We start from the raw sequence: 144,179 nt of genomic DNA, 5'->3' as shown, positions 1-144,179 counted from the left end.
AGCCCCTCACCCCTCGCCCCACAAAATAGTCATTTCTCCAAGGTTACTTAGTGTTAGAGGCTGACTGAATAAAAGTGTAGCCAGTTCAGGCCAGGAAGCTGCAGCCCTTTCCAGCTCAACATTAAAAGTTTAAATAGACATGTGAAACGTTGAGCCTGGATTAGTGAGGAGGACTTTTTCATCCCAAGTAGCTAAACTGGCCCGCTCTTACTCTGATCTGAGCCAATGTTCTCTAGACATTTGCTTTCAGTCTTGGCAGTAATGAAAATTATCCAGAGAGTTTGTTGAAAGTACAGATCCCTAATCTTCACTCTCGGAGATCATTAATTACTTGATGTACAGTAGGGCGAGAGAGTCTGTCTTTTCAGCAAGTACCCTGGTTAGAAATCACTAAAGTAATGCTTTACAAACTTTGAAATCTGGCCTCATCTGTGAACTTCACTGGAAATTTCAGAATGAAGTCCACCCTTTCAATTTAACTACACCCACTCAATATATCAAGGGCATGAGAGGATGCCCAGCACCAAAAAATGCCGATGACACCTCCACAGTGGACTAAACTAGAATTAATGTGGCCAGATATAATGGGCATTTTTTTACTCATTCTTAGGCAGCCTCTTCTGTTTTACATTTGATTTTATTGGACAGCTGGTTTGGCTCCATTTATAATAATAATAGAGTTAATTAAGCTGATTGCCACTGGCTCTCAGTAACTATCTTTCTTTCCTCAGCCCAATCCCATACACAAAATGGCTTTAAAAATAAGAAAATAAATTAACTCACATAAGTATGTCCACAAACAGGGTTCAGGGAATGGTTGACTAAGTGACCCAATATTATTGTCCTGAACCTGATTTCTCTCCATGGCCAAGCTAGTTACCGCTGTGACTGAAACCCCCCCAGCCGGCCAGTAGCAGACTGTGATGCTGAATTTATGGCATCATTCCTTGAGACCAGAGAGCCCTTTGTTGACAGGTTGATTACCTGAAACTTTTCCCCAGACCAACAGACTCAATTTTATGGGCAAATGATGTGAGTCAATAGGCATGTGTCCATGGGTTTTACCATGAATCCATCACATGGAAGCACCTAGCCTGATGGAGAGGTGTGTGGCTCGTCAAAGACTGAGTCTGGTGGTGGACGGTAAGAGGTATTGAGGAAATGGCTTCCAAGGTACAGCATAAATGCTAAACCAACACAAGCAAACGGGCCCTCAACAGCTAGAATGTATGAGCACAGGGTCCAAAGATGGAGGTAAGACTGGCCTCTTCACCATTGCTTTCATTGACCCTAATTTCCAAATGGGCAGCTCCTGCAGTAGAGATGAGTAGAGATTGCCTGGAAGTTCTGAGCACCTTCTCTTTGCTTTGGTCTCCTCAGGCCAGTGGACCAAGAGACCAGAAAGCATTATTGGTGTAACTGAGTATGAATGATGGTCTCAGATGACTGTTCTGGTGCTTCTAGATCAAGTGATGGATGGCAGTTGAGAGTGAGAGAATAAAGGGCAGCAGCAGCAGCTCCTTCCAGGAGGAAGGTTGGGATCACCCCCCCAAAGAACCAACCAAACCACTCAAGCTGCTGCTCAACAGTAGGGTAAATGTCGGAGGGTAAGGGGATTCCAATGGGCTGTAACATCTCTGAATGGTGAACAGGAAGGCAGTGTGGTCTCAAGGTCTGCTCAGTGGAGAGCTGTCTCCTTCCTCTTGACTTTCTCTTGTCAGAAACATGGCCAAACACCACTTTGAAGGGGAGTCTACGGCTCTGCTCTTTCAGACAAAACCCCCAACAAATCAGGATCTGTATACAGCGGAGGCCAAGATTTCTGGGTATTTGAAGGTATGGGTACATGGGCCCTCTCTTAGGTACATGCTGGCCCCTTGGACCCTTGCTTACCAATGGAGAGGTGTCAGAAGGTACAACACTATAGCCCTGACCTCATCCGTGAAAAGGGCCCCCCTAGAGCAGAGCACGAAACCCAGTGGGACACACTTGTGCATGTGTAGCCTATAAGAATGGGGACTTAATGCCCCATACGGTAATCACTGGACTTCTCAGGCAACTCTAGTGCTAAGGACCTGCTTGCCAATGCAGGAGACAAAACAGAACGTAGGTTCGATCCCTGGGTTGGAAAGGTCCCCTGGAGGAAGGCTCGGAAACCCACTCCAGCATTCTTACCTGGAGAATCCCATAGAGAGAGGAGCCTGGCTGGCTGCAGTCCACAGGGTCGCGCAGAGTTGAACATGACTGAAGCAGCTTAGCACACGTGCACGCAGCCTAATCTCTGGCCAATGGGAGGTAGGACCCAGTAGATAGCTTCTCCACAGATGCAGCTCTGGAGAAGTCAATAGCCCATGTGGCATCTCTGAAGATGGTTCCCTGAGATGGAACACTGGACTTTTCTTAACACCAAGTAGCATCCAGCTCAGTGATTCACCCCTTGTGTTTCTTTCTTCCTGTCTCAGCCCCTTTTTCTTCAACCTAGTGCCCTGGAATTGTTTCAAAATTTGCTCTGAAACACATAGCAATGGGGAAAGTCCGAGTTATCAAAGTAAGCAGGTTCTGTAGCTGAATTGTGAGTGTGGAGAAAATGCAGAGATGATAAGTACTGTAACGGGCACAAAAATTCCAGTGTACAGAAGGGATCATTTCAGCTTGGCCATTGTGGTCCCTCAACAGTCTGAGACTTGGCAGAGCAGGGACCAGTGGACTGACCACAAGCCAGATCTGCCTGCAACCTGGTTCTGTAAAGGAAGTCTTATTGGTCAGCAGCCACCCTCTCTCATTTCTGCTTTGTTTATGGCCGCTTCGGAACTACAGCAAAGCTGAGAGATCACAAGAGATCACATGGCCCCAAGAGCCTAACCACCTACTATCTGACCATTGATTATGTATTCAGTGTCTCCTACCTGCTGCCATGACTGATTAGACATGAGACCAGATGGTAAAAGAAGGTTGTTTGAACAGGGTCAAAGCACAAACATTTCTCTTACACAAGCTGAATGGGCATTTCAACATGGCCTTAGTTGGGAGGAATTTGTCAGTAATCATACACTCCTGCTGTCTATCACCTGCTAATGGGTAGGCATTGACATTTGTAAGATCTTATACGTACATACACTCAGGTTATTGCTAAGAGTTTAATAAGTCAAGTTGCTACTTTCTAAACTTCTTGAAGTCATTTTTTATTCATCTTTACATCTTCCGAATCTCTCATTAATTAATTGAAAGCATAACTAATAAATAGAAAGTGTTTAGTCATTTTTAAATAGTCTCAGAAAAGCCAGACAGGTCATTTGCATTCCTTCTAAAGGCGTATTTTGTTTGGATCTCTGTGTTCTGAAGATCCCCAAGCCAGCCATGTTAGAGAACCACGATGAGCAGACACTCACTTACAGTTTTGGTTTAAAGGATGAACACTGACATTTCCCTCCAGAAGCGTGCTGAATCTCAAGAAGGATGACAAGAGCTGGGTCGGAGGAAAGCACCCGAGGAGCAGGGCTTCCAGATGAAGGACGCAGGGCAGGAATCAGGTAAAGACCCAGGAGGCCTCCAAGGACACTGAAAATAGATGCTTTGGCTCTGCGGTGTCAGAATGTGTGACTTCTCCAGGGAGGTGCCTCAGAACAGACAGGCCGGAGAGGGACAGATAACACCAGGTGCCGCCTGGGGAGAGGAGCTCCTGGAGCACCAACAAGCCCCAGACACACAAGGAGGGCCAGGAATTCCTGCACCCAGCAGAGAAGTGGAGTGTGGAGACGAAGCTCAGTGCTGTGCTTTGGAATAAAAATGTGTGTGTTCATGTGTGTGTGTGTGTGTGTGTGTGTGTGTGTGTATGAGTGTGTCTGTAGGGGCTCATGCCTGTGTGTATGAGTGTCTGTGAATGTGCATGCATGTGTGTGGTGTGCACGTGAGTGAGTACACGTGTATGTGTAAGAAAAATGCAACGCATCATCCAAAGAGCGTTTGGACATAGGTGAAAACTTTAAATGGTTTCCAGTTGCCACAGTCCTGGATTCAGCTTTCTGTGACCAAACGGTTCGCAAGGGAAACTAAATGGTTAAGGACACAAGACAGAAAAAATGTACGTGCATTTGGATGTTTGCTGCTGTGTGCTCAGTCGCTTCAGTTGTGTCCGACTATTTGCGACCCCATGGACTGTAGCCCTCCAGGCTCCTCTGTCCATGGGATTTTCCAGGCAAGAATACTGGAGTGGGTTGCCGTTTCCTCCTCCAGGGGATCTTCCCGATGCAGGGACTGCTGAGCCACCAGGGAAGCTCGACTTTTGGCGTGCTCATCTCTAAAGCCTCATGTGGTTCATATCAAGGGTTTCTGTGTCCAGCCAGCCCTGATGTGTATTTCAGCTTCTGGGAGGCGATTCCTACAACACGCAGTCAAAGTGCTGCATTTGAATTTTCTTCCTGCCGCCAACTGCTGTCAGACCAGCCAGTAGAATGCTTTAAGTCTACCACAGTAAATAAATCAAATAATTTCCTCACCCTAGGTGTCAAGGGCTGGGTGACTGTGTGCCTGATTTACTGCAAATCCAGTGGGATTACTTGGATTTGCAAAAAAGCAAAGAACCCCCCTCCCCGATCCTACATGGACTGAGAGCTTCCTGGTGCTAAGTTTAATTCTTCCAGGCACTGTCTCCGTTGTGTTTACTGGGATTCCTGTTTTCTTTTGAAATTGTCTTGCTCGGAACAGAGTAACTCAAAGCAACGCTAAAGGACAGATTCTTAGAAGCACTCGTTAAACAGTAGAAGTGCGGCAACAGAAGGAACTCGGGGGTTTCCTGGAATGACCTCCTGGTGTCCCAGATGAAATATCCAGTCAGAGGAAGCAGTCCTGCCTCAAATCACAAAGCTAGCTGATGGTCAGGTCTTCTGAAGCCAGCCTCACCCAGGGTTCTTTTGGTCACATTGCACAGATGTTTGGGACTTCCCTGGTGGTTCAGACGGTAAAGCATCTGTCTACAATGCGGAAGACCCGGGTTCGTTCCCTGGGTCAGGAAGATCCTCTGTAGAAGGAAATGGCTATCCACTACAGTACTATTGCCTGGAAAATCCCATGGACAGAGGAGGCTGGTAGGCTACAGTCCATGGGGTTGCAAAAGGTTGGACACGACTGAGTGACTTCACTTTCACTTTCACAGATGTTTAGATGTTGCTCTGACTTTTGGGACCGATATACCAGTCGGATTGTTCCCATGTTTCCTCTTAGGAGAGGACCCTTATCGTCTAAGGAATGACCAGCCAAGTCCTATTTGAGTTTTCTCTTCCACTTTGGTCCTAGCTCAGCCCTGCAGCAAGAGTCCCTACGGCTGCCGCACACACCTGCCTCCGCCATCCAGACCCCGGAGGCCAGGCGCTTCCCGAAGCCAAGCTGTCTCGATGCTTATTTATTTTGATCTTGGCTCCTGAAATTTCTCTGATGTCTGCTGGCTCCATCCCCGGCTTTTATCTCTAATCCTGTCTCCACTCAATTCCCATCTATCGCCTTCTCTCTGACTCAAGATTTAATTTACGATTTCCACTTATTCATCCCATCTCTGAAATTTTCTATTTAAATTCCCTAGACAGCGGTGAGAATTCATTCTCTTGAGAGACCAGTGGAGGCCAGTGGGAGGCGCAGGGGCCAGGAGTCCAGTGCCCGTCAGTTGTCTTGGGGCATCTGCCAGGTCTCTGAAACCTCCCTTTGTTACTGGTACCCACATTGGTGGGTCTGGACAGTCATCCTGATGCTTACATTCAGTCCCTTAGCCACAGCAGAGGACTGCAGAGCTGGGCTCTGTACTTAGGAGACGACAAACGTTTTCTCCTGGTAACTCCTGAAGGGGAGTCAGCAGTGATAGCTGGACTCTGCTGTCCATTTAACCTGTGATTGTGTAGATAGAGGAGGTGTGGGATGCTGGCGATGCTCTTAAAGATGGAAGATGCTCTTAGAGGCGATGCTGTATTTCTGTCTGTGTGTCTGTGTACCCACTGCACCCAGACTGCTCGCTGAGTCTAGAACATCTATGTTGCTCATCTTCCAGAAATTCCTTATCAGTCAAGGCTGGACCAAAGATGGACTTTCTATAGGTGTCTGTGTACCTAAGTATGTATGCTATATGATGTTGTATACTTTTATTACAGTGTTTTGACAGTTTTAATCATTTATACTATTCCTCTGAAGAATAACACAAATATAATTACTTTCATTTCCTGGAGGAAAATTCAATTCACTGAGATGCTATAGGTACCTGGCAGCAGAGATGGGATTGGAACACAGAACGTTGATTTCAAATTCCATACAAGCTACCACTTGTTTTGTGCCATTACTTAAAAATGTCCACGCATCTATGCAAGCATGTATTTCATGTTCTTTGTATTACTGTTCACTGCTTATAAATAGGCTCCATTGTTGCTGTTGTTCAGTTGCTAAGCCATGTCCCGCTCTTTGAGACCCCATGAACTGCAGCACGCCAGGCTTCCCTGTCCTTCACTATCTCCAGAAGTTTGCTCAAACTCATGCCCATCGAGTTGGCGAGGCCATCCAACCATCTCATCATCTGTCACCCCTTCTCCTGCTGCCTTCAGTCTTTCCCAGGATCAGAGTCTTTCCCAAGGAGTCAGCCCTTCTCATCGCGTGGCCCAAGTATTGGAACTCAGCTCCATAGAGGCTCCATGAGAACAGTTATTTTCAGACTTCTTAATATCCTTGGCTCAAATCTGGTATATATTAGAAATTAGCTTTTGTAGAAGGAAGAAGGGAAAGCAGAAAAATGGAAGGAATGAAGTTCAACATTACATCAGGTTGGTTCGGGGTGATGCCTTAGATGGCACAATCCACAAGATTACCTAGGCAAGTGAAAAGCAATTGCGCTACACACATATGTTTGAACAGTACATATGTACATGGTTGAACCTATGTGGTGTTCATACACAAATGCATGTGCCCTGCCAATTACATTCTTAGTTTATCCCATGAAGATACTTGTTTCAGATACTGCCATCATATCAGCACTGTTTAATAAAAGATACATTTCGGAGCCCTAGGCCCTTGTAGTACATTCACTATTATTCCTGTGTTTTTATGTTACTACTTAATCTATTTTTTAAAATATCTTGGAGCCATGTGCTGCTCTTGATCTGCATAAGAAATTCTTTCACTGGGATCAGATGAATCCAGGAAAGTAACCAACATATATGCCATGTTTTTTTTTTTTTTTCAATTGGTTTACTTTGTTTTAAGAAACTGGTAAATATACACATTTCTAACTTTTACTAAAAATGCAAGATTTTGTTTTCACAAATCCAGACAGTGGTTGGCATCTTTCCACAGCTGACCTTGGGAGTTTTCTGAACTGCTCTCAGAGGGGGAAGGACTGGAAACAGGCTGGTATGGTGCACACGCACAGCGATCCAGGTTCTCCAGGACTGAGCACCTGGTCCTTCTCTGAAATTTTGTCACGCCCTTCCCTGCACACTTCCTTGTTTGGCAAACACATTTTCCTGGGAAATTTTAGCACTTTTTATAGACCCTGGATCAAGTGTTACCCCTAATCTGTGGACCAGTAGTGAGTAAGAGCCACCTCCAGCTTCAGGCTGAGGTGAAAACTTTCCTGCTAGGGGAAACTCATGTCCATTGAGTCAGTGATGCCATCCAACCATTTTATCCTCTGTCGTCCCCTTCTCCTCCTGCCCTCAATCTTTTCCAGCATCAGGGTCTTTTCCAGTGAGTCACTTCTTCCCATCAGGTGGCCAAAGTATTGGAGCTTTAGCTTCAGCACCAGTCCGTCTAATGAATATCCAAACCTTTAGGATTGACCGGTTTGATCTGCTTGCTGTCCAAGGGACCCTCAAGAGTCTTCTCCAGCACCACAGTTCAAAAGCATCAATTCTGTGGTGCTCAACTTTCCTTATGGTCCAACTCTCCCATCCTTACATAACTACTGGAAAAACCATAGCTTTGACTATAGGGACCTTTGTTGGCAAAGTGATATCTCAGCTTTTTAATACATTGTCTACATTTGTCATAGCTTTCTTTCCAAGGAGTGACCATCTTTGTATTTCATGACTGCAGTCACCATCCGCAGTGACTTTTGGAGCCCAAGAAAATAAAATCTGTCACTGCTTCCACGTTTTCCCCTTCTATTTGCTATGAAGTAATGGGACCCAATGCCATGATCTAAATTTTTTTTTTTTAGTGTTTAGTTTCAAGCCAGTTTTTTCAGTCTCCCCTTTCACCCTCATCAAGAGGAGCTTTAGTAAGTGCAGTTTTCCACTCTAGTTCCACCAACCGCAAAAATCCCACTGGGCTCTTCCACCTCAGTCAGAAAGCAAAGGAAGAGGTTTTGCCCACGTATGTTGCATGTGACCATCAATCTGAATTACACAGACAAGGGTGGTCGGGTTCAGCAGTCAAGAGCAGAAAAGAAAACCATTTGCTGAAAACCAGAGTGAGAACTGAGCCTGAGCCGGGGGCCTCGGGCCACCCTGGGCACATTTCCCTTTAAGACCTGAGTTGGGGGACCTTTGTTGACTGTGATTTGAAACTCTCTCCCCTGGGGGCTGGGATGTCGACCTCACCGTTCTCTGCACACAAGCACCAGGCTCCGGCTTAATTAGTGGCGCGTCAATGGGGTGAGCCAGATTTTATACCCTGGTATGGGGGAGGTGTCGTGTTGCAGCCATTGTTGTCCGAGATGCTGATGGTGAATCCAGATTACATGAGCTCAGAGATCCGTGGGGTGGGGAGCCTGGGAGGTAGGAGGGGTGGAGCTGTGGCCTCAAGCTGGTTCATAAATAAGAAAAGAAGGGAAATGCTCTCCTGGATATGAGTTACTAAGATTCGCTCTTTCATTCTTTTTTTACATGAAACTAAACCATTTATGATTTTTTTAGGCTAGAATCTGCAGGACAATTTTTTTTTTCTTTCCTCTTCATTTGCATATTTCCTAGGAGATAGGGTCTCACCTAATCAGGGATTAGGATTTGGGAAATCAGTAAATGTTATGGTGTTGGAGTATCATTTTTCTCCCTGAAAATTGAAGCATGGGTAGCTACTTCTTGTTGTAAGGACTGTATTTTCCACACTCCATTGTAAATCAAAGTGTATGTAAATACTACTTGAGGAAAATGCATATTGGATTCAAAAATGCAGAGGTACTTTCTCTAAAGGATTGTCAAAATGCAGGGCTTGTAATATATTTTCTCTCAGTATTTCTGTATCAGAGTTCCTCAGGGAATAAGAGACTAATTGGTCCTAAAATGCAAAAAAAAGAAAAAATATATATATGTGTGTGTGTGTATGTGTGTGTGTATAGTAGGGCATATACATTCAGAATAAAACAAACCATATTTATTTTTTTCTATGGCTATTTCCAATTTTATTGCATTTAAAAAGAAATTTCAGTTCAGTTCAGTTCAGTCGCTCAGTCACGTCCGACTCTTTGCCTCGCAGCATGCCAGGCCTTCCTGTCCATCACCAATTCCCGGAGTTTACTCAAACTCATGTCCATCGAGTCGGTGATGCCATCCAGCAATCTCATACTCTGTCGTCCCCTTCTCCAGCCCCCAATCCCTCCCAGCTTCAGGGTCTTTTCCAATGAGTCAACTCTTCCTATGAGGTGGTCAAAGAATTTAAATATATATTAATATATTTAATCCATATAATAAAGTGTATTTAAATATCTTAAGTATGCATGCTTGGGTTCTCAGTCGCTACAGTCATGTCTAACTCTTTGTGACCCCACGGACTGTGCCTTCTCTGTCCATGGGATTCTCCAGGCACGAATACTGGAGTATGTAGCCATGTCCTACCCCAGGGGATTTTCCTGACCGAGGGATCGAATCAGAGTCTACTGGGTTTCCTGCAATGCAGACAGATTCTTTACCACTGAGCCACCAGAGAAGCCCAGGAGTATGTGTGTACAGACATGTATTTTTTTGTAGAAAAGAGGTCTGTAAGAAAATAAAAAAGCAGCACACTGGAGGATGAAGAGAGCCCTGTGACAACGTGTCCTAGGCTTGTGGGATGATTAAGCGCTTGAATGACATGAAACACATCTTGTTCCTCTGTGGGGCCCTACGTGGGAAATCTTAAAAAAAAGGGGGCTAACTTTTGCGGTTAGAAGCCAAGATGGCGTCCGGCGGAAGAGATAGGGGCGTAGCCCATGTTAAAGTTTTTGATTGGCTCTCTTGACTTCCGTACACGTGGACACGTGATTACCACAGACTCCTATTAAGCTCATGACGACTTGACCTTATATGCATATTATAATTTGACCTTTAACGTGATTGGTGCAACTATGGGCGCTCCCTCGCAGAACGCCCTTGCTTGCCTATATAAACCAAGAGTTTGTGGCAATAAAGTGGAACTGCTCAGACGGAACCCCTGTCGCGCCTGATAGTCTCTCGCTCGCCGAGGGGCTGGGTTGGCGGACAGCAGGCTCACCTCTCCTCGGGACCCCTCGGCTTTGCTGAGGGAAGTTCCACTGCCTCTCTCTTTCTGCAGAGCGCCCCCCGCATTCCTCTTCTTTAAAAAGATGGGTCTGGACCAAATCTTTCTACAGATCCTTTCCAGCCCTGTGCCAGGAGACCTCTCTCACCTCTCTCACAAAGTATTAGAGTTTCAGCTTTAGCATCAGTCTTTCCAGTGAACATTCAGGGTTAATTTCTTTTAAGATTGACTGGCTTGATCTCACTTGCAGGTCGAGTGAGATCAACTGTTTACAGGTACTAGAAAGGAAGAAAATTAGAATTATTGGGCACAGAAAAAACTAAGGAACAGGTCTTGATGCACCAAGTGCTCTGTAGAGCATCATTGAGTTTACCACCATGCCTAAGAGTCCAGGCAGACTGCTTCTTCCTTCAGTACTTAGAGATCCAGGTTCACTGTCACCAGGGATCAGGAATGAACAAGATCTAGATCACCGTTGTGCCTTACCTGGGCTTTCATTAACTTGGATGCTCTTTGGAGAGAAGAAGAACAAATATAGAGGAACTCACCCATACAGTCTCAGTCTCACAAAGGTCTTCGGGGATTTTCAGGGGTTCAAGACCAGGTAGTCCCCTCCGCTGTCAGCCAGCAACACCGCGCTCCTCGCAGGCAAGCACCCAGCCAGGCAACAGGCATTTTATTTTATTCTGCTCATGGGATCTGTTCCTGAAGACTGACTGTGTAGGGGTTACAGGGCTCTGCCTTCAGGCGCATCAGGAGAAATGGAACTGGATGAAATGTCCCTCCCCAGGCTTGGAGTGCTGTCAAGGGGTCTTCCATGCTGGCCTTCGGGGCCAACAAGAGTGTGGGTGAAGCTTCCATCTCCTTCCGAGGGCAGCTTCTCCACTCGGGTCTTGGTCTCTGAATGGAGGATATCACCTGCCATTTCCACTGCAACATTAACCAGTGCCCCCACCAAGGAGGGTTCTGGGAGGACCCCCATTTGCGAAGCAAGCCCTTTCTCTGGGAAGCAAGGTGGGGAACGAAGCAGCTAAAAAGACATCGTAAAGCAGGTGGGACCCACTTTTCAATGATGACACAATCTTTGTAGGAATCCAGATCTTAACTGGAATGTTGGACTACATATTGGAGACAGAAAAGAGGGTAGAACACAGTGGAAAACTGAAACGCTGAGCTGGAAACTGCAGGCATCAAAGAGGTCTTTGAACATACGGCATATGGCACTGCCTATGTGTCTACGAGGATGACTGCAGCCCAGGAAAAACCCCTGAGTGTTTCCTAAAGACTCCGGCTTGATGCCTTAGAAAAATGTGTATACTTTGACTTGACATTTTTGTTGTTGTTGTTGTTCAGTTGCTAAGTCATGTCCGACTCTGCACCCGCATGGACTGCGGCACTCCAGGCTTCTCTGTCCTTCACCATCTCCTGGAATTTGCTCAAACTCATGTCCATTGAGTCAGTGATGCCATCCAACCATCTCATCCTCTGTCATCTCCTTCTCCGGCCTTCCATCCTTCCCAGCATCAGGTTCTTTTCTGAGTCAGCTCTTCACATCAGATGGCCAAAGTAGAGTTTCAGCTTCAGCATCAATCCTTCCAATGAATATTCAGGGTTGATTTTCTTTAAGATGGACTGGCTTGATCTCCTTGCTGTCCAAGGGACTCTCAAGGGATATTTTTAGACATTTCTCAAGATACTCCTAGGTAAGAAAAGCATTTTTTTTCATGGGATGGTAAGATGACTTCTTCTATTTCTGGGGTACATTTTGTAGGATTTGGAGGCCCCTAATTTTATCCTTCCCTTCTTGCCTTCACCCTCTTTTATAGCTGACTATCCTTCTTTGCTCAGTTGACAAAGACTGTATGTAACCCATGATCATGAGAAGCAACTCTTGCAAGAGAAAGCAGCCTGTTTAAGACACCAACTGCCAGGAAAGGTTTCAAGGCAAGTGATCAAGTGGCTTGAGAAACTACCTCTTGGAGGAAGAGGGTTTTAACAAAGTCTTTTTGGTGCCTCAGCATTTGGCCTCCTTAATAAGTAGGAGATCAAGACAAATCCCTCAAGTGCTACTGACTCAAGTCACCAAAGCAGCTGTGTTAGCAAGACAACATCCATGCAACCGAGCTGAGGTGTGTGAAAGTGTAAGTTGCTCAGTTGTGTCTGACTCTTTGCAACTGTATAGTCCATGGGATTCTCCAGGCCAGAACACTGGAGTGGGTAGCCATTCCCTTCTCCAGGGGATCTTCCCAACCCAAGGATCGAACCCAGGTCTCCTGCATTGCAGGCACATTCTTTACCAGCTAAGCCACCAGGGAAGCCCACTGAGCTGTGTATCCTAAAATAAAACAACTTGTAAACATCAGGAAAATGCACACTGGACAAGAGTCTATGTGGCTAAGACTTGTAGAAATGCAAATAGCCTTAGGACCCTGCCAGGTAGATACCTCAGAGGTGCTTAATCTCCTCTATGTGACTGGAATTGAAAGACACAAGGAGACCCTGGTATGACTAAATGCTTCCCTGCCATGGTCGAACACATCTAGCTGTGTTAAGAACAGGGCCTTCCCAGAAGCCCCTGAGTATGACTTCACTGGCCAAGGAAGCAATTCTGCAGCCCAGCCAGCAGCACAGACTATCAAACTGACATTTTAATTTGTGAGTGTGACACCTGACCTGCAGGGAGCACAGGGTGGGCTGCATAAAGGAGTTTTCTGCAGCAGCCTTACCGCAACCTTTCCCTGTGCCAGGAAATGATTTTTAAGTCGCTTTATTCCAGCACACTGCAGGCTCCATTCAGCTGGCCAGACGAGGTCTGTGGCAGCTCTTGGGAAACAAAAGCCTTGCGACTTGCAGTCCAAGACCTGGGCATTTCCTGTGAGGTTGAAGAGGGAGGGGCAGGGGGCAGAGAAGACCATTTTTTCTGCTTCCTTGGAGATGAAAAGCATCCACTTAGGGACCCTCCCGGGGTCCATGCAGGAAATGCAATGACAAGACCGTGGCTCGGAAATCACAGCCTGCAAACCTGAATGTGGCATCTGATAGTGTTCAGAGCTGCAGGATGAGGCATCTCTGAAATAATTCTCGTTTCCTGCCTGACAATGTGTGTGTGTGTGTGTGTGTGTGTGTGTGTGTGTGTGTGTGTGTGTACACCCCACAGGTTTTTAACTATTGAAAACTCATTTCCTGCATCAGCAAAAGGAAGACTGCTTCCTGAGGTCTGTCTGTTCCTAGGCTAACACCCTGAAAACTGCAGCGTAATGGCTAGTTGAGATAGACCGTCCACCTATAGATCCATTGGTCGGTCAATTGATAGATTGATTTTAGAAGCCTTCAACATTCCAGGGTCACTACTGGTTTACAATAACGAAGTTAGTGATTAGCACCAATGTGTTAAGAAAGGGGATTCTAGCTGAATTCTTCCCCGTGACTAGGTGTGTGTCCTTTCTCTCTCAGCCTCTGTGTTCTATCTGTAAGTAACAGTAGTGTTTTCTGGGATAAGTGAGAAGAAAGATGATGAAAGAGAGGGGTTAGTCAAACAGAAACTCTGAAGGTCTTTGTTAATGCACGTTGTTATTGTTGTTCAGTGGCTAAATCATGTCTGACCCCTTGTGACCCCATGGACTACAGCATGCCAGGCTTCCCTGTCCTTCACTATCTCCTGAAGTTTGCTCAAACTCATGTCTGTTGAATCAGTGATGCTATACAACAACCATCTCATCCTCTGTTAATGCACATTAGATATTCAAATTAAGATAACAAGAAAGATGGCAGTAGGGCATTGGAGGTTGATTAAAAGTAAAAAAAGAAGCATTTTTCATGCTGAAGGAAAATGGAAATAAAGATAAAATCAGTGAAAAAAAATCGCCTGTCTTCTGTCTGGTGCTTCCCAGGGTGCAGAGTGGTAAAGAATCCGCCCGGCCTGCCAATCTTGGAGATGTGAAAAACGCTTGTTCAATCCCTGGGTCGGGAAGATCCCCTGGATAAGGAAATGGCAACCCACTCCAGTATTCTTGCCTGGGAAATCTCATGGGCAAAGAAGCCACATGTAGTCCATGGAGTCACACAGAGTTGGACATGACTGAGGAAGCATGCATAGCAGAGTCTTGTGTGTAAATGTGAACAGAGCCAAAAGCACGGGCTGCACCACTGGTACCTTGAATTAATCCTCAGACCTGGGGTGGATGGTGTTTCCCTGACAGGACCAAGGGAGCATTTCCCATCTCAAGATCTTCCAGAAGCTTGAGGTGCCCCACCAGGTGCTGGGATCTGCTTACTCCCCCACAGAAACCGGTGGGCCTCTGGGACCAGAGTAGGAAATTCAGTACTGGGGCAGCCACACTTCTGACAGCTGAGGTTGTGTCACGGAAGATGAGGCTGCAGCTGCTGGAGCTGTTCTAAGCGCACTGGCCCTGGGAACCAGCCACCATGTTGGGAGGAAGCTCAGATGGCCCAGAGACCACGTGGAGCTGTTCCTGAGCTGAGGAGTCAGCCAGTCAGTGCTAACCCTGGTGAGTGAGGGAGAGGTCTACAGGTGCCACAGCTTTCAACTCTCTCCAGCTGATGCCAGTGGAGCAGGGAGGATGTGTTCCTGCAGAGCCACCCTTCATCAGGTGTCCAGGGGCCAAATGAAACTGATGGGGAAATCTGTCACATCACCATGGTAACCAGATCAATGGCTGGGTACCAGAACCTAGAGAGACAAGAGGTTTATCCTCGTGAGGTGAAGCAGCTGTATCTATAAATGCCTGACTACTGTGTTGAAACTAAGTTAAACGGGTGCTAGGAGATTCTTGGAATCTCTGTAAGTGACTTGAGTATGGGGTAGGTCTAGCAAGATTTCCTCATCTGGCAAAAGAAGGGCTCAGAATAAGTGCCAACCCCACACACAGATAAAAATAAAAAAGCCTTGTCTGCACAGCAACGTGGAGAAGGAACATAAGAGCATCTCCCAAAGCCAGGACACATGAGTCCTGCTGAGATGTTCATGAGAGTCTCTTCCAGGGTTTCTGCTTCAAAGCCACAGAATAACCAGAGCCACGGTCTTGACCTTGATGGCATCATTTTAAAATAGGTTCCAAATTCTATGGGGCCTGCCAGTTAGTTGTGCATCAGGATTTCATAGTTTCATTGGGAAGAAAGAGCCCCCGAGTGACTCTCACATCTAAGAACTCCTAAGGAAATGAAAGGACTTCCCTGCTGGCTCAGGTGGCAATGAACGTGCCTGCAATGCAGGCGTCCTGGGTTCAGTCCCTGGGTCAGGAAGATCCCCAGAAGAGGGTGGCTGAAGACGAGAAGGCTAGACGGCATCACCAATTCAACGGACATGAACTGGAACAGACCCCGGGAGACAGTGGAGGACAGAGGAGCCTGTGTGTCACAGTCCACGGGGTTCATGGAGAGATGGACATGACTGAGCTACTGAGCAACAAGAACCTGAATACTATCCAGGTCCTGTCCAGAACAAAGGTTGTTCTGAGTGCACCGAGGCCAAAAATCTCACAGAAGTTTCCACGTCTGTCTCCCGAGCCTGTGATGCTGAGGAGACTGCAGCTCTGTGGGACATGTGTGAGTCAGCCTCCGCCCCCAAGGGGGGTCTCCCAGGGCTGCCCAACAATTCCCCGCTGCACAGAATAAGCTGCCATTATTACTAGGAGTAATTGTGTGGCCCCGTCTTTCAATTGAAAAAATATTCTTTTTAAGCACATCAGAAGTAGGTTGCAAGTTTATTCTTAACACTGTGAAACCAACCAGTCAGTCCTAAACTCTGGGTATTGAGTGTCCATGCCCAGCAGGCACAGAGGTAAGTGTGAGACATAACAAGGAGGAATAATCGTCCCCCTTAAAGTGGGCCCCCTTAGGGCTTCCCTGATAGCTCTGTTGGTGAAGAATCTGCCTATAATGCAGGAGACCCCAGTTTGATTCCTGGGGTGGGAAGATCCCTCTGGAGAAGGGATAGACTACCCACTCCAGTATTCTTGGGCTTCTCTGGTGGCTCAGCTGGTAAAGAATCTGCCTGCAATGCGGGAGACCTGGATTTGATCCCTGAGTTGGGAAGATCCCCTGGAGAAGGGAAAGGCTACCCACTCCAGTATTCTGGCCTGGAGAATCCCATGGACTATATAGTTCATGAGGTCGCAAAAAGTCTGAGCACCTTTCACTTCACTTCAAAGTGGTGACAGAACAGAGAGAAAAAGATTAACGGACGACCACGTAGAACTGGGAAGAGGCGACAAAGGCCCTCTTAGTGTCAAGCTCACTGTCAACCAATTTAAAGCAAATAAAAATTTTCTTTGCACCTGTTATTTTTACCCAGTATTGAATGAGAATGAGACTCTGTATATCTGAGTTTTCCTCTGCATGAAATTATTCATCCAGAAAATTGATTTAATTTACACGTGTGTGTATCTGTTTTCCTCAGACTGGATCAGCTCTGTGGATCTGAATACAAGTCACAAAGAGTAGTCCTTATTTCTGTGGGGTGAATTGTCCCCTCCAAAATATGGTATGCGGAAGTCCAAACCTCCAGTATCTCAGATCGTGACCTTAGTTGAAAATTGGGTTGGTGCAGAAAGGGCATATCCTATTGGAGCAGGGTAGACAAGGGTATCCTCTCATCCCACGTGACTAGTGTCCTTTCGAGAAGATGGCCCAGAGGAGTCAGAGACACAGAGAATGCCACGTGGAGAAGCAGTGGACATCAGAGCCGGACGGCTGTAAACCAAAGAGGGCAAGGATTGTCGGCCAACCACCTGGAGCTGAAAGAGGCAAGGAGGGAGTGTCTCCTGCAGGCTTCAGAGGCCGCGTGGCCCCACCAGGAACTTAATTTTAGACCTGGTCTCTAGAGCTGTTGGAGAATAAATCCCTGCGGCCTGGAGCCACCCAGCTTGTGGTGCTTTGTTAGGGAGTCGCAGGACAGCAGTGCCAGGTGAGGGAACATGACACAGAATGTAGAGGGTGGTTTCTGGAAACAGTGCCCGAGATCAAGCGTTTCTAGATCTACCATGCTCCCCAACAGCAAGACGTCGTGCGTGTGTGTGTGCTCCGTTGCTGAACCATGTCCGACTCTCTGCAACCCCAGGAACTGTAGCCCACCAGGCTCCTCTGTCCATGGGATTCTCCAGGCAAGAATTTTGCCATTTGCAAAATTGAATGCATCATTCTTATTGAGTCACAGAGTTTGAAAAAGTTGACACACATACAGGTCAGCCACATTATTTCTAAATATTAGCATTCAACACCATCCCATTTTGAATGGTACACACATACACACAAATAGCAAATAAACACTCCAGCTCTGTTTCCTTCTCCAGGGGATCTTCTCAACCCTGGGGTTGAACCCAGATCTTTTGTATCGCCTATGTTAGCAGGCTTTACCACTGAGCCACCTGGGAAGCCCCAACAGTAAGACATTACTCAACCCTAAATCTCCTTTTTTGTCCCTGGCATTCAGGGTAACAGTAGTAGGTAGCTGCCAGGAGTTATTTGAGCATGAAGGGGTTTTGTACGAAGGGAACTTGGCACCAAGCCTGGCACGTAAGAAGCCAGTATGAGGAATCTCAGTCTCTTCTCATAATGCTGACCTTCTGACTGCCACCTCTGATCCTTGTCCCCTGTGTTATAAACAGGAGGAGTGGGGATCAGACATAACCCTGCCCTCTGGGTGCCACAACCCATCAGAGTTTAATAGAAGAGCAGAATAATATTTTCCTTTCTCCTTTCAGTACAAAAGGTCATACAAATCCTATGCTTCTTATCACTGTTTAAATTAAGTTCTGCCACTCAACGCCTCTGCCCTTCGATAAGGCATCACGTTTTGAAGCTTGTGGTCCAGAAGAAGACAGAGCTGGGATGTTTATTTGCTGTTTGTGTGTATGCGTGTACCATTCAAAATGGAATGGTGTTGAATGCTAATATTTAGAAGTAATGTGGATGATATGTATGAGTGTGAAACTTATCAAAGTCTATGACTCAATAACAATGATACATTCAATTTTGCAAATTGCAAATATTCTTTAAAAAGACTATTCCTCGTGGGAAAAAAAAAAAAGGAAATGTCTAATACATAGGACATTCAATTTACCAGGGCTTCTGTTCTCCTAACACTTCCTTCTGCCCTTAATCTGTTTCTGTTCTGGCTTCCTTTGAACATTCGCACTTAAAACTCCCATTCGCTCATCAGAATCTCCCAACCACCATGAGCGCACTCCCGAGGCCTCTTCTCTGTGACCTTGTCTGGATCCATCACACCCGCACCCAGCCTGGCGGGACTTGATTCAGTTTGAAACATTCCTGCCTCCTCACGGCGTAGACCTCATACTCCCTGCAACTCACAGCTTTGTTCGCTTTGTGGAGGAAGGAGCTGGGCAATGTTCACGGGCTTCAAGAGCAGTCTCTGATTTACTCACCTCTCCTTGCCTCGGGGTGTGTGGCACACTGCAACAGCATGATAGGGAATTAAACGCGTACCTTGCGCCCATGTGGGCCCATCTAACTTGCCACAGCAGCTCAGAGAACGAGGGAATGCCTCCCACGGTCTCCAGGGTCAAAGAAAGTGAAGTGAAGTCGCTCCGTCGTGTCCAACTCTTTGCGACCCCATGGACTGTAGCCTACCATGCTCCTCCGTCCGTGGGGTTCTCCAGGCAAGAATACTGGAGTGGGTTGCCATTTCCTTCTCCAGGAGATCTTCCCAACCCAGGGATTGAACCTGGGTCTCCCGCATTGCAGGCAGATGCTTTACCATCTAAGCCATCAGGGAAGCTCAGACACATTCAAATGCTAAGCCCTCAGGCAACTGCAAAAGACCCCAGAAGAAGCCAGAGGGAGGCAGACAGGGACCCTAGTCCTGCAGGGTCAGGAGACCGCCTGCCCCAAAGAGCCCTGTCCCTCTTTCTAGAAGTGTGAATCATTTTAAACATCTCTCGTGTCTCCAACGTTTTCCTCCATCAAACAGGCATGAGGCATATCTAAGGGATTCATATTGGCATCTAAGGGGGTCCCAGTGTAGGACGGGCCTCCCTCGAGGGGGAAGGGGGCTCAGTAACCAGACGGAGGCGGAGGTTCAGAAACAACACCTGGGGCTGCCCTCCCAGCCCCTCACCCTCCCCCTCCCCGGCCTCTGCACTTTTTAATGACATTTCCTCTCCTGGTCTCTCCAAGGCTGGCTTTGACGGTGGTTTCAATCAAATTATACCAGCATTTACAGCTTAAAGGGAATAACCAAGGGGAGGCTGGCAGAATCCAGACAAAGCAATTGCTGGCAAAGAAACCCCCAGGGAGACACATAGAGCTTTCCAAGGGTTCTAATGCAGCTGGGCCTAGCCCCGAGTTCTGATTAGCCTTCTCTGAAAGCCCTGAGTGGGCTGTTCCGGAAAGCCGATGGGGACAAAGACACTTGCCTGAACACTGAGTCTCAGCAGATTGATTTGAGAAGCTCTTGGTAGGCGCACAGCAGTGGGGTTTCCTTGAAATCCAGGCAGCTTTAGCTTGATTATTCCTTGGTATGATGCAGTATGAGGTCTCCAGTGACCTCACTCCTGAGCCCACCCTCCCTGTAGTCTTCTGGTCTCTCTGAGAGTTCCGTTTTCTCCTGCTCCAGACTCTGACTGGCTCTGTGGTCTGTCCTATTCCTGCACAGCCGTGACAGGAGATGATGTTCAGGCTTCCTTCCATGGGCAGTGCAGGACCAACCCACCGCCCACAAGATCTCCCCAATGGCTCAGTGGTGAAGAATCCATCCTCCAATTCAGGACATGCAGGTTCGATCCCTGGGGTGGGAAGATCCTCTGAAGTAGGAAATGGCAACCCACTCCAGTATTCGTGCCTGGGAAATCCCATGGACAGAGGAGCCTAGAGGGCTACAGTCCATGGGCTTGAAAGAGTCACACACAACTTAGCAACTAAACATCAAACGGCCCATCACACTCTTAAGTTTTCACTTATTTCATCATCACAGAAGCTTTGGCGGGAAGCTTCCACTGCCTAACTTTACAAGCAAAGAAAGTGAGGTCCTGGTTAATCTGATTGCAGGGAGTGAAATTCTCAGGTTTGAGCTGAGGTTCAAATTCAAGCCTGTATGGAAAGTCCAAGCTCTTTTAGAAAGATGTCTAGGCGATGGGAACAAGGGACCAGGAGAGGAGGAAGGATCCAGCCGGAGCAGACAGGTGCGGTGGGGGAAGGCTGGCCAGCCAAACAGCAGCAGCATATTCGGACCCAGCTCACCTGGGGGCAGGTGACAGGACAGGAAGGAGGCAAGGAGAGGAAGAGTAACCTTACAGCAGCCACCAGGGCTCCAGACTTTCTTCTCCCTTCACCTCTCCGCCACACACACAGCCTCTAGAAACGTGTAGAAGTCAATCCGCTAACGCATAGGGTTGCTGTTACTGTTGTTAGGTCTCTAAGCCGTGTCTGACCCTTTGGGATCCCATGGACTTGTAGCCCGCCAGGCTCCTCTGTCCATGGGATGCTCCAGGCAAGAATACTGGAGGGGCTTTCCATTTCCTTCTGCAGGGGATCTTCATGACCCGGGGTCAAACCCTCGTCTCCTGCATTAGCAGGCAGATTCTTGACCACAGTGCCACCGGGGAAAGCCACCATGGAAGTGGTAAAACACACTGTGGCCGAGCGAGAATTAGAACTCTAAGGCTCCAATAAGTCACAACAGCGTCATCTCTGGACTTCTCTGCGTCTTTTCCCCTCAGCACCGTCTGCCTCACTGCAGCTCACTCCTTCCTCTATAGACAGGCTCATTATTCACCGGGTGATAAGATAGGTCTGGACTGCCTTCTAGGGAAAACGCGCAGATATTATTTGCAAAGGCTAGAAAAGCAGGTGTTCTCAGGCTTATCTGAATATTTTGAGTAAATCCCTGTTTTGAAATGTAAATGCTTCTGCAGCCTGTCTGGTTTGAGATAAAGCAGTGAACAATGAGTTAATCCTTATTTTATGCAGTTCATTATCAGAAGTCTGTGGCCCGGCAGCCACATTTCCAAGCATAATGGTGGTCACACCCAGGTAGATAACTGCCTGCCTGCCTGCCATAAATCTCATTTATTACATAGATTATGTTGGACATAAGCGGGCCAGGGTATAAGTGCTTTATATGTGCTTACATATGCAATACAAACAATGATTGCCTTAAATATTCATTCAATATTAGACACCTCAATACTTTATAAAATAGTTTCGTTATTTTTCAGGCAAAAAGCGGATCTTTTTTTCTTCCCAGGGTGGAACTGGATGTATTCATCTCTCTCATCTTTAATCTTTCAGAGTATCAGTGGGAAAGAGTGTGGAATCTTTTTGATTTTTTGTATCTTTAAGTAATTGCAAAGGAAAAAAAAATTGAAATGCATTAATCTGCCCAGGTCCATTAAATTAAATCCTATCAACATTCTCCTCTCCTCTCCAATGTCTTTCCCAAAACAAACAAACAAGCAAGCAGACAATTGTACCCCCAAAGCACTCCCTTTACCTCGCAAGGAAAACAGATGCCAGACCCTGATATAATGGACTACTTGATTCCAAGAACATTCCTACTGCTGCCTAGCACAGAGTTCAGAGCTGAAGCAATTATTAACAATTACTTAATTCTGAATTCTTGCATTTTACCATCACTGCCAGATAAGACCTATTTAAAACCTTTTATAGTTGATTTTTTCCCCTAATTTTCTCTTGATGGCTTGTTTTAGAGCCTCCCTTTCTTTTTTTTTTTTCCTTTTTTCATTCCTTTCCTTTGTCTTCTCTCTCCTACCAGTTTTCTGTTTGTCTTAATGTTAAGACACTTGAGCGCCTGTCTGCTCCGCGGTGGCTTTCTACATCAGTGGCACCCCAGGCACTACGGTTTGCCTTTCTGGGTACAGAACCGTCAGTCTGCAATATTTATTATCCTTCTAGATTCCAGCAGCTCCTCCTGGCACTGGCTAGACCTCCAGCATTCTGTACTTCTGTGTGCTAACTGTCAACCGGGGAAAGTCCTCCTTTTACATAATCTGTGACTAGAATATTTAAAGAGAGAACCTTGGAAAAAATGTACCTTGTCTGTGAACTTGTAAGGGTGGCTTTGAAGGGCATTTCTTTGGGGGAAAGCTGACACAGAAAAGCACCCTTTTCTCCTGTGTCCCCCAGGGCCACCTACGGTGGTGACTTGCTGCCTTGTTTGTTGAAGACCTGGCTGGGCAGGAGGAGATAAGGCTGATCTGTGTATCTAGAATATTGATTGGGATGTAGGTGTTTGCGTAGCTTATTACTGAGGGGCTGTGTAGCTTTCTCAGACACGGCTTAAAGGGTGTAGCAATTTGTTTTTTATTTAAATATTTGATTTTATTTTAATAGGAATGATGTAACCGTGGTAGTATGCTTCAGCTTCTATTGACTGCTTACTGATGGCAATAAGTAATTGGAGAAAATTTACAAGTCCATATTTTATTTATAACCAAAGCAGTACAATTAAATTTAAAACAGGGCCCTGGGGCTACATCTCTCAGACACATGCCCATCACGAGTGGATGTCAACATGAATACCAAGTCTTGGCACCTTCTGGTTTACAGCTCTTAAAATAAATCCATCCGCATATATCTGATGACAGTCAAGGTCACAGCACTAGGAAAAACAGACGAAGACATCAAGGATGCATTTTTCCAAGACAGACTGTGTCTACAAACCACATCAGCTCAATCTCTGGCACTGGACAGATTCCTTATTTCTGGAGAACATGGGCAGATTTTTAGATTGTATTGACCACTCTGAGTTACTAGGTCATTTTGCTCAAATGGTTACACTGTTCTGCTCACAAGAACTCTGGGGCAACAACTACCTGCTCTGTGGGGGATCCCTGGAAGGAGAGGGCACAGGACAAATTCCACCTCCTCAAATGTCACTGTAGTGAAGGTCATACTTGCTTTCAAGGGCAAGTCCACAGACACTGATACCTAGTGACCTCCTACTATGTGCCAGGCATGGTGATCCTACTTCCTAAAGAGATGAGTTTATGGGGAAGCTGCCAGATCTGAGCTGCCATTCCCAAGGGCAATGGCCTTCTACTTGTATTCATAATGTTGAATTCAACAAGCCCTGCCCCAAATCGCTTTAGCCTCTGATCTTACCAAAACTAGACCTCTCAATTTGCATACTTCACAAGAAACTTGGCAGTTGTGTGAATTTGCGTAAGATTTGATAGACTCCGTCACACCAGAAAGTAAGAATAAAGAGAACAGCCAATGAGCTTTCAAGTATATTAATTTAACTTTTTGAAACCCCACTTTGGAACATTTATTACAGCAAAACATTAGGCTTGCTAGTTTGAATTGTATTGGTTTTATTGCTTTCTTATATTCTTAACATGTAAATGTTCTATAATTAGAGAAGAATCTCCCTAGTTCAATGATCCATCCCAGTGTTGGGTTTATCAGCATTCCAGTACAAGGGTTCTATTTCATCTGTGAAGATTTCCCTGGTCTAATTATAAAAATAATAGAGCACAGTTTTATATCCTGGAGCTTTTGCTTGCAAAGCTGGTCATGTACATTTCTTTAACTTCTGATTTGTTTTGAAACCTGGATCTGTAGCATCTAAAATTGTCAGAAGCAGGACTTCAATGCTTATTCACTGAATGAATGAGAACCTGAATTTTCCCTTATTTCTCTAGCACAGACCATCATGGACTCATAAGCCATGGTAAAACATTAAAAATAGGTGATTTTCATCGTTTTCCAATTAATCTTATTTAATACCTTTCTTTTTTTTTCCCCCTACAAGTCAATGCAAATGCCAGTTTCTCTCTCCCCAGGGAATAATAGATTTCAAGAGCTTGATTTTATTGGGAGTTCATTTTCAGTTCAAACCACGTGTCTGCAGAAGTCAAGCTTTTCTGCTTTTTTTCCTTCCTTTTTCTTAGTTAGATGGCTGAGCCTTATCTACAGAGGAATGTGCCTCGCTCACGGCTGCTGCTGCAGCCCCCAAGACCCACCAATGTTTCCACGTGGGGTTCCCAGGTAGATAAGATGACCTGACCAGTCTGTGGAATTCTATAACTAGAGACGAAATGAGCAGAAGGAAAAGTACATCGGGGAGTTTTAATATAATTCAGGGAACTGCTAATTTATTCTGTGGATGATATTCTCTGGTTTAACCCTCACTTGGAAGGGAGCCTAGGGTGACAACAATGAGCCACACGCCTGACTCTGAACCTCAATTCCAGTCGGCACATCAGGTGGCCTTGCCCAGCCTTGTTGTACCCATCTGTAAAGTGGAGATAAAACCAGAGCTCCATCATAAAGTCGTGAAGACTAAAGGTGACCGTTCGTACAGTGAGCGCATGTTAGCTGTGACTGAGACCAGGCTGCCCATCAACCAAGACTGCCCCTACTCACCTGTTTGCGAACTTGGGAAGCTCATCACAGGCATCATTCCCGGACCTTCCCAGGGAGAGTTGGATCCAGAAGGTCCTGTGTGGGCCTTCAAGCTACATTTGGACCACATTGCCCCAGTGACTGATGGACCATCCATGGCCTGAACTTGGAGTGACACAAAGCTACCACGTCACCTTCTAGGCAACTGTGAGACATGAGTGCAGAATCCTTCACTCCTACTCTCTGATTATTCACTGAGTGAAGGCTATAGGCCCATGGGAAGAAATTCTGCTTTCAGGGACCCAGGGTGGTGTTGGCAGGGCTTCTGGATGCCCCATGATTAGCACCATTCATCCTGCATCTTTAAGTTTCCCCCAGACCTGAGCAGTCACCTCGTGACCTCAGGAAGAGTCTCCTTAAATACATATGTAACACAGTGCGATGGGAAGAAATTCAGGCTTGGAAGTCAGACTAACATAGGTCTGGACCCACTTCTCTCATTCGCTCCCTCCTCATGCTTGTAAAGAGGCAGAGACAGAGGAGAGAGACTGCACTCGGCCTCTGGCCTCTGTGAAAAATAAGGCAACAGCTTGTGTCTCCAAGGCTCTCTTACGAGGTTTAAAGATGTGTGAAGTGTGCGGCGGACACACCCTAAGTGCCAGCTTCCTTCCCGGACTTTCTCTTTAACTAAAGCCCAGTCGATTAACACTTGATGATATGCACAGATCTTTATTGCCATTTAATTGGTGTCCATGTCACCATCCTATCTTGCGTTAGATCGTAAGTGTCCTGAGATCCAGGCCTGTACATCAGCCCCTTCCTGTCTCCAACACCCATCCTTGCATTTCCCCGCAGCCCCAGGCCTCATCCTCTGTCCCTGTGAATTCTCAGCTGTCTGAAGTGATAAGAGAGGAAGCAATAAACAGACCACAGATTCAGTTCCTGACTCAAGAGGCAGGATTATTGGGCAAGTCAGAGCTGCGTAGTTCAGGTTCACTGGGAAATACCACGTGATGCCCCACTGGTTGCCAAAATGTGCAGACAGGGGACCTCCCAGAAGTGTCCGGGGTTACCAGGAGCTGGAGGCATAGCTCTGCATTCTCTGTACACAGTGCCCAGGCCTCATTTTAACTATGCAAGTGTGTTTGTCAAGACCCCAGTGAATGCCTGCTGCAGAGGACCCCACTCTCCTGCTGCAGAGGACCCCATAGGCTAGGTGGGAAGTCTGCCTCCAGTTCCCACACGAGATTCACTCTAGGAGTGCATGACTTAGAAGAGTAAGATTATCGCACATACACACTGAAGGCACGCAAATATCTGTTGAAGGAAGAATGCGGAGCCTAATCGTTTGTTTGCGTATCTCTTAAGGGTATGCGTTAAAATGAGCCAACGACCTATCATAAGAACTACAGCGTTTTCTTGAAAACAAATTGTGCACCCGTCAGAGCAAGACTTACAAAATATCTTCAGGTAATTTAAGAGCTGAGCTTCTAAACGGGAGAGTTCTGAGCCTACCCTTTAGAGGCTTTGCTCTACCGAAACCAACTCGAGGTGTCTGGGTTAGACATTGTGATCATAGCTCAGATGGTAAAGAATCCATCTGCAATGTAGGAGACACGGGTTCCATCCCTGGGTAGGGAAGATGCCCTGGAGAAGGGAATGGCAACCCACTCCAGGAATCTTGTCTGGAGAATCTTATGGACAGAGGAGCCTGGCAGGTTACAGTCCCTGGAGTCGCAAAGAGCTGGACAGAAATGAGCGAGTAGGCTCCAGGCTCCTCTGACTTCCAGGAAAGAAGACATGTCTCGGTCTGACCTGGGTCCTCATCACAGAGACCTCCTACCTCCCCCTCATCAGCCCACAGTGCTGACAGATTCTTCTAGATTTCTTCTTTCTTCTTTTCCAGAAGTTCTAACCCTGCCGCTAAGCTAATGTCTTCAAGAAAATATTGTCTTAAAGGAGACATTAATTTTATTTAATGTCTTAAAGAAAATAAACCAGAGAAAGAGTCTCTTTCTCAGCAGTCAGGAACTCACTCTGATCCATGAACACACACTGCCTATTTCTCCCTCCACCCATAACATTTGATTTATACTCACCGAAACTGGCTATCTTTACAAAAACACATGAAAGGGTTTTTGTCATAACTGAAACTTTATGTGGCTGAAATTTAACTCATTTTCCCCCCAAATAGATCACAGCCACATGGATCTGTCACTGGTGACTGATCCCCCGTCCCTGTTAAGCCAGCTCCTGTATTTGTGACCTTAGAGTTTAGCCCATTTACTTTGTGTTGGAGCCTTAATCTCTCCCCAAAGACAAAAGGCAATATTTTGCACTATCCAGTGACCTGTTTTACTAAACCATACCATCTTCCCACCTCCAAGCAAGTTTTAGGATACACTGAAATAAGCCACATCCCCAGGCCCATAGGAGCCCTTGTAATTCCATTTTAATTTATGTTGTTGTTCAGTCTCTCAGTCACGTTCAGCTCTTTGTGACCCCATGGACTGCAGTACTCCAGGCTTCCCTGTCCTTTGTTATTTCCCAGAGTTTTCTAATACTATGTCCATTGAGTCGGTGATGCCATTCAACCATCTCATCCTCTGATGCCCCCTTTTCCTCCTGCTCTCAATCTTTCCCAGCATCAGGGTCTTTTCCTATGAGTCAGTTCTTTGCATCAGGTGGCCAAAATATGGGCACTTCATTTTCAGCTTCAGTCCTTCCAGTGAATATTCAGGGTTGATTTCCTTTAGAATGGACTGGTTGGATATCCTTGCAGTCCAAGGAACTCTCAAGAGTCTTATCTAACACCACAGTTCAAAAGCATCAATTGTTCAGCACTCAGCTTTCTTTATGGTCCATGTCTCACATCCATACATGACTACTGGAAAAAACGTAGCTTTGACTATAGGGGCCTGCATTGGCAAAGTGATATCTCTGCTTTTTATATGCTATCTAGCTTTGTCATAGCTTTTCTTCCAAGAAGCAAGCGTCTTTTAATTTCATGGCTGCAGTCACTGTTCACAGTGATTTTAATTTATAATAACAGTAATACTAATGATAACAACAAAAGAATTTATTGCTTATAGAGAAGAATTGAATGCTTTTATAGACATAGTCTCCACTGGATCCATAAAGAAGGCGAGAAAGAGAACCTTGATCAATTAGGTAAACAATACAATTTCTTTTAAGTTTCTTCTGAGTCAGAAATGTCTTTTTCTTCCTTGATTATAACGACTTTATATGACCACTTAAGTTAGTTTATATCATTCATCTTGTTTTTCGAAGACAGAAATCATTACTAACTTTTCTACACCAGCTAGTTCTAATGGAATCTGCCCAGACAGTGCCATCTCTTCTGGACACTGTATATAATCTCATCCACCTTTATCCCCCTCCTCAAAGCCTTTCATCTTCTTGTTCCTGGGGACTCTCGGGCCTGAGGCTGTGACTTCCCCAAGATCCGGAAGTGTCTGCTTCCACATTTCCAATTCTCACTTTCTTATCCCAGGTCTTTTCGACTTAAACTGAAAGAAAGCTTTTATCAGGGCTAGGGTTTTTTCTACACCACATAATAAAGTTTATATTGGGTAGAGCAAAGGTTAGAGCCTGAGCAGAGGCCTCAGGCTTTAAGACTTGAGTCCACAGAGCTGGAATAATTTTAAAAGCAGGGTCCCCAGTTAGAGTTGTTGCCACGGCCTGCTAATGAAAAACAGACCCGCTTGGAAACCATGTTTTAGTCCAAGGAATCTGTTTGCAAGAGGCAGCCAAATGGCAGCAGGGTTGGAGTCTGGACCATTTTGATCTGTCCTGGTGCCACTGGTTACTCTCTTCACCAATCTGGGTCTCAGTTTCTGCAGGAAAAAGATGAGGCAGGAGGGAGATGCCCCAGGCACCCACCCAGGGTAAGGCCATTGGAGATTTTACTCTCTATTGACTGCAATTCCAAGAACAGCAGGACAATTCAGGGAGGAGGCTGGGCCTTGCACAGACTACATATTTCTTGTTCCAAACTCAGGAGACCTGCCCAACCACACATGCGCAGAAAAGCTCCTAGGATGCCAAAGAGGAGTTATGTCAAGGTATGTTCTCCCCAGATGCCTTTCCGGTAGGATCCATCTTGGCTAAGAGATACAGGAGCACACATGGGAGGATCCTGAGATATACCAAATATGGACTGTGAACCAGGCAAATCAGAATAATTGGCCGAAAGAAAATTGGAAGAAATATCCCGTTAAAGTAATTCAAACTGCCACAAGGGTGAGTCTCAGCGACGCTCCCTATCTGAGTCTGCCCCTGTGTCAATCCACACATATCATACTCTTTTTCCTCTTAATAAATACTTTACTTGTTCATTCTTTTCTGCAAGGTTGAAGGGCCAGGACCCTTGTTACTGGCCACTGGTCTAGTGGCTAGGATCTGGTGCTCTTACCGCCGCGACCCAGCCCAGTCTCCGGCTGGGAACCCAAGCCCCAGTCCGAGCTGTTGCAGGCCAAGGCCACGTGAGATCGAAAAGGGAAACATTTGTAGGTTGCCTTTCAAATCTAAGAATCCACAAAACCCCCTGAACACAGCATTGTTGTTCAGTCTCTCAGTCATGTCCAACTCTTTGTGACCCCCATGGACTGCAGCACATCAGGCTTCCTTGTCCATCACCATCTCCCAGAGTTTGCTCAAACTCATGATCATTGAGTCAATGATGCCATCCAACCATCTCATCCTCTGTCGTCCCCTTCTCTCCCTGCCTTCAATCTTTCCCAGCATCAGGGTCTTTTCCAAGGAGTCTGCTCTTCTCATCAGGTGGCCTAAGTACTGGAGTTTCAGCTTCAGCATCAGTCCTTCCAATGACTATTCAGGACTGATTTCCTTTAGGATGGACTGGTTTGTTCTCCTTGCAGTACAAGGGACTCTCAAGAGTCTTCTTCAACACCACAGTTCAAAAGCATCAATTCTTCAGAAAGGAGGATTAACTCAGAAATCCAAACGTGCTCCTATTTTTGTTGTGATGAGCATGGCTCTTCTTTTTGAATCAAGGGTCTACTGTATGGCTCAATGTGGCTGTTCTTACTGGGATCAAACGACACTCAAGGCAGGAGAAACCTCTGAAAGACACAAGGGGAAGGTCCAGGGAATGTGAAAGCTACTCAAAGCTAGATACATTTCAGATGCAAAGAGATGTTCTATAGAATTTAAAGTTAGAAAGCAAACAAACAAACAGAAACAATAAAAGAAGATGCAGCTTCTTAGCAAGGCCATCTAAGTAAAACCCCTTTCGTGCACACTGACCAGCCTTTGCTCCGTGAATAAACTTTGCCATCTTGATGAGAAAACTGCTCTTATCAAAGTAAATGATGCAAGAATCTCTCCTGCAGGTGATCTCAAAAGATGTAGCCAACAAGTGAGTGAAGCTAAGAAAACATATTTTTGTTTTGTTTTGTTTTCTTTGGATTTTCAAATGCTGTTTTCACCTTGCCCAAGGAAGAGTCATTTAGTCATTTTCCAGGGCTGACTTTTAAAATACCATACATGGAAGCTAAAATAAATTTAGAGATCTTGGCCATCGTATTTATCAGTACTATAACTGATTTCTATTCAAAGCTAGGTGATGGTCACAGTTTGTGCTCATGGCTCTCAATTTATGAAAACAAAGCTGCCAACTTTTTGAGTAACAAATTTTATTTTTTAAACTGTAATGCATTTCTTAGGGTATGGATAATGACTCTGACTAAAACCTCAAGTTAAAGGTAAAAAAGCCTGTTATACTATGACAGCTTTTCTTGATACGTATGTGTGTCTTTGTGCGTGCATGTTTAGTTGTGGCCAGCTCTTTGAGATCTCATGAACTATAGCCCTCCAGGCTCCTCCGTCCATGGGATTCTCTTGCCATTCCCTTCTATAAGAGATCTTCCCAACCCAGGGATAGAATTCTTGTCTCCTGCATTGGCAGGCAGATTCTTTACCACAGCACCACCTTGAAATAATGTATCAAGAATATACACCATATGATAAATATATATGTATTTATATATTAGCATATATTAAATTAGATTTATGTATTTCTATATGCAATACTTAATATATTAAAAATATATATAGTCTGCTAAATTTGACTCTCTAGAACAAAAACCATTTCACTTAAAAGAAAGTTTTCCATACTGATCCTTACAAATACCTCAAATGAAACAACAGCTTGCAGTAACACATTGAACTAATAAGTGTCTTATCACAGAATGTGTATCTTCTTAGACTTGTAGACTTTCACATACAATCAGTTGCAATGGTAAGTCATTCCTTCATTTGCTTAGGCTCCACCAAGATTTTCCAGATGTAGGGAGGAAAGAGAGAAAAGATGTCAGAGAAGAAAGAAAGGCTTCATCAATTCAATCAGAAATAATTCGTTCAATAATAAAGGTTTAGAGCATTTTAATGTCCGTTTATGATGCTAACTTATGTTAATTGGCATTTGCTGGCAAGACTTTCTTCTTTTTCACGACTTTTTGGTGGAAGAGGGGGAGGTGTGCTCTGCGTTTGTTATTCAGTCCAGGACTTTAGGATCTTGCTTTCCCAGGAAGACGACATTGTGATTTTAATGGAGGAGCTTACCTGGAAACAAAAGTGCAGGTCCTCCACCAGCCGCTGGGTTATCAGCCCTCATTCCTGGTTTGAAGGGTCTCTTAAACTCCAAGACAAGTCTGCTTAAAGGGGGGGGCGGGGAATTTTTCCATCTCTTTTCTTCCCACAGCTCCTGAATCAAAAGCCAACATTAGTAAGTCTTATATATTTCCATTAAAAAAGTAGCATATATACTTTACTGAAAACATACGAAAAATATATGTGTGTGTGTGTTTTAATCACTCAGTCATGTCCGACTCTGTGATTCCATGGACTGTAGCCTGAGGCTCTTCTGTCCACGGAATTCCCCAGGCAAGAACAGGGGAGTGGGTAGCCATGCCCTTCTCCAGGGGATCTTCCCGACCCAGGGATTGAACCCAGGTCTCCTTTTTGCAGGCAGATTCTTTACTGTCTGAGCCACCAGGAAAGTATATATATATACAAATACACCATTCACCACCCAGAAAATCACTGCTGACACTTTAGTGTATTTCTGTCTTTATTCTTTTCCCCCACTTCTTTCTAGAAATACAATTGAGTGTCCTACTTATTAACAAATAAACCAACCAAAGAAAAACTTACTATTTTCGTACAATTTTGTCACCGGCCTCGTTTCACTTCACAGTACCCAAAACTCCTAAGAGGTGGGTGGCAGAAACACAAGGACTGCCGTGCCGTCACCGGGTGGGGCTGCTGTTTGCTGCCGCCTCCCAGCTGCCTCCTGGAGCGGCCAGACTTCCCAGCAGGGATCCCTGAACTGTTGCTAGCAGGGCGGCTGTTCCAGGCAACCTCTGGGATCTACCATCCGGCTTCCCCTCTAGTGGGAGGGCTGAAAATACTCTGAGACCCAGGACAGCCATCATTCTAACGTCTCAGAAAGAAAAAGGAGACCATTTGTTTGTGCTGCTTTGACGTTGGGGAGAGCCCTTTAGAGCCTAGGAGGTGGAGAGGGAAAGAGGAAGATAAAGAGGGGCAGAGTGGTCCAGAGAGTCCAGGGCACTCGAGTTGGCTCTGTCGCGGAGGCTTCAAGTCCAAAACGTTTCCAGAGGACAAGATGAGGAAGCAGCGGACCTCAGCCCTGGGCCTCCCCCACGCTCGAGTGTGTGCACCTCTGTGCGCCTCTCCGGGCTGGAGCTGACCTCCTGAAATCTGACCCCTCGGCGGGCACAGCCCCGCGAGCTCAAAGGCATCAGAGTTCGGGCCGGCTTCTCTGGGGCCAGCCTTCCCGAGGAGATTCAAGTCGAAACACTTTTGAACAGTAGTCTATTCAGCCCGGCTCCGCGCTCCAAAGAAATAAATGTGTTACAGCTGTTGCGCGGGGGAGGCCGGCCCGCTGGGGAACGGGAGGAATTTCAGGACTCGAGGCGGGAGCAGCCGTGACTCCGCTGGTCTGGAGGCGGTTTTCTGGTGGGGCTGATGGAGGCGCGTCCATCTCCGGGAGATGGACGAGGACCATCCACGCATCTGCCTCGTGACAGCTGCGGGCACCACTTCCACCCGCTCCCGGGTTTATAAATAGGTGCCTGTGTACGTTGAATTCAAAGGAATACAGCTAATGTTCTGGCATTAATTTAAAGCTTGGATCATGTTTTCTTTTTTTTTTCCTAATTCTTAAGAGCACTTTCTTTCCCTGCAAGATCTCTTTGAGGTGAGGTATAGCATAACAGACCAGTAACAGCAGACAGATGAAACCCAAAACAAAACCCCAGTGGTTTCTGCATCCTTGATTGTGGAACAGTTTTACTTTGTGTGGTGACCGTTTACATTGATGTCAAGATCCTTAAGATGTATTTTAAACAATTCTTTCGTTATATATATTTTTGTGATGCACAAAAGCATCACAATAACATTGTAATATCCAAAATGCTATAAATTATTTTAAGAAAGATCTAGTTTTAAAGGACACTTATCAAGACCTAAGTTTTGTAATTGTTATTGTTTTAGTTTGCTAGTTTAAAGATAACTATTTCTGACTCCTGTAGAGAAAGAGAACATTTTAAAATAGGAACTCTAAGTATTTCAATAAATGTTTCTTTTCCAACTTTATTATTCTATATTCCATTTAACTTTTGTTTTTCACCCCCTAAGAGGACTTTTAGTTTTAAGAGGAAATGTAATTTTCACAACAAAGTGATCAAGAAATTCAGCTATTTTCTGATTATTTAAGGTATTCATGCATTTATTTATTCAGGAACATGACACCACCAGAGATATGTGTATCTAACATAAAATGTGTGTGTAAGTGTGATACAAGTGTGTGCATGATATGGTTTGAGTGTGTATATGTGATGCTGTGTATGTGATGGAGTGTGTGTGTGATGTAGGTGTGATGCAATATACGTGTGTGTGATGCACTGTATGTGATGTGTGTGATGTCGTGTGTGTGTCTGATGGAGTGTGTGTATGTGTGATGCTGTGCATGTGATGCCATGAGTGTGTATATGTGATGCTGTGTGCATGTGATGGAGTGTGTGTGTGATGTAGGTGTGATGCAATATACATGTGTGTATGATGCACTGTATATGATGTGTGTGATGTGTGTGTGTCTGATGGAGTGTGTGTATGTGTGATGCTGTGTGGGATGCAGGATGTGTGTGTATGTGTGGTGCAGAGTATTTGTATGTGGTGCAGAATGTATATGTCTGTGTATGTGTGTGATGCAGTGTATGTGTGTTTGTGATGCAGTGTGAGTGATGTTGTGTGTGTGTGCAATAGAGAGTGAGTGTGTCTGTTGGCAGAGGGAATACCCAGAGAGCCCTGGCTCCCCTCTCCAGCAGTTAATACTCTGGTCCCTGCATGTGCACCCTTTGGGATTTTCCAGAACCTCCCAGCCCCCACGTGAGCAGCATATTTTTCTCCGCCTACCCTGTCTCCCAAAGCAGGCTTGCCACTCAGGTTCTGTGAGCTCCGCCACGGAAGCTGTTAATGATGTATTAATAACTGTTCTGATGCAGAAGCAAGCCTTCCCTGCCTGTCACCTGAGAGGACTGAGTTTATAAAGGACGGCGTTCACCATCACCATCTAGGCTGGAAGTGTTCCCACAAGACTATGTGATGCCGAAGTCTCTTCCCCATCAGAAGCACAAAGGCTCAGAAATAAGTTTATCCCGGTGAAGTTATCCTCACGCACAGTCTTCCTGCTTCCATCAACATCATTCAGTTTTCTCCTCAGGGACGCGGATTTCATCTGCTTCTGAGCGGCTTCCTCTCGACGTCTGCTTTGGTGGGTCCTGCTTTGAGATGTTCCTGTCTCTTCCCCTACACAGAATGAAGTCAGCTTTTCAGCCAGCAACGTAAGTTCTTCTAAAATAAGTAAAGGATGTTTCCAGGGTTATCACTTACTGCTGCCCAAGGGTAACTTGCAGCTCAGAGGAAACTGCTTAAACATCCTACCTCTTCGATTTCTTCTGCCTGCACGTTAACGTCACACCACCCTCCTCACCAGATCTGTGGCTCCAGGAAAGTGCGCTCGCCTGCTGTCCTCCTGTTCTCTGAAATCTTCCCTGGAATCAGCACAGTGGACCACCTCGGGCACCTCGACCAGCCCAGAGCACTCAGGATGCTGCCCCCACCTGAATCTGCGTCCTTGGCCTCCCCACCCACACGGGGAGCTCCCTGAGGAAGTGAATGATTGCCGCGACTTCCTGTAGTTAACCGCCCTTAGCGTGCCTACTGTCACCACCACGATGGCTTATCACAACACAAGTAAGAGTATGCCAAGCACAGAACAGTTGTAAGAAATATTATATATACATAGAGATACAGGTGAGGAAACTATCTCAGACAGGAATGAAGGATGCTGTATAAAACGCTGCATGCAAGTATGCTAAGCCACTTCAGTGATGTCCAACTCTTTGTGACACTAGAGACTGTGCCCCGCCCGGCTCCGTGGGACTCTGCAGGAAAGAATACTGGAGTGGGTTGCCATGCCCTCCTCCAAGAGATCTTCCCAACCCAGGGATCAACCCTGCCTCTGTTATAGCTCCTGTATTGGCAGGGTAGTTCTTTACTGGGCAAGGCCCACATAAAATGCTACTTATTCGATGGGAAATTGGTCACTGGAGTTTGCAACAAGAAGGGCGTTGATAACTTTGAGAACTATTTCCTTAGAGTGATGGGAGCCATAGTTTGACCTCAGTGACTCCAAATGGGCCATAAGAAGAGACTCTGGATGTCAAGGGAGGTGGATAGTAGCTGAAGGGTTTGCAGTAAAGTGGCGGGGGGGGGGGGGGCGGCAAAAGAAGTGGAGTGGTAGCTGGAGGGGTGTGGGGATCGAGAGATTTTTTTAAGGTGAGAGAAATTATAGCGTGTTTGTACATGAGTGGAATGATACAGGGGAGAGAAAAAGTGGATGATTTAGTCAAAATACAATGATATTCACAAGTAGACAACAGAACAGCGGTTCCAATTCCACAGGGCTTGCTCTAGGAGATGGACAGATCACTCATTGGAAGAGGAACAAAGGTAAATGTGCAGTTCCCTGGATGTGTGTCAGAAGGACGTGGAAACTCTCTTCTGGTTGCCCCCGCCTTGGTTTCCCTGGGGCTTTTGTTCCGGGACCCACCATGGGTACCAAAATCCACAGGTGCTCAAGTCCTAAAGTTGGCTTTTTCCTCTGTATCCTCCACACCACATCAGTGGATTAAATCAACCACAGACCCTGTAGCGCTATATTTAGATTGAAAACAGTCTGCATATAACTCGACCCATGCAGCCCAAACCCATACAGTTCAAGGGTGGGCTGTCTTTTTCTCAAGGATGCAGGAGAGAGATGAGGTCAGCAGCTGAGGATGAGGGTAGAGGAGGAAGTTCTAGAGGCTTAATATGAAAGAGGAACAAGGTACTCTTCCAGTAAGAGCAAGAGCTAAGTGATCACGGGACAGTGGAGGAGCCGTGTGAAGAGCTCAGCTCAGTAGCTCAGTCGTGTCCAACTCTTTGCAACCACATGGACTGCAGCACACCAGGCTTCCCTGTCCATCACCAATTCCCAGAGTTTACTCACACTCATGTCCATTGCATCAGTGATGCCATCCAACCATCTCATCCTCTGTTATTCCCCTTCTCCTCCCGCCTTCAATCTTTCCCAGCATCAGGGCCTTTTCAAATGAGTCAATTCTTCACATCAGGTGGCCAAAGTATTAGAGTTTCAGCTTTAGCATCAGTGCTTCCAATGAATATTCAGGACTGATTTCCTTTAGGATTGACTGGTTGGATCTCCTTGCAGTCCAAGGGACTCTCAAGAGTCTTCTCCAACACCACGGTTCAAAAGCATCAATTCTTTGGTGCTCAGCTTTCTTTATAGTCCAAATCTCACATCCATACATGACTACTGGAAAAACCATAGCTTTGACTAGATGGACCTTTGTTGACAAAGTAATGTCTCTGCTTTTTAATATGCTGTCTAGGTTGGTCATAGCTTTTCTTCCAAGGAGTGAGCATCTTTTAATTTCATGGCTGTAATCACCATCTGCAGTGATTTTGAAGTCCAAAAAATAGTCTCTCACTGTTTCCACTGTTTCCCCATCTATTTGCCATGAAGGGATGGGACCAGATGCCATGATCTTAGTTTTCTGAATGTCAAGTTTTAAGCCAACTTTTTCACTCTTCTCTTTCATTTTCATCAAGAGGTTCTATAGTTCTTCTTTGCTTTCTGCCATAGGGTGGTGTCATCTATGTGAAGAGCTCAACAAATTTCTATTGTTGTAAAAAAAAGAAACACTCCGACAACAACTGTTTCATTTCTCTATTTCCCTTCACAGCAAAACTTCACAAATATTTTTTTCTATATTCATCATCTCGAGTTACTCTCATCCCATTCTGTCTTGAACTCACTTCCATTAACCTTTCACCCTAAGAGCTCCAAGAAAACTGTGTACACAAGTCTGATGCTGAATCCAGTTCTCAGTGTGGGCAGAAGCATCTGCTCCATCGCTCCTCTGCATTAGACCACAGCCTTCACCTGCTTCCAGGTGTCACGTGCTCTGGTCTGTTTCCTTCCTTCCTTACTGAGCACTCTTTTTCTGATCCCTCCTCTCTGCTTTATTTCTAAAAGTGTGCCCCAGAGTTTAGTTCTCACATCCCTTCCCTCTTCCCCACATAGTCCCTCTATAAGCAATATTACCCAGAGCCTGACTTTAAATACACGTGTGCTTAACTGATGGACTTCTATATTTCGTCTGAACATCTCCTCTGAATTCCAGATTTACATCTCAGCTTTGTACTTAACATCTCCCCTTGGAACATAAGCAGGCCTTAGGTCCAAACCTGCTACTCCTGAGTCTTTCTCACACCAATAGAGTGCTATCAGTTAAATACTCTCGAGTCTTTCTCACGTCAATTGAGTGCAATGGGTTAAATACTCTCATAGTCTTTCTCACATGGAAAGAGTGCTATGGTTTAACTTATGTCTCTCCCAAATTCCTGTGTTGAAGTACTAACCCCTGGGACTTCAGACTATGTGACTGTACTTGGAGATGGGCTCACAGCAGATTAGTTTAGTTGAAGTGAAGTTATACTAGAGTAGGTGGGCCCTTAATCCAACATAACTGGTGTCCTTTTAAGAAGAGAGACATTTGGACACAGGCACACGGAGAGAAGACCATGTGAAGATGAAGGCAGAGACTGGCTGATGCAGCAGAGACCGAGGACACCAATGCTTGTTGGGTGACAGCAGAAACCGGCGGCGAGAACTGGGCAGACAGTCTGTGGGGCCTTGTTACAGCAGCCAGAGGAAGCAAATGAGGATGGAAACTCCGTCCTTCCAGCTGCTCTGTGCCAGACCCCTCAGACTTGTCCTCTTGTCCACCCACATCCAACACACCTGCAAAGTGGGACCACTTCTCACCTTCAGCTCCGTGGCTGCTGCCCTGCACCACAGCCTGGAACCCAGCCAATACCTCTTACCCAGTTTATTAAACTGCTCCTCCAGTTTATTCTTCAGATGCCACCCAAACCATCGTTTAGAACTTTGCCAGGTGGCATCACTACAGTTCTCAAATGCAAATCACCCCTGCCGTGCCGTGCAGAATGGTCAAAATCTTTCTAACCGAGGACACGGGACCTCCTTCGGCCCATCCCGCAGGTTTCACCCCTGTCACCCTTGGGTTCAGACACGGTTCCAGCTGCATCAGTCTCATCTCTGCTCTGCCGGGGACATTTCCAAGATGACTGCACATCAGGGCTTCGTACTTGCTCTTCCCTCTGCCAAGAACTCGCTTTCCCATCTTCCAACCCCCATGATGAGCTTTGGCCCCAAATACCCGCATCTCTGGCTGGCTCCCTTCCCCTAAGTTACTTGCCGTGTGTCCCTCCGGGCACACACACACAGCGTCGCCCGCTGGCCTTCTGCCTCTTCTGTGGCCCTGTGCTTCTTATACGCCCCTCCTTCCCTGAGCCACCACCTGCCACACAGCCCACTGGACCGAAGCACGTGCCCACCTGCCTCCCCACTGGAACCGAAGCTCCATGAGGGAAGGGTCTTCCCTCCTTCACTGCTGCACTCAGTGAATGAATGGACAACCAGGGGCTGCTCAAAACCGTTTCCCTCTGCTTGCTCCAGGGTTTGCACGCTAGACATTAATCACCTCTGTCCAGGGGCCTCACACATGAGCACGCCCATCTCTTCAAACTGCTGTCATCCTAGCCTCCTTGGTACCATTTCTGAGAGTCTCTGAGGAGAAGTCAAAGAGTGAGGAGTCTTGAAATTGGGCTGTTCCCTGATTGTTTCCAGCCCAGGGCACAGCCCCCTGGAGAACTAAGTCTGCCGCTCACCTTTTAGACTGAGCGATGATGCTTTATGGGCTGTAAAGGCAGCTTTTAAAAAGATGATCTATTAGATCGTTAACTATTCCATAACAGTCCTCATCTGAAAGTCAGCTGAATTTTCAAAGCAATTTCTTTAATTACTTTCTCATGTTGGAGCCCAAATTGTAACATTTGGAATTTTGCAGAGATTTCAGTTATATTTATATTTCATTTGCTGAAACCCCATGGACAGAGGAGCCTGGCAGGCTACAGTCCATGGAGGCACAAGAGCTGGACACGACTAAACAACTGAACGACAACAACAAAATGTTACAAAAAAAAGGAATGGTCAACATTGGATTCTGCATATTTTGAAATAATTTTTAAAGACAATTCCATCACCACCCAAGCCCACTTGGTTTTTCTTGTATTGTTAGATTCACCCCAGCATTTAATGATGTTCAGGTAGATAAGGCCAAAAAAATAGACCCTACCACCCCAATGTCTAATTTTTTTCCCGTTGAGTTGAGTGGGATCATTTGCACTGAAAATTAGCCATGATTTTTGCTGTTATTGTCTTTTCAATGTTGTGTGAGCAGTAAGCAGAGCCTTTGTCTCATCGTCCTTGGGGGATTTGGTGAGAAAGGGAATGGGACTTCCGTCTCAAAGTCTTCTTGAGCTGTCGTCATGGCGCAAAGGTGACAGCTTCCGTCTCGCAGGCAGCCTTTCCATCGCTTCCTCTTTGGAGTGGATGTGGGCACCCTCAGGGCAAGGGGATGCTCAGATGTTCTCCAGTGTCGGAGGCGGCTTGTGAGCACAGAAACACAGACAGACTGATTGAAAACCAGCTGCCTCCTGGAGAGGCCCATTTCATTACTGCTTCTTAACTACCCGGAAATAGAGAGGCCCCCAGACCTGTTATTTTATAGCTGGAATGGCTCCTTGGGTCCCCAGCTTCATACCGATTTATTAATTCATGCCTTTTTTCCACCTATAAACGACTTTGGAGGCAAGCTCCAGTTTTTCATATTTTAAATAGCATAAGGCATCAGGCTGACATGTCAGCAGTGCAAAGGAAAACAGCTACAAAGTGGGTTAATATGTATTATCTTTTTTAATGTCACCACGGCATCATTAAAGGCATTCATAACAAAGGCTAATTTGTCTTCACCGATACCTTTAAAAACAAGGGTAGGAACTGGAGCTGATACAGGTCTTAAATATTTACTCAACTGATTTCTGGCCAAGCATGCTGCAAATAAGGCTCTGATTAAATCCAATAAATCACACATGTAGTAATTATTAAAACATGGGCACCGCCTCATCAGAATTAGTACTTAATATTAAAATATGCAGGTGGCTATCTTGTCTTTTGACTTTTGGCAAGAGAGCTGCCAATATCCCAGTCTAATTCCATGGAAATATTTCTTTGGGCCTCCTTAAAATGCCAAATAGTAAATCCTAATTTAAAACAGGCATAAAGGTTTGATTTATAGCACAGAGTACCCCTAATGTAAAGTACACCATTTACAAGAGAAAAGTACAAGAGACCAGTGGGGGCCAGGAGTTCTGAGCTATAGAAGGGATGCTATCCCAGTGCCTGGAGGAGGTACCATCTACAGAGAGAAGAGACAAACCAGACCCTACTGACTCGCCCCATTGCCTAAACCACTGAACCACTTTGCACGTCATGTTTAGTCAAGATCAGCAGAGAGAATTTCTTTCCTCAGGTTGTGGAGAAGAAATATCAATTAAGCCACCTCTTACTTGGCTCAGCCGGTGAAAATAAACACAAAAATGATCTCCTTGACTTGAGACTGGACAAACCTAGGATGGAGAGCTCATAGTTAGAGCTTCCAAGAGCAATGTTGAAGTGTGGCAGGAAGTGTCCACTAACAGCTTTATTATTTTCACGATTTGAGCAAAAAAGCAAGATTTCCATCTATGAAAATCACGAGATTTTATTATTCTTTCCAGAGATACAGATATCAATTTATACAGCAGATGAGACAAAGAGGAAAACAGGAGACCAAGGGGGAAAAGCAGGAAATAGAGGTCTTCCCATTTCTTCCGAACTTACTGCACGTATGCCAGAAGAAACTCCAAAGTTCAATGGACCAATAAATCGAAATGGATTTGAACGGGACACTGGTCAATTTAATATTCTATGCCGTCAGAACTTTACTGATGCAAAATGTCTTGGTACAAGTGCTCTTAAAACACGCACCTGCCTTTCTAGCTAAGAGAAGTTTAAGTTCTGAACATCACTGCATGTTTTTCCAAAGACTGAAAACCATTCCGTTTCTGAAGTTTCTCTCTTTTGGAAACACAGCAGTTGTCACCCAAGACCAGATATTTTGATAGTAAGGCATGAGAAATTGAAAATAGCATAAAAATCTTGCTCTCCCTACTTTTTATTAGAGAATGAGGTAACTTTATTGTTGGAGTTAGTCACAGAGGATGATACACGCGCTTTTCAAAGCACTGGTCAAACACAAAAAGTATACTTAATAAAGTAAAAATTATTTGAAAATTTTCTCACCTGAGTTAACCAGTGCTAACAATGGTGTATATTCCCTGTACCCTTTCCTTGATATTCTCTGCAGTCAGTATCAGTTTGATGATCTCAGTTTCCCAGGTCCAAATTATGTTTTCTTGAGTGTACAATTTTGTTGTTGTTATCATTGTTGTTATCTTTTGACCGTGCTTCATGGCATGTGGTATCTCAGCTCTCAGTGAGGATGGAACCCTTGCATCAGCAGCTTGGAGTCTTAACCACTGGACCACCAGGCAATTCTCTGCTTTCTTCTTAACAGCAGTACTCAGAGTTTTAGTAATCAGCTTCTAGATGGAATTTGTCCTGAGTCCCTTCGGCCTGTGCGGACTTCTCTAGATCCTCACCCTGCGGGATGCTGGGTGTGCAGGCCCCTCTCCTGGCTGGTATGTCTCCCCTAGGAGGCCGCCCGGATGCCCGTCATCATCTGACACTTTTCTCCAGGTGGGAGTCGGGCACCAGCCCTGCTGTCCACACACTCTAGACACATCAGGTTCTCCTGAGAACTCTCTGGCTCATCCTTGGCTGGTCTGTGGCTTCTGCAGCTTGGCGGTTGTGCAGGTGAGGCGGGGTGGGGTGTGGAGATGAGCTTCACGTCCTGGCTGGTAACCCCAATCTCAAGAGGTGGGGGTCCCAAAGCCCCCCCCCCCACTTCTCTTGAGGAGAAAGGACCAGATACAAAGTAGAGATCTAAACTTACGCAAATTCCTTTAGAAAAATCACATCCCCGATCAATTTCAAGGAGTCTAATAAATACGCTAGAGGTGGAAACTAGGGGAAGGGGCAGTTTCGATCACCTGCCTGCAAGCCCCGTAGGGACGTGCCCAGCTTGTCTGCATAGGCACTGTGGTCTGGAATCTCCAGCCTGACATGCTCAGCTGGAATCCCAGAAGAATGGGAGGTGTCTCATTTACTCTTTTAACGCCTCTGGCTCTTTGATTCGGTTTTATCGTCATGCTTCCAGATAATGGATTCTACTGCCTGAAGGGACATCCTTGCAACTGGCATGATGCAGGTAAAGAACGAGGACGTTAAACCTAAAGTACTGAAGGGTTTACAGGACAGGATGCGCTGCTCCACGGGTTTAGTGTTTTCAGAGCTGCTCACCTGAGTCAAGCCCTCGTGGTCAATGGATGGTGGTGTTGTTTGGTTGCTAAGTTGTGTCCAACTCTTTGTGACCCCATGGACTGTAGCCCACCAGCCTCCTCCATTCATGGGATTTCCCAGGCAAGAATACTGGAGTGGGTTGCCATTCCCTCCTCCAGGGGATCTCCCCGGCCCAAATGTATGATTTCCACCCCCAGAGAAATGATGAGCAAGAAGCCACTGCCCTGCCCCCCTTCTCCCACTCCCACCCCTGGGCCTTCATGGGGCTGGAAGAGGATGGAATCAATGAAGAGAACATTGGTATTGCCCACCTAGGAGGAGGATGAGGGGTATGGACCAGTAGACACATGACCAGACAGGAAGGTATGTCGCCCATGATCATTAACAAACTGCATTGCTTATAGGATGCTTATAGTCTGCAGTCATGGAAGGACTTCTTGGTACTTTGATTTCTTTTTGAATATTCTTTTATCCTTTCAACATTATGTTCCTTGTTTTTCATTTATTCCTTTTCCCCTTATATTTGAAGAATCAGAAGGTTTTCCTCACACCTTTACACTAGGACACTTTCTATAACTAGGGACACCCTAGAGGAAGCTCATTGCACTGCCCTTGGGTATTTCTGAAATAAAACTATCTAGCGGCGGGCTTCCCCGGTGGCTCAGTGAGTAAAGACTTTGCCTGCAACACAGGAGACACGGGAGATGCAGCTTCCATCTCTGGGTCAGGAAAATCCCCTGGAGAAGGAAATGGCAGTCCACTCCAGTATTCTTGCCTGGGAAATCCCATGGATGGAGGAGCCTGGCGGGCTACAGTCCATAGGGTTGCAAAGAGTTGGACACGACTGAGCAACTGAGCACAATGGAGTCCACTACACCTTCCAAAATATCCTAAGGTTACAATCCCTTATGGATCTAGGGTTGGAACAAAGTCATCGTTGGTATTGTTCAAGTCCACTTTGGAACTGGAACAGAACTGCAAAAGAACTCACAGCCTCCGGATGTTTCAATGTTTTTGATCAGAGAAACCAATCAATTAAAAGGTTTGGAAACCTTCCAGCCATTGGACTGAGAGGCCCAGGAGCCCAGCCGGGCCAGCAGCTCCGAGGTGTCCAACCCCAGGCCTCATAAATCCACTGGGCTGCGCTTCCTGCTGCCATGTCTTCTGGTCCCTGGATCTTCCCGCTAATGTCTTTTCAACATGGGCCTGGCAGAAACCACCTTCTGGGAGAAAGCACAGCTTCTCTGTTCCTTTTCCGCTATGTCTCAGGATTATCACCGTGTCTTACACATCCTCACCTTCCTAAAAATGTTCTTATTACAGTGGAGTCTGGCAGACACGGATTTTCATTTGCATGTGTGTGATATCACACTGAAAAATTCACAGCTCCTCAGAAGTGGGGTTTAATGATATGCACTATTGGCTTCTTTCCAGGACGGGGCTTAGTAACTCATGCCAAAGAAGGGTAGAATGGAGACAGAATGACAGCTTTTTTCTTTACATCTGAGCATGGGAACCGTCATTTTTAATGAAAAGAATTCTGTTTGCAGCTTAGTGACCTCTGCTCAGTTCACAAAATCATTGAAGCAAAAATCCCAAGGAGCTGTGCCCTTTCTGTCCATTTTGGTCAGTGGAATTTTGGTGGCAGATAAAGACGCTTACTCCTTGGAAGGAAAGTTATGACCAACCTAGATGGCATATTAAAAAGCAGAGACATTACTTTGCCAACAAAGGTCCGTCTAGTTAAGGCTATGGTTTTCCAGTAGTCATGTATGGATGTGAGGGTTGGACTGTAAAGAAGTCTGAGAGCCGAAGAATTGATGCTTTTGAACTGTGGTGTTGGAGAAGACACTTGAGAGTCCCTTGGACTGCAAGGACATCCAACCAGTCCATCCTAAAGGAAATCAGTCCTGGGTGTTCATTGGTAGGACTGATGTTGAAGCTGAAACTCCCATACTTTAGCCACCTAATTTGGAGAGCTGACTCATTTGAAAAGACCCTGATGCTGGGAAAGATTGAGGGCAGGAAGAGGCGACAACAGAGGATGAGATGGTTGGATGGCATCACCGACTCAGTGGACATGAATTTGGGTGAACTCTGAGAGTTGGTGATGGACAGGAAGGCCTGGTGTGCTGCAGTTCATGGAGTCACAAAGAGTTGGACACGACTGAGTGACGGAACTGAAACAAAGCTTCTGTGATGAATGTCAGAGCAGCGATGGTTTCAAGGATCCCAACTGACTGGAGCATGGGGCTTCCTCCAGGGCATCACTAGGGAATTCTCATCTCTGGTGATCATTTCTGAGAAAACCTGTGTTTGGTAATTTCTCTCTGATTAACCATTATTATTATTATTAGGGCCAATAGTGGGATGTTTCACAAAAAAAGTTGAGATGCACTACTGGAGAAAGGATTTTCCAATCATTTTGGAAAAAGCCAGAGTGGTGTTCTGCATGCTGACACATGGTTGGCCCACAAGCTAACACCAGTTTCATAATGAACATGCCATGTACTCCCATATGAGCAAAAAATAGGGTTATTAACAGCACACTAATAAATTCAGTGAGCCCTCACCTCCCTGGTGAGCTCTGTGGATGAGTCCCTAGCCCCCATTCACAGAACCCCGGGCTCAGAGGCAACTCTGTTAAAAGCTACTGTGGATTTTGGACTTCGCGTTTTCTGATATCTGATGCCAGCTGTCTGGCTTGGTTTCATCAGAGTGAACTCTCCATCCAACTGCTACCAGATGGCAGGCAACACCTCGGCCGTCTGGGATCACCACACCCGTGGGCAGAGCCTCAGATGCCAAGTGATGCTGAGTCTTCCTGCTGCCGCGCGGCCAGCCCTGCCCCTCCTCCCTGCCCACCCACCTCAGCCCACGCCCCATGATGACCACTTTGCACTGCTGGTTCCCTTTACCCCAAGCAAGATGTGGATATACACACTTTCCTCTTAGCAAATCAGACTTCAGATCCAGTTTTGAGGAATGTCATCTTGAGCAGTATGATGGTCCATGGATAGATTACCCAGAGTGGCCGGGGTTCTTCAAGATGGAACAGGATGCTCTGTTTTGCCACTGTGGCTGGCTGATTGATTTGCAGCCTGGGGTTCGGGTGCTGGTTAAGGTTAGTTTGAGAGCAGGTAGGAAAGAGAGAAGGAAATGGCAACCCATTCCAGTGTTCTTGCCTGGAGAATCCCAGGGACGGGGGAGCCTGGTGGGCTGCTGTCTTTGGGGTCGCACAGAGTTGGACACGACTGAAGCAACTTAGCAGCAGCAGCAAATAGGATATATTGAGTGGCTTTCCTTGGAATGAGTCCTATTACCTATTTACCTAAGCATCTCTTTGGGTGATCTGGGTAGAAAAGACAAGAATCAGTTCAGTTCAGTTCAGTCACTCAGTCGTGTCAGACTCTTTGCGACCCCATGAATCGCAGCACACCAGGCCTCCCTGTCCATCACCAACTCCCAGAGTTCACTCAGACTCACATCCATCGAGTCAGTGATGCTATCCAACCATCTCATCCTCTGTCATCCCCTTCTCCTCCTGCCCCCAACCCCTCCCAGCATCAAAGTCTTTTCCAATGAGTCAACTCTTCACATGAGGTGGCCAAAGTATTGGAGTTTCAGCTTTAGCATCATTCCTTCCAAAGAAATCCCAGGGCTGATCTCCTTCAGAATGGACTGGTTGGATCTCCTTGCAGTCCAAGGGACTCTAAAGAGTCTAAAGACATGAATAGGTGATATCAAATTAAGTCATTTCAGTTCAGTCGCTCAGTTGTGTCCGACTCTTCGCGACCCCATGAATCGCAGCACGCCAAGCCTCCCTGTCCGTCACCACCTCCCGGAGTTCACTCATACTCGCGTCCATCAAGTCAGTGATGCTATCCAACCATCTCATCCTCTGTCATCCCCTTCTTCTCCTGCCCCCAATCCCTCCCAGCATCAAAGTCTTTTCCAGTGAGTCAACTCTTCGCGTGAGGTGGCCAAAGTACTGGAGTTTCACCTTTAGCATCATTCCTTCCAAAGAAATCCCAGGGTTGATCTCCTTCAGAATGGACTGGTTGGATCTCCTTGTAGTCCAAGGGACTCTCAAGAGTCTTCTCCAACACCACAGTTCTAGCATCAATTAATTGTGTAATGTTGTCCTATCCAATACAGAAGTCACTGGCTACATGTGTGATTGTTTAAACTTAAATCAAATTAGATTAAAATTGCATTCCTCCATGACACCAGCATTTCAAGTGGTCAGCAGTCACATATTCAGCAGCCACATCAGATGGTATTTCAACAAAATACCCCAGAAGCCATGCCAGAAATTCATATAAGAAAGTCCTTATCTAGAGAATAACATGGAGAAGGCAATGGCAGCCCACTCCAGTACTCTTGCCTGGAAAATCCCATGGGTGGAGGAGCCTGGTAGGCTGCAGTCCATGGGGCCCCCAAGAGTCAGACATGACTGAGTGACTTCACTTTCACTTTTCACTTTCATGCATTGGAGAAGGAAATGGCAACCCACTCCAGTGTTCTTGCCAGGAGAATCCCAGGGACGGGGGAGCCTGGTGGGCTGCTGTCTCTGAGGTTGCACAGAGTCAGACATGACTGATGCAACTTAGCAGCAGCAGCAGAGAATAACAATAATTTTATTATTATTATGCATGATTTAATCTAACCTCAATAATAAACAGTTTAGCTGATAATATACGGGCTGTTTATAATTTGTTTTCTAAACATCTTAACAAGACTAGACTATTCTCTCAGTCGTGTCCAACTCTTTGCGACCCCATGGACTGTAGCCCACCAGGCTCCTCCGTCCATGGGTTTCTCCAGGCAAGAATACTGGAGTGGGTTGCCATTTCCTTCTCCATAAACATCTTAACACAGAGCCTAAAACCTAGTTGGCAGAAAAATTATTATGTGTATATTTATATTTGTAATATGTAAGAACAGCCAATTTTATTTAGCACTTTACTGTTGGCTGTTGTGTCAAAGATGCTACTCCCAAGCTGCCATTTCACATTTCTCACAGATAACATCTGCTTTGCCCCAATTGCTGCTGCCCCCAAAAGCCATATTTCAAATACCAAAGGTTTGGCTAGACTGGTGGGGGAGGCAGGACCCCAAGACTCACCTGTGTCCCAAGGTCTAACTTAAAAAGAAAAACAGGGAAAGCAGTCCTTAGGAACTTGATATAAAGAAAAGAGCAACATTATCTGTTACTGGTTGGGTATTGCAGCCCAAAGGTCACAAGAAGTCAAAACTTGAAAGGAATGGCTTCCATGTGCTCATTTAATTACAGCGGAAAAGGAATGATGAGTGAGTAAGGGCAAGCCTGGTAGAAACAGGATGAAAGAGCACATGTGCAGAAAGAAACTGATATGGCATAAAAGAAGGCCCTGTTGCCCCCTAATTCAGGGTCAGTTCCAAGTTGCCCAAGGCTTGGGTGCTGTGGCTACATCCCTCCACATCTGTGCCATTGTCTTGACCTCCCTGGACTACCTTGACTGCATCTTTGTAACCTGGAGCCATGTAGTCCTAACCAGAGCACATCTGGTGGTAGCAGGTGGCACAAATCCTAGGCAAAAGACACTTTGGCTCCAGCCAGCTGCTTTTTGTCACTGAGTCAAATACCTTAAAGATAAAAGAGAAGCTACTGGAAAATGGGGGCTTCCCTATTGGCCCAGTGGTAAGATCCTTCTACCAATGCAGGAGACACGAGTTCAAGACCTGGGTCAGGAAGATCCCTTGGAGAAGGAGATGGCAACCTACCCCAGTATTCTTGCCTGGAAAATCCCATGGACAGAGGAATCTGTCAGGCTATAGTCCATGGGGTCACAAAAGATTTGGACATGAATGAGTGACTAAACAACAACAACTGGCAAATGGATGGATCCTCCGTAGTTTTTAAAGACTTTGGTCCTGAATCAGTATTGAAAACTCCATACACTTGGATTGGTCTGGAATATATGTGAAACCAGGAAGTTAGTTCTGTCCCTCTCAGTTCAGTTCAGTTCAGTTCAGTCGCTCAGTCATGTCCGACTCTTTGTGACCCCATGCATTGCAGCACACCAGGCCTCCCTGTCCATCACCAACTCCCAGAGTTCACCCAAACTCATGTCCATCAAGTCGGTGATGCCATTCAGCCATCTCATCCTCTGTCGTCCCCTTCTCTTCCTGCTCCCGATCCCTCCCAGCATCAGAGTCTTTTCCAATGAGTCAACTCTTCACATGAGGTGGCCAAAGTATTGGAGTTTCAGCTTTAGCATCAGTCCTTCCAAAGAACACCCAGGGCTGATCTCCTTTAGAATGGACTGGTTGGATGTCCTTGCAGTCTAATGGACTCTCAGGAGTCTTCTCCAACACCACAGTTTAAAAGCATCAATTCTTCAGCGCTCAGCCTTCTTCATAGTCCAACTCTCACATCCATACATGACCACTGGAAAAACCATAGCCTTGACTAGATGGACCTCTAGCTCAGGACAAAGACTGGAAATTAGCTGGGCTAGGCCAATAGATAGCCCAAAATGTACAAAGATGAAAAGTAAACTTTATATCTCATCCATGTAGTCATCCAATGTGGGTATTCCTGGTTGAGGTGGGTCTTTTCCTTGAGACGACTCAGAGACCCAAGCTTCTTTCATGTTAAGGATGTCACTGTCACCTATATCTAGGTGGTGAAGAAGGAAGGAAGGAAGCCTGGAAGAGGCTCAAGGGCTTCCAGAAACCTTGGCCACTTCCAGTGGTCCCTTCTATATGAGTTCAATCCCATTGGGGGACACTTGCCAAATGGGAAAGTTGCAAGTCAGGCTGGGAAAAGTAGATGCTAGGTGTTGTTCAGTTGATAAGTTGTGTCCAACTCTTTGCAACCCCATAGACTGCCACAAGACAGGGTTCCCTGTCCTTCACGCTCTCCTGGAGTTTTCTCAAATTTATGTCCACTGAGTTGGTGATGTTATCTGACCATCTCATCCTCTGTTGCACCCTTCTCTTTTTGCCTTCAATCTTTCCCAGCATCAGGGTCTTTTCCACTGAGTCAGCTTTTTGCATCATTAGGTGGCCAAAGTATTAGAGTTTCCGTTTTAGCATCAGTCCTTCCAATGAATATTCAGGGTTGATTGCCTTTGGGACTGAATGGTTGGATCTCCTTACAGTCCAAGGGACTCTCAAGAGACCCTAGTTGGGCATCTATTATGAAAAGGGATGATTAGTACAGGGGATCTCCTGGCCAGGTGCACTGTGGTACCTCTTCCATCGTTCTCTCTCTTGAACCCAGCCCTGGTACCCATTCTTCTTTTCAGTTCTCCCCATTCTTCAAGCAAAATAAATCCCAGAGAAGCAAGAAGAAAGGAGACCTTTCACAAGAGAAAGGAGCAACCTACCACGTGGATTTCCAGTGCAAGGTATACTTGAGACCCCTTTACCTTCCACACCACAAATTCCATCTTTAGGAACACACCACATCCCCCCAGGACTGAAATACATCTCAGACAGCACCCTTTTACTGTGATGGGTGGGTTTCCCCACCCATGAGAGCTTAAACTCTTTACTGCGATCTGGAGACACCACTAGATTTTATCACTTACAAAGAATTTCCATACCTATTGACATATTAGGTCCTCACAAAGACATCAAGAAATGGGTATGATTATCACCAATTTAATAAAAATCTAAACAACATCTCTTAGAGATGATTGCTGGATTTCACATCGCTGGGTGAAATGGGAATTCAGACCTTGGTCTTTTTACTCTAAACTGTGTGCCCTTTCTACCAACCATAAACATCTAACATCTGGATGTGAAGGTGCCTAGTGGGCAGGATGGTAAGACAACAGGTTTCCAGGGCCCCTTCGCATCTGAGGTCTGCTGGCTGGGGAAGACTCCTAATGCAAGGATCACGTGTGTGTTTTTAGTTGTTTTAGTTGTGTCCGAGTCTTTGTGACCCCTTGGACTGTAGCCCACTAGGCTCCTCTGTCCGTGTGATTTTCCGGGCAAGAATATTGGAGTAAGTTGCCATTTCCTCCTCCAGGGGATCTTCACAACCCAGGGACTGAACACACATCTCCCACGTCTCCTGCATTGCGGGTGAATTCTTTACCCACTGAGCCATAAGGGCTTCCCTGGCAAAGGTCAAACCTTAGGGTAGTTGGGAAGTTCCTGAAAGATGCACGTGGGGAAGTTTCACCATCTGACAATAATCACAGATCCCATCTTTGAGATTCTGCTTGTTTGTTGTCTCAGCCTAGTGGATGTATTATTATCAATTATCCTGAATGAACCAGACACTGGATTAAAAGGATTTTTGGAGCCCTTGTTTGTGGGCTTCATAAAAAGAGCACTTTTCATTGCTTTCTCCCTTCAAAGCACTTTTAACTTGTTTGGAACTGGAACAACAAGGCATAACCCCTTGAGAATAAGAAAGGAATTCCTCCATGTCACAGACATGAACTATACACTGCCTATGTTCTCAATGCAAAGATTTTGCTAGAAACAGAGAAAAGAATCCCTTTTGGTCCTTCCCTTTGGAGACCAGCATTTCATATTATCACTGTCTATACCTTATTAAAATTTTCAAAATTCCTGAATGGTTACAATTTGGAAATAGCCAAAATCTCAAAGTCTGAGGATTTGTGGCATGCAGCCATCTTACCTCAAGGCTGGATAAACACCAACCCAAACAGCATCTTTGCTATTCAAGTGAAAAAGATGCTGTTGCCTCTCAGAGGTTAGGATGAGCTGGCCAGTCCTACTCATTCTGTGGGGCCGGGGTCTTCTCCTTCATCTTGACCTTTCCCCTTCTCCCTGGCTGGTTCTTGAACATGTTCTTCCTGGCTTCTTTGATTCTGTCCACTCCTGGTTCTTACACTGACTTTTAGCTACTCCATCTTGGGCTTGGTTTTCTCCTCTGCCAAAACGTTGCATTCTGAAATACATTCTGGAGTCGCACTTTTGCTCTTCCTCTTTCTCCGAACACACTTCTCCTGGGGGGTTGTCGTGTACTCAGCTGACTTCAGTTACCATGCATGAGCCAACAGCCCCCTATTCCATCTCTCCTAAGACTTTGGGTCCTATATCGGCTCTGGGACTAGGCAGGCCCACACCGAAAGTGTCCCAGAGACACTTCAAATCCCATAGATTCCAAACAGAAAGTTGTCTTTCCTTCTCACAATACCTAATCCTCTTTCTGTGCTTCCGTCTCAGAGGAGAGATACAAGACACAGGGTGGTCCTTACCGAATCAAAGAAACACCAGATGCAGCATGGTCCTTACCGAGTGTGAATCACTGCACTTTGCTGGCTGCACAGAGCAGACCCTTGAGAGAATGAGGAAGCTGGGCTTGAGGCTCTCTTCTGCAGAATCCCAGGTTTTCATGAGTCATCATGGTCAGAGTGCTTTCTCTTTAATCACTTTTATGTTGGGAGGAAAACTGTTCTTAAAAAGACTTCATGTCAGTCTATGTGGTTTTCAATCTCTTACTCTATTTTGAAAATACGAGTGTGAAAACTTATAACAATAATTGAACAAGAAAATATAAGCTCAACCCTGATCACTTATATACATGAAAACATCCTGCCTCGATGAATGGATAAAAAAGCTGTGGTGCATATATGCAATGGAATACTACTCAACCATATAAAAGAACACATTTGACTCAGTTCTGATGAGGTGGATGGACCTAGGGCCTATTATACAGAGCGGAGTAAGTCAGGAAGAGATAAACAAATATCATCTATTAACACATATATGTGGGATCTAGAAAGACGGAACTGATGAACCTATTTGCAGGGCAGCAGTGGAGACCCAGACATAGAGAACAGACTTCTGGACGTGGGGAGTAGGAAGGAGAGGGTGGGACTAATGGAGAAAGTAGCTTGGAGACATGTACACTACCATATGTAAAACAGAGACTCAGTGGAAATTTGCTGTATGACTTGAAACTCAAACTGGGGCTCTGTAACAACCTAGAGGGGTGGGAAAGGGTGAGAGTTAGGAGGCAGGTTCAAGAGGGAGGGGACATATGTACACCTATGGCTAATTCACGTTGATGTATGGCAGAAATCAAACCAATATTGTCAAGCAATTATCTTTCAATTAAAAAGATAAATTTTAAAAAAGAACAACAACAAAAGGCATCCTTTCCATCATCTGCTTCTCCTTTCCTCTGTCTTCACATTCTCTGCAAATTAAGGTCATGTTTCAGATAACTACATCTTCTGGCTTTCAGAAGGTAGAAGGTATAGCAACTGCTTCAACAATAAGCTTCATGTTTCAGGGGGAAGAAAAAAAAAGGGCCATCGTCCCAAGTCCCTTGTAAATGGTTTCCCTTAATGAGGAAGCAGCAATAGGGATGTGCAAGGTGGACCAGGAGGGGAGCGCAGTGTGGAGGAGGACTCTCTCCCACAGGGTCTGGCAGAACTTCCATCCTCGCTGACCGTGGCCCAACCCCATTTGCACACAGCCCTGGTGTGAGGGTTCACTGTGAGTTCCCTAATGGCAGGGCCTTTTAATGTACTGTGTACTGCTCAGAAAGCATATTCAATTACATTTCATTCCAGTTCTTTCAAAGTTTCACCGTAATTCGCTTGATTTTCTTTTTCCCAGGGCTTTGAAAATAAGGTATCACATGAGTAGTTTTCAGGAAATGACCGGACCAAATAGGGCATTAAATAAAATGCATTATTGAAGGTTAGTCTACTTGTTCACATATATCCTCGCTCAAATGTGCACTCACGTAGAAAACCGGAGTGAGGAGAAAAACCAAGCCATAAAAAGCCGCCCAGATGCATTCTGCGTCCTGAAACTCAGAGATGTGCAGAGAAAGTTCAGCTTTTAATATTTCAGAATGGAGCACCACCTCTCCGGGGTGATTTCATCTCAGGATTTGCTATTTGTGCAGCTTGGGCCTTATAGATGGCAGCATGCCTTTCTTTAAAATGTTTGTTTTCCTCCAGGTCACAGCACCACATGAAGTTAGGACCCGATCCTAGTAGATTCCATTAGTGTATGTGCATTTGAACTGTATTCAGCCACAGTTCAGTTCAGTTCAGTCACTCACAATCCACCACCAAAAGAGCCTTCACACGTATAAGATGGAATCTCCATCATTTGCCATTTTTTTTCTTTTACTGAGATGGTGAGGTCTGCATTGTTTTCAGCTGCCATTAAATTTTAACAGAACTTCAAATAAAAGAAGGTTTTTTTTTTAATTATTTCTCATTTACTTAAAAAGATAACAGTTTTTCTTGGTCTGGATACACTCTGCCTATTGTTTTGTTTTGGTTTTCCTCTTAAGGCTGGTATGGACCTATTTGGGTTTTTTTCTGCCCTCAAATGGGCTCTTTTACCAGACACTAGTGGCACCCTGGCTTCTCTTCCTGGAAGGTGTGGGCAAGGCTGATGCTTGGGTGATTAATTGGAGTTTCAGGAAGGGTCTTGGAACATGATAATTCTTCACAGGAAATGGGATTAAAATGTGACATGTCTGCAATCTTCCCTCTCTGTAGTACACATTCCATTTTTTCATCTGTTGGCCAAACAATTCCATGCACAACTCACCCCAAATTAATCTTGAATTAATTTCTAAATCTCTTGTCTTCTAATATATAATTTGTCATAAGAGAACACAGAGTGGTCAGTCTTTCATTAGACATGGCCAACAGGGGTCAGCAGCCTCCCCCATTGTACTAGGGAGTCACCCATGTGGGCTGCAGGTCAGAGTCTGGAATCTGGATGCCCTCCCTTCCTGCCAAGGTCCTGCAGATCAGGTGGTCCCAGAGAGAAAGCGGGGCTGACCCCTGACCCCTGACCCATTGACCGAGAGCCAGGAACAGCTGCTTGTGCTTGGAGCTGATTTACCAGCCAACAGTGTGGACCCAGGGCTGCCACAGGAAGTCTAGCGTAGAGCTGAGCCACTACATGTTTCACAAGCCCATTTCCTGCAAAGAGAGGGCAAGCCACGCCCACAGGAACTGGAGCACCCTGATCCAGGGAATAGGACACGCTCTGTCTGTGCAGGCAGCTGCCTGTCCTGCTGCAGCCTCTTGAATTCAAAGGGAGACACACACATCCACCACCCACTACCCCCAGCCCCACTGGGGATGGACTCCCAGATCCCCAGATGCTTCTTCTTCCAGGTCCAGGCACAGCCCCATCCACTTCTTTCTCTAAGTTCTGTCTAAAGTCGAAAATTTAAGACAACCCCAAGGTCACCCACATGGCAACAGAAGAGAGTATGGGAGTCAACTTTGGGTGCAAGGAGGGTCCTGGCCTCTTTGGCTTTCGAAACTTGGCAGAACACAAGGTAGAATTGCCTTTAGTTCTTCCTGATTGGTTAGTTCAAGTGGTTAAACTCTGGTGGCAACAGAGGCGAGGTCACAAGTTCAATTCCTGAAGGAGCTAGTTCACTGCCAGCTGAGAAAAGCTACTCGAAAGCTAGGGCCATCTCCAGACCCCTGTCCCTGACCACAGGAGAAATCGAGTCAAAACAATCAGCCATCCCGAGGCAAAGCCATCAGATAAAGGGCTCAGAGGGCTGATCCAAGGAGGTGATGGGAACAGGGGACACCATTTATAAAAGTGGTTTTATAGGCAGTTCTTAAAACTCCCTTATTCACAGAGGTTGGGTCCCCAGGACCAGACCACAGGCTCCAGGTGATGTTGGGTGCTCTGCTTAGGGAAGTGCTCCAGTGCCCTTAGGCTGCTCACAGAAAGTCAAGTTCTTTCGCAGAAGAAGACTTGAGATCCTGGTGGCAAGATTTGGGGACTTCCCCAGTGACTCAGTGGTAAAGAATCCTCCTGTCAATGCAGGAGACATGGGTTTGATCTCTGGGTCAGGATGATCCCCTGGAAAAGGAAATGACAACCCACTCCAAGAATCATGCCTGGGAAATCCCATTTACAGAGGAGCCTGGAGGGCTACAATTCATAGAGTCACAAAGATTTGGACATGCCTGAGGGATTGAACACACACAGGCAAAGCAAGGTTTGGGTCAGGGCTGTGGGTCTCCCAATGCACTGGCTCTACAGGGTAGAGACTGTTGAACTTCACAGGCTGCCAGGAAACAGGCAGGACGGGGCACAGACTGGAGGGGGATGCCAGTGTGTTTATCCAAGCTCTCCTCCAGCCCCAGGGGAGTCTTCTGCTTGTGTTTATGTTTCAGATGGTGGTGGAAGAGTTGTCCCTGGACTAGAGGATTACTCATCCAGTTACTGGTGTGTGTGCTTCCTTGTTCAGTTTGCTTTCCAAAGACAACCTCCAAGTGGCAGAACACTGCTCACAAACTTGAAAACTGGCTGATGAACAAAATACCTAACATGGCCTAGGAGGGCAGCCAACTACAGTGAATGGGGAAGATAGATTTGTGACTCCTCATTACTTTTCTGGGCGAATCAAGGTATGGATCCTTAGCCCTCACCGTGTGCTCATCACTTGACACATTTTCTCATTTATTCGTTAAAGTAACCTAAGAGAACCTTTTATATTGCCATTTTGCAGGAGGGATGTGATATATGATAGAGATGAGATTCTTACATTTTTTTTTTTTTTAATAAATCAAGATTCTTGCCTCAGTAAAACTGGAAGTTCCCCCCGCCTCCCCTCCCGCTGCTTTTGTTTGTTTTAGGCTTTTTTCCCTTTATTTGTGTGTTTTGCCTTAAAAAAAAAAAGCAATATGAATACCTTGAGTGAGACCTCAATTCCAAATTCATTAATATAGAGATCAGAACAAAGCTAGCGAAAGTGATGGAATTCCAGTTGAGCTATTTCAAATCCTAAAAGATGATGCTATTACAGTGCTACACTCAGTTCAGTTCAGTTCAGTTCAGTCGCTCAGTCATGTCCGACTCTTTGTGACCCCATGAACTGCAGCACACCAGGCTTCCCTGTCCATCACCAACTCCCGGAGTTCACTCAGACTCACGTCCATCAAGTCGGTGATGCCATCCAGCCATCTCATCCTCTGTCGTCCCCTTCTCCTCCTGCCCCCAATCCCTCCCAGCATCAGACTCTTTTCCAATGAGTCAACTCTTCGCATGAGGTGGCTGAAGTACTGGAGTTTCAGCTTTAGCATCATTCCTTCCAAAGAAATCCCAGGGCTGATCTCCTTCAGAATGGACTAGTTGGATCTCCTTGCAGTCCAAGGGACTCTCAAGAGTCTTCTCCAACACCACAGTTCAAAAGCATCAGTTCTTCGGCGCTCAGCCTTCTTCACAGCCCAACTCTCACATCCATACATTACCACTGGAAAAACCATAGCCTTGACTAGACGGACCCTAGTCGGCAAAGTAATGTCTCTGCTTTTCAATATGCTATCTAGTTTGGTCATAACTTTTCTTCCAAGGAGTAAAAGTCTTTTAATTTCATGGCTGCAATCACCATCTGCAATGATTTTGGAGCCCAAAAAAATAAATTCTGACACTGTTTCCACTGTTTCCCCATCTATTTCCCATGAAGTGATGGGACCAGATGCCATGATCTTCATTTTCTGAATGTTGAGCTTTAAGCCACCTTTTTCACTTTCCTCTTTCACTTTCATCAAGAGGCTTTTTAGTTGATCTTCACTTTCTGCCATAGGGGTGGTGTCATCTGTATACTCACAATATGCTAGCAAATTTGGAAAATTCAGCAGTGGACACAGGACTGAAAAAGGTCAGTTTTCCTTCTAATCCCAAAGAAAGGCAATGTCAAAGAATGTTCAAACAGCCACACAATTGCACTCATCTCACACCCTAGCAAAGAAATGTTCAAAATTCTCCAAGCAAGGCTTCAACAGTACGTGAACCAAGAACTTCCAGATGTTCAAGCTGAGATTAAAAAAGGCAGAGGAACCAGAGATCAAATTGCCAACATCTGTTAGATCATAGAAAAAGCAAGAGAATTCCAGAAAAACATCTACTTCAGCTTCATTGACTATGCTAAAGCCTTTGACTCTGTGAAAGTGAAAGTTGCTGAGTCTTGTCCAACTCCTTGAGACCCCATAGCCTACACAGTACATGGAATTCCCTAGGACAAAATACTGGCATGGGTAGCCTTTCTCTTCTTCAGGGGATCTTCCCGACCCAGGGATCCAACCTAAGTTTCCTGCATTACAGGCGGATTTTTTACCAGCTGAGCCACAAGAGAAGCCCAAGAATACTGAAGTAGGTAGCCTATCCCTTCTCTAGGTGATCTTCCCAACCCAGGAATTGAACCAGGTTTCCTTCTTTGCAGGTAGATTCTTTACCAACTGAGCTATCAGGGATCACAACAAATTGTGGAAAATCTTAGAGATGGAAATACCAGTCCACCTTACCTGCCTCCTGAGAAATCTGTATGCAGGTCAAGAAGCAACAATTAGAACTGAACATGGAACAAAAACAAACTGGTTCCAAATTGGGAAAGGAGTATGTCAGGACTGTATATTGTCACCCTGTTTGTTTAACTTGTATGCAGAGTACATTATGTGAAATGCCGGGCTGGAGGAAGCACAAGCTGGAATCAAGGTTGCCTGGAGAAATATCAGTAACCTCAGATATGCAGATGATACCACCCTTATGGCAGAAAGTGAAGAGGAACTAAAGAGCCTCTTGATGAAAGTGAAAGAGAAGAGTGAAAAAGTTGGCTTAAAATTCACCATTCAAAAAACTAAGATCATGGCTTCTGGTCCCATCACTTCATGGCAAATAGATGGAGAAACAATGGAAACAGTGACAGACTATTTCTTTGGCTCCAAAATCATTGTAGATGGTGACTGAAGCCATGAAATTAAAAGACACTTGCTTCTTGGAAGAAAAGCTATGACCAACCTAGACAGCATATTAAAAAGCAGAGACATTACATTGCCAACAAAATAAAAGCTATGGTTTTTCCAGTAGTCATGTATGGATGAGAGAGTTGGACTATAAAGAAGGTTGAGTGCTGAAGAACTGATGCTTTTGAACTGTGGTGTTGAAGACGACTCTTGAGAGTTCCTTGGACTTCAAGGAGATCAAACGAGTTGATCCTAAAAGAAATCAGCCCTGAATATTCACTGGAAAGACTCATACTGAATCTGAAGTTCCAATACTTTGGCCACCTGATGCGAAGAACTGACTCCTTAGAAAAGACCCTGATGCTGGGAAAGATTGAAGGCAGGAGGATAAGGGGATGACAGAGGATGAGATGGTTGGATGGCATCACTGACTTGATGGAAATGAGTTTGAGCAAGCTCTGGGATTTGGTGATGGACAGGGGAGTCTGGTGTGCTGCAGTTTATGAGGTTGCAGAGTTGGACACAATTGAGCAACTCGACTGAAACACATTTTCATAAAAATCAGGGAAAATCGAACCTTGATATAAGAAATTGTAGTATCTCTGTTGTTTTTAAATAAAGTGATTGGTTTTGCTCATATCTATTGCAAAACAGGTAGAGTGGTATGCTGGCTTCTTGGAGAGTTCTCCAGAATGATTGACACAAATGTATCATTTCATATGTCTGTGCAGTAATTCAAGAAAATAGGAAGCAAAAGTACCTACGTGAAAAGTGATTTAGTTAGCCAAAATTCCTGCAAAGTCAAAGCCCCCGTCATCATCTCAAGAATACTTTCTGCAGACCCATTTTGTTTTCTACACCCATGGTTTGAGATTTGGGCAGCTGGCTGGGTTTGCAGGTGTACGGGGCACAAAAGAGACCAGCTGACTCCACTCAGCATTGCAGAGTTTATCTGAGGCTGTGCCCAAGGTAATAAAACCAGCCCACAAGGCCAAACACCAGACCCTAACAGAGCCCAGCCTCGTTTATTTAAAGTTATTTAAATTGTCAAGGGTCACTAGAAAATTCCTTTTGCTCTAATTCAGAATCAATGAAGATGCCAGAAAAATTGGAAAGGACAGTTGAAGTTTAGAGATGACTTGATGTTTGTACCAAGAGCCTGAGATCCTGAGCTTAGCAAACAACAATGATCACACTTATTACTCTCAATAATCAAAATACCTGCATCTAACATCTGCTTTTCTACCTCTGTTATGAATCCATGTGGCCTTCATCTTATGACAGGCTAGCACATCTTTTAATACATAAATATTTCCCCTTAATTGTATGAAAAGAAAAAAAAAATCCTTGTTTCTCAAGGGGGGAAGTTCAGTTCAGTTCAGTCGCTCAGTCATGTCCAACTCTTTGCGACCCCATGAACCAGAGCATGTCAAGCCTCCCTGTCCATCACCAGCTCCTGGAGTTCACCCAAACCCAAGTCCATTGAGTCGGTGATGCCATCCAACCATCTCATCCTCTGATGTCCCCTTCATCTCCCGCCATCAATCCCTCCCAGCATCAGGGTCTTTTCAAATAAGTCACCTCTTTGCATGAGGTGGCCAAAGTACTGGAGTTTCAGCTTCAACATCAGTCCTACCAAAGAACACCCAGGACTGATCTTTAGGATGGACTGGTTGGATGTTCTTGCAGTCCAAGGGACTCTCAAGAGTCTTCTCCAACACCACAGTTCAAAAGCATCAATTCTTCAGTGCTCAGCTTTCTTTATACTCCAACTCTCACATGCATACATGATCACTGGAAAAACTATAGCCTTGACTATTTGGACCTTTGTTGACAAAGTAATGTCTCTGCTTTTTAATATGCTATCTAGGTTGGTCATAATTTTCCTTCCAAGGAGTAAGCGTCTTTTAATTTCATGGCTGCAATCACCATCTGCAGTGATTTTGAAGCCCCCCAAAATAAAATCTAACACTGTTTCCACTGTTTCCCCATCTATTTGCCATGAAGTAATGGGACCAATGCCATGATCTTCGTTTTCTGAATGTTGAGCTTTACGCCAACTTTGTCACTCTCCTCTTTCGCTTTCATCAAGAGGCCCTTTAGTTCTTCTTCACTTTCTGCCATAGGGGTGGTGTCATCTGCATATCTGAGGTTATTGTTATTTCTCCTGGCAAACTTGATTTCAGCTCTTACTTCTTCCAGCCCAGCGTTTCTCATGATGTACTCTGCATATAAGTTAAATAAGCAGGATGACAATACACAGCCTTGACGTACTCCTTTTACTATTTGGAACCAGTCTGTTGTTCCATGTCCAGTTCTAACTGTTGTTTCTTGATTGACCTGCATACAGGTTTCTCAAGAGGCAAGTCAGGTGGTCTGGTATTCCCATCTCTTTCAGAACTTTCCACAGTTTATTGTGATCCACACAGTCAAAGGCTTTGGCATAGTCAATAAAGCAGAAATAGATGTTTTTCTGGAACTCTCTTGCTTTTTTGGTGATCCAGTGGGTGTTGGCGATTTGATCTCTGGTTCCTCTGCCTTAAAACCAGCTTGAACATCTGGAAGTTCATGGCTCATGTATTGCTGAAGCCTGGCAATAATTTTAAGGGGCGATAAAAGACATGGCATCAAGAGTAAGTAGGGAAGAAAAAAAGGGTAACCAAAGAAAGAATGAAAGCAAATCACCTTGCCTCTTGCTTTCTTTCTTGGTCTACAGAGTGGGGGACATTGTGGTGACCCCACCGAGCTCCACTCCCACACACCTGATGTGGTTTGTGTGCATCTCAGTGTTTATTATAAATTAGAAACTTCAAATTCAAATCCAGGCTGTACAGTAAAGTGCTCGTTGATCGCAGGCAAGTTTCGCTGTTTGTCTGAGTTCTTTCTGCATCATGGAGGAAATGCCCATGACTTCTAGGATAGTTGTGGGATTAACAGAATTTTTTAATGCAAGATCCTAAATGGTATTTTGCACATTGCGTGAATGAGTGCTCAGTTGCTTCAGTCGTGTCCAACTCTTTGTGAGCTGATGGACTGTAGCCCACCACGCTCCTCTGCCCGTGAGATTATTTAGGCAAGAACATTGGAGTGAGTTGCTATGCCCTCCTCTAGGGAATCTTCCTGACACAGGGGTCAAACAGTCGTCTCCTGAATCTCTTGCATTGAAGGCAGATGATTTACCCCTTGTCCATTGGGGAAGTCATTTTGCATGTCATGGGTCCACAATATAGAATAGTTACCATTTTGCTTCTTCTCTAGTATTTTGACAATGCAGTAAATCAACACAGGCAGACCCTTGTTCAGTTAATTTCCAGGCCACTGAAACAAACCAGTCACATAATTTTTTTGGTTTCCTAGGAAAAGGAAACGGCAACCCACTCCAGTATTCTTGCCTGGAGAATCCCAGGGATGGGGGAGCCTGGTGGGCTGCCGTCTGTGGGTTCGCACAGAGTCGGACACGACTGAAGCGACTTAGCAGCAGCAGCAGTAGTGCATATTAATGTTTACACAAGGCGGTAGTCTATTAAGTGTGCAGTTGTACTATGTCTTTAAAACAAGTGCTTCCCTTAATTAAAAAGTACTGTATTGCTGGAAAAAAAAAAAATGCTATCATCTGAGCCTTGAGAGAGCAGTCCATGGGGTCGCTAAGAGTCGGACACGACTGAACGACTTCACTTTCACTTTTCACTTTCATGCACTGGAGAAGGAAATAGCAACCCACTCCAGTTTTCCTGCCTGGAGAATTCCAGGGACGGGGGAGCCTGGTGGGCTGCCATCTATAAGGCTTGCACAGATTCGGACACGACTGAAGCAACTTAGCAGCAGCAGCAGCAGCAGCAGTAGTAACATCAAAGATCACTGATCATAGATCACCATAATAAATACAACAATGGCAAAAACATTTGAAATATTGTGGTAATACCAAACATGACACAGAGACACAAAGTGAGCAGATGCTGTTGGAAAAATGGGGCCAATACGTTAGACTTGCTTGCTACAGAGTTGCCATAAGTCTTCAACTAATAACAGACACAGTATCTGGGGGGACTTCTCTGGTTGTCCAGTGGTTAAGAATCCACTTTGCAATGCAGGGGACATGAATTTGATCCCTGGTCGGGTAACTAAGATCCCACATTAAGTTCAGTTCTGTTCAGTTCAGTCACTCAGTAGTGTCGGACTCTGCGACCCCATGGACTGCAGCATGCCAGGCCTCCCTGTCCATCACCAACTCCCAGAGTTTACTCAAACTTATGCCCATTGAGTTGGTGATGTCATCCAACCATCTCATCCTCTGTTGTCCCCTTCTCCTCCTGCCTTCAGTCTTTCCCAGCCTCAGGGTCTTTTCCAATGGGTCAGTTCTTTGCATCAGGCTGCCACAGTATTGGAGTTTTAGCTTCAACATCAGTCCTTCCAATGAGTATTCAGGACTGATTTCCTTTGGATGGACTGATTGGATCTCCTTGCAGTCCAAGGGACTCTCAAGAGTCTTCTCCAACATCACAGTTCAAAAGCATCAATTCTTTGGTGCTCAGCTTTCTTTGTAGTCCAACTCTCACATCCACACATGACCACTGGAGAAAACATAGCCTTGACTAGCCAGACTTTTGTTGGCAAACTAATGTCTCTGCTTTTTAATATGCTGTCCAAGTTTACCATAACTTTTCTTCCAAGGAGTAAGCGTCTTTTTTGGAGCCCCCAAAAATAAAGTCTGCCACTGCTTCCACTGTTTGTCAACCTATTTGCCATGAAGTGATGAGACCGGATGCCAGGAACCTTGTTTTCTGAATGTTGAGCTTTAAGCCAACTTTTTCACTCTTCCCTTTCACTTCCATCAAGAGGCTCTTTCGTTCTTCTTCACTTTCTGCCATAAGGGTGGCATCATCTGCATATCTGAGGTTATTGATATTTCTCCAGGCAACCTTGATTTCAGCTTGTGCTTCCTCCAGCCCAGCATTTCTCATGATGTACTCTGCATATAATTTAAATAAACAGGGTGACAATATACAGCCTTGACATACTCCTTTCCTGATTTCCAGTCTGTTGTTCCATATCTGATTCTAACTGTTGCTTCTTGACCTGAATACAGATTTCTCAGGAGGTAGGTCAGGTGGTCTGGTATTTCCATCTCTTTCAGAATTTTCCACAGTTTATTGTGATCCACACAGTCAAAGGCTTTGACATAGTCAATAAAGCAGAAATAGATGTTTTTCTGGAATTCTCTTGCTTTTTCAATAATCCAGCAGATGTTGGCATTTTGATCTCTGGTTCCTATGCCTTTTCTAAAAATTTGGCCTTGGAGTACAGAATGAAGCAGGGCAAAGGCTAATAGAGTTTTGCCAAGAGAATGCACTGGTCGTAGCAAACACTGTCTTCCAATAACACAAGAGAAGACTCTACACATGGACATCACCAGATGGTCAATACTGAAATCAGATTGATTATATTCTTTGCAGCAAAAGATGGAGAATCTCTATACAGTCAGCAAAAACAAGACCGGGAGCTGACTCTGGCTCAGATCATGAACTCCTTATTTCCAAATTCAGATTTAAATTGAAGACAGTAGGGAAAAGCACTAGACCATTCAGGAATGACCTAAATCAAATCCCTTATGATTATACAGTGGAAGTGAGAAATAGATTTAAGGGACTAGATCTGATAGACAGAGTGCTTGATGAACTATGGATAGAGGTTCATGACATTGTACAGGAGACAGGGAGCAAGACCATCTTGCTCCCTGTCTTCTTTCTTTTTTCCCCAAGAAAATGAAATGCAAAAAGCCAAAGTGGCTGTCTGAGGAGGCCTTACAAATAGCTGTGAAAAGAAGAGAAGCAAAAGGCAAAGGAGAATAGTAAAGATACACCCATTTGAATGCAGAGTTCCAAAGAATAGCAAGGAGAGATAAGAAAGCCTTCCTCGGTGATCAGTGCAAAGAAATAGAGGAAAACAATAGAATGGGAAAGTTTCCACATGCTGCAGAGCAATTAAGTCACACTCTCTGAGGCAATGAAATAGGTAAATAATTTTTTAAACTCACTAAAAACACAATATCAGGGAAATGCAAAAAAGTGAAGTGCAATGAAACAAGGTCTTCCTGTGTCAAAAAGTGAGCCTCTCGTTAGCTGGATAACTCCAATGATTTATCAAGATTTTAATAGTAGTTTCCATACATTCTATACTTTAACTTTTTTAATTCAAAGTTTCTGGACTTTGTTCAAGTCTACAAAATAGTCACTTATTCACCAAAGCATCTTAGCAGCTTTACAGTTTGAAAGGTTTGCACTGAAGGAAGAAGAAGGTCATAGAGGGACCAGCACTGGGCTATGAGATGCAAGATGAAACTTGGGCTCTAGACTCACCATCCTGAAACAGTCACGTAACCATCTAGACACCAGCAACATCACCTGTAAACATGGAACAGCCAGGCTACGGCAGAGACTACGATTCCAGAAAGCCTCCAAAACTCTACTATCCTAGGAGTGTAGGGGTTACTAGTCAGTACTCTCACTGACACCATTAACAGTAAAACCAGGCTCATTATTCAAAACTTCAATAAGTACCTGAATACTAACCTTATTACAGACTGAATACCCAAATTCATATATTGAAGCCCTAACTCTCTATGTGATGGGACCTTTAGGAGATGAGCTGGTTTAGATGAGGTCATGAGGGTGGCGCCCTCATGATCAACTTAGTGCCCTTACAAGCAGAGACACCAGAAAGCTCTCTCTCAGTCTCTCCTGCCCCACCACGTGAAGCCACAGTGAGAGAACAGCAGCCTGCCACCCAGGAAGAGTGTCCTCCCCAGGAACCGTGCCTCCAGCATGGTGATCTTACGCTTCCTTTCTCCAGAACTCTCAGAGAAGTGAGAAGAGGAGCAAGGTCTGCTGTCTAACCCACCCAGTCTGTGTATCCTGCTATGGCAGCCTGTGCGGACTAAGGCTGCCATGCACCTTGCCATCAGCAGGGCACCTAGGGGGACCTGATAAGGCACAGTTGTCCTTATCGCGAAAAGGTTAGAACTCAGCAAGAAATTATGTCCCCAGGACTCTTTATAACCCCATGAACTGTAGCTCTACAGGTTTCTTTGTCTATGGGACTCTCCAGGCAGGAATACTGGAGTGAATTGCCATTCCCTTCTCCAGAGGATCTTCCTCACCCAGGGATCAAACCCACGGCTTCTGCAAAGCAGGCCGATTCTTTACCATTTGAGCAACAGGGAAGTCCAGCTATAAAGCTTTACTAAAGTCCTAAATTCAAAACATCAAAACTCAGAAGGAGGAGAGATATCTTCCCAGTAAGAATGATCCCAAAGTACTTGAGGGAAAAGATGATATTTTAGCAGAACTGAAAGGTTTATTTTGGCTTTAAACTGAGAAGGATGAAGTAGAGTGTTAGAGTGAGAAAGAAAAAAAGAGGTCATGTCTAAAAATGATATTTAAAGATGACTACTGAAGTTGGGAGACTTCACAAAAATTTGAAGACTGTTTAAGTCCTCCAAACTGGTTTTAATTTTAACCATACAACCTTTGTTGTTTTTCAGTCGCTCAGTCATGTCCTACTCTTTGCAGCCCCATGGACTGCAGCAAGAGAGGTTTCTCTAAGATCCCCAAAATTGGTTTTAATTCTGACCATACAATCTTGTATTTCCTTAACTTGCTATGAGGGGTATTTCCTTTTTAAAAAATTGCCCCACTTCATACACCAAGAGAGACACACACACACTGAAAAACTAAATGTAAGCAGATTTAATGCTCAAAGGAAAACAACATATATTGTCACTCTGATAAAATTAAGAAGAAAACAATCCATTAGAAGCAGATTGACATTACTCAGAGACTCACAGGCATGACTCAGAACCCTGACTAACCCCCACAGAAAGGGCAGCTCTCTCCCCACTGACCACAGTGTGAATCTGCCAGAGACAAAGGTGTATTCTTCAGTCCACTTCTGATTTCAGTCAGTTGATTTACTCAACACTGACCAGTGACTGGTCTTGCACAATCATCGCAGCACTGGAGTGCAAAAAAGCAAAGTTGAGCTCCAATTCTCCACGTCATTAAATCTTCCTGGCTTCAGTTCCCTTGGGGATTTAAAAAAAAAAAAAATTCAAAAGGAGTTGAGATAGATTTGCATTTGCAAGGGGTATTTCTTAAAATGTGGATGGGTGTGGTGGCCAGGCATTTGAGGTCCTCCATTCCCCACAGTCATCAAGGGGGCTCCTGACTCAGCAGCAACCTGCAGAGAAGAGTTTGCTGTTAGCCAGCTTATTTGCCCACAAGGTTTCATTTACAATAAGATACCCTGAAGTTCAGAAGGAAGTTAACTTGAAGAATCCTGAACTGGCTAATCCTAAAGTTAGTTTTGAACTTAACTGGGTATGTCTCTAGATCTCAACTTCAAACCATTAAAGTACCCATTTCAATTTACATTAAAAGGTTCAATCACACGTTAAGTTTTCCTTTCAGTGGATACTAGTTTCTCAGGATCCAAACCAGCTGTCCACTGGACCTAGAACAGTCCCCAGGGGTGTGAACTGGAGAGCCCACACAGCTTGAAATTTGCTGCTCCTCAGCGGGGTGGATTTTTTGCATGAGCGCAGTATGAATGGGGGCTCTAGGTCTAATTTTGACGGGAAGGCTGTGATTTGGAGAGTCATATAAAACCTATCCACTTAAAAAAAGTTGCAATTTATTAATGGAAATAATCCTTCTCAGGCCACCATCACCTTCTCTGGACTCATCACCACCATGAGATGTGGCTGCTGTCTCTCTCGCTAGCTGTGGGGGCCAAAGCACATGTGTCCTACTCACCTCACTTATGAGGTCTGCTCACCCCGAGTTTAGCTGTCAGCATCTTACCATCATCCCGCATCTGTCCAGTGCTTTGTGATCTGTAGACATGACTTCTTGATCCTTTGAAGAGACTCTTTAAAGTGCCAGTTTGTGGGTCCTATCACAGATTGATGGAGAAGTCAGAATTTCTTTGAAAGGGACCCAGGAGCTGCATATTTCATGAACTCCCCGGGCTGACCACGTGCAGAATCACCACTTGGCATAGCTCTTCTACACCTGCAGCAAAGTACAGGATTATAGGCTCCATGATGGATTTTATCAATCATCAATCCCAGTACTTTTTGCTTTAAATCTGGAGAGACAAAAGCCTGATTCTAGCAAACTGGAAATTTGCTAGAGATGTAGACAGTAGGTTAGTGGATCAGCCCAGCTAAGACTTACCCACATGACTGATCCTCCTCTGTTATCTTCTATTCTATTCCATAAAGAGCTCAAAGCAGACTGGCCATTCCCTTTACCCCAGACTCACCAGGCAGGGGGCGGAGTGGGCACAGCACAAGTGGCGGGGAATGGTACCTGCTTTCCAGTGGTGCCCCACAGGAAGATGCTTTTAAACTAGAACATCTTCCTCCAGCATGCAAAATTTTTAAGAATCACTAAAAGGAAAGTCAGAGTACTTTATGAATAACAGTACTCCCTGTCTCAGGATGGTCCTGTGCTTGGCTCCCCATCACCTTCGATCAAAGCACCATCTGGGAACCAGAACATGGCATTTGGGGGAAATCAGAGAGACTGAGGGTCAGAATCACCTCCTGTTCTTCCCTTAGCATGGACTTCTCTGGTGGCTTAGATGATACAGAATCTGTCTATGGTATGCGAGACTGGGTTCAATCCCTGGGTCAGAAAGATTCCCTGGGGAAGGAAATGGCTACCCACTCCAGTATCCTTGCATGCATCCCATGCTCCAGTTCAGGGTAGTGCTTGGACTTCGGCCAATCCAGAAGACCCTGTTTAATCTTCAGGTGACCTGACGTTCCTACGTCCCCTTAATCCAGGCGACCAAAAGCCTAGATCAGTCTCCGTACTGTGTGGTCACCAACTCCATTCAGAAGCACGGATGCCAGACGAGTCCCACCGAAGGTCGTGCTGTTACACCAATGAGCATTCTAGCCCAGATCTTTCTGATCAGCTTATACAACAACAGCATGTTGTATAAATATAAACTGAACGGCCCAAGCTCACCTGCCCGGTTAGTGGGTCAATCAACAGCGCACCAGACTCACACCTCCATACAGCACCCCAAGGCTTTGCTGAGGTTCATTAAAATTAAAAGGATTCCCAGAGAGTTTGGCAACTAACTTTTCTCTTTTAGATAAATAAAAATAATATATGAAAAATATATCTTTTAAGTGAATGGAATGCCTTGTGATTCTAATAGAACTCTTTGAGTAAAAAATAAAGGTTAAAAAAATTAAATAAATTAGAGTGGACACGTTTCTTCATGGATTGATTCATTTTAAAACAGGCAGTTCTCAAACATAATGCAGATCTCAGCTTCTTTGCAATTCATAAGATCCTGGGCTATGCTGTGGCAGAGTCAGAAATGACCTAAATCATCTGAAAACTCCCCTCCCTCAGCAATCAATCCAGAAGCTCCCAAGTGAAAATGAATTGCAAATTGAAAATATTCTGCAAAAATGGCATGCGTTTCTTGCCAGAAAAGAAAGCTCTAGGCTCACAAATGATATTGACAAAAGTACTTGCTTGGGGCTTGGGCCATGTACATGTGATTTCCTTAGGATTGCTAAAGAGTATTTTCTAAATATTTGGGTGTAAATCACTCTAGTTATTACCCATATTTAACATTCAAATGGCCAGAACCAGTGGCAGTCTGGAAGATTTTATTTTCTGCAGCAGATATTAGCATAGGCATGCCTGGTTAAGCCAGTAAAGCTAGCTAGCTCTTGTACGGTTCACAGTTGCTGCATCCAATTACAACCAGCCCCAACACTCTGGTCTCAGTGTGGGTGGAATCTGTGTTCGGGAGGGTGATCGGACCACACGGAGAGGCAGCTGGTCATAAACATTCTAACCAGCTTTCAAGTCGATTTACTTTACCCAGACAACACTTCCTATCTCTTGATTTCTCACCTTCTTACAGAGAAATCTTTTGAAAACCCATTCTTAATTAATTTACTTTAAAATATGTTCTCTGCAGTTATTCGGACAAAAGGAATGTGATCCTTGGCTTGTTTAAACAGTATTCAACTCATGTGAAACAAATTATTCTCATAAAGCCAGGGATTAGAGGCAAAACTTTTACAGTCAGGAGAAAAAAAAAAAACAAAAACATGAGTTGACCTGGATTTCTTTTCTCTCCATAATTTAATGCGAGGAACAAGAGACTCCCTGTGTACAGAGTGCCAGGCTTAGGGCTGAGGACCTGTCCTCGGAAGCCTCACAGGTCAGAAAAAACCCAGCTTCTCTCATTTCATGGAAGATTCATAAGATCGCTATTGCTCATCCTCATCCTTTTGCCAAGACATGACTTGGTTTCTTTAACATTCTCTATTGAAAGGGTTGTATTCTCTGCTGAATTCATCTGTAATTATTTTTTATTTATTTTAACCGGCTCTACTGTTGGGATCAACATAAACCACCATAAACTCTTACGGAGATAAGAAAGATGTGGCTATTTGTGTTAGTTCCTTCCATCACGGTAATTAATGAGAGTAATTGAGAGGACAGAAAGGGTCATTAATGTCACCTACTCTGAAAGCATCCTTTTACAGAATTCCAGAAAGAAAGGCAGAGTCCAGGACTCAGCTCCTCTGACCCCTCACCCAAAGGTCTTTCCTCCAAAGCGGAAGAATCTTTAGTGTGTATTAGGGTCTATGGTAGGGCTTGGTCACAATTTGGATGTCTGAATTCCGACACAGACATTCTTATTTTTCAGACTTTTGTACATATAGTAGTACACAGCTTAAACAAGACAACTCAGATGGCCTTTGACACACATCAAAGCCTGGACACATTACTTTTCAATGAATTATAGCTCTTTTTCAATAAATATTTTTTGTTCTTATAATTAATCCAGGAAATAATAGGAATTTCCTAAAATCTTTTTAAAATCATTTGTTTCTTGTGGAAAAGTTAATATAGATATAGATCATAAAATCTGTTTGGTTACCATTTTTAAGTGTACAATTTATTGGCATTAATCTCATTTACAGTGTTGTGCAATCATCATCATTATTCATTTTCAATCCTTTCTCATCCTCCACAAACAGAAACTTTGGACTCATTAACCAATAACTTCCCATCCCCACTCCACCCAACCCCTGTAAATTCTAATCTACGTTCTGTCTCTGAATTTGCTTGTCCAAGAGATTTTGTATAAGTGGCACAGTTCAAGATTTGCCCTTCTGCGTCTGGATTTTTTTTCACTAAACATAATGCTTTCCTTATGCTGTAACATGTAAGAACTTCCTTCTTTTTATGGCTGAATAATATTCCAAGGTATGAATAGACCACATTGTGCTCACCCATCCAGAGACGGGCACTTAGTCCCTTTCCATCTTTTGGCTACTGTGAATAGTGCTGCTGTGAACATCTGCATATTACTATGTGTTTGAGTCCCTGTTTTCAATTCTTCCTTTGTGTACACAACTAGGAGCAAAATTGTTGGGTCATCAGTTCTGTTCAGTAAGTCACTCAGTCGTGTGCGACTCTTTGAAACCCCGTGGACTGCAGCACGCCAGGCTTCCCTGTCCATTACCAACTTCTGGAGCTTACTCAAACTCATGTCCATTGAGTTGGTGATGCCATCCAACCTTTTCATTCTCTGTCAGCCCCTTCTCCTCCTGCCCTTAATCTTTCCCAGCATCAGGGTCTTTTCCAATGAGAAATTCTGTTTCACTTTTTGAGGAACTGCCAAACTGCTTTACCCTGAGTATTTCATTTTACAGACCTAACAGTGTGCATCATGGTGTGATGATGGCACAACACATACTTATTACATATATGAACATATGATCATTACTCTTCATTTTATTGATTAACATCTGAACTCATTCTTTGAAGACCTGAACTATCTTTCAAGAACATGTAAAATACATACATAAAAATATGTCTGTCTCTTGCCATGATGGAAAGGCTAGAAGATAAAATTTATAAATGTAAGCCACAGGAGTCTATACAATTTGATTCTGAGTTTCCTGGCAACCATTGTATAAAGGGAAATAGAATTGTATTAGTGGTTCTCTAGAAAGCTATTGAACTCTTTTATTCAACTTGTAAGTTACAAGTGGTATGAACCCTAATCCAGAACCGCTTTGCTTGAAATGTCTGTAATGTGCCTGGACTATGTAGACCACATGCTCTTGAACATCCACAGCCCCTGAAATAAATCCACGGCTAAAAAAAAAAAGGGTCCCCTGATTGGGAGAAAAGTGAGCTATCAATGCCTCACTGTCCATAAAGCTAAAACTTCTGATCATTTAGGAGCAAAAGGAGCATCTGAAGTCTGGCTCTGGGTCCCGAAGGGCTAGGGTACATGTGCCACAGACAGGCTCCACACCAACACCTCAAAGGTCATGTCATCACGGCTTCCAAGGGCTCTTTTGTAAGACCTTCAATTTAAACTCCACCATCCTGACCATCTCCACCATCCTCACTTCCGCCCCCTCCATTCACAGCATTTCCACCATCTTCACCATGCCCACCATCTTCACCATGCCCACCAGCTTCACCATCCCACCATCTTCACCACCCCCTCCATCTTCACCATCCCCTCCATCCCCAGCATCCCCTCCATCCCCAGCACCCCCTCCATCCTCACCATCCCACCATCTTCACCACCCGCTCCATCCTCACCATCCCCTCCATCTTCACCACCCCCTCCATCTTCACCATCCCCTCCATCCCCAGCATCCCCTCCATCCCCAGCACCCCCTCCATCCCCAGCATCCCCTCCATCCCCAGCACCCCCTCCATCCCCAGCACCCCCTCCATCTTCACCATCCCCTCCATCCCCAGCATCCCCTCCATCCCCAGCATCCCCTCCATCCCCAGCATCCCCTCCATCCCCAGCAACCCCTCCATCCTCACCATCCCCTCCATCTTCACCATCCCCTCCATCTTCACCATCCCCTCCATCCCCAGCACCCCCTCCATCCCCAGCAACCCCCTCCATCCTCCACCATCCCCACCCCTCCATCTTCACCATCCCCCCTCCCATCCTCCACCCATCCCCCTCCATCCTCACCATCCCCCTCCATCTTCACCATCCCCCCCTCCATCCCCAGCACCCCCCCCCTCCATCCCCAGCCAACCCCCTCCATCCTCACCATCCCCTCCATCTTCACCATCCCCTCCATCTTCACCATCCCCACCATCTTCACCACCCCCTCCATCCCCAGCATCCCACCATTCTCATTATCTTCACTGTCACCATCCCCTCCATCCCCACACTCTCTCTCCCTGTTTCTGGCTTGTGGGTTCTCTGGTCACTAAAACAAAGTGGTGTGTCTAGAGGAAAAACATATTTCTCTAAGTAAAGGTCATTTTTATATGTTCCTTTGTCCAATTACTCCTCTAAGACAAGTGAAGACTCAGGACAGGAGAGGACTGAGTCCCTCATCTGAGTCTCTGTGCACGAGCCCAGCAGCTGAGAACCCCCACGAGGAAGCCATCACCAAGGCAGCCACCTGGCCAACTGCCACGACTGCAGCCCACAGAGATGAGGCAGAAGAGGAGAGGACAGTCAGAGGCAACGAGGAAGACTGAAAACCCACCACTTACACATATGAGAAGGTGGCGACAGGTGGTGAGGCCACCCAAGACGTTCTCTTGGCCTAGAGAAGTTCACACAGAAACAGAGGGAGGTAATAAAGCAACCCAGAACCTGCCTGTGACTCACCAATAGTGTTTATCACTCAGCTGTGCCAGACTCTTTGCAACCCCATGGACTGTAGCCCACCAGACTCCTCTGTCCTTGGGATTATCCAGGCAAGAACACTGGAGTAGGTTGCCATTCCCTCCTCTGGGGAATCTTCCTGACCCAGAGACTGAACCCAGGTCTCCCACATTACAGGCAGATTCTTTATGGTCTGAGCCACTAGGAAAGCCCAGTTCAGTTCAGTTAAGTTGCTCAGTCATGTCCAACTCTTTGCAACCCCATGGACTGCAGCACACCAGGCCTCCCTGTCCATCACCAACTTCCAGAGTTTACTAAAAGTCATACCCATTGAGTCAATGATGCCATCCAACCATCTCACCCTCTGTCATCCCCTTCTCCTCCTGCCTTCAATCTTTCCCAGCATCAGGGTCTTTTCCAATGAGTCAGCTCTTCACATCAGGTGGCCAAAGGATTGGAGTTTTAGCTTCAACATCAGTCTTTCCAATGAATATTCAGGACTGAGTTCCTTTAGGATGGACTGGTTGGATGTCCTTGCAGTTCAAGGGACTCTCAAGAGTCTTCTCCAACATGACAGTTCAAAAGTATCAATTCTTCAGAGCTCAGCTTTCTTTATAGTCCAACTCTCACATCCATACATGACTACTGGAAAAACCATAGCCTTGACTAGATGGACCTTCGTTGGCAAAATAATGTCTCTGCTGTTTAATATGCTATCTAGGTCTAGGGAAGCGCAACTCACCAATAGTTCAAGCGTTTTGGTGGAACACCAGGACTTGCACACATACACACACAGAGCAGAAAGGTGCAGAGCAGGACAGGAATGTGCAGACAACACTCAGCGTGTGTGCTCAATGAAGGCAGGACCACAGCTCACACTTTTAAATCCCAGCCCAGGACATGCATGGCCCACTAAGCATTTGTGGAGCTGAACCAAATCACGAGCATGGAAACTGTTCATACAATTCAATTTGAGTGTGAACATCCCATAATGTCAAAGGAAAAATTAAACAGAAGGAAGTGGGTTTTGAGAAGCCACAGGATCACGTAGTAGCAATGAGGATAGCAGCAACTCAGAAAAGTGGCCTCTCTCCTGAGTCACGTTGGTGCTAGTGGAGATTGAATCTGAGCTGAGGTCAGTGTGACTACAAATTTAGGTTCTTAACCCTGTAATAAACTATCCACTTAGTTTCCTACTCAAGAATTCCTTTATAATAAAACATAGCCATTTTTCAGATAGTTACTGAGGCCAAAACTTGAACTTCTGCCAGCAAAGTGGGGTGACGAGGAAAAACAGTTAGCAGTGAAATTAACAGTGTGTCAAAATAAAAGCATTTCACCAGGAGCTCCATGAGGTCAGGGCACACTCACTCAGCAGATTAACGCACATGCCCCTGCAAAGGATGGGGCAAGGACACCATGCAAGCATCACTAAGTGCTGGGAAATGTCTAGGCAGACCTCAGACTGTGCCCCAGCTACTAAAATAGTCCACCCAAAATCTTAGGGAAAGATACAGTCCTACAAACTTTCTATTAATTGTGGAGAACCTTGCTTCATGTGACTATTTTTGTGTGTGTGCATAGATCTTTTATCTTTATCGTTCAAGCATTGTGTTTATCCTTTTACAAAAACCTCACCAATATTCTTAAATTTACGAATTTAGAATTTTAAGAATTAACTTTGGAGACAGGATTCTATTAAAAGTACAAGTAGACATGGTCCTAGGGGAACCGTACTGTCTATCAGAATGCTCCTGCCCTGCATAACCTGCTGAGGGGGGAGGTGGGGGCCACGGAAGCAAGCCAACAGCCGGCTTCATTCACTCCCTCCTTACAGTGCCTGATGAATTGAGAATCTCACAGAAGGAGAGTCACCTCGGGAGATCTAAAGCCACTAGTAAGATGTACCCTTGCTCTCTGAGAAGAAGATGCATTTGGACACCGGCAGTGACTGTAAGTGGTCTCAGGCCTTCAGAAGAACCCAGCCAAGAATGTACCTGCAGAGAGAGGCCTGGGGCAGCCCTACCAGCCCAGGGACTTGGCCCAGCGCAGGGACATCGGGGCAAAAGCGGGCCTGACCTCCTGGACATCTGTGACAGAGGACTGTCCACAGGCTTTGCCCTCTCATGCACCCCCAACTTTTCTTTTAGCTCCAGAAAAACGTGAAAAAGAGAAAAGGCGCAATATTTTCTGAGGTGTCTTTGTTCAACACAGATTCATTCATGTAGGAGTCGGAGCAGAGCTGGTGGAACCAGGAGGTAGAAGCGAAGCATCCAGGTCACCCCACTTGCGTAGCCAACTAGTGAGGCCAGTAGCCCTGAGAAGCCGACTGAGCCATCTGAGGGTCCATGGCTAAATCAGTAGCAGCTCCTACCGGTACCCGCTTGCAGCCCTCCACCTGGGAGCCCTCAGAGAAACCCTCACCTTTGAAACATTCCATTTCCTGACTCGCCCATCAACCCAAAGACAGTTTTCCAGTTGTGGGTGATTTGGTTGCTAAATCGTGTCTGACTGCAATCCCAAGCCTGCCAGGCTCTTCTGTCCAAGAGATTTCCCAGGCAAGAAACCTGGAGTGGGTTGCCATTTCCCCCATCAACTCAAGAAACAGTTTCCCAGCTCGTCTATTGTTAACGCACAATTACTACCTTTAAGCTCCAGCTCTCAGAGGGGGTCCTGGGCTGGATTCCTCAGGGAAGCCTTGGCCCCTGGTTACCTTGCATTCAGGCAAAACGGCCACAATAGACAGGATGGGGAAGGGTGTGCACTGACGGCTTTCAGGAAAAGAAGCCGAAGCCAAAGCCAGTGCAGGGAGAAGACCCCACAGGAAGGAGGAGGGACCACAGCAAGCCTGCCCAGGAAAGGGACACAGCAACCACAAAGCGGCCATTTTTCAAGATTATCGGTATTGCTACATATGTATGTATTTATTTTTACTGCGTTCTCTAACTCTGCACTCGCTCTCAGGCTGGAATTGTGGAAAACAACTCCACCAACCCCCTGGCACATCATTCAAGAGCAAAGTCCTTAAAGAACAAAGTAAAACGAAGAAAAGGAATCTGAACATGTGTTTGCATGTGTGGAAATGCAAATGCAATCCACTTTACTCCTTATCTGGGACCAACACACCAGCCTACCAGAGTTTTCATTTTTACACTTTAAGATGGAGCTGTGTGTGTCTATGTATACATATACACATGATGCTTTAAATGGGGAGACAAAAAAATCTTTAAAAATGTTGAAATCAGTTTGGCGTGTGCATACCCATTCTTGGAGTTAGACACATATCACTGTGTCCACAGACTGAACCAGAGCAATGTGCTCAAAGATGGACGTCAAATCCCTGTCAGAGGTCACCGATTAAAATAGACTTAGCTCAGTGATTTAAGACTCTTAAGGCTTTGTGGTAACAGACCTCCGCATTTTAACTGTAAGTTAATAAAGATGGACTATATAAAACAAAAAGTAGTTTATTGTGAGGGCTTAAGTTTGAAACCAGGGAAATGTGTAATGTTCACAATGAAAAGTAAATAATTAAATTCACCAAACTTTAAAAAGTGTGTGTGTGTATGTGAGTGTCTGTGTGTGTGCATAGAGAGTCTGATCTAAATTTAACTCACCTTTTCTGTCTTGCCCTCTAGGCATATGTTTAAATAAAGGAAAATGTATTAAACCTAAAGGCTTTGTGTTTCAATACTCCAGTACTCTTGCCTGGAAAATTCCACGGACTAAGGAGCCTGGGAGGCTACAGTCCATGGGGTCGCAAAGAGTCGGACACGACTGAGCGACCTCACATACATACATACACTTCAGGTACTTTGCAAAACGAGGTAAAGGAGAAAGTAGGAGTTAAAAAAAAAAAACAAGCAAACGAAAACAGCAGAATCTGCTTAGCGACAATACTTGATAGATTTTACTCCAACATCTCACATTTCATAGGCAAATAAAGTGTATCTGCCTTTTAGAAGAGTTTGACATCAAAGTAGAAAGTGAACTACAACCATTTACCTGCAAATATCTGAGATGAAGACTGAATTCAAGAAAGCCAACAAGCTGACCTTCACTTTCTATCCACAGATGAAGATGAAGGGATCAAGAATTCACTTCAAGGATGAGAGAAATCTGCTTTTCCTCCCTGTTAAATAAATCAGGGTTATAAGCGCCTGTCAAAATAGTTTGTAAGTAACTGTGGACCTTCTGCAAGCACAGTCCACATCTTTATTTCATTAGAGACTGGTCATTGGCAGTAAACACTATATATGGAAAATGGGGCAGAAAGTTTACATTTCTACTTTCTGTATTGCAAAATTGGCCCTTTCAGTTGGTGATAGCATAAAGCCAAGAAAATTATGAAAATGCAAGGTTTCTGCTTATCTCTGAATGGTCTCAAATCTCAAAATAAAGAACTTCACATTACTTAGGAATAGAAGATTAGCACAAAATAGAACAACAACAAAAATATACTGACAAACTCTCCTTCAAACAACACTTTTTTGTTGGACATTGAGTTGAAATTTGAGATGTAAAACCAAAACACTTATGTATGAATTGTTTTAAGAAAAACCAGCCTGATGTATCTCTGGCTTTCTCAAATGACAATATCAGTTTGTACCCAAACTTGGCTCTCAATTATACCAGTTGCAGAAGTTGTATAACTCTATATTCGCAGCTTTGTTTTTGAAAATCAGTCTTAGATCCCATGAAAACTTTGGAAACCCCTTGATAAATGCACTAAGCTAACATGGTAGTTGGGTGCTTGCTAAGTCACTTCAGTTGTGTCTGACTCTTTATGACCCCATGGACTATAGACCACTGGTCTCCTCTGTCCCTGGGATTCTCCAGGCAAGAATACTGGAGTGGGTTGCCATTTCCTCCTCCAAGGATCTTCCCAACCCAGGGATCAAACCCGTGTCTCCCGCTTGGCAGGCAGATTCTTTACCACTGAGCCACAAGAGAAGTCCAACATAGTGGTTGCAGTTACTGTATTTTGCAAGCTTCAGCTAGATTGATTGTTTTAACACCTGGGACTTAGCTTCTGGTCCACTTCTGCTCATTATGGTGGTGACATCTTAGTGAAAAATTTAAGTACAACAATTACGTCTCTACTGTAATGTTAATGTGATCAGTTCTGCACAAAGTTGTCACTTAGAAGAGTGAGAACACATCTAGACAGCTTAAAACAACTGAACCAGACTCCTCAGCTGTTCTGAGGGTAGTTGTGAACAGCGTGCTGGCTTTTTAGGGGCAGTCATGAGGAGAACGCAGTCTCCAGGAAGATTCACAAACACCTCTGCACAACTCCAGACCTCGCAAGGCTTCCAGCCCAGCCCTTGTTTCTGAACAGAGAATTATTCCACAACTCTAGCTTAATGGCAATCCCTTCTGCATCTTAGCTAAGCAGGTGATTGCATTTCTAAGTAAGTTTGCTCAAAATCTGTGCTGGCCACGTGGTGTTATCTTTGGATGGGGCCTACAAACCCCAGGGCTTAGCGTGCATGACTCTGGCAGAAGGGGGCAGAGTCAGTTGGACTGACTCTAAAAAGAATCACTCGTATGGCTCCTGCAGACCAGATGATAAATAATAAACCACTTAGTAGGTAAGTAGATAAATAACTGGAGGAGAGATGGCAGGTGAACAACAGGTAAGGGGCCACCTGGGGGAAACAGATGGTATTCAGTGTCAACGGTGGAAACAGGCAGAATGTGGAAGCAAAGCCCCCAGTCAACTCCGCTTTGCTGTCATCACTGTTCTGGGGGGGCCCCTTTCAGCAGGTAATTGACCTTTTTCATAGGTATGTGCTTGATTATATGTATCTGCATATATGCAAAGATTTCAAAGGGCTTCCCAGACAGTGCAGTGGTAAAGAATCTGCCAGCGCAGGAGACGCAGGTTCAGTCCCTGGGTTGGGAAGATTCCCTAGAGGAGGAAATGACAACCCACTCCAGCATTCTTGCCTGGGAAATCCCATGGCCAGAGGAGCCTGGTGGACCACAGTTCATGGGGTCACAAAGACTTGGATATGACTTAGCAACTAAACAACCACAATAATAGATTTCTAAAGTAAGTAACTATATAGCTGTCTATCTATATCAATATCTATACGTACACACATAATATCTTCATTTCAGGGAAATATCTTACTTGGTACCACAGTTCATAATTTGTCAGCTGTAGCTGACATAAATACACCTAGCAAAATTTGACTACTTATGTTAGTATCAGGAAGAACCAACCATCTGGTAAATTTTGCTCCGCAGTAAACTGATGAGATCAAGAGAAAACCACATGCAGATTTCATTACCAAGTGCAATGTTTTTATTGCCCTTGGACAAGTGAAATTTCACATAAATTACTTAGGACCCTTCATTGCATACCTTTGAGCATACCAAATATCTCTTTTTGAGTATTATAGCACTTCAGAAATATAAGGCCTGTCCATATCATCTGTCTTGAAAAAATTGTTTAATGGGAAACTGGGATAATCACCTCTAATGTAACTCCACAAATTTAAAAGTAGGTTTGGGGGCAAATTCCACTGCAGTACTTAAAATAACCTGCCTCTTATTATGATTTGAGCAATCTCACAGGCCTGCTCACATGATGAGATTTCAAGTCAAGGTAATCATCCTCACCATGAGAAACAATTACAGCCTTGAAAAACAGACCACAGAGGGTCCTCGTTCACTGGGGGAGGCTGGCTTAGCTCTCAGAGGCCATCACCCATGACAGGTGGGCAAAGTGCCCCTTTTCAGGGTCTCTTCCCAATTCTAGAATGTGTTCACAGGAAGATTTTCTTTACATCTGAAGTCAGAGAGTGCGGAATGTTGGTAAGAGCTAACGGCCATGTTCTCCCTTTAGCCATGGCAAAAGTCTGTTTTTGGGGAAGGAGATTGGGCTGCAGATCAGAAGCAAATACTCCATGAGGGTGGTGGGAGGCACCAGGCATCCAGGTGGGAGGAAGCACTGTGTGTTCAGTTGAGCCTAAAAGTCAGTGAGGGGCTCTGTCATTCTATCCGCAAGGTGAGGCCTCAGGTTCCGTGTCTATAGCAACCCTTCCGCAGGCAGCCACCTGCTGCAGTAGCTGATTTTTCCCAGCTGGCAGTGCCCAGAACTTCTCGAACGAGCCCTGCACAGTGAGCTTACATGTGACGTGTGTGCTCCTGAGTGCATGTGTCATGTGCGATGAGTGTAATGTGTATGCCTCTGTGTGTGTGTGTGTGTGCATGGAGGGGGGCATGACGGTGACCTTACTCAAGACCTTCCTGGACACCAAGTGTCCCATCTAGGGAGAGGCCAATCCAGGACCTTTCTTCTTGGAGAACAACCTCATCATTGTTAAGGCTCTTGCCAAACTGTAGCGGGAAAAGTTCTCAAGAAAGAATTCAAATCTCCTCCTGAGTCAAAGGGCAGAAGGCTGAGCCTAATAACAGGCACAGAGTGTCCAATCCCAGTGGGCAGCAAAGTCAGGAGCAGAGATGCTGGGCAGCTGGGTGGGTAGCAGATGCTCCTGGTATGAGGAGTAGATGGTAGGACCTGCCAGGGGACATCCTGACACAGACACGGTGTCGGGGGTCCCGGTGCTCTGGGCCATCAGTCTCATCTGTCCCATGGTCCTCAGGACTCCTGCAAAAGCCCTGCCAACCAAGAGCTAGACAATAGCAGCATATAATGGCAGTCTTTCCTACATTTTTGGACTTCATGGCACCCCACTCCAGTACTCTTGCCTGCAAAATCCCATGGATGGAGGAGCCTGGTAGGCTGCAGTCCATGGGGTCACAAAGAGTAGGACACGACTGAGCATCTTCACTTTCACTTTTCACTTTCTTGCATTGGAGAAGGAAATGGCAACCCATTCCAATGTTCTTGCCTGGAGAATCCCAGGGATGGGGGAGCCTGGTGGGCTGCCGTCTATGGGGTCGCACAGAGTTGGACACGACTGAAGCGACTTAGCAGCAGCAGAGAGCTGAGTTGGTAAAGAATTTGCCTGTGATACAGCAGACCCTGGTTTAATTTCTGAGTGGGAAAGATCTGCTGTTGAAGGGATAGACTACCCATTCCAGTATTCTTGGACTTTCCTTGTGGCTCAACTCTTAAAGAATCTGCCCACAATGCAGGAGATCTGGGTTCGATCCTTGGATTGGGAAGATCCCCTGGAGAAGGGAAAGGCTACCCATTTCAGTATTCTGGCCTGGAGAATTCCATGGACTATGGTCACAAAGAATTGGACACAACTGAGCAACTTTCACTTTCATTCACTTTTCCTACATTTTCAGGAGAAGTTTTTGTTTTTGTTTTTGTTTTTTTATAAAGAGTTGAAAAGTTTTCTGCTTCCACAGGCACAGCACTGCTTTCACCGCATGGGATGTGTCCGATTTCCTGTGGAAAACAGATCCAGCCATCATAAATCAAACTTCCAGTGCTGAGAGGGGTGCCACGGGGAGGGGGCGCCAGCAGGGTCTCCAGGATGTGGAGTCCGATCTTTGTGAAAATTCACTGGTATGTGGATGGGTATGTGCGCTTTTCTATAATGTATGTTCTACTGAGTTAAAAGTTAAGCCCAACTCTGCTGCTACTTAAACCCTGCCATTCACCCAGGTATGCCGCCACATAGACAATGCCAACCCAACCCTTGATCATGACTTCTCAGGGAAACTCTGTAACAAAAGATGACCTACTATGGTTTATCACAGGATGTTGAATATAGTTCCCCATGCTGTACAGCAGGACCTCATAGTTTACTCATTCTATGTGCAATTATATATGTATAATTGAGTCATGCTGTAAGCAGAAATTAACCAAACTATAAATTAACTATACTTCAATAAAAAATAATATCAAAAATTTATTATTTGATCTGATTTGTCATGAGTGGACATAATTTGGAATAAAGACAGTTTAATTTTTAAAATATTAAATTAATTTTAAAAGGTGATCCATTCATAAGACAAGAACATGGTCTAATACATCTCAGAAATGTTTTCAATAAGTATCAAAATGGGGCTTTACCTAAACCTGAATTCATCAAAAATATTTCAAGAAATATTAAAAAGAAAAAACCCTCTAATATCAAAGTATTTAATTAACTGAGATTTTAGTCAACACAGAACATCATGGGATCTTTGGTCTTGAAGTTCTAAACTGCAAACTCCAATGCTTTTATTTATTTTATGAAGAGAGAATTGAAGTGTTATCTGGGATGAATTTTATAAAACAATATTGCCAAAAACAACACAGAAATTGTGACTAGAGGTCAATGACAAAAACCTAAAATATTGCATTTCACTCTCTGATTGATCATTTATCAGTAGTACTATTTGAAATAAACCAGTTTATTTTAAACTCTAGGAAATAGGGAGAAAATACCCCAAATATAATCACACAGGGAGTGAAAGATCCATCCTAGCTACAAACAGGCAAAATTTTTAAAAATGTATTATTTCTGGTTTTATAAATACAAGATCATTTTAATACTGATACTTAGGGGTTATTTAACTTCTTTGAGCAAATCAAGCTTTGGCAAGTAAAAGCAATGTAAAATAAAGTTTATTATAAAATATAATATTTTATAACAATGTTTCTTAGGCCCTTTCATTGATAATGGTATATATTATGTATATAATACATGTGTGTGCATGCCTGCTAAGTTACTTCAGTCATGTCTGATTCTTCATGACCCTGTGGACTGCAGCCCACCAGGCTCCTCTGTTTATGGGATTCTCCAGGCAAGAATACTGGACTGGGTTACCATTTCCTCCTCCAGGGGATCTTCCGGGCCCAGAAATCAAATCTGCATGTCCTGCATTGGCAGGTGGATTCTTCGCCACTGAGCCACTGGGGAAGCCCGTAATTTTATATATCTACATTTTTTAACATATATATTTTAATGGCATCTTTGCAGTGTTCAGAAAGGAAGAGTCCTCTTGTGTGCAGTTTCTCTTTTTCTATCTCCTCATTATTTATTTATGTATCCATTCATTCTTTCACTAATTTTTCAGGGGCAGAGAAACTTGCCATAGAGTTTTTTATAAAAATATAGTCATTGAGCCTTATTCTGCCTGCCCAGAAGATCTAAACTATACTAAGAACAGAAAAAAGTCCATAAGATGTCAGTTCGGATTCGTAGATTGACATTTCATGAGCACTCTCTCCTCCATATCACTGGGGTCCATGGTCTCCGACACCGAGAGAGTTGGATTCGAAGATTTTGCTTCTTGTGTTACTTCCTGAACACTCATGAGTTGCTGAATAAAATTGAAGGTTTCCTTGAGAAGAAGGTTTAAGTTACCCTTGTCACCAAGACAGACAACATTAGAGTAGTTGCCATAGTTTGTGGAGTAGTTTGATTAGTTCAGTACATACAACTCAAGATTTGGTGTCAGTCTCTCAGGGATCTGGTTACTTACCCAGCAAATCTGACCACTCCAAAATGCATTTATTGCTCTCAAAGGGTCCTCCTGGGTTTACAGCCAAGGTCCAACCTGGCCCTGCTAGTCACTAGCAGAGTGAGACAGAGTCGTTGGCTCTAACCGTGAAAGTCAGCAAACCTGGAACAAGGAGGAGATGGGAGAGTGGGCCTCCTGCCCAATTTGCTGGGACTTTTGCTATGCAGCTGTTCTGTGGCTTGTGTTTATAGATCAAGGAAGGAGACTCTTGGCTCTGGAAGCAACTCGTAAGAAAATGTACTGCCCAGGAGCATTTAATATTTCATATCACCCCAATATCTCTTTAATTATTTAAAAAAAATGTTTGGGAAGAGAGAGTAAAGTCTCTCTCATCAATCATTCTCTTAAAAAAAATGTTCTAAAGGCCACTGAATTAAAGGGAAGAGGTTAACCAACAATAAAATAATCTTCAAATAATGGTAAAATTATCAGAAAGTGAGATATACATTCACCTCATTTCTGAAAGAGGATATAACTGCAGTCAAGTTTATCAAAGGCTTCATTTTTCAAAGGAAATCAAATCTGAGATAAGCCACAGAAGATTCGAAAATAGAGCAAAACTGTGGTGAAAAATCTGGTACTCATTTCTTTTAGCAAAAGTTCTTTTTTCTTTTTTTTAAAAAAAGGAAAATTAAAGGGAGTGAAAGAAAAAGAAGCTTCTAACAATTGTCTCTGGGTACTGAACTACCATTTGAATAACAGAAGCCATATTTGCATAAGCTAAGCATGAGCAGTAATATGAAAGACCCAGGCTTCTTATAGCTTTGGAAGAAGGGGTTACAGAAACAAAAAAGTTATTTAAAGAGTCTTTTTCATAATCCAATAAAGGCAAACATGATTTAAACCAACTAATGAGCAACTGGAAATTGATCTAAAATTACATTTTAGAGACTCTTGGATTGTTGTTGCTCTTCAGTTGCTAAGTCATGTCTGACTCTTTGCGACCCCATGCATTGCAGCATGCCAGCCTTCCCTGTCCTTCACTATCTCCAAGTTTGTTCAAACCCGTATCCTATTGAGTTGGTGATGTAATCCAACCATCTCATTCTCTTCTTCTCCTGTCCTCAATCTTTCCCAGCAGCAAGGTCTTTTCCAATGAGTCGGCTCTCTGAAACAGGTGGCCAAAGTTTTGAAGCTCTTCAACATCAGTCCTTCCAATGAATATTCAGGACTGATCTCCTTTAGGATTGATTGGTTGGATCTCCTTACAGTCCAAAGGATTCTCAAGAGTCTTCTCCAACACCACAGTTCAAAAGCATCAATTCTTTGACACTCAGCCATCCTTATGGTCCAACTCTTACATCCATATGTGACTACTGGAAAACCCATACCTTTGACTACACGGACCTCTGTTGGCAAAGTGATGTCTCTGCTTTGTCGTACACTGCCTAGGTTTGTCATAGCTTGCCTTCCAAGGAGCCAGCCTCTTTTAATTTCATGGCTGCAGTCACCGTCCGCAGTGATTTGAGATCCCAAGAAAGTAAACTCTGTCGTCGTTTTCACATTTTCTCCATCTATTTGCCATGAACAGATAGGAACCCATCTAGAGTATGATAGATACAAAATCATTTTCTCTCCCAGAAATCCTGTTGCTCCTTTCAAAATCTAGTTTCCATGATTGACTCCTTCCCACCTTTCCAGCCCTGGCTGAGAACATCATGTCTGAACCCAAGGACACGGTTCAACTTCTTTTCCGTTGCTCCTGTGTGCCGCTTGGAAATAACAAGGTGTGACCTGTCATCATGTCCAACTCCACCGCTCAGGATTGCGATCACAACTCAGTTGGATGGTCGGTGCTTCCATAAAAAGGATGCCCTACTTCTGCGGATTCATTTCTCTCTGGAAAGCTTTTCCCTGACCTTTCACTGAGGTCCCCTTGCAGAACAATCAGAGGCTATACTTAAGCATGCAGATCTATGAATTAGTTCTGTGCATCAGTGGGGCTAGACTGTGTCCTCTACCATCCAAACAAGCAAAAATTCAGTAAGTTTTGTCATAGAGGTGCATGCAAAAGGAAATACATGATGTATTCTGACTACAGGGAACAAAACAGTCATTATGGTAGAAATGTCATTTACCCTGAAGCTTGAAGCAGAGGAATTTACGACGGGCAGGAAATGATACTACATTCTGTGCTTAGAAAACAGCTTAAAAATAAAAGCAAAACATGGAGACCTAAAAGCAGCTGCTGGGCTTGGAAAATTAGCAAGTCGTCCACTCTGGCTAAAATGTAACAGGTACAACTGGAGATGCTGGAAAGACAGGGGCAGGCAGACTTCAGAGTTTCTCTTGCCATGATAAGCAGTTTGAACCTTCTTCTGGAAAGTGAACTAGTGACATGCCGTAAGCTGGGCCAAATTACACTGCTGTGTTTTGCACGATACTAATTGACTTCGATATAACTCTTTGTACATGGAGGGAGACGTACACGATCAGTCGATCTAGGACAGCCGTGCAGACTTGATGAAAACCTCGGGCTAATGAGTGCTCCGACTGCAAAGCCTCCAGTCAGTGAGCTCTCTGCTGTGCCGTTCTGCCATAAGAATGCCTTACTGTGCCCTTTTGGCGTTTATGTTCAATTCTGGAAACTTTTTTTTTTTTTAACTCAGCGGTGATTGACCGATATGGTGCAAATCATAGTGCTGGCATGCTGCAAAGAAACAGCAGAGGAGTATCCTGCTAGGTGTGAAAATGTATGTTTAAAAATAACTCAAGTTCCCCTTAAGGAAATAACCAAGTCAAATGAAGGCAGAGAGACTGCTTAGTGGGAACACCGGGAAATCATTTGATTTCCACACAAGGCTTCACAAACCCCTCTGCATTGCTCCTGCTCAAATGTGCAGGAGAGTTAGTCCCAACCAGCCACTGCCATGCTCTTTACTACAAACCGAATGCTTGTGTCCCCTCAAAATTTCCATATGGCAGCCTAGGTCCCCAGAGTGATGGGGTTTAGAAATAAGGCCTCTGGTAGGTACTTAGGTCATGAGGGTAGAGCGTTCATGCGTGGGATCTCTCGCCTCATAAGAAGAGATCTCAGATCGTGCTCTCTTTTTCTGCTCTTCGCCCTCTGAGGACACAGCAAGAAGACAGTCACCTGCAAAGGAGGAGGAAGGTCCTCATAAGACAGGGAATCTGCTGGCATCTTGACGTGCTTCCCAGCCTCCAGGACTGTGAGAATTCAGTGTTTACTATGTATGCCATGCAGGCTGCGGTACTCTGTAATAGCAGTCAGAACAGGTAAAGTGAAAAGTGAGAAAGTGAAAGTTGCTCAGTAGTGTCCAACTCTTTGCGGCCCTATGAACTACACAGTCCATGGAATTCTCCAGGCCAGAATACTGGAGGTGGTAGCCTTTTTCTTCTCCAGGGGATCTTCCCACCCCAGGGATCGAACCCAGGTCTCCCACATTGCAGGCAGATCTTTACCAGCTGAGTCACAAGGGAAGCCCCAGAACAGCGAAAGCAGTGCCCAAACCAGCAGCATCAGAGGGTATTGAACCACGCATTCAACATCACATGGCATGGTAGTATTTATCACTCTCACCCTCTCCTCGTCCTTCTTGGGACAAGGAAAAGTATATTTCTCTACACTTTTAAGTGGCAATATGACTTGTTTGGGGCAGCAAAATGTGAGCAAAAGTGAACTGTGTCACTTCCGAAGAGAAGAATTAAGAGTCACATATGTCCACCATATTTCCGTCCCATGGATGGAAGGATCACAGAGCTTGTGCCAAGATGAAGCTTCCATTAGCCAGAGCCCAGGAGTGACTAAGATGAGCAGAACCCAAATGTTGACCCACATGAAACGTGTAATGTGAGTCAGAAGAAAAAAAAAAAAATCTTACGTTGTTCTGATTGATTAAGGATTGAGATTGTTCGTTACTGCAGCATAATCTACCTTACCCTGACTGATACTCAGGGCCAGTTTTCTCTCTAGCTTGTATTACATGGGGAAAACTTTCCAATTTACGGAAAATGAGTATGGAATAAAATTGACAAGTCATAAGATTATTTTGAAAGATCTCAGTGATCTATGTTTGAAGAGATTAAAATTAGAAAAAAAGGATTATGTAAAACCTAAACCATATAAATAGAAATTGATTGTTTCTTATTGGTAAACAGTTAAGACTGAAGCCTAAAATGGACACACTGAATAGACAGAAGACTGAAGGAAGGCGGGCAGCTCTTCTTTTATTTTAAAGTGAAGGTTGAAAAGCATATGGAAAAGGTTATCTGACTATGCTGTTGAAGGCAACAGTATAAATGAGTTCAATAACCACTTCGGTCTTTTTCTGGAAGAGGAAGGGATTAAAGAGCAGAGTAAAAATGCAGGCAGGCAGGATTAAACTGAAACAGAGTCCGGGATGATGGCCCAGCTGGCCTTTTCCTCCTCCTAGAACCTCTTACAGAGTACTTCTGACACGCCTACATTATAAACCACAACTCTGATAGAGTGGTCTTAGCAAAGGGCCATATTCCATTCCTGAACTTGAACATCTCACAGGGAAATCATTTTCAGATGTTTCAAAATTAGGAACATCCACAGTTAAAGGGAAGGTTTGCTTCGCTCTCTGAAATGTGTTTGATCTCTTTTACTTTATCAATTAACTGTCCGTGTTTTTCTGTTTCCTCATTGCTTGGTTAGATAATCCATACAAGTAAATGAACTCCTGTCTGTGTTGGAGACCCACATTATGTCCTAACGATTTGCCTGACAGCCGCTCTGCCCACTCGGAGCTGCTGGAGCTCGGTCTGTGAAGGGCAAGTGGGGAGTGTTAACCAGAAAGACAGAGGTCACGCATCTGCAGAGTAACTGTGGAGACGGGATTCCATACCTGCGCTTGAGGAATGTAAATACAGGTTGCTAAATGAGAGGAGCCTTTTGAATGCGGTAAACAGAAAATTCTTTCAAAAGTCATAGCTCAGTAGGTGAGTTTTTGAGGGCATGTTTCCTCTATATCCCCAAGTGCACAGGCAAGAGAATGGAATTAATATCTGAATCAACATTTGAGCCTTGACGCGGGTAAGCATGTACTTACATTTTTCTAATCGTTAATTCTCTCAGCAATCCTATGAGTTTAATGTTCCTTTTCATGGTCAGGAAATGAGGAAAGTTATTCTTAGAGAGGTGAAGTAACAGCCCTAATCCCCACAGTAAGTAAGTGACAGAATGGAAGTGGAATCACACTGGACTCCACAGCCAGCATCCTCTCCATGGCCACATGCTCCTCTCTGGAGAAAGAGAACAAAGACCCTTTGGACATTCAGCTATAATTCAGCACCAGTCTTGCCTGTGGGGTGCACCGAGGGAGACATGCTGGCTTTGATGAAGGCGATCATTTACGTATGTATGTATAACTTGAAGTAAAATACACTTACAGTAAGACACACTGATCTTAAATTACAAATTGATGAGTTTTAACAAATATAAACACTTGTGTAAAACCAGCATACCAGTCAAGATCAAGGCTTCAAGCCCTCTACCAATCCACTTCCTCACTCCACACTGACAACAGCTTTTCTGATTTCTGGTATTGCAAATCGATTTTGCTCTTTTTGAATTACATACAAATGGGACCATATGGATATATTTTATACCTGGATTTTTTCACATGACATAGAGTTTTTGAGCTTCATTCATATTGGTGCAAATATGAGAAGTCCTTGTTTTCATTGCTGCATAGTATTGCACTGCATATATGTCCAAATAATTGCTTGCAAATTCTTACAAAATCTTCTGTTGATGGACATTTTGGTTGTTTTCAATTTGGGCCCATTATGAATAATGATGCTGCAAATATTTTTTGCTGGAGTCCTTTTTGTGTACGTAGATTTTCATTTCTTTTGGATAAATGCCGAGGAGTGCAATTGCTGGAACACATAGAAGCACTGCACAATTTTCCAGTGTTTTTAACATTTTAGGCTCCTTCCAGTAACGATTAAGGTTTCCAATGGTTCAACATCTTATCATCAATCTTTTTATTTTTAGCTGTTCTAGAGAGCATGCAGGGGTATTACACTAAACTTTTTAAAACTATATTTGTTTTCTATTTATTGTTTGTATTCTGACTTGGTTTATGGCGTTTTGGGCCAAGGAGAAAGTGTGAGCCTTTATATGATCTCATTGTGATTTTAACTGCTGTTTGAAGATGAAATGATTGTGAGCCTCTAATCATGTACTTACCTTCCATCTCCATGTTTCTGTGTGAATCGTCTGTTAAAGTAGTTTACCTGTTCTGATTAGGCTTGCTTGTCTTTTTATTATTAATTTGTAGGAGTTCTACGTATATATTTTGGATATAAGTCCTCTGTAAATTATATGTATTGTTGTCATTTATAACTTTTTCAGTTTGCAACTGAGTTTTTATCTTCATGATAAACTTCTGATGAGCCAAAGTTTTTTTCCTTTTCATAGTTAATACTTTTATGACCCACCTAGGAGATATTTGCCTACTCTAAGGTCCCAATAACTTTCCAAATATATATATATTTTCTTTTAGAAATGCTATGTTTTATGTTGTGATACAATTACTTGATGGTGTGAAGTGGAAGACTAGTTAATGTTTTACACAACTGCTTCTCTATTTGTCCAGACTCCACGTGATAAATATACTTTAGTCTCCTCCACTGAATTATCTTGTAACCTTTGTTGAGAATCAATGGAATGCATATATGGGGGTCAATTTCTTGACTCCTTCTTATTTGACAGATTTTCTGTCCTGAACACGCTGTCTTGATTAGTGAGGTGATCTAGAAAATCTTGACATTGGATACTGTACATCCTCCAGCTTTGTTCTTCATTTTAAGATTGCATTTTTTAAAATTATTTCACATTTACATATAAATTGCATCAACTTGTCAATTTCTACAAAAATAATTTACTGGGATTTTGATTGGGAATGTGTTGAGTATACAGATCAAATAGCCATTGTAACAACATGGATTTTTCCAATCCATGAATATAGAATAGCTCTCTCTGAATGTAGATCATTTAAAAGTATCTCCCAGCAATGTTTTGTAGTTTTCAGAATAGAGTTGTTGCCTGTCTTATCTATTACCATGAACTTTATATTTCCGGATGACATTGTAAATGGAATGTTTTAAATTTTTCTAATTGCCTTGCTCTTGGTAGATAAAAATTTAATTAAGTAGAGGAGCAGTTTCTGCATGCAGCTGAAGCTACATGATTAACAATTTAAACTAGAAGGCTAAAACGTTAAGATGTTTTATGCAACTTCAGTGGCAACCACAAATATCTACAAATATACATGAAAGGGAATAAGGGACTCCCTGTTGCCTCAGAGGTAAAGAATTCACTAGCAATGCAGGAGACACAGGTTCCATTCTTAGGTCAAGAAGAGCCCTTGGAGAAGGAAATGGCTACCCACTCCAGTATTCTTACCTGGGAAATTCCACTGACAGAGGAGACTGGTGGGTTTACAATCCATGTGGTCACAAGAATTGGACAAGACTTAGCGATGAAACCACCACCACCACAAAGAATATTTCACTGTAAGAAGTCAATGAACCACAGAGAAAGGTGGTAAGAGAAGAAAGAAGGGACAAGAAATTATAAGACTTTCAGAAAACAATTTTTAAAATGTCAGTAGTGAGTTCCTCTCCATCAATAATTACTTTAAATGTAAATGGATTAATCTCCCCAGTCAAAGGAAACAGATTGAATGGATTAAAAACCAAAAACAAACGGGATCCAACTATGTGTCTATAAGAGACTCACGGTTGATCTAGGGTATACATAGACTGAAAGTGAAAGAATGGGGAAGATATTTCATGCAAACAGAAACCAAAGTTTGGAAAAAACAAAATAGCCTGTAAATCAAAAACTGTGAAAGAGACAAAAAAGGACATTGAAAGTGAAAGTAAAGTCTCTCAGTTGTGTCTGACTCTCGACCCCATGGACTACAGCCTACGAGGCTCCTCCATCCATGAAATTTTCTAGGCAAGAATACTGGAGTGGATTGCATTTCCATCTCCAGAGGATCTTCCCCACCCAGGGATCGAACCCGGGTCTCCCGCATTGCAAGCAGATGCTTTTACCATCTGAGCCATGAGGGAAGCTTAAAAGGGTTGATTCACCAAAAAGATTTATAAATATTTGTGCCCCAAACCTCAGAGTTACTAAGCATATGAGGAAGCATTGAAAGAAGAAATAGCAACACAATACCAGCAGGAGACTTCAATACCCCGCTTTCAGCAATGAATGGAACAACAAGATGAAGATCAATAAGGAAATACAGAATTTGAACTTTAAAAACTCTAAAGATCAATTGACCCTAACATACATATACGGAACCCTCCACCTAACAACAGTACAATATAAATTATTTTCAAGTGCACATGGAACATTCTGCATGATAGAACACATGTGAGGCCAGAAGTGAAGTTATAACAAATTTAGAAAGGTTGAAATCATGCACGGTATCTGCCCCAAACACGATGGAATCTAACTACAAATCGACAGCACTAGGAAAACTGGGAAATTCAAGATATATGGAAACAAAATAAATACTAAATCAGCAAAACAAGTGGGTTGTTTAACACACTCTTAAACAACAAATGAGTCTAAGAAGTCACGAAGGAATTTAGAAAATTGCTTAAGACAAATGAGAATGAAAACACAGCGTATCAAAACTTATGAGATGCAGCAAATTAGGCTGATAGCTGTCAGTGCATGTATTAAAATAGAAAAAAGTCTCAAATCAGCAACCTAACTTCATACCTCAAGAAATAAGAAAAAGAATTAAGCCCAAAGTTAGCAGAAGGAACAAATTAATACAAATTAGGACAGAGATAAATTAAATAGTTACTAGAAAGACAATATGAAAAAAAATCAACAAAATCAAATTATTCTTTTTAGATTAGTCACATCCAACTCTTTGTGGCCGTATGGACTATATAGTCCATGGAATTCTCATAAAATCTTACAAAGAGCTTCCCTAAGAATTTGTTACTGGCTGATACAGATTTTCAGCTTCTTCATGACTCAGTCTTGGCATTTCATGTTTCTAAGAGTTTTTCCATTTCCTTCAGGTTACTTAAATTCTTTAGATTATTTCTTTTACACTTCTTTTTATTTCTGCTATAACGGCATCAGCTATAATGTCCTCTTTTTTTTTTTTTTCCTGATTTTAGCCATTTGAGACTTTTTTTCATGTTTTTCTTAAATTAAGAGTTTGTCAATATTCTTGATCTTCTAAAAGAATAAGGCTTCCCTGGTGGCTCAGATGGTAAAGAAACCTGCCTGTACTGTGGGAGACCTGGGTTCAATCCCTGGATCAGGAAGATCCCCTGGAGAAGGAAAAGGCAACCCACTCCAGTATTCTTGCCTGGGAAATCCCATGGACAGAGGAGCCAGGTGGGCTACAGTCCATGGGGTTGCAAAGAGTCAGACACGATTGAGTGACTAACAGTTTCACTTTCACTTTTTGGATGAATTTTACCAGTAAATTATATCTAGGTCTTTAATTATAAATTCAAGTTCTCACATATATATTTAATTCAATTAATGCAATTTTCTATTCCTTCTTGTGTAATTTTTAGTAAATTATCCTTTTCAAGGAATTTGTCAATTACAAATTTATTGATGGTATTCCTTTGTTATACCCTTATATCTGTAGGATTTTTAGTATCCATGTCTCATTTCTGTTATTGGTTATTGTGTTTTCTCTCTTTTTCTCTTGATTAGTATATTCAATGTATCAATCTTTCCAAAGAAAATTTTAGCTTTGGTAAGTTTAATATGGTTTTCATATTGTTTGTTAATTTCTCCTTTTCCTTTATTATTTTCCTCTACTTATTCTGGATTTGATTTGCAATTTTTTCTAATTTCTTACTGTATAATCTCACAGCATTGATTTTAAACTTTCATCAGTATAAAATTTAAAATACAATTTTCCCTCTAAGCCCTGCTTCAGGGACATTCTCCACATATTATATGTTTTGTTTTAATTGTCAGTTAGTTTGATTTTTTTTTTTTAATTTTCCTTCTTTGAGATTTTTTTCTTTGACTCGGGATTTGAAGTGTGATGTCTATTTTCTAACTATTTTGTGGGTTTTTTTCTATCAAATTGTTGTTGATTTCTAAATCAAGTGTTGTGATAGGAGAACATAATTTGTAAGATTTCAAACTTCCCCAAATTTTATTGAGACTTATTTTATGGCCCAGCAAATGGTCTACCTCGGTGACTGATCACTTAGCCCTTGAAAATAATGGATTCTACTAGTTTCAGATGTTGTGTTCTATAATGTTAATTAGATCAACTTGATTGATTGCATCCTCCAAATATTCTACATCATTGTTTAGATCTTGCATATTTGTCGTGTAAAATACTAAAAAAAATGTGAAACCTCTCTATGAATATGCATTTTGCCTATTTGTGCCTTAACTTATATTTTTTCCCTCATGTGCTTTGATGCTCCGCTATTATGTGTGCACACATTTAAGACTGTTACGCTTTTCTGATAATGGACCCTTTTATTCAAATGAAAGATGACCTTCAGTTATGAGACACACAGTCAGAAGGTGAGCTACTCTATGTTCCTGAAGCTGCCCAAGTCCCGGGACAAGTTCTGAATCCCCATGTCTTGGTCTGTGGGGTCTGCAGCTTATTTTGCCATCCTGTGTGGCCAGCCTACCTGTCCAGGGCTCACTCTCACCACAGTCCTCTCTTCCCAGCTTTCTTCTTCCTCCCAGGAAAAGTATGATGATTTGTACCGTCATGGCCAATTAACCTGAGCTTTTCCTCTTTGCTTTGCTTTTAAGGAAGCATGTCTAAGTCTCTTCCAACAAGGGGAAGGTTAGGATCCTCGGTGATGCAGGCGGAGTTCCATGTGCTTACCTGTGTTCTTGCACTTAGCACACTGCGTGTACCTGCGAGGCACGACCCCTAGTAACTGAAGTATCATCACCAAGAGCAGAGATGACTTGCTGCCCAGAGTTGTATCACTAGTGCCTAGCACCATACCTTGTATCTAGTGATTTTCAGTAAAACTTTGGATGGACTGCATGAGCTAGTGGCTCTCTCCCCTTCAAACACAATCATGCGATTCTCAGATGTTATTAATATCAATGACCATGAAAATGTCTTGGATTCTGCAGCTAACTGGCCAGTGACTAAATGGTGAACTAGTGACAATCAGTCTAGAGTCACGTGCCCCAGAGATCAAATAGGACCCCAGAGACTGAGAGCTTGATGGGAGGATGGCTCTAGGCAAAGCTTCACTATTTAACCAACACCATTGCCTGTGCTCACAGTCTTCTGCAGCCACTGCCATCTGGCAGCCTCCTGCCAGCTGTAGGTTTTGCTCCCCCAACTCCCAAGGCGAAGGGCTAGACTGTAAAAAAAGAAGGCCCCAGTGTTTTGGGGATGAAAACAACAGTGTTATGTTTGACTCATAGCAATGTCAGAGGAAAACACTTTGGTCCTGGAAGATGCCATCTGCATAGCCACAGGACTGCACCCTAGAAGAGCAACGCTGGAAGCTTCAAACTCTCCTTTCCTCGCCCAAATCTGGGGGCTTGTCGGAAAGCCCAAGCTGGATGACATCAAGGTTGTTGTTGCTTAGTTGCTCGGTGGTATCTAACTTTTTCACAACTCCATGCACTGTGGTCCACCAGGCTCCTTTGTCCATGGGATTTCTCAGGCAAGAACACCAGAGAGGGTTGCTATTTCTTCCTTCAGGGGATCTTCCTGATCCAGGGACCAAACCCAAGTTACTTCTCCTGCATTTGTAGGCAGATCCTTTGCCCGCTCATTCACCGGAGAAGCCCGGATAACGCTAAGGTACTTGTTTCTTAAAGGAAGGAAATAATAACTATGTTCTTGTTCAAGAAACCACTTCTCCACAAATATTCCCATCGTGTTTCCTCAGTTTTCGAAACATCCCCTGGCAGAAAAGAGTCGAGAGGGTTTTACGGCAAATCAGCTCCTGAATCATTTCAAGCTGATCCCTTTCCTCCATTCTTTATAGAGCTGTTCTCACTGAAGCAAAGGCGAAGCTGCAGATTTAGAATTCTTGAGAAGTAATTAAACATAAGGGTCCCACATTTTCTGGGGGAAACCCATTCCCACTGGCATTGATCTTAGAATATTTTAGGTGGAGACACTCAGGGTTCAGCAGAGGAGACAGTGTTTTAGTGATAGGAATTGAGAACCAATGAAAGGTGTTTTTCTTTCCCCAAAAGTCTCACTCATCTTTCTTAATGGCCGTCTCCTGGAGCTAAAATTCCTGGAATTACTCATTCTTTCAGATTAAGACCTTGACAGCTACTGTTATACACTAATTTGTGTCAACAAACAAGTGCTTAACCTGTGCTGTGTTCTGAACAAATTCAAACTAAATTCACTCCCCAGGCCTCTTGGAGCAGCAGGGTGGAGCTGAAGGACATTGAGGAGTACTTGCCAGCAGCGCACATACACACTCACTTATGGAAAGACAGAGAAAGAACACAAACGGAGCTCAGAAGAGAGCCAGCATTTATTATTAACAATGCTATGCTGCATTTGAACCTCAGATTATATATAATATATATACATTTTTTGTATAAGGATATCTGTCCTGAGCAATATCTGGTAATGCTAAGGAGAGAGAGAAAGTTGGAGACCAAAGAGAAAATTAGAGCAAATTGGTGCTGAAATCCAAAGTCTCTTCCCACTTCCAGCCTGGTGTTTGTTCCACTATATTGTGCTATTTCACTCCAAAGCTATACGGACCTGCCATCCTGTGTTCTGATTAAATTCACGCTGTAGATCAAAAAGAAGCAAGCTTGTTTTATCTGCCAAGTGGTGTTCGTTCATTCATTGCCCCTGGAAAGCTTTTCAGGAAACAGCTACACCTATGTTGGTCTTGTGTTGGATGCCCAGCAAAGTCAGGGAACTCAGGCAGCCCAGCCTTGAGGGACTTAACGATCACAGACAGCATCACAGTCGCAGGGCCACTGCAGAGAGATGGACCCCAGACAGACGTGGCTGGGTCCGTGAGAACAGAGCGGACGCACAAGGCAGTGACAACCTCCCTGGGAGGGACAGAACTGAGTGGAAATCCTGCGAGGCCACCACGCAGGAGGAGGACCGGGCCCTGGTGCCCACGCCGCTGCGGGGCTCCGCCTTCGGGTGATGCTGGGCCGGCAGCCTCTCTTTATCTCTGGAAAGTCCTCAGACCGAGGCCAGAAAGCCTTGGCTCAGAGCAATTCCTGAAGACCACCCAGGAGTCTCCACAGAAAGCTACGCACCATCTGGTTGGAACCAAGAACACATTGGCTGAACACAGAGCTGGTGTAAGACACTGCCCAGAGTAGGAGGCTAGGGTTTATCTTGTGAGATGTGGGGGGAGCATGTTCCTAACTTCCCCCCATCAGCGGCTCTTCTGCAGAGGAGGAAACCAGAAAAGAGCTGGTTCCTCTCGGTGTTAATACTGGAGGAAGACCAGGAGGGGACCCACGGGGCTGTTTCATTCCAGCCGGAAGCTCACAGGGAGGTTTCTGATTGATGGTTCAAGAGGCATGGGCTTGGAGGACAGCTGCTCTGTCACCAGCCAGCTCTGGGATCTTCTCTGCTTGCTCCAGAATAAAACGTGGAGCTGCCACAGGTCAGTGGATTTTCAAAGCAGGTTTCCTGGAGCCTGGAGCTTCCTCTAGGAACAAAACAGGAGGGGGAAGAGTGAGTCCAGCACCCCCCCCCCCACCAAAGACAGCCTTCCCTTCAAGATCCTCCCAGCAGAGGTGAAACATTGGGCAACTGTACAAACTGCAGTTCCTTATAAAGTGTCTTATGGAAAAGTCCCCCTGCTAAGAAATATGTGAAAATGCTAGTCTAAGAGATTCATTCAGTGAATTTGAGATTTTCTTTGTTTTTCATCTTGCTTTCCATCCTTTCAAAGTCCACTTTTTCACATTTAAATTAGACATTAAGAATGAAAGAGAACAAGATTATTTTTTGTGTGACAAAATTGAGGGCCATCGATAGCCATCACTAGTCCTGTTGGAGATGGTGACAGGTGGGAGATTCCAGGGCACTTGTGAGTTGCATTGTAAGTTTCATACACTGAAGATTAAGTCTCAGCATCAGGAAGTGAAGTTTGAGTCGTTCAGTCATGTCCAGCTCTTTGTGACCCCATGGACTGTAGCCCACCAGGCTCCTCTGTCCATGGGGATTCTCCAAGGAAGAATACTGGAGTGGGTTGCCATTTCCTTTTCCAGGAGATCTTCCCGACCCAGAGATTGAACCCGGGTATCCTGCATTGCCAGCAGAGTCTTTACCAACTGAGACACCAGGGAAGCCCCTAAGCATCAGGCCAGATAACAGAGAATGGGAGGAGGAAAGACTGATGGAGTAATCTCGCCACAGATGCCCTGGCTCTGAGCAGAGGCATTGGGTATTTAACAAAATCCAGACTTGGGTGTTGTTCAGAGCAGACTAGATGGTGAAGGGCAACCAAGGACACAGGAACCTAATCAGCCACACCAGCAGCCTGGGGGCTCCAGGAAGAAAGGTTTCTACAGCCAGGAACTCATGAGACCCCAGCAAAGCTGAGAGGGAGCCACACAGAGGTCAGTGCCCGGACTTCCGTCTTGTGTGGGGATAACTGGGCTTGTTTGAAAATCAGGCAGAGTTTGGCTCTCCCCTATAGAAGGCACCCTCTGATGTCAAGTGAGAAGGGACCCTGCAGAGAGGGATCACAGCTTGGAGCCCCAGCTTCCACACTTGCCAACATTTTTATGATGGCCACCCCAGACCTGCTCCTCTTTTATTAATTTCTTCCTGTAATAAAAACATTGGGTAATAATACAGGAATTATTGCTATTATTAATTTTAGTTATTGGTATAAAAACACAATAGAATATACAGTTCTGTAAAGAGTAAAAAAATTACATTATTTGGATGTCAACATATATTCATATGAGCTCCAGTTGTTCAGTCATGTCTGATTCTTTGTGACCCCATGGACTGTAGCCTGCCAGGCTCCTCTGTCCATGGGATTCTCCAGGCAAGAATACTGGAGTGGGTAACCTTTCCCTTCTCTAGGGGATCTTCCAGACCCAGGGACTAAACCTGGATCTCTCACACTGAGGGCAGATTCTTTACCATCTGAGCCACCAGGGAAGCCTTAACATACAGTGGCTAACATTTAAATACTACAGTAGCTTAGTTCTACAAGTAGGCTATAGATAAACAACTTAATCTGGAGGCAGATATGTGCTGCAGTCTTTGGAAAAGTAAAGCATTCAAGAGGGGCTTTGCTCTATTGTTTTTCTTTCTACCTGATTCTAGAGGAAACAAAATATGTGCCAAGTTCAAAATACAGTTTTATCTGGGGGCTCCAGGCCTGCTGTTTCAGGCAGCTGGCAACAAGGAGTTTGCTGAAAATTTTACATGAAATCATTCTGTGTGCTTTCAGACCAAAGTGTTTCTGCTTTTATTTTAACACGTGACCTTAAAATGAATGACGCAGCTTAGGGACTAATAAAGACCAACCATAGAATGGGAAAAAAAAAACAAAAAACCAGCTCAGACCTTATATTGTGCTGGAATTTATTTAAGCATACAATGAGTAATGTCCACAGGCAAACCACCCAGTAAAACAAAGAAAGATTCCATATATATGCGTAAATATACAATATTTGTTTTTCTCTTTCTAGCCCCAGTTTGAGCTCCCTGAGTCATACAGCAAATTTCCACAGGGTATCTGCTTTACATATGGGGGTGTATATGCTTCCACGCCACTCTATCCATTTGTCCCACCCTCTCCTTCCTCCCCTGCCCCAGCTGTGTGCATAAGTCGGTTCTCTACGTCTGCATCTCCATTGCTGCTCTGCAAACAGGTTCATCAGAGCCAAACCTAGAGGGCTGGGAAAGGCTGGAAGGTGGGAGGGAAGTTCAACAGGGACAGGACACATGTACACTTATGGCTAATTCATGCTGATGTATGACGGAAATCACACCAATATTATAAAGCAATTATCCTTCAATTAAAAATAAATTACTTTAGAAAAGAATAAAGAAGGGCTCTCCTGAATATTAAAAGACAACTGATAGCAGACGCACACTATGAAAAAGCAAAAACTGGAGAAAAGTTTGGGCTGAGATAAGAATCCTTAACATCTGTTTCATTAAGAAGAAAATCATTTAAAATGCTCTCAAGAGAGCCCCTCCCCCAAACTCATTAAACAAAGCCATTGCTTTTGCAGGTATCTGTCTTAACGTCTGTGGGGTGCAGACAAGAAACACAGTCCTGAACAAAACATCCTATACTGGGTGAACTGTGAGCTTCTCAGGTGGAACGGTTGGTAAAGAATCCCCCTGGCAACGCAGGAGACACAGGCTTTATCTCTGGGTCAAGAAGATCCCCTGGAGGAGGAAATGGCAGACCACTCCAGTGTTCTTGCCTGGAAAATCCCATGGACGGAGGAGCCTGGCTGGCTAGATTCCTTGCGAACGCGACTGAACATGCACGCATATTGGGTGAAGTTGCCTTCTTGTTTGCCTGACTGTGACCTCCAGTTTAAAAACTGTTAACTGAATGGGTTCCTGAGAATGTTAGTTGAATGAATGAATGAAGAATTAGTGACGAAGGATGACTCTTTTCCTCACTGGTGCTTCTTAGTGCTGGGTTGCTATAGGAAAGCAGAAGATTCTTCCAAACTTGCGGGTGATTAGATTCTGCCTTAAAAACCTGAGATTAACTCACTGTTACTGGAACAACATGACCACACATTTTTATGTTCAGGATGTCTTCTGACTGTGAGAAGAAAACAAGGCACAATCGCTTAAGATGCAGCTCCGAATTTCCCAAGCTTGGTTTGCACACACAGATGCCCCAGGGCTCAGGATGAGGCATGCCTTGAGGGAAAAATAAATCCTCCATGGCAGCCACTCTGCTTCATTCCTGATCCAAGAAAGCTCCTTTGACTTCCTGTGCACATAGGCTTTGTGGAGCAACCGGGTCCCTCCAGGGCTTGAGCTTCATCTTTTCCTTGGGGAAACCCAGCAAGCCCAACCTCGGCTCATCCTCAGCCATGGTCATGCCAGGAGAGGTTCCATTCTCTGCAAAACACTCTGAGCACACTTGATTCTCTCTCTCTCTCTCTCACATACTCACACATACTTGATTCCGTGTTACACACACACAGACATACCTGATTCCATCTCTCTCTCTCTCACACACACACATACCTGATTCCATCACACACACACACACACACACTTGATTCTATCATACACACACATACCTGATTCCATCACACACACACACACGTTTGCACCAAAGAGTTATAAGCATATGTCTCAGTCCATAACAAAAGTACAACGGATTGGGGCTCAAACAGCAAACATTTATTTCTCAAAGTTCTGGAGGCTGGGAAGTCCAAGATCTGGGTGCTGACAGTGATGAGAGGCCACTTTCCAGTTCATGGCAGCCTTCTTCTCACTGTAACACACACAGCACGAAGAGGCCAGGGTCTCTGGAAGGGCACTGATCCCACGTAAGGGCTCTATCCCCATCATCCCATCACCTTCCAGCGCCCCCACCTCCTAACACCACCACCTTGGTGGTTAGGTTTTAACAGACGAATTTTGAGGGCTCAAAGATATTGTCTATAGCAGACGTCTGAAAAAAGGAAATGATATTTTCTTCGTGCTTTAAAAACCCGAGGGAAATTCAGCACCTCTAAGTTCACTAATACAGATACCTGTCAAAACTAAACAGATAACGGGACGATGCTCAGAACAGATGGTTTTCTGCTAGGATTGCTCTATGGCCCAGGAGAAGTATTTCTCAAGAAACAATGGCTAAGATACCCTTTTAACAAGCTCAGCCTCAAACCATCATGGTTTGGGCCTTCAATCACTATAACTACAGAAACTAAGTTTGCTGAGATAAGAAGGCAAGAGCAGAGAAGCTGCATAATGGATTAGTCCATAAGATAATGGATTTGAATTACACAATCCCAAGTAATTGCTTTTTAACTATTCACATTTCACATTAAAATTCTTTTGCCCATGGATCATTGCATAAACTCATCGTGACCTCATCATATCTCCACTGTGAAGATCGAGTGTATTCAGTCCAGCTTAGGGGCTCTCAAGCACATTCAGTTAGTAGAGTATTTGAAAGCCATAGCACTCTTTATAGCACATCATGCAGTGTTCATTCATACGTAATCCTATTATACAAACGTAAGAGATGCCTGTCTTATATGCATGCATTGTGGTATTTCAGTCATGAGAATGGGTGTCCAAAAATGCCAAGGTGAACTAAACATAATCACCTGGACTTGAGTATTTTGATGAATAATCTGTTGACTCCTCAAAGCCTTCAGGAAATGATTATGAAAGTGAAAGTTGCTCAGCCGTGTCCGACTCTTTGAGACCCAATGAATCATACAGTCTATGGAATTCTCTAGCCCAGTATACTGGAGTGAGTAGAGCCTTTCCCTTTTCCAGTGGATCCTCCCAACCCAAGAATCGAACCCAGGTCTCCCACATTGTAGGTGAATTCGTTATCAGCTGAGCCACAAGGGAAGCCCAAGAATACTGGAGTGGGTAGCCTATCCCTTCTCCAGTGGATCTTCCTGACTCAGGAATCAAACTGGGATCTCCTGCATTGCAGGCGAATCCTTTACCAACTGAGCTATCAGGGAAGCCCACCAAGAAATGATTGTAATAAACCCTAAAACAGAGAAAAGGCTCTGCATCAAATAATCAACTCTGTGTGTGTTTATATGTGTGAGTACTGAGACAGGGACAGAAAGAGAGAGAGACAGGTGGGAAAATATAATTACTATGGGCACAACTCTCAATACGCTGGTAGAATATGAGAGCTTCACAAAACATTGCCTAATAGCAAAGAAGCTTCTATGACTATAGCTCACAAAATTATAAATGATTGCACAATTCTTTGATATTGGAACAAGGTGCACCTTTGAACGAACATTCTCATCCAGCCACTCTAGAAGAGCACTGGGCTTCTTTGATGGAGCATTTCCTCTCATCCACCCCAAAAGATTACATACAGACTCTGCTTTGAAAGAGCCTGAAATCTGAGACCAGCCACTTACCGTGGTGAAGTAACATCAGCTACACCACATGTAGAAACGCGGTCTTACAGAGAAATGAATAAAGAATAAATGTTCTGGTAATTCAGAGGAGGTCATCAGGAAGATCGTAGACTTAATATATTATCAAAAGATGACACTCCACCAAACTTATAAAAGAAGTAATGAACTTGAACTCTACAAGGTTGGTTGATTTTGAAGGGAAATGAAGAGGCCGTGCAGGTGGAGACAGCAGCAATGATCAAAGACTAGAAGCGATGTTGCCCAGAGGCTGTTTGTTCCTGACTCAGTGAGTGACCCTCTCTGAACAAGGACTGTCGCCACGCAAGCTGGTAACTGCTCTAGGGCAAGTCTGATGCAGTGCACGAGAAAACCTGCCTACTGTATCCGCCAAACAGTACAGTTTTTCTCTCAATGGCATACAGATACGATACAGAAAAATTTCCCACACGTTAACGTCATCATCAAAACTTCCATAGCTTCTTGATGTGTCAGTTAAGGAATTTTGGAGTCATGACAGAAAACTCAAATTGCTGGCTTAGGCAAAGCAGGAGGTGTATCTTGGAGTGTCTTTGATCCAGCAGCTGATTGGAATTGTCAGAGTTCTGCCTGTGTTCATCTCTCAGCCTTTCTTTCCTCTATGTTGGCTTTCACTCCTGGTTTCTATGCAAAGGCAAGATGTAAGATGTTCTGAGGTTCAGGAAAAGCAGAAATGGAACATCTTTCTAATAGAGCACCGCATGAGTCTTGGAGTTCCTTAGGTCTGATACTTCCTGGAGTGCATGTTCAGAAGGTGAATAGTCATGGATGCCCAGGGAGGAATTTCTTCCCTGATTGGTCAGGTCTGGGGCACCCTCTACAGATCTATCTGAGCTACTATCTGAGAGTGAAAGAGTGATAGAGACCAAGGGAAATCCAGGAGTCTATGGCCAGGAAAAGATGTGATTCTGGGCAGGAGAAACACAACCATCCTACACATTGTTGCCCTATTCCAGAGCCTGACTCCTCGAGGAAATGCCAGACTCCACGCTCACTCCTCTGTCTTGACGGTTCTGCTAATGACCCTCCAGATGGACCCTGTCCTGATCCGGCTTCTCAACAAAGAGTTGTGCGCTCCACTCTGATATCCATCAACGGCATGTGCTTCTGTAAACGCCACACTGACTGTATGGCGCCTGAAAAATAATACCGAGTATCAGGTGAAGGCCTTTCACGTCCTCACAGAAGTCACGGAGGGCCTTGATGCACAGAGTGCATGAAATGTTCTAGGTGGTCACTCAGCAAGAGCATGGAGGGAAGTGGGGGAAAGAAGAGACCTGGTGACCTGCCGTCAGTTTGGTTTGTTGATGCGCGGCTTTGCAACTTACCAAATGGAAGGGGCTGAAAGGCGGAAGAGTAAAAGCCAAGTTTACTCAGAATAGAAGATGGAAACATCGTGGAAAAAGTACTAGAAAAATCGTGGAAAAAGTGCTAGAAAAAGGGAAATCAGAGGACAAATCCATTTGGGAAAAAAGTAAACAATTTTAATTTTGACTTGATGAAATTAAAGGGATAACGGGCCATCCAACCAAAAATGTCTGAAAGGCATAGAGACGTCTGTAACTTATTGAGCACAGATTCTGTGCCAAGAATTTTACAAGACTTATTTCTAAGCCCTGCAATAATCCTGTAAAATAGATATTTTTGCTCTCATTTTATATAAAAGTGGAGACAGAGAGATTCGTTATCTTGCTCGGCTTGTGAGAGGCAGAGCTGGAATTTGAGCAAAAGGTCTGTCTCACTTCAAAGTCTGGACCAGATCCAAAGATGAAATTGCTTGGAAGTTGCAAAATGCTAAATCTGCCCAGATTAAACCAAATAAACTCCCTGTCTAAATCTCTCCACTGCAACTCCCTGCTTCTGGTGGGTACAGGCCAGCTCCCTGGCATTTGCTTCATTCATGCAACTCAAGATGAATCTGGACGGTGGCCGGTCACTGCTGGAGGGGCTCCAAAAGCCAGGAGATCACCTGTCACTGAGAGTCTGTCTGGGGAGAGGAGGCTCATTTGACCATTTCTTCATGAAGGTCATCCACCCCTGCACCAGGGCCCCCAGTCACTTGCGTTCCCCATATGGGGACTCAGATCAGTTCAGTTCAGTCGCTCAGACATGTCCAACTCTTTGCGACCCCATGAATCGCAGCACACCAGGCTTCCCTGTCCATCACCAACTCCTGGAGTTCACCCAGACTCATGTCCATCAAGTCAATGATGCCATCCAGCCATCTCATCCTCTGTCGTCCCCTTCTCCTCCTGCCCCCAATGCCTCCCAGCATCAGAGTCTTTTTGAATGAGTCAACTTTTCGCATGAGGTGGCCAAAGTACTGGAGCTTCAGTTTTAGCATCATTCCCTCCAAAGAACACCTACGGCTGATCTCCTTCAGAATGGACTGGTTGGATGCCCTTGTAGTCCAAGGGACTCTCAAAAGTCTTCTCCAAAACCACAGTTCAAAAACATCAATTCTTCGTTGCTCAGCCTTCTCACAGTCCAACTCTCACATCCATACATGACCACAGGAAAAACCATAGCCTTGACTAGATGGACCTTTGTTGGCAAAGTAATGTCTCTGCTTTTGAATATGCTGTCTGGGTTGGTCATAACTTTTCTTCCAAGGAGTAAGCGTCTTTTAATTTCATGGCTGCAGTCACCATCATCAGTGGTTGTAAAGCCCAAAAAAATAAACTCTGACACTGTTTCCACTGTTTCCCCATCTATTTCCCATGAAGTGATGGGACCAGATGCCATGATCTTCGTTTTCTGAATGTTGAGCTTTAAGCCAACTTTTTCACTTTCCTCTTTCACTTTCATCAAGAGGCTTTTTAGTTGCTCTTCACTTTCTGCCATAAGGGTGGTATCATCTGAATATCTGAGGTTATTGATATTTCTCCCAGCAATCTTGATTCCAGCTTGTGTTTCTTCCAGTCCAGCATTTCTCATGATGTACTCTGCATGTAAGTTAAATAAGCAGGGTGACAATATACAGCCTTGACGTACTCCTTTTCCGATTTGGAACCAGTCTGTTGTTCCATGTCCTGTTCTAACTGTTGCTTCCTGACCTGCATATAGGTTCCTCAGGAGGCAGGTCAGGTGGTCTGGTATTCCCATCTCTTTCAGAATTTTCCACAGTTTATTGTGATCCACACAGTCAAAGGTTTTGGCATAGTCAAGAAAGCAGAAATAGATGTTTTTCTGGAACTCTCTTGCTTTTTCCATGATCCAGCGGATGTTGGCAATTTGATCTCTGGTTCCTCTGCCTTTTCTAAAACCAGCTTGAACATCTGGAAGTTCACGGTTCATGTATTGCTGAAGCCTGGCTTGGAGAATTTTGAGCATTACTTCACTAGTGTGTAAGATGATTGCAACTGTGCGGTAGTTTGAACATTCTTTGGCATTGCCTTTCTTTGGAATTGGAATGAAAACTGACCTTTTCCAGTCCTGTGGCCACTGCTGAGTTTTCCAAAGTTTCTGGCATATTGAGTGCAGCACTTTCACAGCATCATCTTTCAGGATTTGAAACAGCGCAACTGGAGTTCCATCACCTCCACTAGCTTTGTTCGTAGTGATGCTTTCTAAGGCCCACTTGACTTCACATTCCAGGATGTCCGGCTCTAGGTGAGTGATCACACCATTGTGATTATCTTGGTCTTGAAGGTCTTTTTTGTACAGTTCTTCTGTGTATTCTTGCCACCTCTTCTTACTATCTTCTGCTTCTGTACGGCCATACCATTTCTGTCCTTTATCGAACCCATCTTTGCATGAAATGTTCCCTTGGTATCTCTAATTTTCTTGAAGAGCTCTCTAGTCTTCCCCATTCTGTTGTCTTCCTCTATTTCTTTACATTGATTGCTGAGGAAGGCTTTCTTATTTCTTCTTATATGGGGACTAAGGACTCATTATTAGCTGAATTCAAGCCTAGGCTCTTCAAAAATTAAATTCATCGAGACCTTTTATCTTCGTGGTCTTGCTCTATTTCAGGTCAGTTCTGAGATGGTACCAAATATTCTAAAAAAAATTATTAGCTCCGAAAAAGAGCCAGAAACAAGGGCTTTTGAATGGTCTAGCGGCTCAAGGCAAGCCCTGGATTATGTCAGGAAGAAATTTAAAATCTCAGACAGAAAATGAAGAAACAAAAACAAGATACCTTACAGTTTCATTGCTGATCCACAGTGAGAAAATACTTTCTAAGTGGAAACTGGTAACAACCTCATACCTGAGATAGCTGCATAGACCCCAGGATTTTTGCTCACAAACTTTTGGAATAGAATTCAGAAATAGGGTGAAATTATTTGAAAAAGCTTGGCCCCAATGGGACAAAATCTGTTTCAGATAAAACACATTACTTTATATTTGCATAGAGGGCTTCCCAGGTAGCTTAGCGGTGAGGAATCTGCCTGCCAGTGTAAGAGACTCAGGTTCCGTCCCTGGGTCGCGAAGATCCCCTGCAGGAGAGCATGGTAAGCTAGCCCAGGATTCTTGCCCGGGAAATCCCATGGACAGCGGAGCCTGGCGGGCTACAGTCCATGGGACCATAAAGAGTGGGACACAATCCAGCACCTAAATCAAAACGTGTGTGTATAGTGCCTCTAATTGTATAGAACAATGGCATTTGTTTTACTACTCACTCTCATTAGTGAAATATCAGTATTTCAGAGTTTTACTGATAAATTGAAGCTCAGTGTTGTTAAAGATTTAACCAAGTCCACATCGAGCTGAAGTTTGAATTTAAAACCGGCGTTAGTACCCCGTCTATATCTCCAATCCTTTTATAGTTAGTTCAGTGCAAGCTACCTAATTCTAACTGCTAAGGCTTGCATCTTTTGTCTGTGGGATTTTCCTCTGTCCACAGAGTCCACTCTGACTGCCCACAGGCACGCCCGCAGGTCATGCCAGGGGATGAACACCTAACAACAGACCACGTGTACCCCAGTGCCCTCACCCTCTGCCCTAGGACCACTAGAGCTCATGGTCCATATTAGGATGAAAAGTCAAGTCTGGGTCACAGTTTTCAACACAAAGTGGGAGCTCGAGGACTGTGATCCAGACACGGGGGCTCAGAGCATAGCAACGTATGGGTGAAATGTGCAATTTGCTGATGATTTCTGATTTTTATTCAGAGAAGGCAATGGCACCCCACTCCAGTACTCTCACCTGGAGAATCCCATGGACGGAGGAGCCTGGAAGGCTGCAGTCCATGAGGTCGCTGAGGGTTGGACATGACTGAGCAACTTCACTTTCACTTGTGATTTTTTTATGATAAACTATTCACATTAAGATAAAAGTAAATTATTTGACCTGATTTGAAAGTGCCTTAGGAGAATCTGTGTTAAAACATCAAGAGAAAAAAAATCCCTGAATGGCTTAAGCTAAAGTTAAAAAATGCAATTGTAAGATTTTTCGCATTAATAAACAGCCAAGGGGGGCTTTGGTGGGGTGAGGCAAAAGTTTCATTATGATGCTTTTGAAATCCAAATGCCAAAGTAGACTAAATGTTTCTGATGGAAAGTTCTCTGAATTTAGTCATTCCTTTGAACTGAGACTTGTGTGCAAGTATTAGATCAGAGATTCCAGAAGGCAGATATAATTTGTGAAAGACAAAATTTAAGTTCATATGACTTGGGCCCAGGTCCTGCCTTTGCCATCTCTTACCTGTAATTTTGGACAATGCAAAGCACTTTTCTATTCACATTCTTTTATGTATAGCGTGGGGAGAATAATACACCTATATCACACAATCATTGGAAGGTTAGATGAGAAAATGTCTGAAAATATTATTCGTTTAGACACTGAGCACTGCTTCTTACAGGATAACCTGATAATCTATATGCCTGCAACACAATTACTGTGTCTGTCTGTGAATTGTATGAAGCTGCAGCAGACACAATTTAGAAGAAGAGGAACACAAGTTAGAGAGTCAGCACCCATTAGTTGTGTGAGCAGCAGAAAGTGCAATAACATCAAAGGACCTCTTTGGGTAAATTATTTAATTGATTGTCTATAAGGTAAATTACATGACTTGACCTTTCCAAAAACACAAGCACTTTAACGTGGTAGATTTCATTCAATTCTGGGCCCTGGGTAGGCAGCCATCACAACATCCCTGTCACAAGTGAACCAACATGGAACATGGAAATGAACTGACTTCACTCATTCATCATCAACAAAGAGTTCTTGAGTGTCTCACTGTTTGGACTTACATGCCCCAAATGGATCTCATGGTCGTATACCCAATGTCTACTACGGTTGTCCTGAACTTGTCAGAAGTCCATCGTCTCCCTGAGTAGAAGATAGCTCTGGTGTACAGCGGCCCAAACTGGAGAATCACACTGCACACTACCTTTGTCTTGTTGCTTGTGTGCTAAGTCCCTTCAGTTCTGTCTAGCTCTTTTCAACCCCATGGACAGTAGCCGGCCAGGCTCCTCTGTCCATGGGGATTCTTCAGGCTACAATCCTGGAGTGGGTTGCCATGCCCTCCTCCGGGGGATCTTTCCAACCCAGGGATTGAGCCCAAGTCTCTTGAATCTCCTACATTGGCAGGCGGGTCCCCCTTGACTCTAAAATGCATGTCTAAAATGCTTTTCTCCATCGCTACCAATGTTGGCTTGGCTGAGTCACTGTTATCTCCATCACCTGGACCAGGAGATAGCTTTCCCCTCATCTCCTCCTGCCTCGGATTGGATTTCCCTAAAGTAGTGCCTGACACAAAAACGTGGCTGCAGGTAGTTTACTTGAGAGTCAATGCAAGAAGCCAAAGTGAGGGGTAGTTGGAAAAAAATGGGGAAAAAGAGAAAAGTCATGGAACGGGCAGCCTGGTGCTGAGCACAGCTGCAGCTAACTGTAGGTGAATGCTGTGGGAATGTTCTGAGGACAGAGAGACAGCGTCTCAGAACTGTCCCCCCAGAGACAGCATTTATCTGCTGATTCCTGGCCCCAGCCTGGAGCATTCATTCAACATCTCAACAACCACATTTCTGGGCTGCACCTGGGAGTGAGCCCCAAGGCTTTGTATTAAGCCTCGAGGCAGTCTATGAGAAATACTCTTAGCCCTTAAAGTGGGAAGTCGTCAGTCTCTTAGACATCAGCTCAGGATTCATCTTGGGACATGAGGGACCCAAAAAGAGAACACTGCCCTTGCCAGGCCTTCAAGACGGTACAAGTCATCTTTCAGGACAGACAAGTGACTGGTACTTCATGGAAAGGGGCATCTTCAGCTCCTGGTGCTGAAGAAAACTGTGTCTTTGCTCAGCTTAACAAAGGGAAACTAAAATCTCAGTAAACTGGACTCTGTCAAAAATATTTGAGATATATTGCATACTCACTAATATATTAATAGTAACCATTAACCAATGCGGCCATTAACATTTAATCTATTACAATTAAATAGAATTAATATTTAAGCTGAGTTACATTTGCCGTTTTTCAGGTGCTCAGCGGCCACACCTGGCTGGGGCCACGGTGCTGACAGCTCAGGGTCAGGACGCGTCCATCACTGCAGGGTGTACATGGGTCAGGGCTTGAGTATACCATCTGTGGTCGATCACACAAGCCATCATGGCCTCTTATCTCCCTTTATTGAGGCTGCTTGATAAGGTCCCTTTGCAAGAGCTCTGTGTGGAAATAAGGGCTTCCCTTGTAGCTCAGTCGGTAAAGAATCTGCCTGCAGTGCAGGAGATCCAAGTTCGATCCCTGGGTTGGGAAGATCCCCTGGAGAAGGAAATGGCAACCCACTCCAGTGTCCTTGCCTGGAAAATCTCATGGATAAGAGGAGCCTGTTAGGCTGCAGTCCATGGGGTCACAAAGAGTTGGGCACGAATGAGCGACTAACCGTTACTTACTTACTACTGGGAAGCGATGCCTGTCTTTCTCCTCCTTAAGTCTGAGCACACCATGTGACTTGCTTCAGCCAATGGGAGCTGAGCGGCTGGGTTGCCAGAGGCAGGCTGACAAGCACATGTGCATCATAGCTTGTTCTCAGGCTGCCTGTGGTTTCCAGCACTTCCTGACATCTGTGCCACCCGTATTGTAAGCATTCAAGATTTTCCCTAGTCTCTTCAAGCCTTTCTGAGCCTGTGCTAACACCCTTGCCTCTGCTGGAAAAGCACTTTGCCCATCTCAACCACTCCATATCCATGCACGCACAAAGACCCCCTCAAATCTGTCTCTCTGGGACCCTTCCTGGACTCCTCAGAGGGAGATGTTCCCTCTTATCCACGTCTCCATGCCTTGCTTCTGCTGCCATGTTTGGCACTTAGTAGGCACCTCATAAATCCCCAGGATATGCCTGAAAATATTTCACAGATTCCTTCTGCACTTCATTGAATTCCTTGTAAATTTCTTACATGGAAGCAATTCACACAGTAAGAAACATCTGCTCCCCAATCCTCCTCTCCAGCTCCTAGACGTCTCTCTGCACTCCGTAACTCACCAAAGTTCTGTGTATGGCTTTATTGACTCACTGTTAGCCAGGTTCCCTCACTGTGACCACAATGATAATTTCAGGCCACAGAGATGAAAATGGTACCTCTTTCAGACAGCCATGAATCCAGGCAGTTCCCAAACCTGTTGCTGTATTGTCCACTTGCTCTGAGATGCTGTTCCCTCACCCCAAGTGTTATCCCTCAGAGCTGAGACATGGGACCTGCAAATGGAAGCTTCAAGCAAGGTAGGACTCTGAGGATGGAGGTTTGGAATAGCCTGTCTTCTCACTCTCCTCAGGTCAGTTCAGTCACTCGGTCGTGTCTGACTCTTTGTGACTACATGGACTGCAGCGCACCAGGCTTCCCTGTCCATCACCAACTCCAGGAGCTTAATCAAACTCATGTCCATTGAGCTGGTGATGTCCCAACCATTCCATCCTCTGTTGTCCCCTTCTCCTCCTGCCTTCAATCTTTCCCAGCATCAGGGTCTTTTCTAAGGAGTCAGTTCTTCGAATCAGGTGGCCAAAGCACTGGAGTTTCAGTTTCAGCATAAGTCCTTCAAATGAATATTCAGGACTGATTTCCTTCAGGATTGACTAGTTGGATCTTCTTACAGTCCAGGGGACTTTCAAGAGTCTTCTCCAATACCACAGTTCAAAAGCATCAATTCTTCAGCACTCAGCCTTCTTTATAGTCCAACTGTCACATCCATACATGACTACTGGAAAAACCATAGCTTTGACTAGACAGACCTTTGTGGGCAAAATAATGTCTCTACTTTTTAATAAGCTGTCTAGGTTGGTCATAGCTTTTCTTCTAAGAAACAAGTGTCTTTTAATTTCATGGCTGCAATCACCGTGTGCAGTGATTTTGGAGCCCAGAAAAATAAAGTCTGTCACTGTTTCCATTGTTTTCCCATCTACTTCCCATGAAGTGATGGGACCAGATGCCATGACCTTCATTTTCTGAATGTTGAGCTTTAAGCCAGCTTTTTCACTCTCCTGTTTCACTTTCATCAAGAGGCCTTTTAGTTCCTCTTCACTTTCTGCCATAAGGGTTGTGTTGTCTGCATATTTGAGGTTATTGGTATTTCTCCCGGCAATCTTGATTCCAGCTTGTGCTTCATCCAGCCTGGCATTTCATATGATGTACTCTGCATATAAGTTAAATAAACAGGGTAGCAATATATAGCCTTGACATATCCCTTTCCTGATTTGGAACCAGTCTGCTGTTCCATGTCCAATTCTAACTGTTGCTTCTTGATCTGCATACAGATTTCTCAGGAGGCAGGCATGGTGGTCTGGTAGTCCCATCTCTTGAATAATTTTCCACAGTTTATTGTGATCCACACAGTCAAAGTCTTTGGCGTAGTCAATAAAGCAGAAGTAGATGTTTTTCTGGAACTCTTGCTTTTTTGATGATCCAATGGATATTTGCAATTTGATCTTTGGTTCCTCTGCTTTTTCTACCTCTCCTGCCAAGAGTCAACGTGGAATAAATGGAAAGATGGACTTGAGACTCTTGAGGTTAGCCCAGGTTTCCTCCTTGCCTATACTTTGATCTTGGGCCGGGCATTTACCGTTTCAGTGACTGAGTCTTCTCATCTCTAATGAGTGTGATGACTGCTTTGACAATTACTTGCAGAGTCACAGACCAGGCATTGGATGCATCCAGAAGGTGAGCCATGGAGCAGTTGGTACCTAGCAGGACTCAGCAAGCATCAGCTACTGAAGATCTCGAATCCAGAATCCATTATCTGTTGAAAACTTCTTAAGGTCTGTTTCCTTCCTGTCGGAAGCACCCCCACAGCCCAGAGAAATGAGTCTTCCTGTCTTTAGGATGTCAGATGCTTCCCTTGGGATTGGAGAAAAACCTAGTGGCCAAAACTGACACAGATGGACGAGGAGGTGAGTAAGGCGGGGGCCATCCAGGTGAGCTGTGCTCTGGGATGGAGGCCTAGCAGCTGAGGCGGGAGCAGGAGGGCAGGGTCCCAGGGTGAGTGCCAGGGAGAAGGACAGCCCCGCAGGAGGGGAAGGACCAGAGGACCTCTGTCTGTTTCCTGGGTTTGCACCAGGCGGCTTTATTCCACGTGGGCCCTGCCAGCATTAATGTTGTTTTAATCACTAAGTGATGTCCCACTTTTTGTGACCCCATGGATTCTACCCCACCAGGTCCATAAGATTTCCTAGGGAAGAATATTGGAGTGGGTAGTCATTTCCTTCTCCAGGGCATCTCCCCAACTCAGGGATTGAACCCATATCTCACCAGGGAAGCACACCAGCATTTGTAGAAACTAATATTTAAGAGGAGGTTTCAAAATTCAAATAAATTTCTGTGAAGGACTTGAAAGAAAGTTGGCACTATGATTGGTTTAATGATCATAGACATCCAACTGGGAGGGACTTCAGAACTCTTCCTTGACCTTCACATTGTTTTTAGAAGAGATAGCCAAGCCCTGAGAAGGGAGTGGGGCTTAGTAGGCTGTGAGGGACACAGAGCTAGCCAGCAGGGTATATGAACTGCAGGTAGCATTTTAATCATGAACAAAGATCATTCAGATGTTTCATCCACCACTTCAAAATGAGGACCCAGGAAGTTCCCCAGTGGTCCAGTAGTCAGGACTTGCGCTTTCACTGCGGAAGTTGCAGGTTCAGTCCCTGGTCAGGGAAGTAAGACCCACAAGCACAAGGTGCAGATGAAAAAGATTTTTTCAGTGAGGAACAAAAATAGACTTTCCACTTTCAGTTGAGAAAAATGGTTGAGAAACCATTTTTCAGTTGAGAAACCATTTTTCTCAACTGAAATCCTATTTATGAGAATGGCATATAGGGAAAAACACATAGAATAAACTTAGCCCTACTTAAATCACTGGATACACAGAAGCTTTCAAGAGCCACTGTGTTTCATCTTCCAGTGCTGAAGGCTGCCATCACATCAAGTGAACTTCCTCCATTCAAGCTGGGACGTCAAGGCCAAGGAGTACTTAATTCCAGATCCAAATGAAGTAAATGGCTTCACATTTTGACTCTGGCCATATGGAAAGCTTTTCCCTTAAAACCAGAAATCACGATTTTTCAGGTTAGCAGGTGGAGAAGAGTAAACAAAGAAGGTGGCAAAGCAAACAAAAGGAGGAGAGAGGAGAAGAGAAAGGATGGAGAGTGAGAAGGAAAAGGAAAGTGAAGAGAGGGAGGCAAGTTTTAGGAACTTAGAGTAGCCTGACATTCCTGGACGTAATTTTTTAAATGCCATTTTTGCCCAAAATAAATATTTCAAGGTCAGAACTCCTGAGAGCTCACAGAGATCTTATCTTCATGGCACACACAAATCCACTACTGCTTCCTTCAGGAATTATGAACCCTTGCTCCTAAGGATGAATTGTTTCAATCTGAGATTTCATCAGAGATGCTCTGATTTCAGAAGAATGCAGGGACATCACAGCAGACTCTTGAAGGAACTTCCTGAGCTGCCCTGGGTCCGCCCCTTTGTCAAAGCTTCCGGTTTCCTGCTCTTTTCTGTCCCGCTGACCTTGACCCCAGGTGCTTCTTCGTCACTATTTGCTAGAGGCCATCGCCTTGTGACTCGGCCTAGACTGGCTGCCTTTCTCAATGGCTATGATCTTTAGCTGTCATTGGCTTCTCTGCTATATATCTCTCCCAACAGGTTAAAAACAAAAAATACAACAAAAAACACTCTGGTCTATGCAGGGCTGTTGACCAAGAAAACCCCCGTTACTTTCTGCAGCATGAAGGAAACACTGACTGTACCAGGCCTCCGGAATCCAGAGAGGGGACGATGGTGGGGTGGGGTGGTGGAGGGGTCTGGCGATTCAGCCCAGGGCCCCGGCTGAGGGGTGTCAGGGATGGAGAACAGGAGGAGAAAGGAGATTCTGCACACACGCAAGTGGAAGGTCTTCAAACAGAATCTGGACTTGCATCCCAGACTTCTTGAGGGTTAATTCTATTTAACAAACACATCCAATAAGGGAGTGTGTTAGTCTCTCAGTCATGTCTGACTCTTTGCAGCCCTCCAGGCTCCTCTGTCCTTGGAATTCTCCAGGCAAGAATACTAGAGTGTATTGAAATTTCCTTCTCCAAACCCATTTAATAAGAAAAATCATCTCGAAGGCTGCTAACGCTTGTGGAGCTTTCCTACGGCAGATTTTGGATTCAGTGAATGCTCCATGTGCTGAACTGTTAGACGCATTTTTCTTAGAGACCTTAAACTGCTGCTGAGACTCAGGGCCGGTGTTAAGTCACCTTTCACTTCTTTGGCCACAATGCAATGTGTCAGGTAGGCGGACCTGAGCAAATCCGATTATCCAGCCGTCTGGGCATCTCTGTAAGATGAGGACGATGCTAAGTGACTGACCCGCTCCCCGCCAACCTCAGATATATATTGCACAGATCCTAGCAATGTGACATTGCTCTTGTAAAAACCACATCAGCCTCTATGGAGCTGGGCGTCAGGCATGGAGCATGAGATTCATCCCACTCTCCAGCCCTGGGCCTCAGTGATTATACTATAATATGAAGATGATAATTTCTTCCCTATGGGGTTATTTTGGGCTTCCCTTGTAGCTCAGTTGGTAAAGAATCTGTCTGCAATGCAGGAGACCTGGGTACAATTCCTGGGTTGGAAAGATCCCCTGGAGAAGGAACTGGCAACCCACTCCAGTATTCTTGCCTAGAGAATCCCCATGGGCAGAGGAGGCTGGCAGGCTACAGTCCACGGGGTCACAAGAGTCAGACACGACTTAGTGACTAAACCACCACCACCAAGAGGTTATTTCAGGCTTCCCAGTGGCTCAGTGGTAAAGAATCTGCCTGCAGTACAGGAAACGCAAGAGACAGGGGTTCCATCCTTGGGTCCGGAAGATCCCCTGGAGTAGGAAATGGCAATCCACTCTAGTATTTTTGCCTGGAGAATCCCAGGGACAGAGAAGTTTGGCGGGCTACAGCCCATGGAGTTGCAAAGAGTTGGACACAATGGAGTTACTGAGCACAGCACTCAGGGTTATTTAATGATCCAAGTATGTGGCATAACACACAGGCCATCGACAAACATCTGGGGTCTCCCTCACTCACGTCTCCCCCCTTATTATTACTGTTACAAAAGGGCTAATATTCCCAATGTGGTGCATTCTTAACCTGGATTACAGATAGACAGGAAATCGGAAGCTTGTAAAAACCCACCAGACTTGTGAGGTCTGTTTAAACTGAGCGCAGAAGTTGGGTGATAGGTTACTTTTTAAATCTTTCTATTTTGAAGATGAGAAAAACACTGTTCATTAGCTGGACTAATTCAGTGACTTTGGAAAAAATAAATAATAAAAATGATTTTTCCTAAAACAAAATTTTAAAAAATCCTATTAGGCCAGGCTGCTTTCCCTGGATGCTTCCAACGGGGAGGCTGCTGGTGACTTGTTTGTGTAGCCTCCTCCCTGGCCACCGGTTCCCACCCTCCCCCATCCCAGCCCCCACCCCTCCCCCACCCCCCTAGTCCCTCTCTCACTGAGGCTCTGGGATCCTGGGTCTGTTCTTAGTTAAGGACAGGAAAAGAATGAAGTGAAGCCGGAGCTATTTGCTGTAGTTGTCAATCCCATGAAAGATCACAGAGGCCGTGTCTACCTTTTTACGATGTGTTCTGTATCCTCAGTTTCCGTCTCTTTCAGTTCCTGCCCCAAAGCCCTTGGTTGCAGACCTTGTTCCATCTCATGAAGTCTCTTCCCAGCCCTCAGAGCAAACGCTGGGGTCTCAGACCCTGCATTCCCCGGGCAGAACCCACTGATGCTCTTGAATTCTCTTTTTTAATTAAAGATGATCGTAGTTTAGAATAACTTACACATAAGAGGATTTGGTGTTCATTGATGTATTTTTTTAGTGAAATATAAGCTCCTATAAGTTAAAAACTTCAAACAATGTCTAAATTCTAAGAAGCAGAAGTCAGCCATGAACCTTGCTTTTATTTTTCAAGCTAGGCTCCTGGGGAACCCAAAACAAAATTAAAAGTGTCTGTTCGTCATAGACAGGAAAGCAGAGATAATGAAAGATCTGTCTTCAAAAAGTGTGTGTATTTCCTTTGATTTTTCATTTTATGCTGATGGACATCTTCCTGGATGTGTTTTTGGTCCAGTTGTTTGGACATTTGGGTTTCTAATTTTGGAAGACTAAGAAATTAATCAAATTAATCTTTTAAAAAGTTTTCTGGGGAAAGTTACAATAAAGGAGCTGTTTCTCAAGAATCTCTAACTCTATTTTCTGAGATGCTCCACACCTCTTGTCCTGCCAGAGGTGATGAGATCGACAGGATGTGGGGATTAGAGAGGATGGAAGAAGGAAGGAGAGGATCAGTCAAAATTAATCATCAGCTTCTTATCCTGAAATTTAAAATCATATTAGTGCCATTGTCTCCATTTACTGAACTGAAAGAAGAGCAGCTTTGGAGATAATGGGAGTTTTGAGTTGATTGTGGACAAGCTAATATTGAGGTGCCCATGAAGCACATGGTTGGAGATACTGAAAAGGCACTTAGATGGTTAGGACAGAGTTCCAGAAGACTCCAGCTCAGAGGCAATCACTGCAGTCATCAGAGAACAGAAGAGCAATGAAGCTGCTGGCACCAATGAAAATACTTAGGGAGCCAATATATTGTAAAGATGAAAGATGTCCATGAGGATTTTAACATTTAAATGAAAGGAGGAGAAGTCAGTGTTTCAAAAAGAGAGTGGTCCAGCCCCTCTGATGTGTGGAGGGATCCAGAGAGAAGATGACGTCTGTGTTCCTGCTCCTCGGTGATGTGGGGTCCTTGACAACCCAGGAGAAAACCATGCCGGGGGCATGACTGGGGTGGAAGACAGACTGAGAAGATCAAGGGGTGTGTAGACAGTGAGGGGAAATGGTAGAAGGAGTTCCCGAGTCCACATGGCTCAGCTGAGAAGCAGAGGAGGGGTGGAGAATGGCTGACAGTAGAAACTGGACATGAAGACACAACATGACTTTTAAGATACAAGCGATCTGAGCATGCTTAAATGCTGACCCCGAGGAAAAGGGCAGGACTCTCAAGAAAGAGAATAAGACTTCAAAGTAGAAAAGGAGGAACTGAATTGGGCAGGAGACGAGCCTAAGAAGGGAGGAGATTGGAACAGAGTGGCCCAGAGGGAGATGGCTCTACATTTAAGTCCCAGCTTTGTCCTTTTCCAACTGAGCAATTGCATTGAATTGTGTTTTCCCAAAACTGTTAAAGTTCTCACCGCAGGATGTAACCTTACTTAGAAATCAGGTCTTTGCAGACAATCAAGTTCAGAAGAGCTCATTTGCATGGGCCCTAATCTGATACTACTGTGTCTTTATTAAAAGAGGAATCTGGACACAGAAACATACATGCAGAGGGGGAAGACGATGAGAAGACACAGGAAGAAGATGACCATCTCCACGCCAAGGCACAGCCAGGCTCTCAGAAGCTGCGAGCAATGCCTGGAAGAGATCTGTCCTCTCTCTCCCACAGAATGACCTAGAGATTACCTACACCTCGATCTCAAACTTCTAGCCTCCAGAAATATGAGAGTAAATTTCTAGTGGTTAAGCCACCACACTTGTTCTTTGTTACAGCAACCCCAGGAAAGCAGTACAGTCCATCTTGGCTCTTAAATCCTAAACTAAATTGTTCTTAAATGTGATACCTACCTTTGAAGCATTGTTGCAAGGGTTAAATAAGCTACTATGTGTAAAACACTTAGTAGGCACTCAGTGAAAGCTTCCTCTATGTCTAGATTGGGTTTGGGTGATAATTATAAAAAGCCTTGCATGAAACACCCATAATTAAAGCCTTTATTGCTAATTATATTAATTATCCTAATAGGAACAGCTGGGGAAACAGTCACAACACCGATCTGGAAAAGCGGTTCTGGGTCACGCTGCAGTCAGCACGCTCAGGGGTGTTCAGCATGTGATACTGTAATTCTCACCGCCCTGAAGCCTGCATAATCCTGGCCTTGGTGGGAGTGAGGCCAACACCGGGCTGCCCGGGGATGTCACTTCATGAATGGGTGACCACAATATGGGACTGACACGGGGACAGTACCCTCAGGAGACCAATATTCTGCACAGAGAATCTCCAAGTATTCTCCAGCCATATCTTTATCAGAAAGAAGGTATGATGGGTGATGTCCTTTCAAAGTGAACCTTGACAATTTAAGAACCATATTACATGCATTTGGCTTATAAAATCTCATTCTGTGTTAGTCCAGTTGATCATCAGGAGGAATCTGAAGTTGTTTGAGCTAGTCTGCCTACAGTACTGGGCATGTGCCAGGCATCTCTCTAACACACAGGTTCATAGTTTACACTCTTTGCTAATCCTCACTGCAACAGTGTGAGGAAAGTACCTTATCAGCCCTATTTTACAGATGAGAAAAAATAAAGCATGGGGTTACTTAAGAAACTTGCCTGCGGTCCAGACTCAAACAGGTAATAAGCAGCCTTGCTAGTTTCCTTCCTCTCTACCTTTCATCAGAAGAGCAGGTCTGGAAAACTACTAACAGAGGAGGAAAACAGTGGTCCGTTTGCTGGGGTATGTGGGATCCCACAATGAGAACTAGCAGGAGTGACTGTTAGGAAGCCTTCAGTCTGCCATTAAGAAGATACCAAACCTGGAGACACAGTCTTGTTCAGTCATTAGGATAGTGGAGATGCATACAAAGTCAAAAGGGACGCAAATAGAAATTTATGGGCACCTTTAAAAGTGTCCCTAAGATCTGAGAGTAGAAGGCCTGCCAAGGGAGAGTGAAAATGAATTAACTAAAGTGTACACACAAAGACGGGATGTTCCAATAGTCATGTATCCATATTTACAATCATAAATTATAAGTGCCCTAATCCTAAAGTTTGAAAGGCAAAATTTTAAAATGTATTTTGGTTTCTTAAACCATATAAAAGTACACAAACTTTGTACGGCTTGTATAAACCATATGAAGTTAAGACAAATCTAAATAGTATGTTATTCATAAATATGCTCATGTGCAGTTCAAGTTTAAAAGCATCAAATATGGAGAAACAAGAATTCCTGGGAAAGAGGCAAGAGTGAGACTGCGCAGAGGAGCGCTCAGGGGCTCCAATCAGCTCTTTTATGTATTTCTTCAATTATGTGTTTATTATATCATAGTCCAGATGTTTGTATGCCTGAAATAGTTCATTTTTGAAAAAGCAAGTAAAGCCATACTCTCAACCTTTGCCCTGTGAAATGCAGCTAGACCTCCACAGTGTCTATTCTCACCTCCATCACTTTTTGACATGGTTTAAGTCCTTGTTTGTGTAGTTATCCTCTGGATCTAATTGAGACCCTGGGAATTCTGATGCCTCTTTCCCTCACTTCATCTCAGCTCTTTCCCTGTTGCTGTGTCCTCCTGTCTCTAAAAGGCCTGGAGCTTCCATATCCCAGATGACCATTCCCAGAACAAGGGATAGTTGACTCATCACACCCTGGGCAATGACTTCTTTCCTTCTTAGAGATACTAGCAGTGTTGTGGCAGCATCTCACTTCCAGAGAGAGAAAGGAAGAAGACCCAGTGTTAAATATTGGGAACAGTACTAAGGGAAGCTGGAGAAACAGAGACGTGGAGACCCAGAATCTATAGGAGAAGTCGGTATCAATTCTTGCCTGGGAAATCCCATTGACAAAGGAGCCTGGAAGGCTACAGTCTGACACCGCTGAGCAACTAACACTTTCACTTTCACCATGTTTTTTCCAACAGGGTCAAAAACTTCTCCACAATCAAGCCAGACACAGAGAAGAGGCATTCCATTTTGACAAATGGAATGGGACTGAAGCTTGAAGGAGAAAGGAAATGAAGAAAACTGTACTTGCAAGATGGGCGATCAGTCCTTCTTCTATCCGATATGGAGACTCTGGACATGATTAAAAGAAGTCGTTTTTTTCCTCCAGAAATGGTTATTGTGGTTTGCCAGAAAACTACCAAAATAACAAACAAATGTTTAACATCTCCAATGTGGTTTGCACAACATGGGGATGTAAGCAATATATTTACGGGATGAGAAGGAGGTAGTGAAAAGAGAAAAACTGACTATCCAACCTGCAATACCCCAGCTGGATATTTCATGGAGGAAGATGTTAACAGGGAAGGAGATGATGAAGGAAGTCAAACGACACGTGGCCAAGGCATTGGTTTTTCACTAGGAATGGTCACTATCACCCCTGAGATAAGCAAGGAGGACACACACAGGCAGGGAGTGACAAGCGAAGTGTGAGATGGAGGAAGCCAGTGGAAGTGCAGACAGGAGTTGCCTTTAGTGACTTCTATCACCCATGAAACCCAGAGAAGATTGTATTGAGGGTGTGAGAGCAAGGATTAAGTGGATGTCACAGGAAGTCTTGAAACATTAGTACAACCACTTCAGAGACTGGGAAACTAATGTGAGGTTGGTTTAAGGATGTCTGGAACAGCTCAACGTTGAACTGAGTTTGGAAGTTTAAAATTCAGTCGTGGAGCTCATTGATACATCTGTGTGGGTTTAGTGAGCAGGGTTGGCAGGTGGGGAGCAGGGCTGGTTTGATCTAAAGATGGGAGTCTGGCAGTGCTGAGAGGGCGGGTATGGAGAAGAAGGGATAATCGTAATTAGTCCCTTAATTTGATGATCCTTTGCCGTGAATGTCCAGAGGTACTAGCTGATGATGAAGCTACTCAGCCTTTTCTCAGAATCTGGCTGCATGCTAGGGTATAATGATCTTCTGCGGCAGCTGGTGGAGAAGACCAGTGATGTGGTCTCCTGAATGGACTCTTCCATTTATCCTTTTCAATGGTGGGCTTTCTCTTTTCTAATCTCTGGCGGTTTTGCCACTGTATTGGATTCCACACTGCTGGGGTGGATCTGCTCTGGAAACAGTCTAATAGCCTAGTTAATATTATTCCCCATCTCACTTCTCCACCACTCACAGAACAACACTAGTATAGATTCACGAAGACGAAGGAAGATATGAGAGCAGGCATAGCTCATTTTCACAGGCGTATGGCCAACCTAGACGGCATATTAAAAAGCAGAGACATAACTTTGCTGACAAAGGTCCATCTAGCCAAATCTATGGTTTTTCCAGCGGTCATGCGTGGATGTGAGAGTTGGACTATAAAGAAAGCCAAGTGCCGAAGAAGAAACCGGTCCTGAATATTCATTGGAAGGACTGATGCTGAAGCTGAAACTCCAATCCTTTGGCCACCTGATGTGAAGAACTGATTCATTCTAAAAGACCCTGATGCTGGGAAAGATGGAAGGCAGGAGGAGAAGGGGACGACAGAGGATGAGATGGTCGGATGGCATCACCAACTCAATGAACATGAGTTTGAGTAAACTTTGGGGGTTGGTGATAGACAGGGAAGCCTTGGGTGCTGCAGTCCATGGGGTGGCAAAGAGTCACACACGACTGAGCTACTGAACTGAACTGGACACCTGAACCACGGCAACATCATTAAAAACTGCAAGCTTCAATTTCTAGGCAAACATCTAGGATTAAGAGAGAAACTGAATAGAGCTTTGTTAGAGAAAGAAGGACAAAATAGGAAAGATAAAGTCATTATAATTTTTATAGCAAGGGAGACAAAATACCTTCAACCATCATCAGAGCCCATGTCTATGCATCAAACTTCATGTCACTGAAGTTTCCAGATTCCTGCAGCAACTCTTTGATTTGAAACTTAAATTCTCCAAGGATTAATTAGCATATTTAATATGCTAATATGTAATAATAATTATTATTATATAATAATCCTTGGTTATTATTTTACTAAGTCTCAGTCGAGGAGACCAAACTTTGAGACAGCAGGAGGACCTGAGTCTCAGACATGGGATGCTTTATTAAGTGACAGAGACATACCTTAATGCTCAAATTGAGGTTCTTCTACCACTGACTCACAAAATCAAACTCAATCAGTTCTAACTTTATGCCCACATTTACTGAGATCCCACTCTGCATGAGGTGTGGTCTTATTCCTGTTGTTATGGGAGCTCCGCTGACTTCCTCCAGCTTTGCTGAAATAGCACCTGCTGGAACAAGGCAGAAACTGTATGTGCTTACAAAATGTTCTGAGACCAATGACCTGCACTGGGAAACAAGACTCGCTGAAACACAAATTGGATATCTCATATGGCTTTCCTGAAATTCTGAAAAGAACAACTGACTAATCTCAAATTAGTTCTTCTGCCCTCATCAGTGATGGGCAGCTGAGTCAACTGCCTCGCTGGAACACAATATAGCTCTTTTTCACGGGCTATTTTCAAAAGCTCATAACATTAAAAAACTCATTTGCTATTTTATCAAGACCCCTATGGAGTCAATTTATACAAAGCACTTGGAGAGTTTCACATTTGTGAAAAATGTTAGACTAAATTTTTAATAAATATGTTTTATTATCACAGTAGATATTTATACTACATTTGTGCTGGTGTATTTGTGCCTGTAAAATATGAATCTGATCAGTGAGGTTGAAATAAAACCATTATTCTCTATGAATTATAATTATTTTCTCATAAGCCTAATTCTAGACAAACATGGATCTGAACATTAGTAGACTGAGCAATTGGCAGTTCTTTCAAAATTTGGGCTTGATTTATTTATAGTTGTATGAATCCCATCAGGTTTTCCATTTATCTTTCAAAAATTAAGTGTCAGAACCTTTCGTTGGGCTCTCTTTTGTTTAACTGTAAACCTTATATATAAATATTTTATTGTCTTGACATAGCCAGTGACTCTTCACCTAGGATCTATACCCCATTTTTTACTCTATAAAAGAGAAAATGTCATAATTTTTTCAGAGGAATATCATGTTCGATCTGCAAAGAGAATTCTGCATCATTAATCCTCATGATACAAACAGACCAGCACCTCTAGGAGAGTTTCTCAAAGCCAAAGCACTAACTAGTACCATAACTAATAGCTGATGCTAGACCTTGAAACATGCCATCTCCTGGCCTGGTGGTCTTTCCATTGCATGAATAAGGAACTGTTTCTGTTTTTAAATACTCTTGCTTTGAACACAGCATATCTCAAATCTGCTCTATTTGGTGATTATTGTAGGCAGAATGCTTGTGTTCTTGTGTTACCTCAAAATTCAAATATTTTAATTCTAACTCCCAAGGAGATGGTATTTGGAGGAGGTACCTTTGAGAATTAGGTCGCAAGGGTGGAGATTTCTTCAAGGGATCAATTTCCTTTAATTTCCTTGTGGCTCAGTAGATAAAGAATTCACCTGCAATGCAGGAGACCCCAGTTAGATTCTTGGATTGGGAAGATCTGATGGAGAAGCGATAGGCTACACATGCCAGTATTCTTGGGCTTCTCAGTTGGGTAAAGAATCCTCCTGCAATGTGGGAGACCTGGGTTCGATTCCTGGGTTGGGAAGATTCCCTGGAGAAGGGAATGGCCATCCACTCCAGCATTCTGGCCTGGAGAGTTCCACAGACTGTATAGACCATGGGGTCGCAAAGAGTCGGGGACACAGCTACAACTTTCACTTTCAATGTCATTATAAAGGAGACCCCAGAGGGCTCCCCTGCCCCTTCCACCCTGTGAGGAAACAGGGTGCCCTTGGGAAACAACCCCAAATCTGCTGATGCCATATGTTGGACTTTTCAGCCTGCAGAACTGTGAGAAATAAGTCATGGGTCAATGGTATTGTGTTACAACCCAAAGGAACTAGGACTCCGATTTTCCATTTGACTCTCTCTAAGTCAGATATTCAAGGGTCCCTCTCACTCCTTTCCTCCTCATTGTCATCCTTTCCTCTTTTCTTGTCCTAGCTTCTCATGTTCCCCCAGAGTCTATCGCAACCCCTCAAGTCAGCACATGGAGCTCACTTGGGGCCCAGGTTGCATCACCAGGGAGGGTGTCAGTGGAACAGGTGGGCAGGTAGAAGGTAACTAATGTTGTAATGAAGATGACTATTTACTCAAGTATCTCATCTACTAGAATGCATCTTTTAGAGGGAGCTAGTTTCCCATTAGATATTCAGTGCAAATATTAATCCTTGTAGAATGAGTTAAACACTTTTCAAGTATTGTGTACTCGGCTGCATTTTTTACAGTAATCATATGGAATTGAAAACAATATTTTCACCCATGCATTGCCTTTATGGAAATGCAAGCAAATAAAGAATGAACATGAAGGATATCAGTTTGAAAATCAGTTTCTTTAAAAGATTAATCAGGCATCTCCAGCTCAGAATTGAGCAATAAACATACACATTTGTTCCCCCTCTTTTAAAGACATTCACTGAAATAAAAGCTCAGAGGACAAAACTGGGCTAAGTAATAGTGAACAAGTTTAGAAATTCCCACATATATCTGGAACGAGATGGATGGAAGACGATGGGAAGATGAAACAGATAAAGAGATAAATAACTCGGGCTTTAAAAAATAGGAAAGCAAACTAGTAATTGGAATTCAGCATGTCCCTGGGTTCAAAATTAGTAAACAACACAGCAGTTGGTATTTAGAAATAAGACTAGAAACAAGAGTATTTGTGGATAGTATGCAAACAACTTAGCCACACCACTGGACACACTACAGACTCTCTTTCAATATCATAACCTCATTCAAGTTGTTGGAGAACTTAGTTCCTTGCAGTTGTAGGACTGACCCTCCCATTTCCTTCTTGGCTATGAGAAAAGAGAGTGCTTTGTTTCTACAAACAGCCTACAGGAGAGAGGATGTTCTGGGGAAGTGAGACAGAACAGAAAGCAGATCTCTCATGACCTCTATTACATTTGAAATTTACAATTGGAAATGATATTTTAAAAATCTCTCAGACCTTACAGTGAGATTAAGCGTATACTAGAAAGCACAGACTAAACTAGTGCAAGAGGACCAACATGAAACTGATGAAAATTCCAGAAAAAAAGTAAAGAAAATAAAATGGAAGCAATAATAGAAGAGAAGAAGTAACAGATTTCCTCAGACCAAAAGAAGGAAATGAGTCTTCAGATGAAACTCCCCAGCAATAGCTGGCACACTGAAGGCATTACAGAGACACGCAGGACTGCAGAGAATCCATAGATTATATCTTCAAGAAATTGATCCGGTTCATCTAGGTTATCAAATTTGTAGGCACGGAGTTGTGCGTAATAGTCTTTTATTCCATGGGAACTGTAGTGTTGGCCTCTGTTTCATTTCTGATATTTACATCCTTTTCTCTTTTTTTCTTAGTTCACCTGGCTGAAGGCTTATCAATTTTATTAATCTTTACAAAGAATCAGCTTTTGGTTTTATAGATTTTCTTTACTGATTTCCTGTTTTCGATTTCATGGATTTCTGCTCTATTAGTTTTTCTTATTTCTTTTCTTCTGCTTGCTTTGGATTTCATTTGCTCTTTCTCATACTTTTATTTTCTCCTATTTTTGTGCACAGAATAATGGATTCAGAGTTATGGCTCCTGAAATGTAACACACATGTGACAAACTTCACAAAATGTATCCCTCTCTTCATCCAGTCAGTAAGCTCAGCGGGAAAGACTACCCTGGACCAGAGGAAGAGGAGGATGCTGTGATGGATGTGGGGGCTACCTGGATAGCAGCATCTGATGGCCACTCATTCAGCGGCCTCCCCGTGCAGCGCCTGAGACTGTGACAGCCCTTCATAGTAGGAAGGCATCTAGTCTCCAATGCAGGAAACCAAGACTTATCTGTGGTCTTGCTCCTAGCTCCTTGCTCTTTTCTGCTCCACAAACCTCTCAAACAAGAGGTGTATGGCAACTCCTTTCCAAGGAATGCCTGTAAACAGGAGTAAGAGGGAGAGGAAATGTTCTTTTGGAAAGGCAGCCTCTTTTCACTAAACGCTCCTGGGGTTTTCCTTCCACCTCCCCACCAGCAAGCTGGTGTCCCTCTTAACTTCCTCCTCTCCTTGCACTTTTCCTTTGGCCTTTGCCCCACCCCTGGACCAACCCCAGGCTACCTGGGAGAGGGGGGTCTTCTGAGCAGGCAGGCAGAGTGGGAGCTGCTGGCATCAGGGCCACGCCCACCAGTTGCCCTGGGGACCAGGCACGTTGGGTATGTGGGCCCGACAGCTGCCGTGGGGAATTCTTTGTCCATGAGCACACCAGCCCAGCCCGCCAGCTGTCCGCCCAGGACGCCAGGGATCCAGGGTCTCTGGCCCCGGTGCGGATGTTGTCGCAGAGCCGTCACTGCCACAGGGGTTAAGCGTCACTCAGGATGATTACAGCAACAGAGGAAATGACACTTTCCCAAGTGTCATCTTTTACCGACCAGAGCAACTGTGACTATCCCTGTGCAGGGCTGACTCAGTCTTCACGCCCCAGGCAAGCGCTTCCAAGTCACTCTGCACGGTGTTAAACACACTGTCAAGCTCGTGGTTCATGTCCCACTGATGTTTTCTAATCCTGTCCAGGGAAGAGATGTGTTCACAGGAGGAGCTCTGTGGTCCCCACACAAACTCACCCCTGCTTCCGTGACTGTGCATACTATAGCCCTCCAGGCCCCTCTGTCCATGGGATTCTCCAGGCAAGAATGCTGGAGTGGGCTGCCATTTCCTTCTCCAGGGGATCTTCCCAACCCAGGGATCAAACCCCAGTCTCAAGCATTGCAGGCAGATTCTTTACCATCTGAGCCACTGGGGAAGCCCACGTATATTACTGTCTACCTTTATAACAGAGAGATGCACCATTTAAACCAAATCGTGACATTAAATGAGCCTCTTTGACTCTTCTTGATAAGGTGTTTTACCCAACTGTTTCATAAATCAATACAAGCAACAAAAGTAAGAATTCCACCCACTTGCGAGCACGCTGCAACCTTGTCACACCAAGGTGAGACATCTTGGATAACAAGACCTGTACCTGCGTGGCTTTACCCTTCAGGCGGTGTCTACAACACTGCGGTATTCTTGAGAGCTGGGCTAGCTGAGTGTTATCCCTCCATTTCCTAAAGGAGCTGCAGGTGTCCCACTCCTCACGGGAGGAAGTGGTTTTCTGGTGCCCAGCTCCAGACCTGCTTCTCCCAGGTAATACGGGACAGCCTTTCCTTCCATCAGCTTGGGCACAGGGCCGAGAGCACCAGGTGAGAGCGCCTGGCACGGAGACTCTCTGACGGCTGCCATGCGCCGTATCTTCTGCTTCTGCGTGAACTCGGACATCGCGTGTACACACCACCACAGCTGCTCTCCAGGCAAGCTTATTCATCTAGAAGATTCAGAATTGTTGCAATTTTCCTCCTCTACATAGAAAACAAATTTCCTGAAAGCAAAATTCAGGATCTGGAATTATCCAACTTGTGTTGCTTTTATTAATTCACAAATCAGTCTGGTTAAGAACAAGTTAAAAGCAAGAAAGAGCATGAGCCAAGAGATACAGGGTCTTGGCTGAAGGAAGGGACAAGGAGAGTGAATCCTGCCTCACATGGGCTACGCCCTACAGGGGGATTACCGACAGCCTTGGCCTCCAGACAGACTGTGGCCTCGCTCGGGACCAAGCCCTGCCTCGCTCTTCTCACCCCAGGATGTCGTCCCTACTATTCTAATGGCCAGAAACACGTGTAGACCATCTCTGCACTGGCTGTCCAGGGGACGCTCTTGGAAGTGGTGACATCTAAGGTGAGTGGGAAAGGATGAGCTGGAGTTTTCCAGGCAAACGAAAGGAAGGCTGCCTTTCTGAAAGAGGGAGGAGCCCTGCACATGTGCACAGGTAGGAAGCGCATCCCTGGAAGAGGAGGCGTTACCAGGTGGGTGCAGGCCCTGCAGGGAAGCAGGTGGACGCAGGCCCTGCAGGGAAGCAGGTGGACGGTGCATGGGGGTGCACAGCCCATGGCTGCTCCAAAGACCCCAGGCTCCATTTTGCTGGAGAGGAGGAGGGGTAGTAGGAAGATGGGGAGAGGCGCCTTCCAATTTCCTGGGTGTAGTTGTTTTGGAGGGACATAGTACCAAGGGGACTGACTCTGGGCAAGAGGGCCCTTCGACTTCAAGCAGAGAAGACTGAAAGTTTGCTGGAAGGGGGCAGCCATGGACACTTCAAAGGCTGTTCAGGAAGGGGTGTGCACACCCATCCAGAGCTCTGAGGTTCCCCAGGTCCCCACCAGGTGGCTGACTCACCTGTGCCTCCGTTAAATGAAGTAGAACCCTTCTGCTGGTCTAGAAAGAAGAGTGAAGTCAACATAGGCCTCCTCCTTTTATGACACTTTCTTTATTGATTTCACTTTATTGCTTTTTGCATATATTTCACATCTTACAAATTGGAGGTTGACAGCAACCTTGTGTGGCACACATCTGTAGACACCGTCTTCGCAAAAGCCTTCTCTCACTTTCTGTCTTTGAGTCACATTTTGGTCATTTTCCAAACAGTTCACACTTTTTCATGATTATTACAATTGTGGTGATCATTGATGTTATTAGTATAATCATTTCAGGTACAACAAACCATGCCCTTGTTGTAGGTTTGCAGACTTAATCCACAAACGTATTTGTTTTTCCTGCTCCATCAAGCAGCTATTCACCCATCTTTCTCCCTCTCCTTGGGTCTCCTTATGCTTTGAGATGCAATAATATTGAATTTAGACCAATTAGTACGGCTGCAGTGGCCTCTAAGTGTTCAAATGAAAGGAAGGATGACACGTGTCTTACATTAAGTCAAAAGCTAGACAGGATCAAGCTTAGTGAGGAAGGCATGTCAAATCCCAGGCAGGCAGAAAGCTAGGCCTCTTGTGTCAAACAGTTAGTCAAGATGTGACTGCAAAGGAAACATTCTTGAAGGAAATTAGAGGTGATACTCCAGTGAAAACACCAATGATAAGAAAGCTAAACAGTATGGAGAAAGCTTCGGTGGTCTGGATGGAAGCAACCCAGACACAACATTCCCTCAAGCCAAAGCTGAACGCAAAGTCCTAACTTCCTTCAGTTCTGTGAAGGCTGAAACAAGCATGGAAATTGCAGGAGGAAAGTGTGAGATGAGCCGAGGTCGGTCCATGAGGCTTAAAAAAATCCCTTCATGGTGGATGTACATCAAGGGTTTCCCTGGCGGTTCAGCGGTGAAGAATCCACCTGCAGTACAGGAGACCTGGGTTTGACCCCTGGGTCAGGAAGATCCCCTGGAGAAGGAAATGGCAACCCACTCCAGTATTCTCGCCTGGGAAATCTCACGGACAGAGGAGCCTGGCGGGCTACAGTCCATGAGGTCACAAAGAGTCGGACACAACTTAACAACTAAAACCACCACCACCATCATTCAACTGAACATTTTTATAGTGATGTTCCCAAGAGCGAGGCCTGGGTGATTGCTTACTACTCTTGGGAACTATGCACTCAGCAAGTTCATAGACAACTTTGTTCATGTAACCATTTAACAAGCATTTGTTGAGTTATTTCTGTACCAGTGAACAAAACAAGCAGAATTCTGTGCTGAAGTGGACCTCACGTTCTGCTGTTCTCATTGTCTTTCTTTGCCTTCACTACCTGGTTCCCCCACACTGGTTTAAAATAACATTTGGGAACAACATGCTTGTATCATCATGATTAACAGCAAAGACAGTTTCTAAATGCGGAGCCGTGACCATAGAGAATGGAGTGGCTCAGTGTGAAGGGATGAGCAAGAGAAAAATGGAATCTTTGGGTAATCGAGCCAACGGGTAACTATGAACCAACAGAAAATAAAGTTACCAAAAGGGTTTATTCTGAAACATGGGGCTAATTATTCAAAATACCATTAAATCTAAAATGCCATTGAAGAAGAGCTGTACTTTGTATGTAGTCATGTAGAATAATGCTGAAAAAAATTATACTTATTAATTGCAGTATCTCACTTTATATTCTTTTACTCAGTATGTATCCTGATATTTTAAGTAGATTTATTATAGACAGCCAGTAGACAGATCTTGCAGTTGTTCCATCTGCCAAAATTTCCACTTTAAACCTGGAAGTTTAGTTCATTTAAATAGAATGTAGCCATTGATACAATTGAGATCAAATCTACCAGTTATTTGCTTTATATTTATCTCATATTCTTTTTCTTCCTTTTTTTGGCTTTTCCAAAACTGTGTGTTTTTTTAGACGTAATTTTTAAAATCTTTGTTATCTGCTTATTAGCAATGCTTTTTTATTTTAAATTTAAGTACTTGCTCTAGTGTTTACAGTTACATCTCCAACTTATCACAGCTTTATGTAGAGTGTAACAAACTCACAGCAAACATAATTCCATTTATGCTTCCTATTCTTTGTACTATTATTGTCATATATTACTACAAACATATATTTTGCAGCGATGTTATGAATAATGTTGCAAATCCCATAATATGTTAGCATTGTTTTTGCTTTGAACATCAATTATCTTTTAAGGAGACAATTTTTTTAAGGTTTTCATATTTTTCATGTATTTCCAGTGCTCTTAATTCCCCTTTTTATAAATCAAGGTTTCTTTCTGGTGTCATCTTCCTTTTACTAAAGTAATTTCCTTTACCAATTCTGTAGCAAAAGTGTTGCAACAAAGAATTTGCTCAGTATTTGTTTTTTATGGAAAAGACTTGAATTTCCCTTCAGTTTTGCAGAAGATAAAATTATAGTTTAGAAAAAAAGGTATTTTCTAAATATTTTCAAGATATTTCTGCATTTTCTTTGTAGTTCAGTCAGTTCAGTTCAATAGCTCAGTTGTGTCCGACTTTTTGTGACTCAATGAACTGCAGCAGGCCAGGCCTCCTTGTCCATTACCGACTCCCGGAGTTCACCCCAGACCCATGTTCATTGATTGAGTCGGTGATGCCATCCAGCCATCTCATCCTCTGTCTTCCACTTCTCCTCTGCCCTCAGTCTTTCCCAGCATCAGGGTCTTTTCAAATGAGTCAGCTCTCCGCATCAGGTGGCCAAAGGATTGGAGTTTGAGCTTCAACATCAGTCCCTCCAATGAATACCCAGAACTGATCTCCTTTAGAATGGATTGGCTGGATCTCCTTGCAGTCCAAGGGAGTCTCAAGAGTCTTCTCCAACACCACAGTTCAAAAGCATCAATTCTTTGGCGCTCAGCTTTCTTTATAGTCCAAGTACCACATCCACACATAACTACTGGAAAAACCATAGCCTTGACTAGATGGATCTTTGTTGGCAAAGTAATGTCTCTGCTTTTAAATATGCTGTCTAGGTTGGTCATAACTTTCCTTCCAAAGAGTAAGCGTCTTGTAATTTCACGGCTGCAATCACCATCTGCAGTGATTTTGGAGCTCATAAAAATAAAGTCAGCTACTGTTTCCACTGTTTCCCCATCTATTTGCCATGAAATGATGGGACTGGGTACCATGATCTTTGTAGTTACATAGATTCTAACAAGAACTCTGGGGTAGTCTTTGTTTCTCTGTTAGTTATGGGCTTTTATTTTCCAGTACACCTTTTTTCTGCCTTTCTCTCTATATATATGACTTTCTCTCTCTCTCTCTCTCTCTCTATATATATATATATATACGTGTGTGTGTGTGTGTGTGTGTGTTTACCTGCTTTGTATTGTCCCTAGAGCAGTGCTGGGAGGGGAGTTTTAAAAGCAACAGACTGAAGATAGAGACTGGGAAGCAGCACCAAATACCAGTGGGCAGTGATAATCACGGCATGGTGCGGCTCTCAATTCTACTATCTATTCATCTGTTTCTTATTTAGCCTTAGAATCCACCTCAGGGCTTTCTTCTATACCTTCCTCTCTCACCATTTCTCTGCCTCCCCTCCATTACTGAAATAAGTGGCCTCTGTTTTTCACTGCACTACACACTGGATTTCCCTCTGTCTTACAATGGATTTTCTTCTATTGCTTTGTTTACGTATCTCCATGGCTAGACTTATTCAAAAGCAGAGACATTACTTTGCCAACAAAAGTCCATCTAGTCAAGGCTATGGTTTTTCCAGTAGTCATGTATGGATGTGAGACTTGGACTATAAAGAAAGCTGAGCACTGAAGAATTGATGCTTTTGAACTGTGGTGTTGGAGAAGATGCTTGAGAATCCCTTGGACTTCAAAGAGATCCAGTCCATCTTTTAGGATGCAAACAGTCCATCCTAAAATAAATCAGCACTGAATATTCATTGGAAAGACTGATGTTGAAGCTAAAACTCCAATACTTTGGCCACCTGATGCAAAGAGCTGACTTATTGGAAAAGAACCTGATGCTGGGAAAGATTGAAGGCAGGAGGAGAAGGGGACGACAAAGGATGAGATGGTTGGATGGCATCACCAACTCAATGGACATGAGTTTGAGTAAACTCCAGCACCTGGTGATGGACGGGGAGGCCTGAAGTGCTGCAGTCCATGGGGTCACAAAGAGCTGGACATGACTGAGCTACTGAACTTAACTGACGGCTAGAGTGTGTGAACTCCATCAGGGCAAAAGCTGTGGTTTTTATTTTTACCTCAGATAACTTTCCTTTGCCGGGCCATATCACATTCCAAACAGATGTTCGATGGAAGAATGCCTGAGTAAATGGTGTCTTCCACTGGATTCTGAGTTTGAAGGGCAAAGATTGCATTTTCAATATTTGTTGTAACTTCAGTTCAAGATAGGATAATTGGCATAAAAGCATTCTGAATGCAGAATTGAAAGTCTGGATGAGCAGAAAAGTTGACTACTGAGATTTTTGCAAACTGACCTCAACACCAAAGGCATGAGAGCAGAGCCTAGGATGGGAGAGAAGCAATCTCCCAGCCTGTGGTGTTCCTCCTTTAGTAGGATCTCTGCCTGCCTGGGAACCTGACATACACGCCACTCATTTTCAGAACCTCTCGCCAGCCTACAGTCTCCACGGAGAGGGACAAATATGTTTGATATAGTAACTGTAAAAAAAGGAAATGAGAGGATTACTGATTTCCTGCCTTAGTTTGCATCTCTATTCCTGTCAACATCCATGCTCTGCTTCCCTGCAAATAAGAATGGTTTAAAAGGCACATAACGTTTATTGAGTACTAATTGGGCCAGACGCCTGGCAAGACATTTTACAAAGACGATCATCACCGTTTCACAGATTAGGAAACTCAGAGACAAGACATGACTTGCCCAAGGAAATACGTTAGCAGGAAAAGCAGCAGAACTTGAGCCCTGGTTCATTCACCAATGAAATCCATCTTCTTACCACTAAGTAAATAGCATTCTATCAATGTCTCTAAACATGTAAAATACCGTTTCACAGTTACTAACAAATGACTAAATGAAGACCTTAAAGTCAGACCTTATAGCTTCACATGCAGACTCTGCTCTGCTTTGGACAAATTCTTTAAGGCTCCGTCTTCCAAGTTTTCATCCGGAAAACTGAGAAAATGATACTATAAATATTACAAGCCTCTTATAAGACAAAATGAGATTATATGTATGAAAGGTATTGTGCACATTTCATAGCATTATATTATTATAACATTACCTCAAACATATAATTTGAGAAGCAGCAAGACTCCCTTCTCCCTTAAAATATATCTAATGAGGCAGCTATATATTTTTTACTAGCAAATATTCCCTTGAAGATGCAGACACCTGATTTGAATACACTCATTAAGTGGCTGGCCTTCGATCCTAACCTGAAATGAATTATTCCATCCGTTGATATCTTGGCTGCTGGATGAGGTCAGTTCAGTTCAGTTCAGTCGCTCAGTCATGTCCGACTCTTTGCAACCCCATGAACTGCAGCACACCAGGCCTCCCTGTCCATCACCAATTCCCGAAGTCCACCCAAACCCATGTCCATTGATCGGTGATGCCATCCAACCTTCTCATCCTCTGTTGTCCCCTTCTCCTCCTGCTCCCAGTCCCTCCCAGCATCAAAGTCTTTTCCAATGAGTCACCTCTTCGCATGAGGTGGCCAAAATACTGGAGTTTCAGCTTTAGCATCATTCCTTCCAAAGAAATCCCAGGGCTGATCTCCTTCAGAATGGACTGGTTGGATCTCCTTGCAGTTCAAGGGACTCTCAAGAGTCTTCACCAACACCACAGTTCAAAAGCATCAATTCTTCAGCGCTCAGCCTTCTTCACAGTCCAACTCTCACATCCATACATGATCACTGGAAAAACCATAGCCTTGACTAGACGGATCTTTGTTGGCAAAGTAATGTCTCTGCTTTTGAATATGCTATCTAGGTTGGTCATAACTTTTCTTCCAAGGAGTAAGCGTCTTTTAATTTCATGGCTGCAGTCACCATCATCAGTGATTTTGGAGCCCCCCAAAATAAAGTCAGCTACTGTTTCCACTGTTTCCCCATCTATTTCCCATGAAGTGATGGGACCAGATGCCATGATCTTCATTTTCTGAATGTTGATCTTTAAGCCAACTTTTTCACTCTCCTCTTTCACTTTCATCAAGGGGCTTTTTAGTTCCTCTTCACTTTCTGCCATAAGGGTGGTATCATCTGAATATCTGAGGTTATTGATATTTCTGCAGACAATCTTGATTCCAGCTTGTGCTTCTTCCAGTCCAGTCTTTCTGATGATGTACTCTGCATGTAAATTAAATAAGCAGAGTGACAATATACAGTCTTGAGGTACTCCTTTTCCTATTTGGAACCAGTCTGTTGTTTCATGTCCTGTTCTAACTGTTGCTTCCTGACCTGCATACAGATTTCTCAAGAGGCAGGTCAGGTGGTCTGGTATTCCCATCTCTTTCAGAATTTTCCACAGTTTCTTGTGATCTACATGGTCAAAGGCTTTGGCATAGTCAATAAAGCAGAAATAGATGTTTTTCTGGAACTCTCTTGCTTTTTTGATGATCCAGCAGATGTTGGCAATTTGATCTCTGGTTCCTCTGCCTTTTCTAAAACCAGCTTCAACATCTATAAGTCCATGGTTCAAGTATTGCTGAAGCCTGGCTTGGAGAATTTTGAGCATTACTTTACTAGTGTGTAAGATGAGTGCAATTGTGTGGTAGTTTGAGCATTCTTTGGCATTGCCTTTCTTTGCGATTGGAGTGAAAACCGACCTTTTCCAGTCCTGTGGCCACTGCTGAGTTTTCCAAAGTTGCTGGCATATTGAGTGCAGCACTTTCATAGCATAATCTTTCAGGATTTGAAATAGCTCAACTGGAGTTCCATCACCTCCACTAGCTTTGTTCGTAGTGATGCTTTCTAAGGCCCACTTGCCTTCACATTCCAGGATGTCTGGCTCTAGATGAGTGAGCACACCATCATGATTATCTGGGTCTTGAAGATCTTTTTTGTACAGTTCTTCTGTGTATTCTTGCCACCTCTTCTTAATATTGTCTGCTTCTGTTAGGTCCATACCATTTCTGTCCTTTATCGAGCCCATCTTTGCATGAAATGTTCCCTTGGTATTTCTAATTTTCTTGAAGAGATCTCTAGTCTTCCCCATTCTGTTGTTTTCCTCTATTTCTTTGCATTGATCGCTGAGGAAGGCTTTCTTATCTCTTCTTGCTACTGGATGAGGTGGATGAGATCAGTTTCACATAATGGTGAAAAACTTTTAAGTGAAAGAAAACATAGTTTTGAGCAGTGCACACTGTGATAAGTCCTGGAAGGGGAAAGGGTGACTAAGATAAGGAAGACCCGCTGTCCTGGGACCAGGAATGTATAACCCTTAAGGCCCTGCAGTGGGAGAGAGCAAGGAAACATCAGTCAGAAGTGGAGCAGAGAAGAACTTTTCAATTCCACTTAGGGCTCTTCTGGTCAAACTCAGAAAAACCTCAGGCTAAAATTATTTGTGATGTAGTGAACCAGCTGTAGAAATCCTATTTCAAAACTGATTATCCGTGGCTTCCGCCAAGCACAGGATTGTCAGAGCAATTACCCAAAGCTCAGGTGAGAAGCCAGAGCCAGTCTTGTTTTCCTCGGATGTCTGGTCTGGCTCTGCTCCCCGACTTCACCTCTTTCCCATCACTGAGGCCCCCTTTCAATCCCTCGCCTGATGGGTTTGAGATGAGATTACTGAAATCCTTCCCCAACTGTGAACTCAGCTTAAGTGAAATTCTAAGAAACATGGTTTTAATCCCATAAGGATATTCCCACCATGTATGTGAGTTACGCATGTTGGGAATAATTGGAAAAAGAGGCGCCTGAGTTAGAGACAGGAAAGAAAGGAAGTAAAAGGAAGCCAAACAGTAAAGCAGGCAGAGCTGTGCAGAGGTCTTGCAAGGAGGCTTTGCAAGAGAGGGGGTCTGACACCAGGCTGTCCACTCTCAGGGGGGATCAAGGACCCCCTCCTGCAGGGCTGGGTGCAGGTCCCCGGTAAACACCCTCTGCCCCTGAGGAAGCTCCAGCCATCAAAGCTGGCAGCCCAGTCCCCAACTCAACCAGAAATCATATGGAAAACTCAGACTCAGTAGAAACAAAGCAAAGGAAATATGTCTTTTAATGGGCATATTAACTGCAAGGAAGAAAAATGCATGTGCAAACATTTGGTGGAGCTGTCAAGAAAAGAGAACCTGGGGAGATTCTTCCAGAAAAGAAGTGCTCATTGGAAATAAACTCCAGAGAACTCGGTACATTAAGATGTGCAAAATGCCTAATAGATGCTTGTGTTTTTGGTTTTTTTGTTTTTTTTTTTTTTACCTCCCTTTTCCAAATCTTCAGTTCCTCAACAGCTCTGTGTCCTAGCACAGAGATTTTCAAAATACAAATTCCTGTATGTGGGAAGTATTTCTGCATTTCAATCATTACTGTACCTGCAACTAGGAAGTTCACGTAAAGGGGAGCAACGCCATTCAACATGTAGATATGAATATTGTCATTTTTACCTTATACGTGTTTACTCACTTACAGAAAATCATGTAATGCAGCAAACTTATAAAAAGGCAGACGTTCTTGTCAAAAAACTTACAGTGACCAAAGAAAGCCAGAGGAAAACCCCATACTATGCTTGTTACTGCTTACACTCTTAACTCCAGCTAATCATATCCTCATGTCCCCTTCATGTGCACATTAAAGAAATTGTCAGTAATTAGTGGAAAATTTAACATAAAGAATCCATGTTAAAACAGGGTTTTAATTATAACATTTACACAGGTTGCAAATTCCAGGTTGCCTTTGTGTAAGAAACAGTCAGAACCATACTTAATTTTTTAAAGCCATTTTAAAAAAAGAAAAAAAGCAACTGGCCTTTGATATTTAAGTCATGTTCATACACTTGTTTTCCAGCACTGTTATTCTGGCATTTGTCAACCGGAACCCCTAATTGAGGAGACAGGGTTGTTCTTGGAGTTAAGAATGTATAGCTGTCATCAGGGATAGATATGTTTTTGAATTCATGTGGGAGCATTTCCTCCTTGTGATTCAAGCCCCAAAGACCTCTGCTCAGGCTAACCCAGAGCAGAAAAGAATGGAACCCAGACATTCATTTCAGCAACTTCTGATGTTGGTGATTCTTCAAAGACCAAATGGCTCCCGGGTCATCAGTAGTTGGTGGATGACGGAGTTTCTCTCATTCCAGAATCCTAAGAGAACTAAAGCCCCAGGATAGACCAAAAGGCAAGAAGGACTTACCTCGTTCGTGGGACCAAAGATACAGGAAGTAGGCTATAAAAAATAATGTATTGGATCTGGAAGTAAAATGTTAGAATTTTAATTTCTAGTGTCTTAAAAAGCAGAGAAATATATATCAGTAATACTGTACATGCAGAGCAACTCAGTTATTTTTACTGTAAGGATCTTCACATCCAGTAAGAGGGTGGTTTTCTGGCAGAAATGTGGTCATTGCATAGCTTGGGAGTTGGTCTGGGATTCCCATGCACTATTTTCTTTGCAGCTTAGGGAGGGTAATTCATCCAGCCTGGTTAAGCGCACTTAAGAATCAACTTGTCTGCTTTGAACCAATTTCAATGCAAGGTTAAGTGGCATAAAAAGTTTCCTGCAAAGAAATAGCAAATTAAACAAAACATGAGAATGCAAACTAATGTTGAACAAGAAAATATTAGAGCTTTATTTTTATTTCTTTAATTTGTCATATATGCTTTTGTCAGCCACATAACAGCTTAAAACAATGTCGGTCCCAAATTCTAAACTCTGAGGAAAACGTTTTGGAAAACTGATTATATCTACTGTCATCAACAGAACCTCCTCCTAAATGTATATTTGAATTTCAGATTTAAATTTGATGATGATATTCAGAAAACACGCAGTTTGGTTACTCAAGCTTAAAGTCATGTGAAACTTAAGCAACTACTTTACAGATTTAATTAAACTTCATAGTAAAATTTTAAAATTTCTTTTGTGAGGTCTTATCAAATGATAAAAGACAAAAATATGCCTCCCATTCAGAGAAAACTTTGTTACTTACAAAATCTTATTATTTTGATACAAACAGAAGAAATAGTACCTGAGAAAATATAACAACAAACTAAATGCATAGATCAAAGGAAAATACACTATCAAATGGAAATATATTTCTCTGGTGTTGCCTACTATTAGACGGTATGTAGAAAATATTGCTAGATGTGTAAAGAAATTAGTGTTAAATTAAATAACACAGTGTAAGAGCTTGAATAGAGGTTGCTTGAAAAGTATTGGCATATCTTCCAGGATTCAGCTTGTGGAATTTTCTAGACTTTGTTCCAGGAATTGTTTTAGCAGCTACTAAAGAGAAAGGTATAATAAACAGTGATGAAGGGACTTCCTTGGGAGTCCAGTGGCTTTAAGACTTCACCATCCAATGCAGGGGATATGGGTTTAATCCCTGATCATGGAGCTAAGAGCCAACATACCTTGTGGCCAAAAAAAACAAAACATAAAGCAGAAGCAATATTGTAACAAATTCAATAAACACTTTAAAATGGTCCACATCAAAAATAAATAAATAGACAATCAATGATGAGATTGTTTAATAAAAATAATGTATATTAAGAAAAAGATGGTGACATGAAGTTTTTTTCCGTATAGCAATTAGCTGATTTCCTCCTGACAAATTAAATAATGGTGTAATTTAAAATAAAGTTTATGTCTTTCACTTACAAAAAGATGAGCATACAAAATTTGTTTAGCTTTTTCTGTAATGACATGTAGCTTATAAAAGTACATTATGTAACGCACGTTGAAACACATGCATGCAGCTAATCTAAGTCGTCAAGTAAAGCAGTTATTTAACAGCCAGGGAGAAACTAACTGTAACTCAAAATAAGCGGAAGCTATGAAGGGAACCTTGTGTAAAACTTATTTGAAAATGTTTCTCTTATCTGATTGCTTATCTGAAACTGATGTCAGTTTATCACCTTCAAAGGACTTATATCTGCTTTGGGAAACAGAATTGACTGAAATGTTTACAACTGTCTGAATAAAGTGCCTTGATAAGGCAGAATCCTCCTATTTCCAATGGACTGTTTGGCATTTCTCCTTGGATGTCAAATAGACATCTAAAAATCATCACTCCTGAAAGCAAACTCCCAATAATCTGCACACCTACTTCACCTTTACCTGTCTCGTCCTGGGTAGTGGAACCTTTCCGTGCTGGTTTCCCAAGTCACAGCACTAATATCCATCCCTGATCAGGGCCTTTTCTGCCTCCCTCCTGACTCCCATACATCCCACACCAAACGTGTCAAGAAATTCTCTTGGCTCCACCCTCAAACACATCCAGAGGCTTATCTTTGTCATCAACTCACCTGGCACTGGCCACCTCCTCCTCCTGCATTTTCCTGTGTGTATCTGTCAATCCCAAACTCCCAATTTATCCCTCCCCTCTCTGTTCCCCCTTGGGTTTTCTGCACCCTTTTCACTGCCTAGTACAAGGTCAACTACAGGAAGCAAAGGAAACGTGCTGTCTTGAGGGGTTTTCTCCTGGGCTCTCCCGGAGCCCCAGAGACTGCAAGCCACATCCTCAATGCACAAGCATTCAGGGACCCAGAGCTCGAAAAGAACCGAATAAAATCTGCTCAACAGAGGAATGGCTTCATTATTCAAGAACTTCTGGGAAAACAGGGAGTGCCTGCCAAAATCTGAGACGAGTGACGGATGTGGATGCTGTGGATGTATGTAAAAGGTTCTATGGGGGCTGGAGCTTTCTCTGTACAAACAGGTTTGTACAACACTGAGTTCAGTTCAGTCACTCAGTCGTGTCCGACTCTTTGCGACCCCATGAATCGCAGCATGCCAGGCCTCCCTGTCCATCACCAACTCCCGGAGTTCACTCAGACTCACATTCATCGAGTCAGTGATGCCATCCAGCCATCTCATCCTCTGTCGTCCCCTTCTCCTCCTGCCCTCAATCCCTCCCAGCATCAGAGTTTTTTCCAATGAGTCAACTCTTTGCATGAGGTGGCCAAAGTTTCAGTTTCAGCATCATTCCTTCCAAAGAAATCCCAGAGCTGATCTCCTTTAGGATGGACTGGTTGGATCTCCTTGCAGTCCAAGGGAGTCTCAAGAGTCTGCTACAACACCACAGTTCGAAAGCATCAATTCTTCAGCGCTCAGCCTTCTTCACAGTCCAACTCTCACATCCATACATGACCACAGGAAAAACCATAGCCTAGACTAGACGGCCCTTGGTTGGCAAAGTAATATCTCTGCTTTTGAATATGCTATCTAGTTTGGTCATACCTTTTCTTCCAAGGAGTAAGGGTCTTTTAATTTCATGGCTGTAGTCACCATCGGCAGTGATTTTGGAGCCCAAAAAATAAAGTCTGCCACTGTTTCCACTGTTTCCCCATCTATTTTCCATGAAGTGATGGGACCAGATGCCATGATCTTCGTTTTCTGAACGTGGAGCTTTAAGCCAACTTTTTCACTCTCCTCTTTCACTTTCATCAAGAGGCTTTTTAGTTCCTCTTCACTTTCTGTGCCGAAGAATTGATGCTTTTGAACTGTGGTGTTGGAGAAGACTTTTGAGAGTCCCTTGGACTGCAAGGAGATCCAACCAATCCATTCTGAATGACATCACCCTGGGATTTCTTTGGAAGGAATGATGCTAAAGCTGAAACTCCAGTACTTTGGTCACCTCATGCGAAGAGTTGACTCATTGGAAAAGACTTTGATGCTGGGAGGGATTGGGGGCAGGAGGAGAAGGGGAGGAGAGAGGTTGAGATGGCTGGATGGTATCACTGACTCGATGGACGTGAATCTGAGTGAACTCCAGGAGTTGGTGATGGACAGGGAGGCCTGGCATGCTGTGATTCATGGGGTCACAAAGAGTCAGACACGACTGAGCGACTGAACCGAACACTTTCTGCCATAAGGTTGGTGTCATCTGCATATCTGAGGTTATTGATATTTCTCCTGGCAATCTTGATTCCAGCTTGTGTTTCTTCCAGTCCAGCGTTTCTTATGATGTACTCTGCATAGAAGTTAAATAAGCAGAGTGACAATATACAGCCTTGACGTACTCCTTTTCCTATTTGGAAACAGTCTGTTGTTCCATGTCCAGTTCTAACTGTTGCTTCCTGACCTGCATACAGATTTCTCAAGAGGCAGGTCAAGTGGTCTGGTATCCCCATCTCTTTCAGAATTTTCCACAGTGTCTTGTGATCCACACAGTCAAAGGCTTTGGCATAGTCAATAAAGCAGAAATAGATGTTTTTCTGGAACTCTCTTGCTTTTTCCATGATCCAGCAGATGTTGGCAATTTGATCTCTGGTTCCTCTGCCTTTTCTAAAACCAGCTTGAACATCTGGAAGTTCACGGTTCACATATTGCTGAAGCCTGGCTTGGAGATTTTTAAGCATTACTTTACTAGCATGTGAGATGAGTGCAACTGTGTGGTAGTTTGAACATTCTTTGGCATTGCCTTTCTTTGGGATTGGAATGAAAACTGACCTTTTCCAGTCCTGTGGCCACTGCTGAGTTTTCCAAAGTTGCTGGCATATTGAGTGCAGCACTTTCATAGCATCATCTTTCACGATTTGAAATAGCTCCACTGGAATTCCATCACCTCCACTAGCTTTGTTCGTAGTGATGCTTTCCAAGGCCCACTTGCCTTCACATTCCAGGATGTCTGGCTCTAGGTGAGTGATCACACCATCATGATTATCTGGGTCATGAAGATCTTTTTTGTACAGTTCTTCTGTGTATTCTTACCACCTCTGCTTAATATCTTCTGCTTCTGTTAGGTCCAGATCATTTCTGCCCTTTATCGAGCCCATCTTTGCATGAAATGTTACCTTGGTATCTCTAATTTCCTTGAAGAGATCTCTAGTCTTTCCCATTCTGTTGTTTTCCTCAATTTCTTTGCATTGATTGCTGAGGAAGGCTTTCTTATCTCTTCTTGCTATTCTTTGGAACTCTGCGTTTAGATGCTTATATCTTTCCTTTTCTCCTTTGCTTTTCGCTTCCCTTCTTTTCACAGCCATTTGTAAGGCCTCCCCAGACAGCCATTTTGCTTTTTTGCATTTCTTTTCCATGGGGATGGTCTTGATCCCTGTCTCCTGCACAATGTCATGAACCTCATTCCATAGTTCATTAGGCACTCTATCAGATCTAGGCATTAAATCTGTTTCTCACTTCCACTGTATAATCATAAGGGATTTGATTTAGGTCATACCTGAATGGTCTAGCGGTTTTCCCTACTTTCTTCAGTTTAAGTCTGAATTTGGTAATAAGGATTTCGTATCTGAGCCACAGTGAGATCCTGGTCTTGTGTTTGTTGACTGTATAAAGCTCCTCCATCTTTGGCTGCAAAGAATATAATCAATCTGATTTCGGTGTTGACCATCTGGTGATGTCCATGTGTAGAGTCTTCTCTTGTGTTGTTGGAAGAGGATGTTTGCTATGACCAGTGCATTTTCTTGGGAAAACTCGATTATTCTTTGCCCTGCTTCATTCTGCATTCCAAGGCCAAATTTGCCTGTTACTCCAGGTGTTTCTTGACTTCCTACTTTTGCATTCCAGTCCCCTGTAATGAAAAGGACATCTTTTTTGGGTGTTAGTTCTAAAAGGTCTTGTAGGTCTTCACAGAACCATTAAACTTCAGCTTCTTCAGCATTACTGGTTGGGGCATAGATTTGGATTACTGTGATATTGATGGTTTGCCTTGGAGACGAACAGAGATCATTCTGTCATTTTTGAGATTGCATCCAAGTACTGCATTTCGGACTCTT

This window comes from Capra hircus, chromosome 11, assembly GCF_001704415.2.
Source record: "Capra hircus breed San Clemente chromosome 11, ASM170441v1, whole genome shotgun sequence".
Classification (NCBI taxonomy): Eukaryota; Metazoa; Chordata; class Mammalia; order Artiodactyla; family Bovidae; genus Capra; species Capra hircus.
This window is presented reverse-complemented; position numbering follows the sequence as displayed.